This window comes from Hypanus sabinus, chromosome X1 (genome assembly GCF_030144855.1).
Source record: "Hypanus sabinus isolate sHypSab1 chromosome X1, sHypSab1.hap1, whole genome shotgun sequence".
Classification (NCBI taxonomy): Eukaryota; Metazoa; Chordata; class Chondrichthyes; order Myliobatiformes; family Dasyatidae; genus Hypanus; species Hypanus sabinus.
Genome location: NC_082738.1, coordinates 14,582,406 through 14,686,102, shown reverse-complemented (window position 1 = coordinate 14,686,102; position 103,697 = coordinate 14,582,406). Strand labels below are relative to the sequence as shown.

The 103,697-nt window shown below is 39.8% G+C and overlaps 4 protein-coding genes across 19 annotated transcripts; 3 read left to right on the top strand and 1 right to left on the bottom strand.

The window, feature by feature from the left end:
- Positions 1-23,825: 23,825 nt before the first annotated feature.
- On the top strand, positions 23,826-33,843 carry LOC132384613 (aquaporin-4). Its single transcript, XM_059955877.1, has 5 exons — positions 23,826-23,834; positions 24,220-24,573; positions 26,520-26,684; positions 27,106-27,186; positions 33,191-33,843. Exons 1-5 carry the CDS (start codon positions 23,826-23,828, stop codon positions 33,407-33,409), a joined length of 828 nt encoding a protein of 275 aa, XP_059811860.1. The 3' UTR covers positions 33,410-33,843.
- LOC132384611 (zinc finger CCCH domain-containing protein 10-like) lies at positions 33,156-89,494 on the bottom strand. Of its 15 annotated transcripts, XR_009508945.1 has the most exons (7): positions 89,356-89,494; positions 86,247-86,401; positions 83,781-83,821; positions 81,490-81,644; positions 36,081-36,323; positions 33,880-34,042; positions 33,166-33,294 (listed from the first exon to the last, which is right to left on the bottom strand). XR_009508945.1 is itself a non-coding variant. In XM_059955866.1 (5 exons), the coding sequence occupies exon 5, from the start codon at positions 79,139-79,141 to the stop codon at positions 77,939-77,941; it is 1,203 nt and encodes a 400-aa protein (XP_059811849.1). In that variant the 5' UTR covers positions 79,142-79,186; positions 81,490-81,644; positions 83,781-83,821; positions 86,247-86,401; positions 89,356-89,494; the 3' UTR covers positions 72,155-77,938. The 15 variants fall into 15 exon arrangements, 6 of the variants coding, with proteins under 6 accessions (XP_059811849.1, XP_059811848.1, XP_059811850.1 ...); XR_009508942.1 differs by lacking the exon at positions 33,880-34,042 and having other exon boundaries at positions 33,156-33,294; XR_009508941.1 differs by lacking the exons at positions 33,166-33,294; positions 33,880-34,042; positions 36,081-36,323 and adding an exon at positions 58,435-59,923.
- Positions 38,713-62,320, top strand: LOC132384615 (lens fiber major intrinsic protein-like). Its single transcript, XM_059955884.1, has 4 exons — positions 38,713-52,021; positions 58,271-58,435; positions 60,135-60,215; positions 62,135-62,320. The coding sequence occupies exons 1-4, from the start codon at positions 51,662-51,664 to the stop codon at positions 62,318-62,320; spliced, it is 792 nt and encodes a 263-aa protein (XP_059811867.1). The 5' UTR covers positions 38,713-51,661.
- Positions 89,495-89,637: 143 nt separating the features above from the next.
- On the top strand, positions 89,638-103,265 carry LOC132384609 (zinc finger CCCH domain-containing protein 10-like). 2 transcript variants are annotated; one of them, XM_059955863.1, is made up of 4 exons: positions 89,638-89,711; positions 90,576-90,636; positions 92,064-92,232; positions 96,355-103,265. In XM_059955863.1, the coding sequence occupies exon 4, from the start codon at positions 96,403-96,405 to the stop codon at positions 98,047-98,049; it is 1,647 nt and encodes a 548-aa protein (XP_059811846.1). In that variant the 5' UTR covers positions 89,638-89,711; positions 90,576-90,636; positions 92,064-92,232; positions 96,355-96,402; the 3' UTR covers positions 98,050-103,265. The 2 variants fall into 2 exon arrangements, with proteins under 2 accessions (XP_059811846.1, XP_059811847.1); XM_059955864.1 differs by lacking the exon at positions 89,638-89,711 and adding an exon at positions 89,751-89,967.
- Positions 103,266-103,697: the final 432 nt, after the last annotated feature.

The window sequence follows — 103,697 nt, the reverse complement described above, 5'->3', positions numbered from 1 at the left end:
ACTGCCTCCAATCAGCAAGAAGCTGAAGAATGTGTTCCCACCATCTGGCAATACAAAACCGACTTCCAGTCAAAAACCTACACTGGTGCACAAGATTAATAGTGTTTCTGGAGCTGCAAGTGAGTTTTGTACTATCAAGCAGCACTCTGAGATCTTGCTTCCTTCCACTGAACACCCTTTGAATGTGATGGGCACGTTACCCACACCAGTCAGCTGCAATTCTGCACACTTGCTCCCAACTGCCCAAGGACTGAAGCACCAATCTCCCTTCTGTAGTAGCAACACAGGTGAGCTACTTGTATGTTAAGGTGCAGAAAGTCATGAAGAAATGTTTTGCTGTTCTATTAAAGTGGAATCTTCTCCAGAAGTGTAGCTACGTTCAGTCTGGCATGTCCCTTTGTAAAAAACCACAGAATGATAATTACTGTTAATTGAGATTAATTTCCATTGTAAATTTTCAGATTGGCACATGCCTGTATGGCTCCAGGTCAACATCCATCTGGCTGCCTATCTTTGTTTATCTATATTGTGACACTTTTTAGAAGGATGGGTATCTGGAGTAATATTCTGATATATTGAGAGGATGAGAATTGCTATGGCGTTGAGATAGACAGCGGCCTCCTTATTTATGGCCTTATGTGCCTTCATTGATTAGATCTATTCCCCTTTTCTTTCTACACCTGCCTTCTATATCCTTTTAAAATTAGAATTTAAATGAAATGGCTTGTGCTGTTAAAACTCAGTCCTTTTATTTATTAGTTGGTTATAAAGCTAGTGAGAATGTTTCAATTCTGTGAATAACTATTAGAATTGCAAAATGACTTTGAGTTCTACATGGTATTGAATAAATCACTCTGTAAAAATCCATCATTTTGCCAGGATTTACAATCTTCAGTTTGAACTAAAATGCACGGCACCTCTATGTGATTTGAATCTTTGTTTGATCACTGAATTGAAAGCGTCCAGCAAAAATTAGGGATAGTCATTCTCAGCACAGCAGGAGTAAAAAGTTTGAACTAAAATGCACGGCACCTCTATGTGATTTGAATCTTTGTTTGATCACTGAATTGAAAGCGTCCAGCAAAAATTAGGGATAGTCATTCTCAGCACAGCAGGAGTAAAAAAAAAACTTGCAGGTGACTGGAATTAATACAGCACAGGGGAAAAAAAATTCTTTTAGAAAAGAAAGGTCTGGCACTTGTATAGCATTTAATTGTATGTCATTGTCCATGTCTGAAAATACATCAATGAAAGACTTGTGTATATGTGTATACAGTGGCTATTTGGCACAATTATCCCATGTGTAACAGAAGATGAATAACTGAAATGTACTCAGTGTTGGCCTAGGTTGAGTCCTGGAGTGGAGTTTTCTAGCCCATAACACTTCCACCTTCAAGCCTGATCGTGAATCAATGTTGTTTAATCCCATACTTGTGAATTGTGAAGCCTGTTGAGTGCAATTTAGAAATAGTTACTCATTCCACTTTTGGAAAGAATAAAGGTAAGTGTTGATTAGAGAACTCTTGAAGAGAGTAAAGTATGTTTGACTTGGATACATTGTCACCAAAAGACTCCAGTAGAGTACTACTGAAGCTTCACTGTGAATTTTATAACGTGTCCATTCTGACCTTCAGGCAGAAGTAGCCTATACTTGACTGGCATGAAACACAGGTTTGGTGAGATCCATTCTGGGTGCCGGAAGCATTTTCAGGAGGTTCTTTTGGATGAAGAGGTTGCCTGCTACTTTACTCATGTTAATATGTCAGTTGATGGGAGGAAAGAAAGAGACTACAGCAATCCTGTGGCCAAAATACTTGAGCAGCAAGAAATTATGGTGAGTAATACTGGCAACCAGAAAACCTGACAATATTGTCTTATCCCCAGTGTAAGGAAAGATCAATGTTCCTTGACCCATTCATGGTTTACAATATGCCAGATCTAGATTAGTGGCCTGCATGTATATACTCCAACAACATTACAAATCAACCTAAATACATGTAAACAATGAAATAATGCACAGCTTTCACAAAGTGAGGTGCAAATCGTAGGGAAGACATTCAAAAGTCAGACTCCAAGTTAATCTTCATATTGTCTGAAGCCAATTTGCATGGAGTAAGCACATTGCCACCATTTTAATTGCATTTCATCTTTAAAATTTGGAGAACTTTGCAAAACTTTCCATTACTGATTGAACCCAGATGTAATGAGATTGTAACTGTGGGAAGCAGCTGCTTTCCTTTTTTGGTTTGTAACTTTTCAAATTTGCAACCCTGAAATTCAACCTAGAAACTTCTAACTCTTGGATTGTAATTTTTTTATATATATTTCTGCTTCACAGCACTTTGTCCCAATTGACCTACCTCCCCGCATAACCAGCCAGCAGTCTGTCCAGCAATTTCTACTGTCTGTTCAGGAGGAGCAAGGAAGTCCTGACCTGTAGATGCATTTATGAAGTTTGGAATTTTCTGTTTTATTGTTCTAATTCCAGTGAGGAAACAAGTTTAATTGCAGTAAAATGAACTTTGAATTGTCAGTTGGAGAGCAATTTTCAGTGTTCCACACTAAAACACAAAAGTCATGCTTTATTTACATAAATCTTTCTCTACATATGCTGTCTCATTTGTACAAGTAAGCACTTAGTGATTGATCAATTCAATACACTGCCTGATTCGCACAAACATTCAGGCACTTCTACCTACTATTGTATAAATGTCTTTCGGCAATGTGGAAATTGTATAAGTTTCAGTGTACCTGACAATACACTAATGCACTGTGACCACTTGATTAATAAGTTGTGTTTCCTGTAATCTCTGATATGAACAAGACATTATGATGCATGCAACTACAATCCTTTTGGAGCTACCAATTTTATTATTAAAGGACTCCTGCAGTTTCACATCCTTGAGTTACACCAGTTAACTGAAATTTCCCTGTAAACTGATTGCAGGAGCTTGATGACTGCCACAAAGTTAGGGGAATGTAATGCCTATTTAAATTGGAGAATGCAGAGCATATATTGGATCATATGACTGCTTCTTAAGTACAAGGACAGCAGTTCATTTTCTAACAATGCCACGGTGTAGTAATGTACCCAGTTTAAACTGAATTGTAAACTGTTTAAAACTGTTTAAAAGTAGTTCCCCAATTCCAGTGACTCATTTGATTCAGATTCAGCCAGGAGTGTTCAACAGTGAAGGTAGCCAAAGTTTATTTGTAAATCTTGCCTATAGTGTCACCACCAAAGTTATGTTTGCAAATTTGAAAGTACAACATCCATCCTCAATCTCCCCCCATCATCTGGTGTGTCTTAAAACTACTCAGCATCATACTGACTTGTATTTAATTTGTAAATATGGTATTATGTTATTCAGGTGTTATCTTCGCACACTTCCCATTGAGTGGAGCTTCAAAGTACTCGTGTGTTCCAGGGTTGAGTTTTAATTCTTCTGACAAAATTCCTGTTAACTAGTTACCAGTGGCTTGGTGCCCTGAATGTTAGTAAAACTATTGTTTACACTTTATAACCAAAATGTGCTTAAATCTTGACTACATCCGTTGTATTTGGGCACAAGTTAAGTTCTTTTATCTTGTAATTTATGCAGTTTTGAAAGTTAAAATAAATTTTCACTTGACTATTGTTTTAAATGATTTCTAAACCATTCCAATCTTGTCTTTTTCTTTTGACTCTTCCTTACAGCAGTGTCTATTTACTGTTTGGGGAAAATGATTACCCAGAAATGATCATTTGTAGGGCCCAGATTTGATCCCTGATTTTCCTGACTTAAGCAGCCTCAATTGCAATACTAGCAGTTGAGATGGGCAATGCATGTTTTCTCTATTATCGTTCTCAATCTGGTAGCAGGGGAAAGACAATACTGTTTGGCTGGAGATTAAGCTCGCAATTAAGGAGGATGTCACCTTAGTGGATTTAATTATGCATTTCTATAACATAAAATTAATGGTGTTTCTCATTTTGACAGTGTTGAGACAATCTATAAATAAGGAATAGGACCCCATGGCCTCAAGGGCTTTGTAATAGGAAAAGTTACATCTTGTCCAAAGGCAATGTCTCTATGAATGTGGAACTTCTTTAAAGTCAAAGTCGAGTTTATTGTCATACACACAAATGCATGTATGCACAGCAGAAGTGATAAAGTTACTTGCAGCAGTAGCAAAGTCACACAGCATCAAATATACAATATTCACAAGAAAAATATAAATTAAATTAGCTGCCAGTGTGGATTTTTGGGATTCTGGACTCATGACTTCCCTGACTCTGATACAGGTTGTAATGAAATTGCCTATAAGGAAATGGTAAGCATTTTTTTCTCTGAAAGCACAGACTGGGAATGAAAATGAAGAGGTAATCACTTGTATGCCTCAGTAACCATTTCCACAACATTCTGCCTCATTAGAACATTAGGCATTCCTTATATTTAAATAGAAGGCAACAAAGAAAGATAACTTTAATATAAAGCAGGAGCACAACAGTACAGCAAAAGCATTCAATATCAGCAAGCTAAAATCAAAATGACCACCACCCTAGGAGTTGTCTTCATATCATCATGACAAGCCTATTTTCAAATGAAATAAAATGTTGTTTGCCAGGAGGTGGCGCAATTTGCAACTTTTTTAACTCTGGCCTCTAACCTGATTATGTCGTTTTAAGTAAATTTGATGCTTTCAAAGTTATGCAACAAAAGAGTTTTACAATGTTCAAGAATTGATATAACTGCACAACTATTATTCAAATAACTAGCAATCCAAAACCCTGTTTTCTATATTCACTTGGGGAGATTAGAATAGTAAAAAAAAGGTTAACATGGCAATGATTCACTTTGAAGAAAAGTTCAAATATCCCAGTATCTGTTTCAACAATACCTTCTCTCATGACTTTGAGATGCTGGAGCAGTTCACTGCATAATATCTTGTACATTATGTTGTAGATAACAAATTTATAATCCAGCATACTTTAAAGTCGCTGTCAGATGATTGCTCAGGAGAACTTTGAGCAAATGGCAGCAGGATTGAATTTCTGATGGGGAACGAAGACAGTGGCCTTAGTCTTGTGAATATCTAATTGAAGGAAGCTTCTTCTCATCCTGTACTGTTTGTGAGACAAAGTGAGAACACAGATATAAAGGAGAAGGTAGGTTTTAGTGGGGTAGAGCTGGATGTCATTCTACACGTGGAAAGTGATGCTGAGTTTTTGGACGATGATGTTACCGTGTGGATAAGAAATGAGAGGAGACCAAGAATAGGCTGTGGGGAGGGGGAATACAGTAATACTGAATTTCCCCTCCCTTACTGAGGAATAACTTGAGCCAATAAATTGGTCCCACTACTGGTCCATTGCAGAGCATTGACTTAGACTTAAACTTAGTATTACTTAAACTTAACAGTGCATTAAACTGGGATTGTTGGCTGGATTCAAGCTAGCCATTAGGGATCTTGGCAGTTGGGATGCTGCATAATTCAGTTTATTCACTTAAGGTTCCTTGTTATAGCAATGAAAAGTGGTATTTCATTTGTACACGAGTTGTTCTGGTGTAGAAAGACAAGCTATTGCAGATGTCCTGAAGAAGGGTCTCAACCCAAAACATTGACTGTTCAGATCCATGGAGGCTGCCTGACCTGCAGGAAGTTTCTCAATCACTTATTTAGTGTCAGGGAAGCAGAAGATGGAATTTGTTGCCAAGGTGAGCCGTAAGGGATGAAGGCAGGTGACCAGATGAGGTTCAGGGAAAGAGGTGACCTAGGGGAAGTTTGGATTGGTGACTGAGGGGAGGAAGAGGTGGCTGAATGGATGGTCAAGGTGGAGAAAAGGATGGGGGAAATGAAAAGTGTACAGCAGAGAAAAGAAGCTGAGATGATTATGTTTCAGGGTGCTGGGAATATTTAACAGGCCAGGCAGCGTCTGTGGAGAGAGAAACAGTTGGCAGTAAATTTCTCTCCCTAGATCCTGCCTGACCTGAGTGTTTCCAGTGTTGTGTGTTTTGATTGCCACAATTGTTAGGTAATCAATCCTTCTGAAGATCAAAACCACTAGTCCCAGATTCCCTCTTCCTCCTTGAAGATCCAACTTTCCCCCACCCACTTCTACACTACTATCCATGCATTTTCCACACAGTTTTTACTTCAATCGGGTCATGAAGTGATCCCAGCTCTTGCACAGTGAGCAGGAGTTTGTGTTTTGATGAGAACCTTACCTGCAGTGAGAGCTGCTTGGCCTGCACCACAACTCCCAGACTGGGACCCTGAGTATCCATTTTAAACATTATTTTGTTTAAGAGGCAGAATGCAATCTAAATTTTGATGTCCCAAGGCATTAAACTGGGCTAGGGTCACACAAAAAAAAATTCACGTCATGAATCACCTATAAATTTCAAGATGGATAACATAGTTTAGTTGTCAGTCAGTTTTAAAGGGCTTCTTAAAGCAGGAAAATGAGGTGGGGAGGTTTGGGAGATAGAGACAGCAAAATTTCAAAGCTTGGGTCCCAAGCAGCTGGCTGTAATAGTGAAAGGGTTAAAATTGGGAGAAAACATAAGAAATAGGAAGAGGAGCAGAACATCCAGTCCTTTGAGGCTTCTCCATTGTACATTAAAATTGTGGCTGATCTTCTACCTCCAGCACCATCCTCAGAGCTGTTGACTCCCTTAATGCCCAGAAATCCGTTGAATTCTGGATTTGAATGAACATTTATATTCATTTATCACATGTACATTGAAACATGCAGTGAAATACATCATTCATGTTGACAGCCAACACAACCTAATGATATGCTGGGGGCAGCCCACAAGCATTGTCGTACATTACAGCACCAACATAGCATACCCATATCAAGTAAAACAATTCAAGCAAGAATAACACAGCAACACCAACAACAGCAAAACAAGTCCCTTTCCACACACACGTCTCCAAACCCGGGACAGGCCACCTCCAGGTCTCTAAGTGCCAGTTTCTGGCCCAAACTCACAGACATCAGGTCTCCAATTTCAAGACACAGCGACCCAGGAGTCTCAATCATCGGCTTCCAGGCTCACTGATTACAGGACTTGATGACTGAGTCTCCAGAGTGGAGAACTCTGAAGTTTCATCCCTCGCTGAGTGAATTCGTTTCTCCTCATCTCAGTCCTAGATGGCTACCCCTTATTCTCAAACTGTGTCTCCCTGTCCTAGGCTGCTCATCCTCCTGTACCATAAAAACCATTCCGTCTGGACACACAAAGGCTTGGTATGGCAACAGCTCTGCCTGTGACCACAAGAAACTGCAGAGAGATGCGGACACAGCTCAGCACGTTTCAGGCACGTTTCTGTATCCCCAGCAAAATCAAAAGATCTCAAAGACCCCGGACGTTCTCTAGTCTCCCCTCCCCCACCAGGCACAAGATACAATAGCCTGAAAATATGTACCACCAGGCTCACGGGCAGTGTCTATCCCTTTGTCTTAGACTCTTGAACTGACCTCTGATACGATAAGATGGACTCGGCCTCACAATCTACCTCGTTATGATCTTGCAGTTTAACGTTTACCTGCACTGCACTCTTTCAGTAGTTTTTACACTTTATTCTGCATTGTTATTGTTTTACCTCATTCTACCTCAATAAACTATGTAATGATTTGATCTCTATGCTCGGTATGCAAGACAAGCTTTCACTGTATCTTGGTACGTGACAATAATAAACCAATTCCAATACCACCTACAGAGCTTGTCAGGATGGGAGAATTTGCAGAGACGTGCAAATCTGCGGAGGGAAGTACCGTTGGAGAGTTTCAGTCTGAGGTCAGCAGAGAATCCAGAATGATACTATGCAGATCATAAGGAGCTGCTCAAACACAAGGGTCTTTGCTATCAGGTGCAAATCTGTGCAGAGAACTACAGGTTGTATGGATGAAAAACACACAGCTCTCAGAGGCTGATTTCAGTTTTAAGGCTGTGAAACATGCTTGGGTTTCTATAATTTCTGAAGTAAGAAAAGGTGGTTGAGAAAAGTGGATCAGTATTTGCTGTGTGCCTGGAACACGTGCTGCTCCCTTCTGCTTTTCCTGTCTCTGATAAGTGGTTCATGACAGAAACAGATGTTAATCCAATAATAAATTAAACCAAGGCATAGAGAGAGGGAACAGGCTTTCTGTGGAAACCATCTTCAAATAAACATATTCATGAGTAATTATCTGGAGAACAAGCATAATATTGAAAACGTATGAGAGTGCCCAAGGAACAAAGCATTTCTCCCCCACTCACTTATCACTTCATTCCACACCTCCCACCCCCACCTATCCCAGCCTTCTCCTTCTCAGTGTTATACTTTCCTCCCCACCAGACTGACTGGTTTGTGTGTTCACCCACACAGCTATGGTTCACGTGTCCATGTGCTCGACTGGGTTGGGGTGGGGAGGTCTGTGTTGAATTCCTGTGGCTGCCTCAGGCTACCTGTCTAACTTTCACAGACGTCTCAGTGTTCCGGTAGCATTGTTACAGCTGTGAATTAGTGAGAGATGTGGAATAAAGTGAAGTGTGCATGCCAGGTGTGTGTTTCATAGTGAAAGCCTATGAAATAGCCATGGTTCAGTGTTTAATTATCCTTCACAGGTAATACAGCAAACTTGGCAGTGAGTCTGTACAACGTGGGATTCTCGAAGGACAACAAGGTTTTGTAAAAGCATCAGTTTAATTGACTAAATGTTGATTTGAACATAAATTGACAAGTGGCATATGGCACGGTTTTGGAAACATTCTTTCAAAATCATTTCTTTTGTTAGAATATCTTTAACACAGCTTATCAATTGCTTGCTTTTTTAAACTTGCTGTCAGCAAACTAGATGGGGAAAAAATGCAGTGGATGTTAAGCAAAGAGAGATGTAGAGCTGTGTAAACAATGCAGATTCAGGCACGAGTGGATGTGTCAGCAGTTAGTGACGCCAGCTTTCTTTTGCCTTCTCTTTTGTTCTCTTTGCAAAAGGGAGGATAAACACTGTGTGGATCAAGGGGTGGCATTCTGCTGACTTGTTCATGCTGTAGCTCCATAGTCCAGCCAGCACAGCAGATCTGGAAATGATAGCCAAATTCATTGTTCATTATGTTGGCCTTGCATTTCAGGTTCTGATGTTGGGGGTCACAGTACCATAATGTTAGTTTACCCGTCCTACAACACAGCTAGTAGTAAAGACAGGGGCGGTTGTAAGGGACTGCTTTGGGGGGGTTTCCTTCTGTGATTTAGAACCATATTGACGTGAATCAACAGAAGAGAGAAACTACAGAGAGTTGTGGACACAGCTCAGAACATCACAGAAACCAGCCTCCCCTCCATGGACTCTGTCTACACTTCTCCCTGCCTCAGTAAATCAGCCAGCATAATCAAAGACCCCACCCACCCTGGACATTCCCTCTTCTCCCCGCTCCCATCAGCCAAAAGATACAAAAGCCTGTAAGCACCAACCACCAGGCTCAAGGACAGCTTCTATCCCACTGCTATCAGACTCTTGTATGATAAGATGAACTGTTGGCCTCATAATCTACCTCATATATGATCTTGTGGTTTATTGTTTGCAGGCACTGTCCATTTTCAGTACAAGAGTCTGATAGTAGCGGGTTAGAAGCTGTGGAATAGATTCCAGAGCACTCTCCACCCAAGTCAGTGACTACAACAGAGATCTGTAACATCTGTTTGGATTGCATATTGAATAATATCTCATAATGATGCATCATGCATTTTGGATTACTAGCATCTAGCCAAGGTTTAAGGTATTATCCTGTAATGCAGGACAGGACAATTGTAGGGGCCACGGTAACATGACATCATTACAGCTTGGGCATCAGAGTTTGGAGTTGGAGCTTAGAAAAATAAAAGGGTATGCGTAACCTGAGGTAATTTCTAAGGTAAGGACATGTTAGGCACAGCATTGTGGGCCAAAGGGCCTGTATTGTGCTGTAGGTTTTCTATGTTTCAGTTCCGGCATCCTCTGTAAGCAAGTTTGTCCATTTCCTGTCTGGCTCCTTCCTATCCTATTCTCCAATAAACTTGGGAACTTCAGCTACAACAACCATGGGCGTCATTTGTGTTTAGATGCTGTTGTACTTTTGGGGAGTGGTTTTATTAATAAGCTATGTCTCAACATGGCTTGCTCTTTAAGGAATTGTAGAAAAATGGCCTTAAGTAGAGAGAAGATGACAAACCCTGAGGAACAGCAACTGAGTGGGCCCTCATTCAAGTCAAGTCAAGTCACTTTTATTGTCATTTTGACCATAACTGCTGGTACAGTACACAGTAAAAATGAGACAACGTCTTTCAGGACCATGGTGTTACATGACACAGGACAAAAAACTAGACTGAACTACGTAAAAAAAAACACAGAGAAAGCTACACCAGACTACAGACCTACACAGGACTGCATAAAGTGCACAAAAACAGTACAGGCATTACAATAAATAATAAACAGGACAATAGGGCAGTAAGGTGTCAGTCCAGGCGCTGGGTATTGAGGAGTCTGATGGCTTGGGGGAAGAAACTGTTACATAGTCTGGTCGTGAGAGCCCGAATACTTTGGTGCCTTTTCCCAGACGGCAGGAGGGAGAAGAGTTTGTATGAGGGGTGTGTGGGGTCCTTCATAATGTTGTTTCCTTTGCGGATGCAGCGTGTAGTGTAAATGTCCATGATGGCGGGAAGAGAGACCCCGATGATCTTCTCAGCTGACCTCACTATCCGCTGCGGGGTCTTGAGATCCGAGATGGTGCAATTTCCAAACCAGGCAGTGATGCAGCTGCTCAGGATGCTGTCAATACAACCCCTGTAGAATGTGATGAGGATAGGGGGTGGGAGATGGACTTTCCTCAGCCTTCGCAGAAAGTAGAGACGCTGCTGGGCTTTCTTTGCTATGGAGCTGGTGTTGAGGGACCAGGTGAGATTCTCCATCAGGTGAACACCAAGAAACTTGGGGCTCTTTACGATCTCTACTGAGGAGCTGTCGATGTTCAGCGGGGAGTGGTCGCTCTGTGCTTCATTTACAAATTCATTTACAAATGAAGTCTAAAACTGCTCACTGATCTTTACTGAAACAGGGTAGACAGGTAGAAGCCATGAAAATTAGCTATTTGTAGCAGCAGCAGAGCACATTGCAAACACAACAAACTCTGTTACCTGGCCAGACTGCACAGCTTTGAAACAGGTTAGAAGGCTGTGACCGGTGGGCTGCTGATGGTACAAAGCTGGGTGTCAGTGTGGGCTGTGAGGAGGACGCAGAGAAGCTTCAGGACAGATTATGTTAATGGATAAAGATATGGCAGCTGGAATATAATCAGAAAAATAAGTCGGGATATAATCTTTGATAGAAAAAAGTTGGACAAGATTGTAAAGATAGTGAGAGGTTGTAAGGTGTTGGTGTTCAGAGGGACCTGTACACAAATCACTGGAAATTAATATGCAGATACAGCAAGCAATTAGGAAGGCAAACAGTATGTTGGTCTTTATTGCAAGAGGATTTGACAAGGCAAGACATCTTACTGGAATAAAGGAGAATGCTGGTGAGGCTGCACAGCCCTGGTCTGTCCCCCTAAGGATTGTGAAAGAGCAGCAAAGATTGGCCAGATTGACGTCTGGGCTGGCAGGTTGGTTGCATAAAGAGCGATTAAGCAGACTGTGCAGATACTCTTCACAAGAATGAGAGCATCTCACTGAAACAGACAAAATGGTAAAAGGCCTGACAGAGATGGTGTTTCTCTGGCTGGGGCATCTAGAACCAATGGTCACAGTCTCAGGCTAAAGGGTTGGCCATTCAAAACTGGGATAGGGAGATGCTGTTGGTGATTCTTTGTCCCCAGGAGGGCTGTGGACATAACAGGTAATGTACAACAACAATAATAAAGGGAATCCTGCCACAGCCAATATGCACTCCATCTCACTCACCCTCTAAACAAATGGATTTGGCCTCAGTTACTAATAGAGTACTTCAAATCTTTATTAAATAAACTTGTCAATGCTTTTCATAAAGCAGTCCTTTCCCTTCAATGTAAATTAAGTGGCTTCTCCCTCAAATCTCAGCCAAAACACTTTGGACAACAGTTGCCTAGGTAACAGCAGCATGTGGAGTGAAGCAGCCACTCCTGCGCTTTGAAATGAAAAGACCCTGTTACCATGACAACGAGCCGATCAGTAAACTGTGGAGTGAAAGAAATCTGTGTGCCCGGTTATTTTTTGATGCTGTGCACATTGTGTTTCTATTCCAATCCTTTGACCCTTGACCTTAACCAACAGCTTGCTGACATCCCCCTCTCTTGACCCATGGACAGTGAGAGCACAGGGAAATTCGATCCTTTTCTCCGGGTGTCATAAAGGTGGCTCATTTCCACCCAGCACGAGTTGTCAGAATTGTACAACTATAAACAAAAGACTACAGAGAAGTCTCCATTTGAAAAAACATTCTGATTCAATTGGCCACCATTCAATCTCCATGCCAGAGATAGAGTTCAATATCTTCCCTTTATTATGCTCAAGTAACTATGGCTCAATAATAATAATAGTAACAATAATCAGGAGCCTTAATCTAATTATCATAAAAAAACTGATATGCTAATATTCTTCAGGGAAGGTAACCTGCCATCTTTCTTTCTTCTGGGCTGTTTGTGACTCCACACCCACCAATGATACTGACTCTTATCTGCCTCCTGAAATGGTCCAGAAAGCCATTCAGTTCAATGCAGACACAGGAGAAGCTGGAATTTGCAGCAAAAAAACAAACTACCAGAGGAACTCAGCAGGTCAGGGAGCATCTGTGGAGAGAAATGGACTGTTAACATTTCAGCCATCTCCCCCCTCTCTTTTTCGGGCCAGTTAAAGGAGTTTGACCTGAAATGTTGACTGTCCATTTCCCTCCAAAATGCTCATGACTCACTGAGTTGCTTCAGTGTTTTGATTTTTCAGTTCAAACATCATTAGTGATGGACAATGAATGCTGGTCTCATCGGCAATGGCAAAATCCAGTGAGAAGAAACATAAGCCAGCTGAGAGATTCAAAGTGGTGTCACTTGCAACCTAATTTATATTGACAACAAAAAGTCAAGAAGACATTGGAACGCCTCTACTTTTCGATGAGACTGAAAAGAACTGAACTCCGCACATTACCACAGTACAGATCACCCGGGTTCGATTCCTGCCACTGCCTGCAAGGAGTTGTATGTTCTCCCCGTGACTGCGTGCATTTCCTCCGGGCGCTTCAGTTTCCTCCCACAGTCCAAAGACGTACCAGTTAGTAGGTTAAATTAGTCATTGTAAATTGTCCCATGATTTGGCTACGATTAAATCGGGGGTTGCTGGGCGGTGTGTCTTGAAGGGCCTATTCCACACTCTATCTTGATAAGCAAATAAATATACTCATGTCATTCTACAGGTGCGCAGTGGAGTGCACCCTAACAATCTGCATCACTGCGTGGTACAGAAACTGCACTGCAGCAGACAGAAGGCTCTACAACGGGTAGTCAAAACTGACCAACGTAAATACATAAATTTATGTTACATAAATACATAAGACTCCTGCTGAAGGGTTTCGGCCCGAAACGTCATCACTACCTCCTCCCATAGATGCTGTCTGGCCTGCTGAGTTCTGCCAGCATTTTGTGTTTTTATGTATTTATATTGTTTTTATTATTATTGTTGTTATTATTCCATTCTTTATCTTTTTGTTTTTTGTGCTGCATCGGACCTGGAGTATCAATTATTTCATTCTCTTTGCAGGACATAACATTACATAATCTTGAATCTTTAATGAATTTCATTTAAGATTGTTGTTAAACAACACAACATGGCTGTGTGTGGATCCCATGTGTTTCCAGCTTAATGTCACCTGTCACTTCTAAAACCACAGCTCACATTCCCAACAAGCAGAGTGCGCCTTTACCCACTCACTCTCTGAGTGAAAGTGTTGCTGGGTGTGAGAGGAGATTTAAGGGGAGTGTGTAAGATAATATTAGGTTTAGAGAGGGTGAATGGAGGGAAGCTCTTCCCAAAGGGCACAGATTTAAAGATACCAAAGGGACACACAGAAAGCTTCCATAGTTATGATCCAGCCTGCAGGGGAAGACTCAGCCAGGGCCTTCAAAAGACTATCCTCTACAGAAGATGCACCTCAAGGATGTGTACTTAGCCCAATTGTCAATGTAATCTCAATGGCTCTCCACGCAGCCTTGGATCTCCTGGACGATACAAATACCCGTGTCAGGATGCTGTTTATTGATTGCAGCTCAGCATTTAACACCATCATTCCCACAGTCTTGATCAACAGGCTGAAGAACTTGGGCCTCTGTACCTCCCTCTGCAATTGGATCCCCAACTTCCTAATCAGACCACAATCTGTGCAGATCAGAAATGATATCACTACCTCACTGACGATCAACACTGGTGCACCTCAGGGATGTGTGCTTAGCCCACCGCTCTACTCTCTCTACACCCATTACTGTGTGCACAGCTCAAATACCATCTGTAAATTTACTGACAATACAACTATTGTTGGCAGAATTTCAGATGGTGATGAGAGATCGTACAGGCGTGAGATATACCAGCTAGTCGAATGGTGTCGCAGCAACAACCTTGCACTCAACGTCAATAAGACCAAAGAATTGTTTGTGGACTTCAGAAAGGGAACACACACCAGTTCTCATAGAAGGATCAGAAGTGGAAAGAGTGAGCAATTTCAAGTTCCTCTGAGTGGCAATATCTCTCAGGATTTATCATGGACCCAGCATGTCGATACAGCTATAAAGAAGGCACAACAGCGGCTATATTTCATCAGGAGCTTGAGGAGGTTTGGAATGTCACCAAAAACACTTGAACAGTTCTATAAATGTACCATGGAGAGCATTCTAACAGGCTGCATCACTGTCTGGTATGGGGGTTGGGGGGGGGGCTACTTCACAGGTTCAAAATAAGCTGTAGAGTTATAAAGTCAGATCCATCATGGACACTAGCCTCCATAGTATCCAGGACAATTTCAAGGAACAATGCCTCAAAAAGGAAGCATCTATCACCCAGATCATATATACATTACATTTTTCTCTATTATTATGTATTGCATTGTACTGCTGCTACCAGGACAACAAATTTCATGGCATATGCTGGTGATATTAAACCTGATTCTGATTCTGAACCCATTAACACAAACTCACTATTCCTCTTTTGCACAAATTATTTATTTATTGTAACTTCAATGTCTTTATGTCTTACCAGTAATTTCTATGTCTTCACACTGTACTGCTGCTGCAAAACAACAAATTGCACGACATACGTCAGTGACAATATAGCAGATTCCGAAAAGGGAAGTGCCTAGACACTTTGCAATGTCAAGAGAAAAGGGCACGGAATGGGACTAGTAGGGTTGCTCTACTTGGAGCTGGCATGGACTCGTTGGGCCAAGTAGCCTCATTGTACGCCTAACAACTCTATAATATTGTGCAGCAAAGTTCAGCATTCATATCTTCACCAATGGCTTACCATAAGACCATTTGGCCCATCAAGTCTGCACCGTCATGGCTGATTTATTATCCCTCTCAAAGCCATTCTCCTGAATTCTCCCAGTAACCTTTGATGTCCTTACTAATCAACAACCTATCAAACTCCACTTTAAGTATAACCAGTGACTTGGTCTGCACAGCAAAGAATTCCAGATTCACTACCCTCTGGCTAAAAAATGTTCTAAAGGGATGTCCCTCTACTCTGAGGCTGTGCCCTCTGGTCCTAGACTCTCCCACTGTAGAAACATTCTCTCCATATCCACCTTATCTGGGCCTTTCAATATTAACTAGGTTGCGGTGAGATCCCCCTCATTCTTATAAACTCCAGCAAGTACAAGCCCAGAGCAATGAAACACATCTCATATGTTAACCCTTTCATTCCTGGGATCATTCTTGTGAACCTCCTCTGGACCCTCTTCAAGCCAGCACATCTTTTATAAGATGAGAAGCCCAAAACTGCTCACAATACTCTAAGTGTGGTCTGACCAGTGCCTTATAAAGCCTCAGAATTACATCCTTGCTTTTGTATTCTAGTCCTCTTGATATGGATGCTAACTTTGCATTTGTCTTCCTCACCACCAACCGAACCTGCAATTTAGCCTTTAGGGAATTCTACACAAGGACTCCCAAGTCCCTCTGCAGCTCTGACTTCTGACTTTTCTCCTCACGTGGATTTGGTCAGACCATTAAAATGGGCACAAATTTCTTGAGAGCAGTGGATGCAGCTACAAAATGGCCAGAAGTGTTCCCAATAGCCTCCACTACAGCCTCACATTCTGTTGATGAGCGGAGAAGCCTCTGCACAAGGACTGGTCTTCCAGAGCACTTAGTCACTAACAATATGGACCACAGTTTGCTGCAGAACAGTTTCAGTTATTCTTGAAAATGAATGGAATAAGACATATTACATCTGCACCACACCACCCAGCTACAAATGTCTTGGTGCAAAGGTTTATCTAGAGTGTGAAGAACACACTGCATGCAATGTCAGCAGAACACACCACACTAACACTGAATCAAAAGCTCAACGATTTCCTCCTTGCATATCATAATGCAGCACGGTACACGACCAACGACTCACCAGCTACGCTGTTCCTGGTCATCCCTTGCACTCACGCTGGGATCTCCTCAAAACCAATCTGAGAAGGAGTGTGCTGGACAAACAGCCGAGGCAAATTGAGGGCTCCTCAATCAAGGAGGTTTGATGTTTCACTCCTGGACAAGCAGTCCTGGTGAGAGACTACAGAGGTGATCAAAAGTGGGTACTTGGAGAGATTAAGGACAGAACTGGTCCACTCTCCGACACAGCGGAGATGGTGTCTGATGTCATCTGGAGACAACACATTGATCAGTTGAGGAGAGCAGAGTCGATCGATGGAGAAGAAAGCTGTCCAGAGCTGTCAGAACCACTTCCTGCAGTTCCAGAGTCAACTAACTCCTACAACCAGCACGGAGGCGGCCCCAGAACCTGAGATTGTTCAGGGTCTCATCTGGCAAGCATAGCGATACCCCTACCCCCATTTGGGAAAGATGTTATCCTTCAAGAGTATGAAATCCTCCATAGTGATTAGATCTTTAGGCCTGAATGGGACAATTTAAAGTTTACATTATGTGGACGTCTGTATATAGTAGTTGTATTATATAATATACTGTGTATATAGTTGAGATGCATTCTCCATTGAGTTGGAGTTTATAGCTAAGCAGGGAAAAGTATTGTGTATTTAATATTACTGTAGTATTTGAGTAATCTTGTATATATGTTGTTTGATTAAGCATTTTTGTTCATTTAAATAATTCATTACAGGTTATACGTAAAAATAAGTGAATTGCATAGGTCATGACGCTACCATGTGATTCGAGTGTGCCTCACTTAAAGTAAAACCAAAATTAGACTCATATTCTTGGCTCCTTTGTTTTCCTTTCAATTAGTTTTTATGTTTTGGAGTTACAAAACATAACAATGTCCTTAGATGTTAACCTCCCAACTGCGATCTTCTTTCAGCCAGGACTCAGTGATCCCCACAACATCTCTAACAGCACCACAAGATTGTCTATCATATATATATAACAATCACAGCACGGAAACAGGCCATCTCAACCCTCCTAGTCCGTGCCGAACTCTTAATCTCACCTAGTCCCACCTACCTGCACTCAGCCCATAACCCTCCACTCCTTTCCTGTCCATATACCTATCCAATTTTACCTTAAATGACACAACTGAACTGGCCTCTACTACTTCTACAGGAAGCTCATTCCACACAGCTATCACTCTCTGAGTAAAGAAATACCCCCTCGTGTTTCCCTTAAACTTCTGCCCCCTAACTCTCAAATCATGTCCTCTCGTTTGAATCTCCCCTACTCTCAATGGAAACAGCCTATTCACATCAACTCTATCTATCCCTCTCAAAATTTTAAATACCTCGATCAAATCCCCCCTCAACCTTCTACGCTACAATGAATAGAGACCTAACTTGTTCAACCTTTCTCTGTAACTTAAGTGCTGAAACCCAGGTAACATCCTAGTAAATCGTCTCTGCACTCTCTCTAATTTATTGATATCTTTCCTATAATTCGGTAACCAGAACTGCACACAATATTCTAAATTTGGCCTTACCAATGCCTTGTACAATTTTAACATTACATCCCAACTTCTGTACTCAATGCTTTGATTTATAAAGGCCAGCGTTCCAAAAGCCTTCTTCACCACCCTGTCTACATGAGACTCCACCTTCAGGGAACTATGCACTGTTATTCCTAGATCTCTCTGCTCCTCTGCATTCCTCAATGCCCTACCATTTACCCTGTATGTTCTACTTGGATTATTCCTGCCAAAATGTAGAACCTCACACTTCTCAGCATTAAACTCCTTCTGCCAATGTTCAGCCCAGTCTTCTAACCGGCATAAATCTCCCTGCAAGCTTTGAAAACCCACCTCATTATCCACAACACCTCCTACTTTAGTATCATCAGCATACTTACTAATCCAATTTACCACCCCATCATCCAGATCATTTATGTATATTACAAACAACATTGGGCCCAAAACAGATCCCTGAGGCACCCCGCTAGTCACCGGCCTCCATCCCGATAAACAATTATCCACCACTACTCTCTGGCATCTCCCATCTAGCCACTGTTGAATCCATTTTATTACTCCAGCATTAATACCTAACGACTGAACCTTCTTAACTAACCTTCCATGTGGAACTTTGTCAAATCTTATTCTATATACTGCTTTTTAGCAGTAAAGGTGGCTTTTTAGCCACCTGACCATGGCAACCTTGCGGAGAGTAGAAGGCTGCAATTTTCAGCTCCATCTTCACATTACTGTTGCTGCTGTAATCATCTTAGAACCGCTTCGACATACACGACAGGATTACGGATGGTAGGAGGGAGCAGGCAGTCACACCAATGCAATGCCAGGTTTGAATGGATTACCACAGTAGAGCCAATCAAAGAATGTCATATAGAGTCATTAGACATCCCCACCAAGGGAAAAATATTCTTATTATCAACTTTGTCATTTACAATCCTTGACATGCCAATTCTTGACCAAGACTCTAAGTCTCTTTATGATTTTGTATTTTCCCAACAGGTGCCTCTGCTTCAGGAGAAACAGGCCCAACGTCACCAGTCTTTCCTCTTAACTAAAACACTCCATCCCGTTCAACAACCTTTTGAATCTTCTCTATCCTCTTCAACGCCATCTTGCCCAGCCTGTAGTGTGATGAGCAGCAGCACACAGTGCTCCAAGAGTGGGCCAATTAATGCTTTATAGAGTTGAAACATACTGCTCTAGTATTCTGATGAAGGCAAGTGTGCCATGCACCTCTTGGCACAATTGGCAGGGAAACAAAACATCTTTTAATGCAGCCACAGTGGGATGCCACACACTACAGATAACAATCTGCTTCTGTGTTAACAACCTCTACTGTCCAATCTATGCTCAGATTCCACCTCAACATTGACTGTCCCAGCTCTTCTTTATGCCTGATCTGTCACACCCCACGACTCTCCAACAGCTCTGTCGAGCCGTACGTACAGAGCTGCTGGGAAAGTGACGTGTGTGACTAAAGCACACCGGCAGCCATCGCATGATTGCTCGCTGGGTGTGGTTGCACTCTCAGCTCAGGGTTTGGAGTTCAAATCCCATTCCTGAGAGTTCAGCAAGAAAATCACAGATGACACTCCCAGCACAGAACTGATGCAGCACATTCAAGGTGTGTATGGAAAGATTTGTCCTTGGCTGCATGTGTCGGGTGTGCCGCAGTTCCAAAATTTGGCGCTGTGGAGAATTTTGAAAGCATCCAAGCCTCTTCCTCCTTTTGCTACCTCACCAGCCCATTCCACACCTCACCCAACTCGTGAACCTGCATTGATTTGAAGAGGATATTAAAGGTTGAAGGACTTGCACAGCTGAGTTCAATAACCTCATAACCCATTATTGCTGGGGTTAATACTAGCAGAGAACAGAATAATTGACAATAGTGATTGACATCATGCATATGCTACTGTATTGTGTGATTAGTACGTGCAAGCTCCGCAATCATCTTTTTGATCAGATGTTTAGCCAACCTTCCCATGTATCCTGTCAGCCGAATGCAAAAGACTCCGGGCCACTTTTAAGGAAGGCAGGGAATTTCTTCCTGGAACCTTGGCTAATGGTTACTTTGTCACCAACATCATTATCTTGTCATGATAGTTTCACTGTCTGTGGGAGCTTTCTGTGTGCAACAGTGAATGAATTTTAAAAGGGGATATGAAGTGTTTTTGGGGTGGTGGGGTGGAGATACATCTCTACCAAAGGAGGTGTGAGGTGCTCCTTCCCTCTGCTAGCCTGCAGGTCACCCTTGGGTAAGGTGTAGCACCTGCTTAGTCACCCCACCCCGATCAGGGCCACGTGAAGCCACGGAAGCAGTTGCCTGGTGTCACAGTGAAGGCAGAAATTCATTTGGATGGTGTTGGTGTCTCTGAATATGCTTATGTAAGAGGTGCAAGTAACATTCAAGAGACTAACTGAAGCATTATCCACTAATACCAATAGGGATCCCAATGAGAAGACATGTTTATGTCAATGGGATGTAAATGACAGAGCACAGACACACTCTTGGCAGTATTTGGAGTTCACAAAAGACTCTGCAACACACGTAAAATGCTGCAGGAACTCAGCAAGCCAGGCAGCATCTATGGAGAGGAATGAAGAGCCAATGGTTCGAGCTGAGACCCCTCATCGAGACTGGAAAGGAAGGGAGCAGATGTCAGAATAAGAAGGTGAGGGGAGAGGAAGGAGTACAAGATGGCAGGTGATAGGTGAGACCACGTGAGGGGGAAGGTGGGTTTGTGGGTGAGTGGGGGAGAGGGGATAAACTAAGAAGCTGGGAGGTGATTGGTGGAAGAGATAAAGAGGATGAAGAAGAACACTTGGAGGTCCTCTGGTGACGTGCTGTGAATGGGTGCGAGTTGAGAGAGTGATAGGACTGTCAATTTTTGGTGGGGGAAGAGAAGATGTGGTAAGAACTTGTGCAAATCGATGAGAAGGATATTCAATGAAACTGGTCTTCTTTCCTTATGTTGTTTCTCATCTCAATCTGTCAAAATAATAATTACAACTCAGAATTTTTAAAATCACAAACAGTGTTGTTGTTTTTATAAAACATTTCTGATAATGTTAACCAGGCAATAATGAATTATTCAGTATATACAGCTGAACTGTGTGGGTCCTGCAGTCCTCAAATCAATGCAGGTTAGTGAGGTGGGGAGTGTGGGTGCGGTGGAAACAGAGGAGGAGGTCTGGATGCTGAATTAAATGGATTAATTTGTTTCTTTAATAAGTAATAGGTCTGTCCCACTCTTGAGCTCTTTGGGGGTCCCTTGTGGTTGAACGACACAGCTCTGAGAAATACTCTGGAGTTGAATCAGGCAACAGAACCATCAGCAGGCAGCATGCCCATCCGAGAGGTAAGAAGCAGAGTTTAATTCTCACCTCCCCAATCAGTCGGAGAATTAATTTACCAACTGCAGGTAATTTCTAGATGTCTCAACATTGGATTCTGAATTATTTTGTTTGAGTGTGCTTAAACAAGTGGTTTGAAGTGTTCACTGTCTGCAGATTACAGCTTTAAACTTGTATTTTCGAACTGACTAGCGATGTGCCTTAGCGTGGCAAATAGTGTGGAGAAACAGTGACAGATGGAGCAAACAAGTAAAGATTAATCTAAAGCAAATGAAAATTCGCCACTGCTCCATGAAGTCAGTTGATGGATAAACACAAGCAGATAGGTTTACTGCTGAAAGAGGAGGAAAGGATAGAAAACTGCAAGGTGGTATAAACAGACAGACAATGGATGGACATTAAAATGTGAAGTGTAACTATAAATTAAGATGGTGAACAAGGTTATTAAAGAAATGGATATATGGAAATAATTTAGTGGCAGAAAAAAGTACAAGTGATTGATAGGTTGATAGTGGAAATACAATGTTCATAAATCCATGCATTGGTAGATACGAGTTTTTATATAAATTACTAAGTCTGTAATCACATCCATCTGTGCTGTGACAAAACAACATGGCTTTGTGTGGGATCAAATGGATGTTATATGCAGTGTTCCCTCCTGTGGGCAGATGCTGTAAATGAATTAACTGATCTGGCCAGCTTAACAGAATTGCTGTGTAATTACTGAAAGAGATGTCCTAGTGATGGGGAAGCTATAGTATTCATTTTCAAGTTGTTGGGTGAGTGCAGGTGTTGTGTAAATGGTGCCCGTCTCCTGTACAAATGCTGTTCAGGTGGTGCTTAGCTCCTGTCGGGCAGCCTGGGGGGCTTTCCTTTTCATTGTTCATGCAGCTGAACGGAGTCACGACTACTTTCATCACACAGGGTAAGTTATAGTGTTTGGGGGCTTCATCGTCTGTAGTGAGTCTTCAGGAGACAGTGCCTCAAGAAAGCAGCATCCATCATTAACGACCTTCACCATCTTCTTCTCATTACTACCCCTGAGGAGGAGATATAGGAGCCCGAAGATGATTTGGGAACAGCTGTTTCACTGGGAATGGTCCATAAATTCATGATCACTATGTCACTATTTTGCTTGTTTTGCACTATTTATTTATTATATATTTCTTATTGTAATGTATCGTTTTTTTATCTATTTCACTATACTGTTGCTGCAAAACAACAAATTTCATGACATATGTGAGTGATAGTAAACCTGATTCGGAGTCTGATTATGGAGAATCTATTAATTCTCTGTGGATACCTCCGGCAAAATGACTGTGTTATGTGAATAATGTTGTTCGACTTACCTGGTAAAAAATAGAGTTAAAAAAATCAAGTCTCGATTCAGTTCCTCGAGTCTATGACACCTCCTTACAGTCAATCTCTTCAAGCCCACACACTGCTCTTTCCCTGCAGCCCTGCAGACCTCAACTACCCATCCAATCCCTTTCAAAAGCCTTGACTGATTCTACTTCCACAGGCCGTGAGTTACGGGATATAAGCCCTCTCTGTAAAAGGTCTTTCTTGTGTCCTCTCTATAGAGTCATAGAGAAGTACAGCATACAAACCAGCCCCTCGGCCCATCTAGTCCATGCCAAAACCATTTAAACTGCCTAATCCCATTGACCACAGCCCTCCATACCCCTACTCTCCGTGTACCTATCCGAACTTCTCTGAAACGTTGAAATCAAGCTTGTATGCGCCATTTGTGCTGACAGCTCATTCCACACCCTGAGCAAAGAAGTTTCCCCTTATGTTCCCTTAAACTTTTCACCTTTCACCCTTTAGCCATGAATTCTAGTTTTAGTCACACCCTACCTCAGCGGAAAAGCCTGCTTTCATCTACCCTAACTATACCCCTCATATGTCTATTGCCCTTCACCTTGAATCTCCAACTCTGATCCTGGAACCATACATTAATGAGAGCAGCTTCTCTCTGTGTACCCAGTCTGAACCTGTCCATGGAGAGGAGGATAGAAAGAAGACAGGGCAAAATGAAGCAACAATATCACATCCCATGGATGGGTAAATAAAAAACATCAGTCTGAGGGATACTTCAGTATAGAAATCCATGGAAAACAGCTGGAGTCTTTGGGAAATTCATAAGTAACAAACAAAATGCTTAAGGAACTCAACAGGTCAGGGAGCACCTACAGAGGGAAAGAAACAGTCGACATTTCGGGCCAAGACCCTTCATCAGGACTGGAAAGGAAGGGGGCACTGGGTTCTTCCAGTAACACCTGCAGACACATAAATGCACATTTGGTGAAGTCTGTTCTCACCAGAAACCAAGTCATTCTTTTGGGTAAGTATGATGCTTTCTGGGAATGACAGAGGTTGGGTTTGACTTGTGAGTGAGTAGGTGGCACAAACTGGTGTTGGGACAGAAGTATTCTACATGATGTCAGCAAAGAGTGCGAAAGGATTGGTGTTGAGGGAACTGAGGAAAATGGCACAGAGAAGATCATCTGACCCTTGTGGCTAAACAAAGGTCTGTGCTTTTAAATGAGAAGCTAGATTAGAATGAGAGGCAGACTTGATGAGATGAGGTGAGGAAGACTCAGTTGGAGTTTAAATACAGGCTTGATTTGTAATAATCCATTAAGTAGGAATTGTCCAACCAGTACACGTGACTATCCCATAAATGAAGATTGCAAGGAAACAAAATCTAAAAGTGGAGAAGGATTTCCATGGTGATATTGTTTGTGTTTGCCTTAGGAGCTGAGGAGTCGCAGGTTCTGGCGTTCAGTCTTAGCAGAGCTGCTCGGCTCACTGATCTTGGTCTCAGTTATCCTGGGAGCCTCTGCCCCTGGGCAGGAAGGTGGAGCTTCGGACCTGATGCAGGTGGCTGTGGCTGCTGGCTTTTCAGCACTCAGCCTGATCCACTGCTTTGGAGAAATCAGCGGCGCGCAGATGAACCCAGCTGTCACCCTCGCATTCCTGTGCACCAGGAAACTGGACTTCCTCCAGTTTGTGTTCTACCTTCTGGCGCAGTGCCTCGGCGCAGTGATTGGATCAGGGATCATCTACATGTCACTCCCAGCCAAGTCAACATCAAGACTTTTAGTCAACATGGTGAGTCCATTTTCCTTGCTAGTTCACTATGATGCTTTCTCTTTTGGCTTACAGTAAAGGTATATTTCTCCAAAGTGGAGAATGGAGCTGAACCAAAACGAATGGCACAGACGTTCTCATAACAACATGGGCACCGAACACTCTTGTAATCTTACTACCTCTATACATCGACAAAGAGACAGATGAAAACATCTAAAAATGTGCATTTTGACATTCATCATTGGTTGCTAGTGGCAAATGATGTGTGCAGTAACATCAGAGCATTGTACTTCACCTCCAAAATTCATTCCAATGGAGCCAGTGAAATAAATTTTGAAGTTGGAGAAGAATGTATGTGATGTTACTGACGCGGGGTGCTTAACAAGATAAAATCCTATGGCGTTACAGGAAAAATACTGGCATGGATAGTGGAATGGCTGACAGGCAGGAGAGAGTGAATGGAAAAAAAGGGGGCCTTTTCTGGTTGGCTGCCAGTGACTAGTGGTGTTCCTCAGGGGTCAGTGTTGGAACCGCTACTTTTCACATTGCTTACCAGTGATTTAGATAATGGAATTGATGGCTTTTTGGCAAAGTTTGTGGATGAGTAGGTTACATGGTTGGCACAATATTGTGGACCAAAGGGCCTGTAATTTGCTGTAGATTTCTATGATTCTATGATATGAAGATAGGTGGAGGGGTAGGTAGTGCTGAGGAAGCAATGTGATTGTAGCAGGACTTAGACAAATTGGAAGATTGGACAAAAAAGTGGCAGATAGAATACAGTGTTGGGAAATGCATGATAATGCACTTTGGTAAAAGGAACATTAGTGTGGACTATTATCTAAATCGGGAGAAGGTTCAAACATCAGAGGTGCAGAGGGACTTCGGAGTCCTCATGCAAGACCCCCAGAAGGTTAATTTACAGGTCAAGTCTGTGATAAAGAAGGCAAACGCAATGTTGGTGTTTATTTCAAGAGGAATAGAATATAAAAACAAGGAGATAATGCTGAGCCTTTATAAGACACAAGTCAGGCCGCACTTGGAGTATTGTCAGCAGTTTTGGGCCCCGTATCTCAGAAAGGATGTTTTATCATTGGAGAGAATCCAGAGGAGGTTCACGAGGATGATTCCGGAAATATAGTGGTTACCATATAAGGAGCATTCGGCTGCGTTGGGCTTGTACTCACTGGAATTTAGAAGAATGTGTGGGGATTTCATTGAAACCTACCAAATGTTGAAAGGACTACATAAGATGGATGTGGAAAGGATGTTTCCTCTGGTAGATGTATCCAGAACAGAGGGCACAGCCTCAAAATTGAGGGCTGACCTTTTAGAACAGAGGTAAGGAGGAATTTTTTCTAGCCAGAGAGTAGTGGATCTGTGGAATGCTCTGCGGTGGAGGCCAAGTCCGTGGGTATATTTAAGGCGGAGGTTGATCGGTTCCTGATCGGTCAGGGCATCAAAGGATATGGTGAGTAGGCAGGTGTACAGGGCTGAGTGGGATCCGGGATCAGTCATGATGGAATTGTGTAGATTTGATGGGCCGAATGGCCTAATTCTGCTCCTATGTCTTATGGTATTATGCGATGGAGTCCTAGGTGACAGTTTCAACATTCTTAAGCAGAGTTTTCTCAATGGATCATTGAATTGTTAGTTTTTAATATATTTTCAGGATTTGGGCATCACTGGCAAAGACAGCATTTACTGCCCATCCCTGCTTACCCTTGGTGGTGGTGGTGAGCTGCCTGTAGTACTCTCACAGTACTGTTGAGGAGGGTGTTCCAGGAATTAGACCAGGCAACAATGAAGGACAGGAGCTACATTTCCAAGTTCAGGTGGAGTGCATCTCGGAGGGGAACTTGCAGTGGATGTGTCCCCCTGTGCCTGAGGCTCTGGCCCTCCTTCATGGCAGGGATGATGGGCTTGGGAAGTGCTGCTGGAGTAACCATTTGCATGTTTCCAAACAGATCAACAAAGATGGAAATGCAGGCCAAGCACTGGTGATGGAGATTTTTGCCACGTTCCAGCTGGTTTTCACAATATTTGCTGTGGATGATCATCGACGCAGGGAAGTGGGAGAGCCTGGAAATTTGGCAATAGCCTTTAGTCTGACAACTGGAATCCTGGCATCGGTAAGAACCATAATTGTCCATTGCTTAATCAGCGGATTTATGGCATGAGAGAGCCTCCTTGACATCAAACAACAATGCTTCCTTTACAGAAAGGGACTGAAATAATTTCTGGGTCGATCCATGTCTGGAAATTTGGCCAGGCATTTCTGTCTGCCAGTCGAACTTGCATGTGACAGGGCAGTGAGGAGAGATTGAAGACACCATTAGACTTTCCTTGATAAACATTAGGGTTTGAAAGGTGACAATGTATGGTACTTTTAACAACAAGGGCCGTCATTAACATTGGCTCAGATTTAATGGGGAATAGTACTGGTTTGTATTCCCACCGAGGACGTCTGAAACGGATTCCAGCAGGCAATTCTGGACAGCTGATTGGGAAATGTGTGTCTGAGTGCCTGACCCCTCTGCTTTTGTCCTCTAGGGAAAGTTCTCAGGAGGCAGCCTGAATCCTGCGAGATCACTTGGACCAGCTGTAATCACCGGATTCTGGGAGCATCACTGGGTAACTCAATGACCAGTACACATGCAACATTATCATCTGTAGATGCTTTCAGCTGTCCTCTTGGCCAAGTGAACAATAATGTGTTTCAATGTAAAAGGAAAAGCTCTGTTCTTGTTTAAAACAATTTTGTGCAATGTCCCATGACAACCTTCTGGAGGTCTTAAAAAATAATATTCCTTTGTCTTTAATTCTGAAATATATTCGGCTCTGAAAAGTAGATTTCAGATGTTTATTTGGGGACGGTTGTGCTGCCAATCACTGTTTCCGAACTAGAAGATGCATGCAAATCTAGGAAATAGGTGGAAGAATAGGCCACTCACCCCCTCTAGCCTCACAAGATCATGGAGCTCTAATTGCTGCATTCCTGTCTACTCACTGTATCCTTTCACTCTTGCTTAAATAATCGATTTGTCAATACCTTAAAAATATTCAATGACTCTGCTTCCTCCCCCTTTTGAGGAAGTGAGCTCAAGATTCGGGACCCATGGAGAGAGAAAAAATTCACAACATTGCTTTCAAAAGGCAACCCTTTTATTTTATACAATGACTTTGATTTCTACAGATTTTTCTATAAGAACCATAGAACAGGAACAGGCCCTTCAGCCCACCGTGTCTGTACTGAACATAATGCTGAATTAAACTAATCCCATCGGCCAGTACGTGATACATATTCATCCATTCATGTACAAATCTACCAGACTCTTAAACGTCTCTATTGTATCTGCCTCCACCACAACCCCTGGCAGCATATTCATGCATGCACCATTCTGTGTAAAATAACTTGCTCCACACATCTCTTTCAAACCTTGGATACATGCCTTCAGAGGCATAACCTGCCCCTCACAAAGCCATGCTGGCTATCCCTAATCAGACTATGCTTCTCCTAATGCTCGTAAATCCTGTCTCTAAAAATCCACTCCAATAATATGCCCACCACTGATGTAAAACTCACTGGTCTATAGTTGCCAGGATTATCCCTACTCCCTTTTTTGAACAAAGGGATAACATTTGCCACCCTCCAATCATCTGGCACTGCTCCTGTGGCCAGTGAGGATGCAAAAATCATCGCCAAAGGTGCAACAATCTCTTTCCTCACTTGCCGTAGTAACCTGGGGTATATCCTGTCTGGCCCAAAGTTGGAAGATGTGCCTTGTGGTTTTGCTAGCAAATGGGTACTCTGCTTCCAAGATTTGTTACTGGAACCTGGACTAAGAACTTAAAGAAATGGAGTTCAGATGGCACATGGCATATTAAGAATTTGAATTCAATTTACAAAATCTGGAAATGATTCGTTAGTTTGAAACACAAGCAATTCTACAGATGCTGGAAGTCTTGAACAACACATACAAAATTCTGAAGGAACTCAGAAGGTCAGGCAGTATCTATGGAGGGGAATAAACAGTCGATATTTCAATCCTGGTATGAAACTGTTGGTTTGCTGTTGAAACCAAATAAGTTCACTTATGTTCCATTTAGGAAGTAAATCATGGTGTCTTTAACCCTTCTAGTGTATATATAACTCTTGACTTTAGAGTTCTCTGAAATGACTTGCATGATCTAGTTTCTAAGGGTTAAGCTCTGCTTGAGAAATTAGAGGACAAAATAGTCCAACACTCTCTAACAGCTGCTGTGTTTAGATGAGATGTTAAACAATAGCTTGCTCTCTTGAGTATAAGATCCCAGGGTCTTATTTTAGAGAAGAGTTAGGGGCTCCCCCCAGATTCTTAGCTAATGCTTATTCCTAAACCAAATAGATTATTGGGCCATTATCACAAACATTGTGGATGGTGCTGAGGTTTACAAGAATGAATGCAGTTGATTGTCTTTGGGATGTTCTTAGGTCACAAAAGGCGCTGAATGCAAAAATCTTTGCCAACAATGTCTGTACCAGCAGGAAAGCAAGAGTGCAGCAAGCAAATAACCAGAAATGCAAAGGTTCAGGAATGCTGCAAATGGAATGCTTAAAAGCAGAGCAAGCGCTGGACTTTAAATCTACTGGCTTATGGTGGGGCACATAAAGCACTCCTTCATCTTATGGGAGGAAAACATAACCCACCGTATATATTTCTTTGGGATGTTTATTGAGCAAGAGAGGGTTTGTCTTCTTTCCTACCTGCCCCCATCCCATCCGACATGGCCCTCCATAAATGCATAAGTGCAGGAAAGCAAGATGCAGCAAGCAGACATCCAAGTCTGGAAAACTGAGAAAGCAAAAATGCAGTAACACAATGCGCAGCGCATAAAAATTCTGCAATTAACATCCAACAACATACCTTTGCACTCAGTCTCCCAAAGACCAAAAACTGCTTGCGCTTTGTTATGGTGAATTCAGTGCACAGCATCTTCCTGGGGCAAAGATCAGGAACTCAATGACGTTTATATGCGGGGCAACCTGGGCTTAAATGAAGTTCTCCTACTCTTTATGCCTAAGCACTTCAGGCCATTTGTAAATTCAGATGCAACACAAATAGATCTGGTCACATTCTTGTTCTGTGCTGCTAACTGTACAGTGTAGACTGTGGTTTCAGTCGCTGACCTCAGCCCCTATTGCTAATTGATAACGGTGGAGTGATGCTCAACAGAGTGAGGCTGCAAACCAGGGGTTCCTAGCCTTTTTATATGCCAATGAGCCATACCATTAACCAAGGGGGCTGTGGACCCCAGGTTGGGAAGCCCTGCTGTAATTGATTAAAGTTTATTTCAAAAGTCAATTGAGAAACAGCCCTTGCCACTCAAAGGGTAAAAACACTGCTTGATGGAGTATTGGACTATCATATCATTGATTTGGCAGGTAAATCAAAGTTCAGGAATAATTAGCAAATGTTAGCATTGTGCTAGAGGGGCCTTCCAGTACTTGCTAGCTGGCTTCATCTGCAATGACAGTTACTTTGGCGAGAAAATGGAAAGATGTCTCAGTTCCCATTGTGACTGTTTATGAAGTGAGAACAATTTTAAAACCTTGCTGTAGTCAGAAGGAATTTTGTTCACAGCTCAGCAACGGTGGAAGCTTCCTACTTCCCCTCTGCCACCAAATTTTAATTCCACCACATTAAGGCAGTGTGACAGTGGCTTTTTTTGCAAGTAATCTGTGAAAACTGTCATTTTATTGACACTTAAAGGTGGCAATGTTTATTACATATTCAAAGAGGTGACATTCTTTGAAAGCTGAATCTTTTCAACTAAAATTGGTGGAGGGGCAGGCAGTGTTGAGGAAACAGGAAGCCTGCAGAAGGATTTAGACAGATTAGGAGAACGGGCAAGAAAGTGGCAAATAAAATACAATGTTGGAAAATGCATGGTCATGCACTTTGGTAGTAGAAATAAATATGCAGACTATTTTCTAAATGGGGAGAAAATCCAAAAATCTGAGATGAGGCACTTGGGAGTCCTTGTGCAGAACACCCTGAAGTTTAACTTACAGGTGGAGTCAGTGGTGAGGAAGGCAAATGCCATGTTAGCATTCATTTCAGGAGATCTAGAACACAAGAGCAGGGATGTGATGCTGAGGCTTTATAAGGCACTGGTGAGGCTTTGCCTTGAGTATTGTGAACAGTTTTGGGCTCCTCATCTGGGAAAAGATGTGCTGGCGTTGGAGAGGGTTCAGAGGAAGTTCACAAGGATGGTTCTGGAAATGGAACGGTTATCATACAAGGAACGTTTGGTAGCTATGGGTCTGTACTTGCTGGAATTCAGAAGGATGAGGGGAAATCTCATTGAAACCTTTCAAATGTTGAAAGGCCTAGACAGAGTAGATGTGGAAAGGATGTTTCCCATGGTGGGGGAGCCTAGGACAAGTGGGCGCAGCCTCAGGATAGAGGGGTATCCATTAAACAGAGATGCAGAGAAATCTCTTTAGCCAGAAATAGTGAATTTGTGGAATTTGTTACCACATGCAGCTGTGGAGATCAGGTCGTTGTGTGTATTTAAGGTGGAGCTTGATAGGTTCTTGATTAGACACAGCATCAAAGGTTACGGGGAGAAGGTTGGGGAATGGGGCTGAGGAGGGGACAGAAGGATCAGCCATGACTGAATGGTGGCGCAGACTCAATGGGCCAAATGGCCTAATTCTGCTCCAATGCCTTATGATCTTAAGTGCACTGTAATAGTCACCTAGCTTCTTCAGGCTCTATCACCAAGAAGGACAAGGACATCATGTACACCACAACACCACCACCGCAGGTTCCCCTCCAAATTTCAATCTCTCAACTGTGCCTGGAGTCAAAGGAGATGGGGAGGTCCTTAATGAATACTTTGCTTCAGTATTCACCAGTGAGAGGACCTTGATGAATCCAAGAACAGCATAGAATAGGTATGGGTAGTGTAGAAGGTTGTCGTAGGTTACAATGGGACATTGATAACTTGCAGATCTGGGCTGAGAAGTGGCAGATAAAGTTCAATCCAGAAAAATGAGAATTGATTCACTTTGGAAGGTCCAACTTGCAGGCAGAATACAGGATTAATGACAGGTTTCTTAACAGTGTGGAGGAGCAAAGGGGTCTTGGGATTTACATACACAGATCCTTCAAAGATCAGCATGTGTTGATAGAATGGTTAACAAGGTGTATGGTGTGTTGGGAAATTGAGTTCAAGAGCCACGAGGTAGGTTTGCGGCTCTATAGCTCTGTGGAGGAAACTTAGGGGGTAATGTCAGAGGTAGGTTTTTACAGAGAGAGTGGTGGGTTTGTGGAACCCTCTGCCGTGGGTGGTGGCAGAAATAGATACATTAGAGACATTTAAGAGACTCTTAGATAGGCACAATGGATGAAAGTAAAATGGAGGCTATGTGGGAGGGAAGGATTAGATCGATCTTGGAGTAAGTGGAATAGGGTCAGCGCAATATAGTGGGCCAAAGAGCCTGTATTGTGCTGAAAAAAAGAGGAAAAAAGTCATCATTCTTTCATTATCACTCAATCCAAATCCCAGAACACGCGCCCAGCAGATTCAAGAAGGCCGCAGTTGTCCACCACCTTCCCAGGGAAAATTAGGGATAAACAATAAATGTTGGCCTTGCCAGGTTTACCCAGATTCAGTAAAAATGAACAAGTAAAAAACACAAAGTTGTGGAATAAGTTACCAGGCAACTCCATTCAAGAAGATACTCTGGGCTTTTGGGGAGAGATGTGACTGAGGGAAATGGTGACCAGCCAACAGGACTGATGCCAGGCATTGATGGCCTATCATATAACAATGATCTTCAGTGAACAGCAGTAAGCAACTCATCCAAAGGGTTTTTTAAAACATCATCTCCCTCACTTCAGTTTTCAATTCCTAGTCTGAGGAGGAACTGCCAAAGAAATAACAAATGTTCCACAGTACTTTCCGTGGCATTAAAGGTTTATGTATTGAAAAATTTCACTCACATTTCAAAAATACACTGAAGTGGCCTTCTGATGATTTAAAATTTAAGACTCTACTTTTTTAATGCCTCCAGTATTTACATTTAGAGGTTGGAGCAAGTATTTTTGTTAACCCCCCCCCCCCCACCCCCGAATGTTTCCATTGGTGAGTGCACTGGTTTGTGTGATACAGCTCCATACAGGATAGAAAGCTGTATCAAATCCTCCAGTATTCACTGATTTTCTCGCTTGCACCAAGCCAACAGTTGGGGAACTATAATTAGCATTAGTCTTATTTCCTCCTGTGGTGAGATTTCAAGCCCAGTCATTAAAGAAAGTGCCACTAAGAGAGAAAGCAGATTCACCATGGCTTTTACTCCTGTCCTGTCTATACTGACGGGTTATGGAAGGAGGTTTGAAGGGCCTGGAAACAAACGACATTCCCACAACACAGGTTAGCTTCGATAATGTGAAGTGTGTGCTTTTTGAGTCCAAATCTCCACACTAGCACTGGATTGGAGTTACATGTATTTGATTGGTAACAGGAGCTTTGTAACAAGTGACAGGTACCAGTCTAGAATTTAAACCTTTATGGCATCTATTGCATTGATGTGCCGTCACATATGACACTGAATGCTAATAGGAGCTTTCTACCATTGTTCTTGCAGGTGTACTGGATCGGCCCCATTCTTGGTGCTGTTCTCGGTGGTATTTCTTACGAGTTCTGTTTTGCCTCCAGTGCCTCCCAAGAGAAGCTCATTGCCTGTATCACCTGCAAAGATATTGAGATTGTGGAAACGGCCAGTGTGTCACGTTCATCATTGCTGACAGTCACCCAGTCCGCAATGCGAGTGAAACCAACGGCAAAAGTGCAGGACCACAGTTAAAATGAACATGATACATCTGTCTCCTTACTTATGTTAGTAGCCTGACTTTAAAGGGATTGTTTTTGTGACTCTATACTAGAGATGTGGTTGGCCACAAATATTAGTAAATGAAGATATATTAGAGTTAGCACCTGTGACATTCCATAGATGAGAGCACTAGCTAGTGTGGTACTAGTTTATACAGACCAGAAAGTTGTAAACCAAATACTCTGACAAGTGCGGACTTAGATAATCTCACCAGATCAGCAGTTGGGGAATAATGTTAGTGTCAGGGTTTTGGGAAGACATAAGAGATGATGGCACAGTAGTTAAATTGTTATGGTCATTATGCAGAAGCCTAAAGTACCGATCCAAAGATATGAATTCAATTTCCACCATCATGGTAATTGAATTATTTGCTAATGTCAACAATAATGGCACAAACCCCATTTTGTTTGCTGGTGTCTTTTGTAAAAGAAAATCTGCCTTACCTGGTCTTGCCTAGAATGTAACTTCATGCTCACTGATGTGATTGATTCCACTAAGTATGCTGAGTAGGAAAGTCAATAAACATTGGCCTTGCCAGTGACATCTACATCCCGTGAATGTTTATGTCTTCAAAAATCAGCTAGGCTCCTGTTGCTGTTCACTGACCTATAGGAAGCACAATCATGTGCAGATATATTGTTCAGGAAGTGCTGTTTCAGGTTTTGGCTGAGAATGGGAAGAGGTGGCTGGTCGGCCGTTGGAGACAATGACCAGTGGATGGTCCTGACCTAGATGTGGAATACCAGCAGCTTAAAGGGGAAGGAGGTAACTGGGAGTGGAACCATATCGCAGCCTATGTGGGAGATCCAGCCTCTAGCCTGCTGTTGGTAGCCACAGTATTTCTTGTTGAGTTTTAGTTGGTGCTGTTGAATATCAAGGATAAAGTGTCAACTCTTCTTTTATTGGAGATAGTCACTGCCTGGCATTTGCAAACTATCTAGGGAGAATCTTACTGGTGCTATGAACATGCTGCATTGTCAGAGGAGATATCAAACCTAGCCTGCACTCTTCAGTGCAGAAAGCAGAATACTGTGCCCAATTTGGAAAGAAAATTCAGTTACCCCTCACATTAACATAGAACAATACAGCACAGTACAAGCCCTTTAGCCCACAATGTTGTGCCAATTTGTTCATCTATTCTAAGATCAATCTATCCTTCCCTCCTACATAAACATCCATGTGCCTGTCTAAGAGTTTCTTAAATATCCCTAATGTATCTGCCTCTACCACCACCCCTGGCAGTGTGTTCCGTGCTCTCACCAATGTCTGTGCAAAAATCTTACCTCTAATATCCCCCCTATACTTCCCTCCAATCACCCTAAGATTATGCCCTTTCAGATTAACCATTTCTTCCCTTTTGAAAAAGTCTCTGGCTGTCCATTCTATCTATGCCTCTTATCATCTTGTACATCTCTCTCAAGTCACCCTTCATCCTCCTTCGCTCCAAAGGGAAAAGCCCTAGTTTGCTCAACCTATCCTCATAAGACATGCTCTCTGATCCAGGCAGCATCCTCTGCACCCTCTCTAAAGCTTCCACATCTTTCCTATAATGAGGTAACCAGAGCTGAACACAATATTCCAAGTGTGGTCTAACCAGGTTTTCATAGATCTGCAACATAACCACTCGGTTCGTGAACTCAATCCCCTGACTAATGAAGGCCAACACACCATATGCCTTCTTAACTTGTGTGACAACTTTGAGGGATCTATGGATGTGGACCCCAAGATCCCTCTGTTCCTTCACACTGCTATGAATCCTGCCATTAACCCTATATAACCACAGGAGATTCTGCAGATGCTAGAAGTCCAGGATAATACACACAAAATGCTGGATGAACTCAGCAGGTCAGGCAGCATCTATGGAAATGAATAAACAGTCAACGTTTTGGGCCAAGGTGCTTCATCAGGACTCATCAGAAGAATGAAGGCAGCAAGGTATAGGGGAACACCACCACATGTAAACTTCTCCCCAAGTTGCACACTATCCTAACTGGTCCTTCACTGTCACTGGGTCCAAGCCTGGAACTCCCTCTCCAACAGCACTATGGAAAGACCTTCACCAGAAGGACAGCAGTAGCTCACAAAGTAGCTCACCATCACCTTCTCATGGGCAATTAGGAATGGGAAATAAATGCCACAGACACCCAGATCCTGAAAATGACTAAATTTTTAAAATGTACTTTAGAGAATACCTGTTTTTTTGGGAATGGTTAAACATGGAAGAATGACCTGCCCTTCATGGAACAAATACCATTTCATAAAGACTGGTATTTATTATAGTAATATCAAGTGATTGAGGTGATTTCCTTACCTTTTTCTAGGGCGTGGGTCTGTTTGTGGACAATCTCAGCTCTGCAAAAAAGATCGGGGATGTACTGCCATTTGGACAGATTTTATCTAGTTTGCTGGTCAATTGCAGCCTTGTGTTTTCGAACTCGGGCATTAACTGTGAAGGGAGGATGCAAGGACATGGAGCGAGTTAAGCAGGAGCATGAGAATCTTAAACTGAGGCTTAAGTATCAGGGAGCTGTGTAGGGAGCAGACCGGTGATTGAGTTAGAAGGCTGTGTATTGGGCCACGAGGAACTGCAGGAGAACAACCAAGGCTTCTTCTCTTTCTTTCTTTTATGTAGGAATGTCTTTACCTCTGGTGCTTGTTGACATTCAGTAGAGCAAGATCTGTTTTCATAGATCACAAATTCGGCATCTGAGTGGCAGCAGGTACAAATCCCTTGCTCCATGATAGACCCATGGTACTTTATTGCTTCCAAACAGAACAAGATATTCAAATAACGTCTCTCAGTGTAGATCAGAACCACAGGGGACATCGAGTGTGATCCAAAAGTATGGAGAAGCTTGTTATGGTGATCAGGAAATTCCCTCCATTTCTGAAAATGACAGTTTTCTTTGTTCAATATTTAAAACTGAAATTGTTAAGATTCCTTATTTCTGTCTTTATGATATCATTATAATTACTGAAACTATCTCTCAAACACTTTGAAAGTTCTGAGGAGTGACGAACCACATTCAATTTGAATGAATATTGTAGATGCTGATCACCTACAGTAAATGGGCTGTCAGCAGCTGAAGCTAACTGATACATTCCAAATTGTTTGTTCAGCTTTTACCATGTGACAATCCAACCAAAAGGGAGCAAAGGGCTAACATTATTTACTTAATGCAACATAGAAGGAGTCCATTTGTCCCATTAGGTCCATGGTGTCTCCTGTTAATCTCCTTTTCCCTCTCATTATTTTCTCAACAGCCCTCCAGCTTATTCTCTCTCACATGCCCATTATCTCTTCTTTTGGCCATTACCCTAAAGGGTAATTTACACTGATTATATAAGATTGTATATCATTTGTTCGTTATGTGCCGTGTCATATGACATGGGTGATCATGATCTTTCCATGACCATGGTTGTTCTTGGCAAATTTTTCTACAGAAGTCATTTGCCATTGCCTTCTTCTGGGCAGTGTCTTTACAAGATAACAACCCCAGCCATTATCAACACTCTCCCAGAGATTGTCTGCCTGGCATCAGTAGTCGCATAACCAGGACTTGTGATCTGCACCGGCTGCTCGTACGACCGTCCACCACCCGCTCCCATAGTTTCACATGACTCTGATCGGGAGCTAAGCAGGTGCTGCACCTTGCCCAAGAGTGACCTGCAGGCTGGCAGAGGGAAGGGCACCTTACACCTCCTTTGGTAGAGACATATCTCCACCCCACCACCTACCTTAAATACCAGGGACTCAAAAAAGTTTTCAATATTGTATTCAATGAGTTGATATGGGAATTTTTTTACAAGTGCATCCACAGTGTTTGACAAAAACTTAAATTAAATGGGACTGAACCTTTAAAGGAGATAATAGCCCCTTTTTATACCACAGTGAGCTTACATTTTTCTAGCTCTTTTCAGAATCCTCAAACATTTAGTCATACTTTACAGCTGTGTATTTAGAGTTTTTGAAAGGCAGTCACTGTTATAAAAATTGCAGTGTTTCTGCATTGCAAGCTCCCACATGCATCATTGACCAGGTAGTCTTGTTTTTACTTTATTTATTTACAGTGTCAGACTTGGGAGGTGGTCTGCCTTCATCAATTTCTGCAACCCGTGTGTTGAAGGTATTCCCACATTGCTAACGGGCAAAAGGGTTTTGAGCTTGAAACCTGTAATAATTTTCTGATCCCTGTCAATACTTGACTTGGAAGGAAACCTAAGGGGGTGGTGTTCCCATGCACCTGAAGCTCCTGTCTTTGGTGGTAGGGGTCAAGGATTGAGCGGACAGTGTAGCAGCAGCCTTGACAAGTAACTGCAGTGCTTCTCTGAAGACAGTCTTTTAATAAAGTTCATGAACACCGAGATAACTTTAACTTCTTTCAATTGTGTTCAGCAATTTCATCTCAGAATAAATGCTGCCCTCTGTGTTTGAATGTGATATCATGGAGCTATGCATTTTGTACCGTTGCATTTCAGTTCTATGTTGGGCAGTTGCCATTGTCTAGCTCAGTCCAGTTCATTCTGGAACAGATGAAATAATTACAAACAGCAAGTGCAAAGCAAAATTTTGCAAAATCACTGCTTTTATTCCTTCAGCTGCTTTTGTTTTAATTTGCTGACTGCCCAGATGTTCAACAGATTAGCCAATGAATATCACTTGGGGCCCTCTAATGAATACATGTGTATTTACATTATAATGCTCTAGTAAACAGCCCATGGTGCTGACCTGGGCAGTTGATGAATATAAGCATTTTTCCATATAAACTGTTGATGGAAACGTGAGGTGTTTTACTGAAAATTGCTCCACGCTGCCATCCAAAGACCAGAGACTGTAACTACACACTGTCAGGAAAACTAGTTGCGGAGTGTTCATAAGGGCATTTCATGCTGGCTGATATTGGCAGAAAATCAGGACAAAGATGGCAGCCATAGAAAGTGAGAAGCAAGCTTGTTAACAATAGGCCATTACAAACAAAACAGGAATAAAGCTGTTCTTGATTATATCCCTTGTGCTCACTGGCTCATGGTTAAACATCACTCTGGTTTTAAAATTCTTGCCCTTGTTTTCAAATCCCCACACTGGCTCCCTGTCTCTGTCACCTCCTCTAGCTCCAAAACCTAATATAATACCTTCATTCCTCCAGCTCCGGCCTGGTGACTGTTCCCCCCAATATAATGCTCTACCACTGGCAACCATTCTCCAAGTTCTGGAATTGCCACTCTAAACTTCCCTTTTCTCCATTAATAGACTCATTAAACTCTACCTCTGTGACTGAGCTTTTGGTTATCTGCTCCAATGTCTCCTTATGTGGCTCAGTGGCAAATTTTGTTTGGTAGTGCTCCTGTAAGGCAACTTGCAACTGTTTTGCTTCAATAACAGTGCTTACCAACAAAATCTATTGTTGTTGGGAGTATTATATGGAAACAAAACAATAATAAACCTCTTTAGTTATTGAATTTCTCTGCTGGATTAAAGTTATATGTAGTTCTGAGTTTTAATTATAGGTAGACTACTTAAAGTGATATCGCCTCATTTTAGTTTTCCCCTCCTCTCGCAAAACAATTGTTTAATGTTGTGCACTCCGAGCTCCAGAAAACCAAGCTACCTGGATGGGGATTGCTCCAAGCAGCACATGTCAATAGGGTTTTCAGTCATGGAACATAAAGAGCTGTGCGCTGTTCTGTGTTCATCCAGTGGCCATGCATGAGACTTCTCAGTGGGGTCTTCACTGGACAGAAATCAGGAAATGAATCTCCTTTGCAATTCTTTAACTTGGTCCAGATGCCAAAATCAAACTTGGGAGCTCTACTCTGTTCAAAAATCAGCCCACTCACAATGCATCTGAACAACTACAATTTTATGTTGCAAATTTACATGATGTAAAAAACAGTTTACACTTAGGTAATTATAATCAGTAATAAAACTCACATCTGGTGAAATATCCTTTCAAGATGAATTTTTCGGTCAAAATGACTCATGTGGGAAATTGCCAACTTAGAGTGACAACCATTCAACCAGCAATTAAAAGGTTCAAACTTGCCTTAGCTCAAAAGGTAATACCCATTAAAGTGCTGTCATCAGTTTCTAAGCATAATTCTTTTCCATTATTCAACATCCACTGTTTAATGAAAGGTAACAAGAAGGATATGCCTCCCAAGATACAAGAGATGTAAATTTCATCACAGGTAGTTGAAGACATGCGGCCAACCTTACAACCCAATCTCTTACATGAAGGAAATTAGGACACTTAACGCTTTGGCCAATGCTGATAACCCAATAAACTTCAGCAGAAACAAAGTACTGCCCTTCTATCCCATTTCAGTCCTTATGCAAAAACTGACTGCTGTAAAGTTGACAGCCTCGGGATTCCATTGTGCAGTGCAAGGTTTTTATGCACTTCACAATAGGTTTGAAGCTGAGAGTCGGGTGAAATGCGAACAATACTTGTATGCAGGCAATGTGAAACCATTGTCGTACACAGCACAAACTACACACGGAGCTGGCTGGGCACAGCAGTGAACTCAATGGGTGTCCAAGGCAGGGTTGACGTCACTGCTGCAACTGAAGGTGCAGCTGCACTTAAGAAACTGCACAGGACTCAAACACAAATCAGGCCTTAATGGGCGGAAGAAGGTAAGCTGAAGGTCTATCCTAACCTTAGTCACGGATGGGGGAGTTAACAATATTAACTTCAGAACTTTTCTGGACCAACTGTTTTCTAGGTAAGAAATTTTTATTCCATGGTTGGAAGTGGAAGGCGAATCCCTGATTATCCTAATGCTTCAAACAAGATAAATATCTGGAGGAACTCAGAACTCAGCAGGTCAGGTAGCATCTAAAGAAGCGAAGGGACAGTTTAAATCAAAATAAAATCATATCGAGTTTAATTATCATTCAAACGATACATAGATACAATTGAAGGAGACAGTATTCCTCTAGGGCCAAGGTGCAAAACCAAAATAGCAAGCAAACATTCAAAATAGTGAGCAAAGAAGCATATTCACTCAAAAAAATCACATACATAGTCCAAGACCCTGAACGACAATGTCTAGTAATCAATGATACAGTCTCCTGCTGAATTACGTGTGTCTGCAATTCAGCCCGTCATTCCGCTGCTCGAACACAGGAGAACAGAATAGTGGGAGAGGCCGGGCCCCAGCTGAGTGTGGACACCACGCTGTAGCGCTTCTGCGTTTTTTCATCTGGTCCGTAGCAGCAGGCAAGCCCAAGGCTTGTGGCCTAGTTTTCGCTACAACCAAGGCTACACAACTCCCATGTCGTCTGCTCTTCCACCAGTTAAGAGTAACAGGCCTGCGGCAACTTTCATTATCACTGTCCAGCAGAGTCCCTTGATATCCTGACCGGCTCCTCCAATATCACAACTGACTCCTCTGATATCCCAACGGGCTCCTCCGATATCCCAACCATATCCTTCAACAAACCGGCCGGCCTTTGCAACACCTCGGCCAGCAACTTCTCCAACATCCCGGTTGGCCTCTTCAAAATCTCAGCCGGCTCCACCACCATCAGTCCAGCTCCTCCGATCTACAAGCAGCTCACTCATGGAGTAACCTTATAGTACCCAAAGTTCTTGGTGTAGATTTGTCTTTAGATTGTAAAATTTTACAAAGAAAAAAAGCACATCTGGCTGGCCCCCAAGGGGCTGCTGCATTCGCATGCACCGCCACCTTACCGGAAATTGGTGTTTCAGACCCTGAATCAGAATTGGGCCCCTGGGTCTTCACCTCCAGTTTCACAATACCCTAATATCTGTAGAAGATATTTGCTGACACTTCCTCTCTCTGACCTTTCTGTTTTAGCCACTTGAGGCTCATTATTTGATGCTGTGGCTCCCTATGAGGGTCCTGATGAAGGGTTTTGTCCTGTAATGTCGACTTTCTTTTCCTTTCCATAGATGCTGCCTGACTTGTCAAGTTCCTCCAGCATTTTGTGTGTGTTGCTCCTGATGAGAACTGCTGCTTTAAGAGCTCAACTGTTGCCTGCTCAGGATTTCCAACACTTAAACACACTCCTCCAAGTCACATGTATAAGTAACTTATTGTCCTGCTACCCTGCAAGAAACTGGTGCAGGCTTCCTGCATAGCATCAATTCTGTGCTTCAGAATTTCTACACAAAAGTAACCCACTAGCTCTGAGGTACTATGAAATGTACAATGTAATGCAAGTTCTTTCTTAAAGGTACAAACACAGCTTCTGTCACCAGTTCTAAATCAGGGAACCCTGGATATTTCACTTGTTGAAATTCAACTGAAATCCAAGATCTAGAGTTGAGTTCTGTCATACTGTGTTGGACCAACTGGTGTTTTTCCATTGATATAGTTGATCCTAAAAACTGGCGTGACTAAGAAATTAGGGTCTCGAACCAGTCAAGTTTAGAAACTTAAGACTCTTGATCAAAAATACATCAACTCTCCAGGTGCCAGTGATTCAGAATTCTGGCACCTCCAGTATTTTCCTGTTTTATACTTCTCCTACGCAGTTCCTCATCAAGAATCGATGGATTTCATTAAAAATATTTTGCTTTTATCAGCTTGGTATCTTCTGTAAGAGTAATTAATTCCATTGGAAGTGCAACTAATGACTGAATTACCATTGACACAAGAGCTTATGCAGATGCAACCTCAACAGGTCAGGTAACATCTAAGGAGGGAAATAAGCAGTTGACTTTCGGGCCAAGACCCTTCATCAGGACTGGAAAGATAGGAGGCAGCAGCCAGAATAAAAAGCTGATAATAAGAATAAGAATCAAATTAACATTAGTAGATAGGAATATAGAATTAGCAAGTACTAGGTAGGCAGGCAGGGTTGTCTTATTGCTGCACTGAAAGTGAAGCGCCTAATGCTATTCAAGCCCTTCACTGTGAGATCCTTATTTATCTCCTCCAACAAAAGTATCAAGTCCTGTTTATCTGTAATTTTTCACACCCTTCATATCATAATTAATTCTGCAAGCATCTAGATAACATAAACAAATGTAAGGAATTAAATATATAAACAGAAAACATAAAAATCTAAACAAAATGGGGTATGGACATTTGCAAAGATGTGAAAGAAGTGGATCTGGATGCCGTTTCTGGGCATTCATTAAATATATCAAATCAACATGAAACTATTATCTCTAAAGCTAATGATGTATAGGGATGTTTCTTGGGGCCATTTGATTATAATTCAAAGTAGGTTCTAATTTCTTTACAATTTTATGAGGTCATATAAAATTTATGTTTGCAATCTTGGGTTCCTCATGTTCAGCTGATATGAACTCAAATAATAGCAATGATCTTTTTGGTTTAGAGCTGGAAGTTATACTTTTTATCTTGTACAAAAAGAAACTTTGAAAGCCAGGCTTGCTTTCCTTTGGAGAAGCACTAATAAGTGCTTATGTAAGCAGCCTGCTTAGTGAATACAGAACTAGATTATATGAGAATGATATTTACAAGGTTAAAGTGACAGTATGAATTGGAAAGTGTTTTCCATGCAATAGGAGATAATTGGAATAAATTATTGATAGAAACAAATTATGTCTTTAATAAAATACTAAGTATTTAGTTAGAAACTATTCTGGCAGCTCCAAGTAGACAATATAAGTTGTCGCTGTTGCAGACAAGATGAGCTATATCATTCTATAGTTAGGAAAAGTATCTTTGCAATGTAGTTGTTTTTAGGCCAAGTGTCATGTCACGTCACAGTAAAAAAAATATGGTTAAAGATGAATAATGTGGCTTATGTGACAAACTGAACAAACTGCGCTCACTCTGTGGAAATAAAAAATTAAACAGACCAAATGGTCTTATTCGTGTTAGTTGAATCTACCAGCCACATCATTGCAAGCACAGGATGGAAATGACTGCAATCCATACAGAGCATGGGAAATCATCAAAAACCTTCAATATTTGTAACAGCAATTTACAATGGAAAAAATATATTTTACCATAAAGTCATGTGTCAATAGCAAGATTGATGGGAAAATACATGAAAAATTTACATGATTAATTAACAAACTGGAAGAAGACTTCAGATTATTGCAGAATACTGTGAACTTTCTCAGCAAGATTTTCCCAAATGGAATTATCATTTTTACATGTAGACATATGGATATGGACATCTGTTACTAGACTCACCTGAATGGAATACATGCCATAATTTCAAAACATCCCCTGAAGTAATGCACACAGTTATTTCAGGAGTCCCTGAATAAAAAAAATACTCTGCATTTCTTCAAGATCAAGAAACAAACATTTGTTTATCCGCAAACATTCAAATCCTCGATTTCAAAATGGATGCAGTTGGAACTCCAAAAAGTGAAAATACTTTTCTTAGAGCTAATGCATCAAATCCTACTAAATCTTAAAATGGCCAAGGTACTGAGAATTTTTCCTACTTCTATAACTGACCAAATCGACCAAGTTCCACCTTCCAGAGATTCACAGCATTAACACTTATTGATGGTTTCCATTGCCTGCACTAATCTGTGAAGTGACTGTTACTTCTCAAGTCTCGGTTGTTGCAGCACTTTTCTTAATTTGCATTTGTCAATGTGGGACAGTTTACTGAACCCAATTTATCTTTTTTATCTTATGGGAGACATTATACAAAGCGATAGCTTGCTAAACTAAAAAACATTTTGCTACAAGTGAACATTGAACAATCTGCAAAAAGATAGGGGTATGCAGAGTGAGGCAAATTCAGTTATAATCAAATTATACAACACAAATTATACATTTTATTTACAGCTTCCCAGGTCCATCTTTTTCCTCCTTCTTGTCTCATTAGCAGTCTCTTCTACCTTGTGCCGTCGACACTTTTCTATCATCTGCTCATTACGTCTGTAAGACCAATGAACTGACTGTGGACTTAAGGAAGGAAAAATTGGAAGAACACACACCAGTCCTCATTGAGGGGTCAGTGGTGGAAAGAGTGAGCAGCTTCAAGTTTCTGGCTGTCAACATATCAGAAGATTTGGCCTGGACCCAACATATTGAAGCAATCATGAACAAAGCACTCCAATAGCTCTACTTCATTAGGAGTTTGAGGACTAAAGACTATAGATTTCTGAACGGTCTATGAACCCATGGATACTACCTCAGTATTAACTTATTTTTACGTTATTTATTTATTTTGTATTTTATAGCAATTTTATGTCTTCGTTGAATTGCCACCACAAAATAAATTTCACATCATATAAGACAGTTAATAAACCTAATTCTGATTCCAACAATTTGCCCAGTCACCTACTTTGCTTTTTGTTCTATTGTCTGCATTGTAAAGCCTGTTTAGCTTTCTTTCCCCAGTCCTGATGAAAGCTCATTAATCTGAAATGGTTTCCCTCACTACAGGCATTGCCTGGACTGCTGGGTTTTCAGCATTTTCTACTTCTATTTCAGATTTCTAGATCGGTAGTAATTTGCTTTAGTATACTTGAAGTATGGAAAGAGATGGTTTAACCTAACGTATTGTGGAGCAAATGAAGCAGATGGTGCCTGCTTGCAAGGAGACCTAAACAACATACAGACATGGGACGATACGCAGGCAATATTCAGACCACGAAAGTGCCTTTATTACAAAAGGAATGAAATACAAGAGTTAGGCACTCTTGCTAAAACCGTTTGGGATATTAGCTAGACTACCTCTGGAATATTTTAGGCTGCTTATTTACAGAAGGGGATACTTGTCTGGGTTATAGTACAGAGAAGATGGATTAGACCGATTCCCACAGATGGATAAGGCAATCGGCCTATGAGAAAAGATTGAGCAAAATGAATGTAAAAACTCTTGAGATTAAAAAAAATGAAAGGTAATCTCACTGAAACATGAGATCTTGAGGAGGTAGAGGCTTTGGAACTTTGCGCCCTGATGAAACAGTCTAGATTTAGGGGGCATAATCTGAAAATTAAACATTCGCCCCTTGAGATGATGAAATTTGTCCATCTCAGAGGACTATGAATGCGAGCCTGATGAAGATAAATGTTAGGAGTACAGGGGAATTCAGAGTGATGGGGATCCAGAAGGTAAATGGTCTTGAAGCTAAAAGCTTGATCATGCTCAAGGGACCATATGGCTAATGCGAAAGATCATAAAGTCATATAGCACTACAGCACAGAAACAGGCCCTTCAGCCCATCTAATCCATGCCAAACTGTTATTTTGCCTAGTCCCATCAATCTGCACCCAGACCATACATGTACTTATCCAAACTTCTCTTAAATGTTGCAATTGAGCCTGCATGCACCAGTTCCACTGGCAGCTCATTCCACACTCTCACCACCCTTTGAGTGAAGAAGTTCTCCCTCATGTTCCCCTTAAATATTTCACCTTTCATCCTTAACATATGACTTCAGTTCTAGTCTCACCCGGCATCAGTGGAAAAAGCCTGCTTACATTTACCCAATCCATACCCCTCATAATTTTGTATACCTCTATCAAATCTCTCTTAATCATGCTCCATCTTTCCTTAAAGCACAGTTCTTCAAGTCCCAGTGACATCCTTGTAAATTTTCTCTGTACTCTTTCAACATTATTGATATCTTTCCTGTAGGAAGATGACCAGAACTGCACACAATACTACAAATTAGGCCTCACCAACATCTTGTACAATTTCAACATAACATCCCATCTCCTGTACTCAATACTTTGATTTATGAAGGCCAATGTGCCAAAAGCTCTCTTTACAACCCTATCTACCTGAATTATGTACCTGTATTCCTAGATCCCTATGTTCTACCACACTCCTCAGTGGCCTACTGTTCACTGTGTAAGACCTACCCTGGCTTGTCCTCACAAAATACAACACCTCACATTTGTCTGCATTAAATTTCAGCCACTTTTCCTGATGGTCCAGATACTGCTGTAAGCTTTGATAGCCTTCCTCATTGTCCACTATGCACCCAATCTTGATGTCATCCATTAATTTTCTGATCCAGTTTATCACATTAACATCCAGCTCATTAATATAGTTGACAAACAACAAGAGAACCAGCACTGATCCCTGCACCACTAGTCACAGGTCTCCAGTTAGAGAAGTAACCATCTACTACCACTCTCTGAATAATCCTGCTAAACCAATATTGAATCCAATTTGCTATTTCATCCTGATTACCAAGCAAGTGAACCTTCTGGACCAGCCTCCCATGCAGGACTTTGATAAAAGCCTTGGTAAAGACCATGTAGACAACATCCACTGCCTTTCCTTCATCAACTTTCTTGGTAGCCTCCTCGAAAAAAATCAATAAGATTGGTTAGACATGACCTACTGCACACAAAGCCATGTTGACTATCCCCAATCAGCCCCTGTCCATGACCTTGCTTTGCCTCAGTTCTATAGACAATGTGTCCATCTCCTAAGTAAATACAGAGGCAAAAATCCATTTTAAGTTCTCCCTCATCTCTTTTGGCTCCGTCCGTATGTAAACCACTGATCTTCCCTTGCTATCCTTTGCTCTTAATGTACCTGTAGAAGCTCTTGGGGTTCTCCTTCACCTTGTCTGCTATCCCAATCTCATGCCTTCTTTTAGCACTGCTGGTTTTCCCCTTAAGTGTTCTCTTGCATTTCTTACTTTCGTCAAGTACCTCATTTGTTCTTTGCTGCTGATACCCACTACGTGCCTCCTTCTTCTTAACCAGGGTTTCAATATCTTTCAAAAACCAAGGTTCCCTAAACCTTGCCTCTTAATCGAGCAGGAACATATAAACTCTATACTCTCAATTTTTCATGTTGAAGTCCTTCTACTTACCAAGCATCCCTTTGCCAGAAAACAAGCTATCCCTATTCACATTTGCCTGATCCTTTCTGATGCCCTCAGAATTGGCCTTTCTCCATTTTTGAATCTCAACCCAAGGACCAGACCTGTCCTTCTCCATAATTACCTTGAAGCTAATGAAATTATAATCACTAGACAAACATTGCTCTTTTTTGCATTCTTATTTAACAGAGATGAACACAAGATATAGAAATTATTTAATATAAATCAATGTGACATTGTGCATAACTTTGTGTTAGAGGCAGGGGATTGACAATCCAAAATACTTCCAGTATGCCCCCAAGAAATTTAATTGTAATAGTTTTTTTCAGTCCAAGCTTCTTAATACTTTCAATGATCACTTTTGATCTTTCACTTTTTAAAGTTCAGTTAAGAATGAAATATATTTAAATTCAAATTAATGTACATTAACTGAAACTTGCCTTTCCCCCTTGGATCTGGTTTGTCTCCATGGTAGTGAGTAGTCACTGAAATTGCCTGATTGATACAACCTTAATGGGCAGATCCCACTTGGAAACATTGGGAATTTGGTGCCCCTCCATTGAACTTCACGAGGAATCAAACATGGGAGCAATGTGGGAATAACTGCAGGAAGAATCACTCAGCAAGTTTGGACTTTTGCATGAGTGATCTCCATTAGTAATTCAGACTGTCAACCTGGACCTGCCCGAGAAAACTCTGCATCTCTGATTTAACAATGTGAAATGTATGTTGAGATTGTTCAGTAGAAGTCAATATAAGTAAATGTCAAGATTATTTAACATGTCTTGCAATGAAGTATTTGCAGCAATGATATACCATTAGAATTGCAGGGTGATCAGCAGTGACTAAAGTTTGACATTTATGTTGTTCAGTCATTTTAATGAATTGAGGGTTCGTTCAGCAAATTCAATATTGGATCATCAACAGACAGCATTAAGATATGGTGGGGAATGTATTTCATGGATTGGATTGAACACCCATAATCACATTTAGGCATTTGTTGTGTGCAGGATGTGTATTAGTTGACCTACACCTACACCTACACAGACCAAATCAGAGCCTGCTTAATGTGGACATTTGCTTCCATTTGAGGTCATAACCTGGGCATTTGGATTAGGGTCCTAGATGAAGATTTGACTTAATCGGTTATCTTGGTCCATGCACTTCGTAATGTTTTAAAAGTGTCTGGGAGATATATTTAAGTTCCTCAACCTGTTACCAGATTGGGGATGGTTTATGGGGAAGTAGTGCCGAGCAGCATTTACTGTGATTTCCTCCAGGTGAGTCTCCTAATTAAGAAAGTTGATCTGGCTCAAGAAAGGCAGCCATCATGAAGACCCATTTAAGTGACACCCATAAGTCACTGTTTTCAGGGATCAGGTACCAACTCCCTAATTAGTGCATCAAGTTTGTTAACAACGGATGAGATATAAGATTAGGTTTCCTGTTTAAATTTTTTTCCGCATAAGATGAGCTCCAGATCCAACACTGTATGGGGTGTAGAGACCATGGTTCTTTCCACGTATGGATGAAATGTCAAGATTATGAGTTGGCCTCAACAATGACTAGCTGCCTTGAGGACAGAGGACAGAGGACATGTACAGCCTTCCGTGTGGTTCATTTCTCCTTTGCCTATGCAGATAGTTGCTCTATCACCCCAAAGGCCAAGTTGAGCTTACCATCAAAGTCGATACATCTCACTTGCTACAAATCTGTGTGGGTGGCTACAGTGATTTGTGTTAGTTACCTGCATTGTTATGAGGGAGCTCCTTTTTATTAAGGAGTGTCATTGGCAGCAGGAGGGCTGACATCTGATAGAGGTATAATGTTAGGAATGAGTTCTGCTCAGATTTTGAAAAGCCAGTGACCAAACTGAAACTACCTTAACCCTAATAATCTAGGAATTGTTTCCCCATGAGGAGAGATTCAGTGAGAATGTTTTTTACTCACTGGAATTCATTAGGGATAAAATATTTAGTACTAGATGGAACTAATTTCTTAACACAGAGAATTGTAGACCTTTAAGCTCCTTACCTCAGAAATCTATGGATGCTCAGATATTGAGGATATTAAGCTTGCAAATGATAAATTTTGGACACCAGCGAGATCAGAGAATATAGGGAGCAGGCGGTAAAATAGACATTGTGGCAGGTCATTGATTAGATTCTGTGGTCCTCTGACTTATCTAGTGGAATATATTTTCAGTGGTGCTCTCAAAGCATTGAGAAAAAGAATCTCAACACAAGAAGTTTTTTTTTACACCAAATGTTTCCCTATGCACAGATGCTGCTTGGCCTGCTGAACATTACTGGCATTTCAATTTTTATTTCAGGTTTCCAGCACCTGCAGTTTTTGGTCATAATACAATGGATTAACAAACACAGCTCTAGTTTTCAAAAAAATATTGCAAAAACCTGGCTTGAATGTAGTTATCACAGTGGTTACAGCATATTTGAAACCAATGTTCCTTTGAATCATCCAGGAAAGGATCTTTTCATCAGTGTGCTCACTACATATACTGGATACATCTTAAAATAATTGCAATCCAGTTTCAATTCCAACCACTGTATGTTCATCCTGTGACCTCTGGGTGCTCCAGTTTCCTCCCACATTCCAAAGATGTATGAGTTAGTAGGTTAATTAGTCACACAGGTGTAATTGGGTGACATGGGCTCGTTGTTACTGTGTTGTAACTCTAAATAAAACATAAAATAACTTTTGGAGTGCCATGTATGCAGGGATCTTTGTTTTTATTCAGTAACATGCTGTGAACATCACTGACAAGGTCAGCACTATTGCCCATCTTTAATTACCATTGAGGTGGCAGGGTAAGCCACTTCCTTGAAACGTTGCGTCCACAGTGTCATTGGAAAGGGAGTTCCTGCATTTATACCCAGCAACAATGATAAGGACCAGCAATATATTTCCAGGTTAGGATGGTGTGTGACTTGGAGGGAAACCCACAGTTGGTGGTGGTGGTCCCCTGTGCCTAGTGCCCTTGTTTTTCTTGGTCGTTGATAACAGGCTTGGGAAGTGCTGTTAAAAAAAAACAGGTGAGAGAATCCAACAATGCTTGTGGAGCATACACACGGCAGCCATAGTGTGCTGCTGGTGGAGTGAGTAAACTGGTAGCTGGTTGATGGCATTCCTGTCAGGTGGGCTTCCCTGTCTTGGATGGTGTCGGAGCCACACACATCCAAGCAGTGGAAAGTATCCCATCACACTTCTTGCTTATGCTTTGGAGATGGTGGAAAGGCTTTAGGATCTCAATAGGTGTGTCATTCACCATAAAGTAACTAGCCTTCAACCTGCTTTTGAAGCCGCAGCACTTATGCTCCAACAGGCAGGGTCAGACTACTTAATTATCATAGGAAATACAAACAGAAAATACCTCAGTAGGGTAGGTTGTACCTATGGAAGGAGAAGCAGTTTAATAGCTCAGTTTGAAGATTCTTTGTCAGAACTCTTTCTCTTTCCACAGATGCTACCTGATCTGCTGAGTGGTTCCAGCATTTTTGTTTATTTCACATTCCGGCATTTACTGTTTCATTCCTGATTTTCATTATCCAAAGAGTTGTGATTAGAATTGAACATTGTATAATCCTCAGGGCTTGAGGGCCTCTTGGGGTAATGTTCTGGATCTAATACAATTTGCCTCCAATAATCACAATCATCCCACGTCTAAATTGTTTGCCTAGTGATGAAAAACAGCGGTTGTAGCATTAATTCTGTGGTCATTGCTTTTCACATTCTGCCATTCTGAGGAGTCTCCTTTAATCCATAGTCTCCATTTCCCCAAACAGGATTTGTTCCATTTTATTTTGAACATTCACATAATATTACTTCCCTCTTCTGTTATAGTGCATCCTCTGTCTTTTTCCCAGCTTCTTTTAGTATACAGTTGCAATCTAGGAATTTTATTCTTTTGCTTGTCTAGTTTGAGGTATCATCCTCCCTTCAATCTAAAATGTTTTAATATTTTCAAACATCCTGTCCATGTTGCTACTGCACAGGTGAAAACTGAGACTCAGTAACTTCCCAATTTTTTGCCACTTCATTGACATTATTGTGGGTTCATCACACGCATCCCTTAGAGACCCTGTTCCTATCTTAATAGTTTGAGATTTATGCAGCTGTAGCATACCTGTTTATTTTTGCATTAACCAACTTTTACAAACTCTTCCTATCGTATCATATTTTGACTTACTTCTGCCATCAAAATGCATTGCAAACCGAGGATGGTGGAAACAGAAACAATTAGAATATGCTTGATGTCCTGGGATGAAACAGTTAAATGCAATGACCAACTGGCCAAGTCCCTCCCCCCGATCCAGAGCCCCTTATAAATACTTCATTCTGAGCAATTAAATTTGGGGAAACATTTGAGGAGCTGGGAGATAATTTCATCTTTTTTAATTTTTTTTCTGTTATTTTGTAATAGTCTGCTCTTTGGAAGATCGGGATCATGTGGGAGCTGAAATCCATCGCCTTTTGGAGGGCAGTGTTTGCAGAATTCTTTGCCACCATGCTCTTCGTGTTTTTTGGACTGGGCTTTACGATGCGATGGTCTCCGGGCCCCGTGAACGTGCTGCTGGTTTCTCTGGGTTTTGGCTTTGTCCTGGCTGCCCTGGTACAGGCTGTGGGACATGTCAGCGGGGCGCACCTCAACCCGGCTGTTACCTTCGCTTACCTGCTGGGGGCGCAATTGAGCATATTCCGCTGTGTGATGTACATAGCAGCTCAGCTCCTCGGGGCAGTGGCAGGGGCAGCTGTGTTGTTCGGGGTCACCCCTCCTGCTGTACGGGGCAACCTAGGGCTCAACACGGTAAATATGTTTGCAAATAGTACGCTACAAAGGGAGTTAAAGTATGATCTTGTACAAACTAAAATCTTGTTTTGAAAGCCAATATTAAAGTTTGAAGCAAAATGATAAATGTCTTGGAAAATAATGTATTAAAAAATAGTAACAAAGGTAATTGGTAATATAACGAGTGTAAACCTGTAGAGATTTATAAAAATACTTTTAAAGGATATCTATATAACAGGCTTGAGATACAGAATATAATAGAGAATGATTTGAAGCAGCATTAATACACTTCAGTAAGTGGTGAGTTACATTATTCGGAAATGATTAAAGTGTGTCTAAACCTTGGGACTTAAAAACAGTTACTAAAGTTAAGTAAACAAGAAGCTAAATGACATTACTTTCGCTGGGAGTTAAATGGATTAAAATAAACGATATTGTTTCAAAAATATAAATCATTTCGTATTTAAGTTCCCCATGTTAATGAACCCTTTAAAATGGCCAGACAGACGAATTGGAAATAACATGATATTATTAAAGTACTTTCAGTGGCTTATTCCCAGAATCATTTATTTGTGGTGCCACCATAATTTAAGATTAATAAGTAATAATAATGGGGAACGGGAGTCTAGAATTTTTCCGCTTTGAACTCCTCCTGGTCGTTAATTCCATGAGATTTATTAAACGATATCAAATCGATCGTGTATGCAATGTGAAAATTGAGGAGATAAAACAAAACATAAAGGGTCGTAAGGTTAATGGAAAAATTATCATTTTCGTTTTACTTAGTCTTCATTTAGTAGTTTGTATTGTTTTCGGAAAATAGCCGACTACTTTTGAAAAGTGCTTTTGAAAACTTTCTGTACAACTGCAAAATAATCTACAGACCAATGTGACAAGGGTAGGAAAAACGTTTATTTATAGTGCAAGATCTGGTGGACTTTGAAAGGTTTGTTGCTTTGGATTGGTTCTGAGCAGAATATTTATCCGGATAATCTAAAATGGTAGATTTCCCATCAACTAAATGTTCATTGGATTTTTAGCGGTAATTCGTGTTAAGCAGAAGTTATTTTCTGTTTCAATTCGTATTCAACATATATTTTAAAAGGTGAAGTTTTATTTGGTTTATCACTTTTACCTTGGGCGTTGACCTAACTTAAGGAATTTTATTTTAACGTTCTGTGTGGTAACATTTTCAGACATTTGATAACTTCTCGAAATGTGTTGCGACTTTATGTAACTTCCAGTTTGCTTGAGAGTTAAAGGTTAAGCTTTCGATTTTCCGAACATTTTGTTATGCTCGTAAATTGCGGGTGTCAAACTTGGGGAATATTTAAAAGGAGGAAAATGGCTAGGTCATTCAACTGTGATTTCACGGTAGTCCTGTAGATACAGCTTACCAGGGTTCAAACGATCCGTGTCTACAGTGTGATTGATTGCATTCTTAGCTATAGCGATTGTACTTGGGCTATTAAGTTGCGCAACTACAGCCCCAGAGCTTTAAAGTTCAGCGACATCAACGTACCAAAGGATGCTAGCAGCTAAAATGGTAAATAATCTTCGTGATTGGGGAAACATATTAAGACGGACGCAATTACATTTGGTCTTGCTCCAGAACAAGCGGAGAAGCGCAAAGGGCGTACCGTAGGTGTGCTATAATATTTTAATTAGAAATGTGTACCTAGCTGGCAGCTATCGCTTTTAGAATTTGCGTTTGATTTGGGGTGAAGTAAAAAATAAAATTTGAACGGTTTCTGACTGGGTTGGTTTATATGAATATACCCAGTGTCTGTGATTCAGGGTTGCTACCGCATTCCAAAACATAAAAATGGCAAAAAAAAAAAAATCCTCGCTTACAGCCAAGACTTTATTGCTGGTATATCTTAGTTTCGCTGTCAATTATAGCGCTGGCAAAACAATCCGCTGCGCTATTTGGGCAGAGTTCTCAGTATGATCTGGGCCGCACTTCTCAACGAAAACAGAGGGAACAAGTCACCGATCTCGTTCCTCTTCAGGCATGGCTGTTGTGTACTAACTAGTCACTGATATTGTTGGCTGTGGGATATTGCTGCGCGCAAAACACCACGAAAACAAGGTGGTAATGAGTCTTGTAGTTTGTGGGACTTCTTATCTGCAATACATCAAAGTAAACGAACGGTGGGGCATTGTGGTTGCTAGTGGTATCCAGTTATGCGCAAAACATTGCCAAAAAAGACTAAGTGCCCATTGCTCAAATATTTTGTGGATCCTGCTGTGCGCAAACATCGCCAAAACAGACAGGGTTACCATGGCTGCTTGCGGGATTTCGATGGGCGCAAAAACAAAAGATCGGAAAAATGAATTAGGTGGCCATTAATTACATTTTAAACAGGGATCTTTGCTGTGCGCAAAACCACCGTAAAAAAGTGTCTTTCTGGTTATTGCCCTTATTGTTGCTTGTGGGATCTCGCTGTGCGCAAAGAAACACCAACGCAGGCTAGGTTGTAATTGATCTAACTTCTCTTGCCCAAAACAGAATATCAAATCTCTTAAAATCAGTGCTGCCTATCATTAACTGTACCTTTGACTATAGGATCTGGGTTGCAAATCACCAGCAGGACACTATCTGGTCACTGAATCAATGCTGACTTGTGTGTGTGAAACTAAAAGCAACTGAAAGATAATTAAACTCTTTTCTGCTTGCAGGAATCCTTATATGCTCAAACTATTGGCAAAAGACTTTGTACATTGACCATCTTGTCCTCTGTGGAATCTAATAGAAATGTGATGTTGCACTTATGTAATGTTGAATGAAGTCAGACTACTGTATAGAAAAGCATTTTGAGATGTGGGCATGATAACACGACAGGTACACTGAAGTATCATTTTAAAACAATGCAGGTCACTTGCATCAAACACTATCTGTTAATGATACTCTGCAAAGAGTAATAAGTATTATATTCAAGCTTTATATATTGAGTGACTGAAACAGGCATAAAGATCCTAACTGGTGGGTCTTTCATGGCTACTAGGAATAATGACTGAAATTCTTCCTCCTCCACCCCAGGATTCACATACAGACTCATCACTATTACTTTAGATGACTACCTAAACTTCAGTTAATGGTGACGTACTATCACCACCAGTCCTCCAAGAAATGGATACATAATTTTCTGCTAGTATGTCAAAACCAAAATATAATTCAGAACAGCTAGCCAGGGCTGCAATAATAAATACCTGTCACTTGCCTTCCTTGGACTAAATATATAGTTAGCCATTAGTCACCAGGGGCTACAGGCAAAATTCACTATTTCCTTGACAGGGCACAGTTGTGTATTTTACTGCATTGTACTTTACTGTATACTGCACAGCAATGCTTCAATGGATCACTAAGACTTGAACCCTTTCCAAACACACAATTCAGCACAAACTAGGTATTATGACCACAAATGGGACAATATCCCCAAAATCATTTCCAATATGAAAAGTTAAAATTAAATAATAGTAATGAATTAAAATACAATTTCAGTTGCTTACAGCATTTGAAATTACTCTTCTGATTTTGTGTCATTATAATGCATTCAAATTAATATTATTACATTAAGGCATGTTAAGATATTTCCTAATGCATCTGTAGTGTTTTACATCCCCAAAAAGGCCCATCTACCAGTTCTGGTATTTCAAATGATGTTATTGATCCCATAGCACTCTTCAAAGACAAGGAGTTCCCACTCACCTTTCTTCCTCAGACTTCATCGAAACCAGATTAACAACTGCTGTCTATGGCATTTTGGTGTACAGATTTTCCTGTGCAAAGTCACTATACAGTGGTGCTAGAAAATTTGTGAACCCTGTAAAATTTTCTCAATTTATGCATAAATGTGCCCTAAAATGTGATCAGATCTTCGCATAAGTCCTAAAACTAGGTGAAGAGCACCTAATTAAATAAATAACACAAAAACATGTTACCATGACATTCTCCTGTAAAATGTCTTGATACAATTTTGAATTCATTGTTCCCTCAACGATTGCAAGCTGTCCAGGCCCTGAGGCAGAAAAGCAGCCCCAAACCATGATGCTCCTTCCACTATGCTCCACAGTTGGGATGAGGTTTTGGTGTTGGTGTGCAGTGCCTTTTTCCCTCCAAATATAGCAATGTGCATTTCTTCCAAAGAGTTTAACTTTTGTCTTATGTCCACAAAACATTGTCCCAGAGGTGTTGTAGTACATCCAAGTGGACTTTTGCAAACTTGAGATGTGCAGCAATGGTTTTTTTTTGGAGAGCAGTGGTTTCCTCCATGGTGTCCTTCCATGGAAACCATTCTTGCTCAGTGTTTTTCTTACAGTGGACACATGAACAGAGACTTCAGCAAATTCTGGAGATTTCTGCAGGACTTTTACTGTTACCCTTGGGTTCCTTTTCACCTCCTTCAGCATTGCACGTTGTGCTCTTGATGTGATCTTTGCAGGATGCCTACTCCTAGGGAGAGTAGCAACAGTACTGAGTTTCCTCCATTTATTGACAATTTCTCTTACTGTGGACTGGTGAATACTCAGGTCTTTAGAAATTATCTTGTAGACTTTTCCAGCTTAATGCACCTCTACAATTCTTCATCTAGGGTCCTCTGAAAGTTGTTTTGATTGAGGCATGGTGTACATGAACAGATAATTCTTGAGAAGAGCAGGCTCTGTCAGTAACCTGACTTGGTGTGTCTTCTTTAAAAATAGGGCAGGGCACCTGTACAACCCACACTTCCACCTCATCTCATTGATTGGAACACCCAACTCCAAATAGTTTTTGTAGAAGGCATTACCCCAGAGGTTCACATAATTATTCCAACAAATACATGTCATACTGGATCATTTTTCTCAATAAATAAAAGTATAATGTTTTTAATGTTGTTTATTCCATTTGGTTTTAGCTAGTTTTGTGAAGATCTGATCACATTTATGCAGAAATAGATGGTTCACAAAATTTCTAGCACCACTGTATGTTTTGCAGTTTGATATTTCTGTGTAAAATAATGAACTACAAGGAAAACATCATTTTCATATTTATTTGGATCATTTCAAAATTCCAATACAACTTGGCATTGATTTCTTCCATGAACTGCACTGTATATAGAAAATGCAGAAGACAGACAAATTAAGAATTAGATTCACAAGGATATTATGTGTTGTTAAATGTGAAAATTTAGCACATGCACAGAAAACAAAAGAATTCTTCCTCAAGTGTTGTGTGGAACGTACAGGTAAACAGAAATGAGGTGGTGATTTGGAGACCAAATGGGAGATATAGTAAAAGTTCACAATTACTTGGCTAAATTTCATCATTGATATAATTCAATTATAGGATGTTAAACTTGCTCAATGCTGAACAAAACTCCAGTTTATCATTAAATATATTATTCTAATATTGAAATCAAAAACTTAAATATTGACAGTGATTTTTTTTTAGAAAAGTCATAATTCAAATAATTTCCCAGTGGGAGGTAGGTGAAAGCATAATTTTTAAATATTTACTTTTATCCCAAATACAGCTTCCTTCTCCCTGAAATCTTGACCTATTACAAGCTACACACAAAATGTTGGAGGAACTTAGTAGGCTAAGTACCATCTATGGAAAAAAGTACCGTCAATGTTTCGGACCAAGACCCTTCAACAGGACTGCAAGCTATTAGCTTTCCTATTTGAAACACAGAACAGCTCAATCAATTTCACATGAATATGGTGCTACATCTCTAAACTATACTTAAGAATTACTTGACACTTTCATTGCAATGCAAAGCTATTGTTTGGAAAATGAAATAAAACCACTTGAAGGTCAAGACATATTATATCATTAGGCAAAGTAGTGATAGCATCAGATTTACTTAGATATTTCATGGTTTCAAAACTGGAGCAACTCCATTCTCCAGCCAGCAAAGAAATGCTTTGAAATTGGGTTATTTCATCAAATTAATTGTCATGTTCCAGAAGTAATAACACATAATGAAGTCATGACACCGTAATGATCCCTCTCTTAGCCATTCATTGCAAAGTGTGCACATTTACATCACTTAGTACTCAGTTAATCTGTGGGTTGAGATGGCATTCAAACACTATTGTAAGCTCAGATCCAGGAACAAATAGTAAAATCTCGAATTAAGCAGAATCTAACGAATAGTGTTGGTTTTTGATTTTTGGTAGCAGACAATTATATCTCCAGAAATGCCTGTAAATACACCCCTTTAGATTCCTTTCTGATCCATTGTTTCCATTTCTAATAGCAATATTGTTTTTATTCTTTAGCTGCATGCTGGAGTGGGTATTGGCCAGGGCACAGTCGTGGAGATATTCCTTACTCTTCAGTTTGTCCTCTGTATTTTTGCCACAACAGACATTCGCAGAAATGGATTCATGGGTTCAGCAGCCATGATTATTGGCTTTTCACTCACTGTAGGTCACTTCTTTGGGGTAAGTCTGGAATTTTCACTTCATTTGCCAAAGGACTAAGTTTGGTGTGGAAAATGTACTTGGCTCTAGATTAAAGGTAACAAGCATTCTCCCAGCAGCTGAGTTGCAAAATGTGACTGTGTTGTTGCCCCATCCAGGCTAGGAAGATGTCCAGCTGATGTGCTCAAAATGGCCATGAACCCTCAGAGGAGGAAGGGTTTATAATTAAGCTTTATACTGTTAACCATCATTCAGCAATTTCTACTGGAAATTATGTATGTAGGCCTCCGTTAGTCTTTAGTCTCGATAGACCATGGATTTGCGCCTTGGAAAGTTTCCAGGGCACAAGCCTGGGCAAGGTTTTTTTTAATGGAAGACCGGCAGTTGCCCAAGTTGCAAGTCTCCCCTCTCCACACCACCGATGTTGTCCAAGGGAAGGGCACCAGACTGGAAAGTACAAACATGTAAACATGAAGCAAACACAGACACCACCTCTATGTGATTATTTTATGTGTATTGGCCTCTTTAAGGCATCAGTTTTAATTGATTATTTTTACCCTATCAATCTATATGTCATTGTCACTTCAGAAAATTTACCCAAAATCATAATAATTAGCCCGAGTCCAGATCATCACAAAAGATGCAAGGACTGATTTTCATTCAGATCAATCAACATTAAAAGGATCATTGGCACCTTGGTATGAAACCAGTTTCACTGCTGTTTAGTGAGCAAGGCTGTAGACCAACAACAGGGAACTGATTAGCCTAAACAGAATGACTTTAGCCTGCATGAATCTCCATCTATGCTTAAATTTGCCAGTTCTTAAGTTTCTGTGAGTTTCACATCAGGTCTGGAATAATAGCCCTTCTATTGTCTAACAAACCTGGGCAAGAACCCCTTTATAGTGGAGATCAGAGATCCTTAGACACTTAAGCTATATATGTGTGTCTAAGACTTTTGCATAGTACTGTATTTGTCAACGTAGAGCAGAGAGTGAGTCTGTAAATCTGGCAAGACAAAAGAATGTTGGGAATAGTAAGGATGGTGTGGGCCAGCCCTAAGACACCAGGGAAGGTCATTTGATTCCAATTGTTTATTGATCATTACAGAATGTCTCTCTCTGCTGCTTCCTACTCCTCCCCTCTCCCTTCCCTTTCCCACTCTCAGTACACAATACAGACCCATTTCAGATCAGGTTTATCATCACTCATGTATGCCATGAAATTTGGGGGTTTTTTTTGCTGCAGCAGTACAGTGCAATACATAAAATTACTGCAGTATTATGCAGAAGTATTAGGCATCCTAGCAATATATATGAGCTAGAGTTCCAAGTCCCATCTGGTTCTGCCCACCTCTTTGTCACTACTCTCCATTTCCAGCTCATCCTGCTGCCAGGTGTAGGAAGTTTTTTTGTTGGCTCTGAATTGTTGGGATGGTATTTTGTAGTTCTCAAGAATACAACTGAAGCCAGAGTCTCAGAAACAGAGTCAGAAAAGTCAATTGTGATCCTGTATGAAGAATTCAACTTATTTAGTAAGTCTTCATGTTCTTTAATATTTCCATGCATACTGCCGACAGGTACTTTAAGCTCATGGCTCTACTACTCATCACCAATTGAGTATTCAATCAGTACTGCTTCTTAGAAATTATCTGTTAAAACTTTTTATGCATTCAATTATGTCTGATCTGAATTATACCATACCACATTGTTTTCTCCAGCTTTATTACACTGGATGTGGAATGAATCCAGCAAGGTCCTTTGCACCAGCAGTACTCACTAGAAATTTTGGAAATCACTGGGTAAGCATAAACTGTATTCAATGCAAACCAAATGAGCAACTGAACAAATCTCATTTACAAAGAAATGAAAACATAAAAGGTGCTTATAAAATGCACCAACGTTTCTTCTCATCACACATGAACAGAATCTTTCAAGTTAGGAACTATGGGGTTTTTGTATCTCAAGGATATTTTTATAATTAGTGGATAACAGATTATTCAAATGCAGCTAAATAAGTTCAAGTTCTCCCAGTATGTCTGATCATACAATCTGCTTATTTGTAAAGCACTTTAAAAAAAAGTTAAAGATTGTCCATAATTCTTAAAGGGGATCTATCAGACTGTATATGCTAATTATAAGTAAGCCTTTCCCATTTTTAATAAAGCATGTGTCTTTTAGCATGCCCTTGAATCTAAAGTAATACAAAACACTATCTTTAAAGGTCTAATATCCTTGTCCTAAGCTGCAGGTTTTAAAGAACTGACATACTTAAAAAGCAATGTCATTTATAATTCAGTAAAAATTGGCTTTGTTAGCAATCTCTAAAAACAGAGATAAGGATGTTTGTGATGAGAACCGGAAATCACTCACTGAGCACTAAAGGGTGCTTTACAGTGGTTATTTGCTCACTAACTTTGTTTTGAATAAAGTTCCATTGCAGCAGGTTGGATCCTACTGCAGAAGTTGCAACAGGCGAATACTCAACAATGCTGCAAGTGTATGTCAGAAAACTTATTTGCTCTGGGTGAGGGAAGGTACAAGGTATTGTCCTACTTTCCATAGCTATTCCTGTTCAATTTTCTATCAAACTGATGCAGTTACATATCATTGCTGCATTTTGCCAAACTTTCTAAGATCTGTTTAAGATGCTGAGCATTGTGTTGCTTCTAAACATCATGATCCATATTTCAAGTTGAATTAGCTCATCACAACTGGGTGTCAAATATCCTTAAGACTTGGGATGCCAAAAGAAAAATCTTTTTTTTCTTTCCTTCTTTCTTTTGCAAAATAGGCCCTTTGAGCCTCACTGTCCCAGCAATCTCATACCCCCATTTAACCCTAACCTGATCATGGGACAATTTACAACGACCAATTAACCTACAAACCAGTACATCTTTGGACTGTGGGAGGAAACTGGAGCACCTGGGGAAAACCCAGACATTCCACAGGGAGGACATACAGAGACTTCTTAGAGAACAGCACCAGAATTGAATTCCAAGCTTTGCGATGCCCAGAGCTGTGATAACATCATGCTAACTACTACGCTGCCATGGTGCAGTACTTACTACTGGTGACTTTCATAGAAAAGTGTAGATGAGCCTCAAGCTGTAAAGCACTTTACAGTCAAAGTACTTTTAAAAGTTCAATTACAGTCATAAGATAAGAAACTAAGCAGGCAATTCACACAAACATCAACACAATAATAACCCACATACTGGCTTATAGTGATATTGACAGCCAAGATAATACCCCTGCCTTTTTTTCTGAAAAATGATATAGATTTGAAAGAGCAGATCTGATATCATCTGTTCCTTCAGATGAATGTCTCACCCAAAAGACACCTTCAACAGAGTAGAACACCCAGAAATACTGCACTGGAGCACCACCTAAGATTTTCATACTCCAGTCTCTTCAGTGGAGTTTGTGTTGTCCAGATGCAAGGTTGCTGTGAACTGGAACATTTCTAACAGTTGGTGAAAACACATACGTTGAATAACATTAGGACTTGGCTCACCTATGATGCATCCTGAAGAAATAGCCAGATTGCTTAGATTCATGCATTAAGATATTCACTTGGGTCAGGTTCAGGTGGGACATTAGGAGCCATGGAATCATGCACTGTCTCAGTCACAAGCCTTAGGAGGGAATGCTAAGTTCTAATTAGTTAACACCATTTTGTTTTTCACTTATGTTATTTATGTCAATTATGTCTTTGCAGGTATACTGGGTAGGCCCTCTGATAGGAGGTTCTATTGCAGCTCTGCTGTATGATTTTATCCTGTTCCCCAGAATGAGAGGTCTCTCAGAGAGATTGGCTATTCTTAAAGGAGCTCATCCCCTTGAAGCTGATGGACAACAGGAACCTCGGAGTGATCCCATTGAACTCAAAACACAAGCCTTATAAAAGTAGCTTTCTTTTTAAAGAAAGTGGTCTACAACACAAAATCTATCTTATCATCACAAAGATATATTGTGAAATTTTCTGTGTTTTTACTCAAGGTGTGCTTGAAAGAATATGAATGCTGTCAGTGTCCCTAGGCAGGAAATTCTAATATATCTGAATTACAGTACAGATAAAAAGGAATTGAAAAAGCAAATGGAGATAAATTACTCAGATATTTTCAACATTCTAAGATTCTTCAAATTCAGAGTTTGAATTTAATTAATTGGAAAAATATTGTATATAACTATATTTTACAAAAGTTAAATTGAAATTATAACCTGCTATCTTTAAAATACTAATTGCAAATGCTTTAATAATATAATGGGCTGTTTTGATGGGACAAAAATATATTTTTAAGTTCTTTAAGTTCATGAAAAATGTAGGCAAGTTTACATTTTACAGCAGTGAAAGTCCAATCTAGCTGGTTAAATCTACCTTTTCTGAAGTAGAATGGATTTTATAGATCTTATAACTTTTTTTAAAAAAAGCAAACAGCTCCCCATAACATCACCCACCCCATCCCCTCACTCCACAACTCTCCAAAATAAAATCGAAGTTTACTTCAGAAAAATTGCCAAATAAGGAAGTATCATTAAGTGGAACTTTGCTGGTAACTTAGCGTTTTGGAAAATTTCTTTCGTAGCCAATAGGTTTTATCACACAGGTAGTATTGGGTCACTTGGTGCAATTTAAAACCCTCCCCACCACTCCTAGTTTATAGTATTTACGTAATTACAGAGACATTTTTCTTACTATCCAAACCCTGCAATATAACAGTACCTTAAAGGCACTTTTGCATAGATTAGATTGTCATTCAAGACAATTTAACTCAAAATTATTCAACAAGGGAGCAAATTGATTTTGTGACAAAATATAATCTTCTGCTTTATGAAATGTTATACATGCAACAACTGATCACTACAGTCCTTTCACTTTGCAAAATAAACACCAGGAAATTCTGTATTTTAATTTTAAGATAGTTTGGATTGACCCTCCATGTTTGCCTTGCCCACTCACAAGTTGATTTTGGGTATATGCCCTGCATTCTAATGTTGCACCAGCATAGAATTTAGAGTTGAATTTAGAGTTTAGAGAATATGAAATTTCAAGATGCAGTGTTATAAAGACCATAGACAATTTTATTTTCCAGTAGAGGTGCCAGTGCCTTTTTCCACAAAACATGTTGCAGAACTTGCCTCAAAGTGGATAAAAAGTGTCTAATTAATCTGTGTGTACAATACAACACTGTTTTTTTTATATTTTTAAACACTTTCACGATTATCAGTAACTCGGCACCATTTAGTCAGTGAGAAACCAAGAGGCAGCAGGAAATACAACTTTAAAGATTAATGGGTTGGGATGAAAATTTCTATTATGGGGATATGAAAGACTTAAATCTTTAATGGTTGTAGAATGCCTAATCAAAATCTAAAAATTTTAATTTCACAAGAACAAGTTCTGATGTTCACCACAATGTGTTTGGTAATATTGCTGCATAATCTCTTGAAGACATCATAATGTAAACTAAAGTTCACAAAATCTGCCTACAGTCCTTCACTGTTCATTTGTAAAGTTGTCCAAGAATTCTACTCTGCTTGGTACACCAGGAAGATTATTAATATATATGGACACAGTTACAACCATTCCTCAAGATTTTCTGCTCTGTGTAAAGAACACAAGTTTATGAAAAACTTGGGGTGGTGGGGGGAGCAGAGTTCTGTTCCTCACTTTTGTTTTCTTTTAAACCTTATTTAGTAAACTCCAAACTAAATTTCAACATTTTAAAAAAATCCAATGGTCCTAATGCTGTATTAATGAATGATGGAGCATGGGGCTCCCAAACCTGAGAGGTACAACTCCACATCTACACTAACATACAAATACAACATTGAATAAATTTTATCACTTCTTGTTGAATCTGCTAGATAAGATTGTTACATAGTTCAAATATTAGCATCTTAAAAGATGAAGGGATGTATGAATACTTCTACCTCATAAAATTAATCACTAGGACATCACTGGTGGCCCCCATAAAGAGCACAGACCTTATCAATCACTTGATTCCAGTAAAAAAAAACACAATGAGGCAGAAGGGAAAGGAAAAGGTACAAAAAATTTAAATAGCTATGATTTAATAACAATAAATGAACTGAAAGAATAATGTCTATTTTGCACTCTGAATTGTGCTAAACCTAATACTATTTGTCAGTTTATTCCCTATTGTAAATTCCTTTGGCTACAGTGAATGGTAGCTGGAAAACAATTAATTAGGGAAATATTCCAGTAACAATTAGTCAATTGGTATTATTGTAAATGTGCTTCCCTGTAACAAAGTTCTGGATCTGCACACAAGGATTCTTTTTTACAAGCTGTGTGAGATTTATGCTTTGTGGTAAGGTTTTTAGAAGGAAGAATACTGTCCTTATTTGTTTTGGAATAGAGATATTCTTCCCTTCCCGGTCACCTGAAATAAAATGTTCATTTAACATTGGCACCATTACTAGGATTAGTTCTTGTATTTAAGGGCAAACAGTTTGGACTTTTTTGCCCATTCAGAGCAATTCCTTGTGTGTATTCACTTCGGTCTTTTTGACCAAGATTTTTTTTGAATTGAGAGTGATGCTACATTGTTAAAATAGTGCATCTTTGTAGTATTGTTAAGGCATTATATTTTGAATAAATAAATTTTGAAAAGTGGCACAGCATTATTTCAGTAAAAGTTTAAATTGATTATGATTGTATTGATGAATTCATAGTACATCAAATGGAAGTGGACAAAATAGCAAGTTCAGTAAAAATCTGATCATTCTTAAATATTCAAGATGTAAGAAAGAATGCAGGATGCTTTCTCAGCTCAAACTTTGCACTGAAATAGCATTAAAGTATGTCAGTCATTTGAACTCTCTGAATTGCTTGGTGCTTAAACTTCCCTTTATTCTTTGTAGATTTTTGTAGATTGCTTTAGGAGGGTAATGGAAGTATTTTAATAGAGCAAATTTATTGGCAAACCTGCAGGTTTGATTCTTCCAAAAACTGCCCATTAAACAAATCAACTTAGTTAAGGTTAAAGTCTGTCCTAAGCCTTATAGGCTCATCAGGCCGATGCTTATGCCGGTTTCCGTGGCTTGAAGCGACTGAGAGTACAAGATTCCCTCCCGGATAGGACGCTAATCTATCATGAGGTTAACCCCCAGCATTTTGCTGGTACCTATTTTTAGCTGGGTGGACTGGAGCAATGTGTGGTTAAGTGCCTTGCTCAAGGACACAACACGCCGCCACGGCTGGGGCTCGAACTCATGACCTTCAGATCTCTAGTCCAACGCCTTAACCACTTGGCCATGCGCCATACAAACAAATCAACTTGCAACTAATAAAAACTTTTTTTAAAAAACATACCACTATAATTATTTTGTGTCTTCTCAAGCAAGATGCTAAAGGAGCCTGGAACCAACTAAAAACAGATGGGACAGACTAATTTTTTCAAGGGCAACACACTAAAGGTGGTGAATGGGATGCTGCTATGAAGCTTTCATATCCAACCCATCACTTGGAAACAAAAATTGGCAGATAATTTATTAGTTTTTTTAAAATTTGAAACTATTAAATTCAAGGTCAACTTAAATTGAATGAGATCGAGTTTTTAAATTGTCTGTTTTAAAATAAAATGTGCTCACACACCATCTAATTGCTATAGCAAGTTGCAACCAAAACAGATCCTCTTCCACAGATTACAGAAACATAATACCCGCTCTTTATAAGCACCACACAATTATGTACATGAAAGTATATTTTGTAAAATCTTACATTATTTTACAGTTATTACTATAAAGGACAACATAAAGGTTAAATTTATCTTCATGTTTGCCAGTGTTTGTAACCCACAGTGATCAGGAAAGAAAAAGAAAAACAATCCTACACAACTTGAAATTGTGACAATTTTCCTCTCATGTTAATAGACAAATGTCATGTTGTGTATTTGATCCACAGTGTGTGGCAACCCACAATAATAAGAAAATTCAAAGTCTGCAATAGTTGTATCCAAAAACCAAAAAGGACTTTATTCACATAAACCCTGACTTTTAAACCCTCATTCAGTACTATCTATTCCTCTTCTCCACAGCACACAACTTCAGAAATAATAACTGTTGGCAAAAGAGATAACTTGCTCCTGGTATTATTCTGTTAGAGGTATCTGATGTGATGTCCTTAGGGTTTGTTTTTAATTTTTCCCCAAGAGACTCAGTTGCCCTACTATTCACTAAAGAACCACACTAACTCATCAATCCAATACTTTGCTATAGTTAAAATTTCACAATAACACCAAGTTACAAGATTGCCATTCTGGCTCTGATATCTCCATCTGAGTACAGATTAAAAGGATTCACCTCTATTTCTCAATTTTGGAAAGCAGTGGTAGGATCTGAGCTGAAACAAACCTGACCAATTTCAAGCACAAGAGATTCTGCAGATGCTGGAAATCCAGGGCAACACACACAAAGTGCTAGAGGAACTCAGCATCTACAGAAATGAATAAAAAGTCAATGTTTCAGGCCAACCCCTTTCATCAAGACTGCAAATGGGGGGAAAGCTGCTGGAATAAGGTGGGGGGGGGCAAGAGAAGGGTTCTCCTTCAAAGGTATTAGAGGAGCAACACCTTATATACCATCTAGATAGCCTCCAAACTAATGGTATCAACTTCAAATTCTTCAACATCAGTAGTTTTTTTTCCCTTTCCCTCTTCTTCATTTCCCCACTCTGGCACCCCTCGTCTCTTCTCCTCACCTGCTTATCCTTGGTACCCCTGCCATAATAGACAATAGGTGCAGAAGTAGACCATTCGGCCCCTCGAGTCTGCACCGCCATTCTGAGATCATGGCTGATCATTCACTATCAATACCCAGTCCCTGCCTTGTCCCCATATCCCTTGATTCCCCTATCCATCAGATATCTATCTAGCTCCTTCTTGAAAGCATCCAGAGAATTGACCTCCACCATCTTCCGAGGCAGTGCATTCCACACCTCCACAACTCTCTGGGAGAAGAAGCTCTTCCTCAACTCTGTTTTAAATAACTGACCTCTTATTCTCAATCCATGCCCTCTGGTACTGGACTCTCCCAACATCTGGAACATATTTCCTGCCTCAATCCTATCAAATCCTTTAATTATCTTAAACATTTCAAACAGATCCCCTCTCAATCTCCTCAATTCCAGCGTGTACAAGCCCAATCTCTCCAATCTCTCTGCGTAAGACAGCCCTCCCATCCCAGGAATCAACCTAGTGAATCTACGCTGCACTTCCTCAATTGCCAGAATGTCCTTCCTTAAACCTGGAGACCAAAACTGTACACAATATTCCAGGTGTGGTCTCACCAGGGCCCTGTACAAATGCAAAAGGACATCCTTGCTCTTGTACTCAATTCCCCTTGTAACAAAGGCCAACATTCCATTTGCCCTCTTCACTGCCTGTTGCACTTGCTCATTCACCTTCATTGACTGGTGAACTAGGACTCCTAGGTCTCTTTGCATTTCTCCCTTACCTAACTCTACACCGTTCAGACAATACTCTGCCCTCTTGTTCCTGCTTCCAAAGTGGATAACTTCACATTTATTCACATTGAATGACATCTGCCAAGTATCTGCCCACTCACCCAGCCTATCCAAGTCTCTCTGTATTCTCCTAACGTCCTCTTTGCATGTCACACTGCCACCCAGTTTAGTATCGTCAGCAAACTTGCTGATATAGTTTTCAATGCCCTCATCTAAATCGTTGACATAAATCGTAAAGAGCTGTGGTCCCAATACAGAGCCGTGGTACCCCACTAGTCACCTCCAGCCAGTCCAAGAAACACCCATTCACTGCTACCCTTTGCTTTCTATCTGCCAACCAGTTTTCTATCCATGTTGAAACCCTGCCCCCAATGCCATGAGTTCTGATTTTACTCACCAATCTCCTATGTGGCACCTTATCGAATGCCTTCTGAAAGTCTAGGTACACAACATCCACTGGCTTACCCTCGTCTAACATCCTTGTTACACCCTCAAAAAACTCCAACAGATTAGTCAAGCATGATTTGCCCTTGGTAAAACCATGCTGGCTCGGCCTAATCCTATTTCTGCCATCAAGATGTGCCACTATTTCGTCCTTAATAATGGACTCAAGCATCTTCCCCACGACTAACGTTAGGCTAACAGGGCAATAGTACTCCGTTTTCTCCTTCCCTCCCTTCTTGAAAAGTGAGATAACATTAGCCACTCTCCAATCTTCAGGAACTGATCCTGAATCTAAGGAACATTGGAAAATGATTACCAATGCATCCGCAATTTCCTGAGCCACCTCTTTTACAGCCCTCGGATGCAGACCATCTGGACCCGGGGATTTATTAGCCTTCAGTCCTACCAGTCTACTCATCACAGTTTCTTTCCTAATGTCAATCTGTCTCAATTCCTCTTATATCTTATGACCCTGGCCCATCCATACATCTGGGAGATTGCTTGTGTCCTCCCTGGTGAAGACAGATCTAAAGTACGCATTAAATTCTGTTGCCATTTCCCTGTTTCCCATAACAATTTCTCCCAATTCATTCTTCAAGAGGCCAACATTGTTCTTAACTATCTTCTTTCTCTTCACATAGCTAAAAAAGCTTTTGCTATCCCCTTTTATATTCCTGGCTAGACTGAGCTCATACCTGATTTTTTCTCTCCGTATTGCTTTTTTAGTTAAGATCTGCTGTTCCTTAAAACTTTCCCAATCATCTGTATTCCCACTCATCTTAGCCCTGTCATACTTCTTTTTCTTTAATGCTATGCAATCTCTGACTTCCTTTGTCAACCACTGTGGCCCCTTCCCCCTCTTTGAATCCTTCCTTCTCATTGGAATGAACTGCTTTTGCATCTTTTGTATTATGCCCAAGAATATCTGCCACTGCTGATCCACTGTCTTTCCTGCCAGGGCATCCACCCATTTAACTTTGGCCAGCTCTTCCCTCATGGCTCCGTAGTCTCCTTTATTTAATTGCAACACTGACACCTCTGATCTGCCCTTATCCCTCTCAAATTGTAGATAAAAACTTATCATGTTATGATCACTACTTCCTAATGGCTCCTTTACTTCAAGATCACCTATCAATTCCTGTTCATTACACATCACCAAGTCCAAAATAGCCTCGTTCCTGGTTGGCTCAAGCACAAGCTGTTCCAAAAATACATCCCTTAGACACTCCACAAACTCCCTATCCTGGGGTCCAGCACCTACCTGATTCTCCCAGTTCACCTGCATGTTGAAATCTCCCATAACGACTGCATTACCTTTAGCACATGCCAATGTTAACTCCCTAATCAACTTGCACCCAATATCCACGCTACTGTTTGGGGGCCTGTACACAACACCCATTAGGGTCTTGTTACCCTTACTGTTCCTCAGCTCAATCCACACAGACTCTACTTCCCCTGTTCCCAAGTCACCTCTTGCTAAGGGCTGAATCTCATTCCTTACCAACAGGGCCACCCACCCCCTCTTCCCATATTTCTGTCTCTACGATAGCACATATACCCTGGTACACTCAATTCCCAGGCCTGATCCCCTTGCAGCCATGTCTCCGTTATCCCAACAATATCGTAGTTCCCCATTTTCATCTGAGCTTCAAGCTCATCTGTCTCATTTCTGACACTAGGCGCATTCAAGTATAGAATTCTTAGCCCATTCCTCCTCTCTTTGCTTAAAACACTGTCTACTGTATCTAACCCAGCTCCTTGAACTTCCATCGGGCTAATTGCACCCTGAATTTTGATGACCTTCTCAAGATCACCCAAACCTTCTACACATTTAACCCCATGCTCCTTCTGACCAACCCTCTGGATCTGGATCCCTGCCTCCTGCACTTCTAGTTTAAACACCCCCCCCCCCCCCCCCGAGCAGCACTGGCAAATACTCCTACAAGAATGTTAGTACCCCTCCAGTTCAGATGTAGACCATCCCTTCGAAACAGATCCCAATGTCCCTGGAACAAAGACCAATTATCCAAAAACCTGAACCCTTCCTTCCTGCACCATGCTCTCAGCCTCGTATTAACGTGCATAATCATTCTATTCTTCGCCTCACTCGCACGTGGCACAGGTAGCAATCCCGAGATTGTCACCCTGGAGGTCCTGCCTTTCAGCTTCACTCCTAACTCCCTGAACTCTCTAAGCAGGACCCCCTCACTCACCTTACCTACATCGTTGGTCCCTACATGGACCACTACATCTGGGTTCATGCCCTCGTTCTCAAGAATAGCCTGCACCCGATCTGAGATGTCCCGGACCCTGGCACCAGGGAGGCAACATACCATCCGAGACTCCCAATCTGCCCCACAAAATCTCCTATCTGCCCCTCTAACTATAGAATCCCCTAAAACTATTGCTCTCTTCTCTTCCCTCCTCCCCTTTCTAGTTGAGGGTTCAACCTCTGTGCCAGAGGCAGGACCACTACAACTCATTCCTGGTAGGTCATCTCCATCAACAGTATCCAGTACGGTATACTTATTGTTAATGGGAATGGCTGCAGGGGTGCTCTGCTCTCTCTGCCTGCTCCCCCTACCTCTCTGGACCGTCACCCATCTGCCTACTTCTTGGTTTTTTGGTGTGACTACCTCCTGATAACTCCTATCTATCTCTGCCTCTGCCTCCCGAATGATCCGTAGTTCATCCAGCTCCAGCTCCAACTCCCTAACTCAGGCTGATAGGAGCTGCAGCTGGACGCACCTTTTGCAGGTGTGGTCATCAGGGACAACTGTGTTGACCCTGACTTCCCACATACTGCATACGGAGCACACCACTGCTCTGACTGTCTCCCCCATACCTGAACTGAATTAACAGAATAAGTCTAAAAAGCACCTAGCGACCTTACCTTCTTCCCCTCAGCGAGCAATCACACAGGCTTACCGAAGTCCCCTTACGCCGAAGCCCACTTAACCAAAGCCCAGGACTCTGCTTCCACGGACTCCACTGCCCGCTCTGACAAGAGGTCCTGCCTTTTAAAGTGCGCGCTCGACATAAGACATAGGAGAATTAGGCCATTCAGCCCATCATGGTTGATCCTGGATCCCACTCAACCCCATACACCTGCCTTCTCACCGCAACCTTTAGTGCCTGACCAATCAGGAAACTATAAATTTTCACTGTAAATATACCCACATACTTGGCCTCCACAGCTGTCTGTGGCAGAGCATTCCAGATTCACTACTCTCTGGCTAAAAAAAATTCCTCCTTATCTCTGTTCTAAAGGGTCACCCCTCAATTTTGAGGCTGTGCCCTTTAGATTTGGGCCCCCCATCAAACATCCTCTCCACATCCACCTTTTCTAGTCCCTTCAACATTCGGTAAATATCAGTGAGATCTCCTAAGGTCCATTTTCCTCTCCTATCAGAGTCCTCCTTCTGCAGCTGCAGCCCTTTGCCTTTTTCACCCATTACCTCCCTATTTACTTCATTCCCCCCTCCCCTACCCACCTGGTTTAATCTATTACTTTCCATCACCTTATATCCCTTCCCCTCCCTCTACCACCTTATTCTAGTATCTTCCCCCTTCTTTTCCAGTCCTGATGAAGGGTCTCAGCCAAAAAAGTCCCATGTGATGGGTATGACTCAAACCAGTGAAGAGCTTCCCCTTAATTCTAACACTATGTCAGGCTTAACTATATTCAGATACAATACACACTGTCAAGTGATCCTTCAATAAAACAGTAACGTTATTTAAACCATTTTACCCAGTAAATTTTTAACATGGACTAAAAAGTAAATGAGAGTTCAATGGAAAGTGCAAGCTTAAAGTTAAATGTTCTTTATTGTTCTACATTTGTCAAAGTTCCATACAAATAAGTGCAAAGACTTACTTCCTTTTCAACTAAATAGTCACTTGAACTGTATTAAACTCCAATGGTCTGGAAACCTGTATTAATTGAAACATTAACCTACCGTTTAGAAGAATTTCCCAAGGGTAATCACAGGGTAAAATCTATCAAACACAGCATAGCAAACAATATGTACATAATACTAAACCAATCAACTTGTAAGGAAGCTGTTTGTAGCACTGGTTGATCATTTTAATAATATTCTTAAATAGAACAAAGAATAAAATTATCAAAATAATCTGTGGCTTCATTCTTACATTTACAAACAAACTACATGGAAACAGTAGAATAATTGAATAAATGAATATTGAACACTGAACTTCAGAATTTGAAAGGGACGTTAATGTGATGACCGGTCTTCTTATGAGGAGGTATCTAGTTTCAGTGTGGCACCTGACAGCAGGGACTTGGGGGAAAAAAACCCAGAAAATGCTATAAAACACTCAGCAGGTCAGGCAGCATCAGTGGAAAAAAGAAGGGTTAATGTTTTACATCTCTGATCATTCATCACAGAACAGAGCTCATGAAGAGGAACAGAGCCAGGGAATAGGAAATGAAGAAAAAAAGTAAGGTCCTTACACATCAAGATCAACTTGATGGGATCAATTTAGCTTGAGACAGGGTGCTGATTAAAAAAATTTTTAAAGTGCAAGACAATAAGAGTAAACAATATAAGATATTAGAAAAAACAAATGAAAAATTATGTTTCTAGGACCCAGGTATGCATAAAAAGTAAAAGCAGAATTGCAGTGAGGGAGAGAACAGAAGATCTGGCAATCCAGAAAAGGCACCCCAGTAGCTCAAGAAAATAATGGAACAAAAAGGTAGGGAGACACCCACGTTGGTCATGTAGACAGAGGGATTCCTTTTCCAAGAAGCTGGTCAGAGCCAACCTCATTCTTGGAAGTACCAATATACCCATCCTAAATTACCAGCACATACCATCTGAGAGAAAATCAAAGCAGTGGTTTAGTTTTGAAATTAAGAGACAATTTTAATGCAAAAGTACTATAAAATATGGAGTGGAAAGATGAGAATATGTTCTTGAGCTTATATTGAGTTCAATGGAACGACGCAAGAAGCCAAGCACATAGAGATCGAAGTTGGAGTAAGATGGAAGTTTTAACAAATGACTGTAACCCAGTTCAAGTCTTTCCAACACCCCCACCCACTGTGAAAACAAAAACTAACCATCTCCCTTGAAGTAGCACACATAAAATACTGGTGGAACACAGCAAGCCAGGCAGCATCTATAGGGAGAAGCACTGTTGACGTTTCAGGCCGAGACCCTTCGTCAGGACTAACTGAAAGGAAAGATAGTAAGAGATTTGAAAGTAGGAGGGGGAGGGGAAAATGCAAAATGATAGAAGACCGGAGGGGGTGGGGTGAAGCTGAGAGCCGGAAAGGTGATTGGCAAAAGGGATACAGAGCTGGAGAAAGGAAAGGATCATGGGACAGGAGGCCCAGGGAGAAAGAAAGAGGGAGGGGAGCACCAGAGGGAGATGGAGAACAGGCAGAGTGATGGGCAGAGAGAGAAAGAAAAAAAGAGGGGGGAAAAAACTAAATATATCAGGGATGGGGTAAGAAGGGGCATTACCGAAGTTAGAGAAGTCAATGTTCATGCCATCATCTCCCTTGAAAATATATTTGCAATCCTGAGCTGTAAATCAGATTTCAAATTTCTTACAGTTGAATTCCAGGGATGTTAGCACTGTGGTTTAGAGGCCTAATGGAAATCGTTCCTTTGGAATGTGAAATAATGCTGGATGTGGTAAAGACTGGTCTGTCAAATAGCGGTGGGATGCAAGACAAACAGTAATAGTTCTGAGATAGCTAAGTGGATAAGTACAGGAAATAGGATGGATTTGGTTTTAAGTATTCAGTATATAACAAGAGAATGCAATCACTGCTGAGAAAACTGGAGGACACTTCAGAAGCTTTGGTACGTAAGGGTGGCATCAACTAGGTGGATACAAAAGACTCAGTGGATTGTATAATTGAAGCAGCTATGAGAGTCACTGGGCTCATAATAATCAATGGCCATTATTAGCCGCACTATCACACTATTAGCCAGATTTGAGATAAAGACATTTAGACAGAGAACATAAGTGTCAAGGATAGATTGTGTCAAAAAATGTAAGCAAGATGTAAAGGTAAATAAATCGACTTATGAATTTCTCCAGCATAGACAGAAATAGAAAAAAATCCTGGAGATACAGTACATCTCCAGACCACCACTGGAGAAGTATTTAATGGGTAATAAAACAAAATCTGACACAGTGAAAACACAAGTGGGTTCTCCTGGTTACTCCTGTTATTTGGGGGAAAGTGTGAAAGAGTTCAGCCTGAAAGAGTAAAAAAAGTGGGGTGACAAGAGACTGCAGATGCTGGAAACTGAAGCAACAAATGATCTGCAAGGAGGAACTCAGCATGTTGAACAGCATCTGTAGCAGGGGAATGCAGGTGGTGAATGGAGACCCAGGTTACTGATCAAGCAGGTGAATGGGTTATGCACAGACCATCCCAATACTTTTTTAACCATGAGAATCACACTAGTGAGGAGGTCTTTTAAGATCAATTTATTGGATAAAGGATTACAGGTGCCAATGTTATAGCATAGTTCACCAAGGTTGCAGTATGTCACATCTTTCATTGAAATTTGTAAAACAAAGCACATGAAAAAGCATGAAATTAATTTGAAAATTTCACACAAATTACATTATTTGTGTTGTGTTTTTGGTCTTTATATTCCAGAGAGGTTTATGTCTCATTGAAATGACACCTTAATGTTTGTAAGCATAACAAAACACTATTGGTTCATAATGACCATTTAGCAAAAGAATTCTCTCACTTTATACACAACAGCAGAAAATTAGCTTACTTGGCAACACTGATTTTAAGGGGTAATTCACATTTTTGTTCAGTGCATCATCCATTGCCAAATTATTGGTGAACTTCATGCAAAGGAAAATTTCAATAATTATACAAAAGTTATTGATACCTTCCCAACAAATGTGAAGGACAAGAATTACCAATATTGAAGCCAAAGATTATTTTATAAAATGATAGCTCAATTTTTTATCATAAACAGATATTAAAAGAAAATAATTAATTTTTGACATAATTTCAGAAAGACACATCAATCATTTTTATAAATATGATGCATAAGAAAACTTAATATAAGAAAATGATCTTAAATTTTGAATTTTTCCTGTGGTAAAGAGATTCCCATTTATGCAAATATGTCATATTCAAACATTACATTCACCAGGATTCTGTGACACATTAAATAATGCTTTTAATCACTCACCTACGTTAACTGAATCCACAGACTAGTTTGAAAATTCCTTGAAAAGAATCCAACATCTAGCATTTGCACCATTTTAATTGGTGCTATCACCATGATTCAAGGTATTTACTTAGTTTACTATACTGTTGTCCTTATAGCTCTTAACAAACTGGAAAAGGCTCTTAGTTTTGAATGGCTCTTGAATGTTTTACAAGCATACCAACAATATTGTATGTGTTAATTTCAGTCAAGGGAATCCTGGATGTTTATAATGGTAACATAAGAAGCTGTGGGGGAATGCTGTACAGAGAAATGTACATTCCTTTCCCACCCTAACTGGCTTAATAAAAATTATAGCAAAGCAGCTGAAGAGCTATTACAAATAACTAGTAGAATAACAATGGGAACATTGCAAATGAATTTGAACATTTAAGTTTCTTTCAACTGTGCAAGATTAGATTATTGGTTCTAATTTCTCAACCACACAAGAACCTAACAAGCATCATGTGCATACCTGAAAAGACTACACAGCTACTATATACAAGTTGAAGATAAGGTTAACAGAAAAGCAACAATTGAGGGTAAGTGCCCCCAATAACTAGCTGATTAAACAATGTTTGGGTAAAATGTCACAGCGACTCCTTTAAAATTGAGCACCTGGTCCAATGAAATTGAATTACTACAGTGACATCAGTTTAAGTTTTAACAGTGAATGAACAAAAGCCATTCACACTGTTAACTAGATCATTTTGGCAAATTTAAGGAAAATTAATCATGTGGTCAGAACATTGAATACAAAATCCCAATAGATTTTACAATAATCTGTAGATTTTCAAGTTGCAAAGTTTAAGAGAAAAGATACACTTGTTCAAAATGTCTTTAAGGGTATTATCTGGTTCGAAGTCAACTAGCCAGGAAAGGAATGTCCTGCTCCCAATGGAGATGGACACAAGCTTGAAAGGGAGAAAAGATATTTTCAACATGAATGTGCACGTGCCCTACCTGCAACAGTTCGGCCCAGCAAACTTAAAAGACAGTGTGCAAACACTTCCATTCTGGCCCCAGATAAGACTGTCTTTATAGCTACCTTACGGTGTACTGTAAATTATCAGCTCTACACAATTTATCAAAGAATTTGAACTTCCATACAAATTATAATATTTGGATTAAATAGAATATGCATTTTCACACAAGGATTTGAAAAAGATTTGTATTGCTGACCCAAGCTGTATGCAGAGGAACTATTTTTGACACTTGTTTTTCATCCACTTTACTCAACTATCTTTATCCAGTTCCATCCTCATTTATTATCACCAGTCAACATTAAGAAATGTGCTTTGCTGCAGTTTTGGTGAATGCACAGCTCAAGAGAAGCCAGAGCAACAACAGCTGCAGGCTAGATGCAGAGTCAGTATCTATCTACAATACTTGACCTCATGACATCCTTCCTGAATACGTGTGTTCCCTATCCACTTCCCATTTCTTTCAATAAACTAGTTCAAGTCAAATGCCAAATCAAAGACATTTTTGTTTAGGGCACTGGTGTCCAGCAGAAAAAGCAATTCAAGTTCTTTTAGCTCACATTGTTCTTGCAGCTGGCAAAAAGGTAAGAGTTTAATCTTATTGATTTTTTTGTCCATACCTTGGGCATCCAGTGCAACAAGAATAACAAACCTGAAAGTACACTTTAGGTTCAGTCATTCTAATGGCTTCAAAATTAGTTAGACACTTTGGTAATGCAATGCATTTTTCTCATATTGTGAAGATTAAACTGTAAAATCTGATGGTTCAGAAAGTTTAAAAAAGTATTTGTATTTAAGCGAGCGCCACCTCATCTTCAAGATGCCCCAAAAATGTTTCACACTGAGAATTACTCTCTGAAGTGCAATTGCCACTATATGGGAAATTCAGCAGTCATTCAGCGCCAACAACAGCCACAAAAAAAGTTTTCCAATACTTCTTTTTTGCTCATTACTGCCAGAAAAATTTACAATTTCATCTGCCACTAAATTTCAGTTTTGCGTCAAGAAAGCAAATAGTCAAGCATGGGCGACAAAGGATAGAAGTAGATCGGAATATTTGCGCAGCATCGCAGCCCGGTGATTTGTTTGTTCTAACACAAAAACCTTTATAGAAAAAAAACTTTTGTGTCATTTGCACACATTTTAAGTAAAGTTTGACAATGGATTTACAAGAGTTGATGAGGTGAGCACAAATTATGAGTAAAGCAAGTGTTCAGAATATACAATGAATTGAAGAAGAATATTTCATTGACATAAAAATAAATTATGGGTCATAAACTATTTGGCTTTGGCGTGCATATCTATATAACACACATCATGGAAAGCAACATGGGAACAGAATCTCTTCTAAAACCTTTATGTGTTTCTTTGATCAAGGCTTCTCAGTGAGGAATTGCTGTAATTCTCATACTCTGTGAAGCAATTGGATAAGTAACCATTGGAGTGGTGGCATGGCTTATGGTAATTCCTGGGAGAGCTTGTGCAATTGACACTGCCACTGGTGCAACAGAGACAGCCACCGGAGCCATGGAAACTGGAGGTGCCATTCCCTGAGCAATGGTCTGGGCAAGTGCCGCAGGTAGAGAAGCAATTTCAGGATTAAGATGCTGTGCTGTTGGTGCAGCATTGGTAGGTGCTGCAGCAGAAGCTGCAGCAGTTGCTACTAGATCTTGTTGCGTGACAGGTCGTGGTTGAAGTGCTTGGCTGCTTAAAGTAGTATGAGTCTGTGCTACACCATGGTTGTAATTGGTCAGTGTGGCCACAGTTGGTGCTGCCAGTATTTGCTCTGTTGCTGTGGGAGTGGAAGTCAGCGTCACCACCTTAGTTTGGTTGCGGAAATGTGCATTTTGCTCCAAAAGTACCTCATTAGTTGCCATCAAATTTGAGATCTGTTTTTTAAGTTCCTCAACACGTTTTCGAAGCATTAGATTCTCCTCTTCTAGAAATCTATAGTCCACTGGACGTAAATTTGAGATACTAAAATCATAACTTTCAAATCGTAAGCCATCCACTCTTCTCCTCTTTAGTATATGGTCATAATCATTATAGCGATCAGAGTCATAAAGGTCATCAAATGGGTCATATCGCCGCACTACAGGAGAAAGCACTTGGTCTCGTGCCAATCTCTCTAAAGTTCTGTTTTCATACTCATATTCATCACGTTTTAAGTGCCGAAATTTACACTTAGATCCTCTTTGACAGTCCCCTTTCAGGTAATCTCGGCAGATTGGAACCTCGCCTTTTTTAAAGGAAAGGTCAGAGGGTGAAAGGCCAAGACCCATGGCTACTGTAAGGCGCAGACGTGGGGGAAGCTCTCCTGATTTTTTGTAATGCTCCTCATCTTCCTTTGTCCCATGAATAAACTTGCAGTTGATGCGAGTGCACTCCTTGTTCTGATAATCATGGCAAAAGACAAACTCATTTTTTTTAACGCCCAAGTCGGACACCTCATTAATGTCAGGGTGGTAGAACTTGCAGCGCTTGCCACGTTTGCAGACATTGCGCAGGAAGTCACGGCAAATATCATCTGAGCTGTGGCCAGCCTCGTCATTACCACTGTTAAATAAATTATCTTTATCCGGCATCTTCACAGACTATTATTGTTTCTCAGCAACTGTACATTAAAACATCTGAAAAAGAAAATCAAGGTATGTCTTTACAGAGAAGGAGGAATTAACCCACAAAGTAAATGTTACTTGAACTACTGAATTCTGAGCTCAGCAAGCTGAATGAACAATGTTGTCTGGGGAAAATAAAGGTTTCTACATGTTTGTCTGGTGTTGACATTAAATATTATTATGAGGTTAGTTGTAATACACTTCCCCTTGATCGTACCCAAGATAAATAGGACCCATTGTACCAGTGACACAATTTCATTCCCGAATAACTTATCCCTAGGGCTTAAGACTGGGAATATATAGGTGCTTTTTCCATAGTAAATTTCAATTTATTTTTGTGCAATTACTTAGGCCCATTAAGGTCCTATTGAAAATTTGCCAAACTTATTTTGTTTTGAGATTACAACCAAAAGAGTGCTCCCTTTATTACTGTGGGATACATTATACAACTGCTGTTAAATGAATGCCAACATAAGATTTTTGGAAGACTAATTTTTAGGTTTAAGTTTTCCAGTGTGAACTGTTAAATATATATCACTACTAAATGTATACGCATGCTTTTAAACATAGCAGGCAGCAATCACATTGTTTCTACTCACCAAACCCCCACCCCCAACAACTTCACACCTCTGGAGATAGTGGCTTGATACAGTTTTAGGAGATAACGATTCCATCTTCAGCCAACAAATATTTCCTAATATAATGGTAGCAAGTCCAATGATGGTGCAAAACTGATATAATGAATTAAAATGAAGTCAACTTGCACTGATTTAATTACAGTTGCCCTTCAGCGAAGGTAAAGGGGGAAGAAAACATAACTAGAGCTTGCATTTCTGATTTCAACACAATGATCCTTGCTGGAAAATGTTTCTCCACAGATCTGGGCTTCCCAAAGTATTTTCAAATACTTTATTTCCAATTTAATTCTTGAAATTGACACTCATGCCACCAGGTTGGGGGCCATGAACCAACATGTCAGAACGGGAATGGGAATGAGAATTAAATTGTTTGGTCACCAGAAGGTTCCACCAGAAGGCAGATGAAGCCGAAGTGCTCAACAAAGCAATTTATGATGGGTCTCACCAATCTAAAGGAGGCTGCATCAGGAGCACCAGGAACAACAGACAACCCCAGTAGATTTGTTGCCTCACCTAAAACGACTGTTTGGGGCCCTGAATGGAGGTGAGGGAGATGAACGGGCAGGTGTAGCACTTGGGCTATTTGCACGGACAAGAGCCGGTTGGAAGATTAGTGGGGGGGGGAGTAAAGATATGGTTGGTGGTAGGATCCCTTTGGAAATGGCAGAGGTTGTGGAGGATGATGTGTTGGTGGTTAGCAAGGACAAGAGGGACTCAACCACTGTTAAGGCTGTGGGAAAATGGGGTGAGCACAAATGTCCAGGAACTTGAAGAGATGTGGGTGAGGGCAGCATCAATGGTGGAGGAAGAGAAACCCCATTCTTTGAAGAAGGATGACATCTCTGATGTCCTGGAAAGGAAAGTCACATTCTGGGAACAGATGCGATGGAGATGAAGGAACTGAGAAAAGGAAATAACACTTTTACAAGAGATAGGGTGGGAAAAAGTACACTCAAGATTACTATTGGAATCAGTTGGTTTATAAGATATTGGTTGAAAGCTTGTCTCCAGAGATGGAAACAGAGAGATCGAGAAAGGCATCAGAAATGGACCAGGTGAATTTAAGAACAGGGTGGAGGTTGGGGGCAAAGTTGATGAATTCGATGAGCTCAGCATGGGTGCATGAAGCAGTACCAATGCAGTCGTCAATGTAGCAAAGGAAGAGTTGGGGAGCATTAACAGGGAAGGCTTGGAATATGGATGTTCTACCTAGCCAACGAAGAGGCAGGCATAACTAAGGCCCATGCTGGTGTCCATGGCTACCTCTCAAGTCTGCAGAAAGTGGGAGGAGCAAAAGGAAAATTTCTTGAGGGTGAGGATTAGTTCTGCCAAATGGAGGAGTGTGTTGGTGGAGGGGAACTGGTTGGTTCTTTTATTGTGAAAGAACCATTACCTGCAGTTGTTACATGTCAGCAAAGTAAATCATTAGTCCTTTGCTCTCATGCCTCAAAATGAATGTAGATTATCAAGACAGCAGGAGTTACAAGGTGTAGTTTGACTGCTTCCAAAATTAGCCAAGACCATTATCGTGGGAACATGATGGACTTTACATGGCCCATGAATCATGATTCCAACAACTCATGCTGCAAACAGTTTGGAATTTGGAAAGTACTATGTAGAGATAGTCATACAGAGGCTGTGGTCAGATGTGATGTCACCCACTGCAAAATGACCTACCAATAATTACTCATCTTGGTTCACGTACAAGGAAACCCATCGACTGGGAAAGATGAGACAATCGGAAGTTTACCCCAGGAAGAGTCTGCACTTTTAGAAGAGACAAAATTGAGAATAGGATCCAATATTTGCAATAATGATCAAGAAGTATTAACCTAAGGAAAAAGAAAAGGTTAAAGCATCATAGAACTAGAAATGCAATGAAAGGCCAAATGATTAAAATGGTAAGTATCAGAAAAAATATACCTTTGAGCATTGCTTTGATTTTTTGGTATATCATTTGTCAAAATAGTGGACACATTTGATATTAAATAAGAAATTCACATGAAATCCCAGCTGCTCAGCCAGACAACTGAATAAACCCATATAGCTGAAAAGTCAAAGTAATTAAAACATTCTCAGTACCAAATATATAGCTTCCTCCCTCCAATTAACTATAGACACCCAGAATGTTCCAATTAATATGATTGAATCTGGGCTATTAACAAAATTGCTGACTTTCTCAGAGGATTCCAAACTAGTATGATGAATAAAATGTGGCATCAGTAGTTCTCCAGATAACTACAGACATGATGCATCACCTTGTAGATGGTACTATGTGGGGGTGGGGGATTGGGGGTTGATTTTTGTAAATAAGATATTTTAAAATAAAAAAAAATCACACTGCTTCATAAAATAACATGACCAAAAAGTTTTATTTTGAAAAGGCTGATGGTATGTATGGGGGTGCAGAAGGTAGCTTTACTCTGCTGATATTCAGTGCCACGAACAATTCTTGTTTAATACCCAAGTCACATGTAATTTGGCATGGGGTCAATAAGGTCAGAATTCAGAGAAAAAGAATTTTAGGTCTGAAATTTAAATAGTAGAACCAGGTTGGATGAACCTGAGAAACACAAGGGGCAAGACGTTTTGATAGTTGCCTATAGCCCTAAAAAAGGCAGAGCATGATACAAATAAGGAAATTTAGATGCTCACATAACAAGGGTAGTGCTTAAGTCATGTAAAACTTTAATCCGCACATGCATTGGGCAAACCAACATACTAGTACTGATGAGGAGGATAGGTTCATGGATGCATCCAATATAATCTTCTCAATCAGTACATTCAGGGAATGGGCTATTTTAGATCTGGCATAAGAAACATTCAAAATAGAAGCAGGTACATGCCATTTGGACCATTACACTTGCTCCATAATTCATTAACATCATGGCTAATCTGTTACCTTGGCATTACTATCCTGCATGAACTCCATATCCCTTAGCATCTAAAAAAACAAATCAATCTTTCATCTATCCTGAGTATGCTTTGCAGCCCTCTAGGTACAGAATGGCAAAAATATGGATGAATAAATTGCTTGTCATCTCAGATCTAAATGCCTGAACTCTTATTTTGAGACTGTGACATCCTAGCCAGGGGCCATATCAATTCTGCACCATCAAGGCCTATAAGAATGTGAATGTTTCATTCTTATGAATTAAAAGCAAGTAAAAGCCTCATCTAGTTAAGCTCTCCTCACAATAGGAACCTGTCATCCCAGGAATCAATCTGATGAACCTTTGTTGCACTCCCCCTGTTATAGGTATACTTTCATTAAGTAGGCAATACTCTCGTTGCAATCTCATGAGGATCTATATGATTTCAGTAAAAAATACTTCATTCTGAAAATGTGAAATTGTCCATTTTGTCAAGAAAAATTTGTAAAGGTATATAATTTAAATAGTTAAACACTGCAAAGCTCTTGAAATGCAGAGGGATCTGGGTGTCCTAGTGCAGGATTTACAAAAGGCTAGCATGCAGGTATAGCAAGTGTCTTGGAAAATTTAACAGAATGCCATTATTGTGAGGAGGATCGAACACAAAACTAACTTCAGTTATGTGGGGAATTGGTGAATACAGAGAAGGTTTACTAGACTAATATCCAGTTTGGGCAGGTTGTCCTACAAGATTGGATAGGCTAGGCTTACACTGCAATTTAGAACAGGGAAAAAAAAACATGACTGAAATAGATAATGTCTTAAGAAGCCTTAATGTTTCTCTCCTGTGGTAATCACAGTCATTGTTTAAAAATAAGGTGTCACCCATTTAAGGCAGAGATAAAATGAAATTATTTTCTTGCAGAGTCATACACAAATCTTTGAAACTTATTGTTTTTACAAAGAGCAATGAAAGCGGACTTTGAATATTTTTTCCAAAACAGACATTGAAAGATCCTTGATAAGCAAGAAGATGAATGTGTGCCATGGGCAAGCAGGAACAATTAACAATCAGATCAGTTAAAATATACTTACCATCAAGGTAGTGCATTGATTCTTAGGACAGAGTGATTTCCCTACAAGAGAAATTAAGTAAACAAGGTCTATACTCTTCAGATTATAAAGGAATGAGAAGTGATCTTATTGAATTATACAAAATTCTTATGAGGCTTGACATGGTAGATGCAGAGATAACATTTCCCTTGACATGGGTATCTAGAACAAGGTGTCAGACACAAAACAAGGGTTGCTGTTGCAGGACTGATGAGAAGAAATGTCTTCACCCAGTAGTAAATCTTTGGAAGTTTCTATGCATAGGATGTAAATACTTGGTCACAGAGTATATGCAACAGAAAGATCAAAAGAGTTTTGGATATTAAAAGAATCAAGTGGAATGAGACTAATTGAGAAAAATGGTGCTAAGGTAAAAGACTGGCCACAATTTAACTGAATATCACAGTGTGTGTCCGACTTGAGTTTTTATTTATGTTCTTAATTTTATGTGAAATCATAATTCTATAGTTACAATATATCATGGGCATTCAGTCTTGAAATATGTTCAATTACACTAACAAACCAAAGGAACAGTAGAAAAGCATGGACACAATATTTAACTTCTACAAATTTGTTACCAGGCTGCAACTGGGCATTGTACATTTTGTTTTGGGATACCCATTATAGGAAGGACGTAGAAGCTACAGAGAAAATGCAGAGTAAATCAACTACAACAAACATAAAAGGTAGGAATTACGAAAAGAGTTTAAGAAGAGCTTTTTGTTGGAGATGTGAAGTATGAGAGACAAACAACCTTAGAGGTCTTCAGAATTATAGGCAATTATGATCAAGGCAAATTGTGATCAGCTGTTTTCATTAGTGAGGTGACGATGAGCTTAAATAAAGGATCATAAAAGTCATGAAATATGATTTCACACAGGGCATGATAATATGAAATCTTCTACCAACATCTATGGTTAAATCAGAGGACGTAAACTACTTTAAAAAGGAATTAGGCAGTTGCTTGTAAAAAGAAATATTAAATGATATGGGAACCATAGAGCAGGATGAGATTAGGCAGGACTAGTAATAACCATATGACACTTGGGCCTCAGATTTCTTGTCACATGCTGTGATTCTAAAATGCATATTTATAATTGAAATCAATGTTAATTATGAGCAAAAAAAGCTGGAAAAACAGACTTGTCAGTTTTCAAAGAAGGCAAGTAAGATGGTGCAACATAAAACACTAACTGGAATATTAAAGATTCTTTTGAACAATGCTTTATTAAGCTATAATTCAAAAACAAGGAAAGCAAATGTTATAAAATGATGGAAGGTCTCATGTCAGAAATCATTTGCAGAGATCAAGAATTGAAATCTTCAAGAGATGGAGACAAAACCCTTTGTATTCATTCAAGAGGTGGTGAGATATTCTGAAGTGGCTGGAATTGTGGTTTTCTACAAAACATGCTGCAAGATCTACCTTCCTTATCTGGACTTCTAAGTGCTTTGCAAGAAGCTTTCCCAGAATACACAGAAGTATTCCACTCCTGAGTACTCTTCTCTCACTGACTGTAGTCAAAGAAGCCAACCATATCCAATCCTGGCACATCAGTCATTGGAAATAATTAAGTTGCTGTAAAGTCCCACATTTATTTCTGTAAAAATAAACAGCACACCAGAATACAAGATCCACAAAAATGTCAAAAGCATTTGCTTGAAAGTTGAAACCTGTTAGAACTTGCTAGCAGTGACAAGCTGACTGTGCACACTGCTGACCTTTGTGGCACAACTGAATTTATCCCTTCTGGAAACACTTATGGCAACTTGCATTTTTTTTAAATCTCATTAATTCATGGGATACAAGCATCACTGGCAAGACTAACACTTACTGCCTATACTTAATTATCCTTGAGAAGATAGGAAGCAAGTCTTTTTGAACTTTTGCAGTCCTTCTAGTGAAACTAATACCACAATGTTTAGGGTAGGGAGTTCCAAGATTTAGACCCAATGACTTTGAAGGAACAAGTCAGGATGGTGTGTGACTTGGAAAGAACCTGCAGTCAATGGTATTCTCATTAGTCTGCTGTCTTTTTCCTTTTTGGTATTAGAGGTCATGGATTTAAAGGTGTTGCCCAAAACTATCCTGATCCAAAATGATGAGTTTGTATGTAGCAGAAGGGCAGTGAGCTAGGTAATGCTGTCATGCGGCCAAAGTGGGCTGATCTGCCTTCCTTGCCTGCCTGTATTATTGTCTTATTTAGTGCAAGAAGCCTTCTAACAGAAAACAAAATATATTCTTCCAGGATGTGGAGTCATGAAACAGCTAAGAAAGATGGCAGCCAGCTAAACCACATATCCAGGCTTGGCTGAATGTCAAATCTGTCAAGAATTCAAGGCTTTTGAACGCCACTAACATTCAGAAACATTCAAAAGCTATTAAAATAAACACTTAAATATTAAAACACTTAGCACACCCAATTAATTCAAAATATTATAAATTACCTTATACTGCCTTGGTCCCTTGCCGCCCCATGCTGGGAAATTTACAGCAAATTTGCACTCTGCTGCTGGATTCCATGAGGAGTCGAACATTTGAGTGCAGCCACTTGACAGGTCAATAAATTCGGGGCCTGTGATTCTGCGCCCTCATTCCCTCACTGCGAGATTCATTGTAGCAGAAAGAAGGTGTCAGCTTTCAACGTGATGAAATGCAATCCCAATAAATTTAAGAACAATCATGTTTTTATAATGAAGAGTTCCAATGGTAACACTAGCTTGAGACATGGAACCAAATGGTTGATTATGAATTTATCTGTATTAAAAATTCTAACATATGCAAATTTGTTTTGGGGGGCAGGGGTGGGGGAAGAAGACAAATCTAAAGTAATATGTATCATCCTGCGCTAAATCAGGGTTTTGAACTGATGGTTCACATGAGTGAAAATTCTAAAAGCACCCTTTAAAATTAAACTTACATGTAAACCAATTAAATATATAAATTGACAATAACTACCCTACATTTTGCACTTCATAAATTTCTCTTTAATTTTAGACCATACCTTGATACCAAGAAAGAAATCATATACAATTACATCCCATATCAGAAGTGATTTCTAAAAAGGATCAAAGTCCATCAAGACATCACCCAACCTAAGCATCACTCAAGGGAGCAGCCTCAATGCCTAAGACACAGTGAATTTGCAATTATTGACTAGTACCCAAACCTTCCTCATGAATATTATATTTTAAAACATTATAATTCAGAAATATACAATACTCTGCCAAGTAGCTATTTAATAAATTTAAATATTACCATGTAAGCAAATATATATTTCCAGCAAGTAAATGGCCTGAAATTTTGATTAAACAAGCTGGGTACAAAGACTAAGGACTCCAATCTGTCTAAATCCACTGATCAGTCAAGATTTAGGATTGCTCCCTAGTTTGTGCTTTGTTAGCTGTACCCAGCCAGGAAAACAACAAAAATTTGGTATAACTGACCTCAGAAAATGGCAAAATCAGTCACTGATGGACATATAGAATATCAACATATTGAACACAGAATGTAGACTCAGATCCTCATTCAACACTCACTTCAGCACTCCTTCCCTTATCCGGTCTTATCTGTCACCTGCCAGCTGGTATTTCTTTCCCCTCACCCCACATTCTGCCTTACTTCTTTTCCAGTCCTGATGAAGGGTCTCAGCCTGAAACGTTGACTGTTTATTCCTCTCCATAGATGCTGTCTGATCTGCTGAGCTCCTCCAGCGTTTTGTGTGCATTGCCCTAGACCTAGAGGAAAATGCCTTTCACTATTTGTGCCACAGTAGTGTAGCAGTTAGTGCAACGCTATTACAGCTCAGGGCTTCGGAGATCAATTCCAGCGTCCTCTTTACGCTGTGGAATGTGTGGATTTTCTCTGGGTCCTCCCGTTTCCTCCCTTAGTCCATAAACATAACAGGTGGGTTAACTGGTCATTGTAAATTGTCCCGTGATTAGTATATGGTTAAATTGGCGGTGTTGGGGATGGTGGGACAATGCAACTCAAAAGGCCTATTCTGTGCTGTACATCTAAATAAGTAAAATTAAAAGACTAAATAAAGTAGATACAACACAGACAAAAATGTTCCAGTTTCAATCCTGATACTATAGTAGATAGCATCATTTCCAGAATGGAGGAATTGTGTCACTAAGTTCCTAACCTTGAATATTACTCTTTTAAGCTGTTGGAAATTTGCAGATATTCAATATGGCTCAAAGGCAAAAACCTTACTGACATTCTCAGGTCAATTCACTGATGAAGAATGTCACCTTTGATAAGGACATTAAAGTTTCCAGCCATGGAACACAGTATTTCCAAATAATCCATTGCTTTAAGAAATGGGTCCTATACAAAGATAGTTATGAAGAAAGATTGTCAAAAATGGGGTTATTCTCTTTAGAATAGATGAAACCAGGAAGAGGTTTAATCAAAATGTATAACATGCAAGGCCCAAATAAGAAAACATGAATTTCCCCATCAGCAAGGACAGTAATCATACATTCAAGGTAATGTTGAAAGGATTCTTCTGAAATCAAAGATTGCTGACAGTCTAAAACTTACTGCCTGAAAAGGGTGGAAGAGACAGAAAACCTTACATTTAAAATGCTCATGGAGGTACACTTGCAATGCTACTATCCACAAGCCAATAAACATAGGTCAGATTAAAACAAAAAAAAGCTTTTTTTTGGGAGGGATGGCAAAGGGAGCATTCTATCTTCCTGTGATGCAATCTTCTATGGTACTATAAGGGTAAGGGAAAACAAAAGTTTCAAAAACACTTTACAAATATGCAGCATGATACTATTGTATTCCATTATTAACTTCAGGACACAGATTAAGGATTCATCTCTTTTACTACGATTATCTAATCTGCCTTAGATTCTATCAATGTAATGCAGAAGAATATGATTTACTTTATGTAACTGAGATAATACTTTATATGGATTAGTTCAACTCAACTGTATAAGATAAATGATAACATCCATCCATAAGTTTTCAAAATCGTTAAGTTTAGCATACTTATGCTTCAACTTTACCACAGCCTACTGATCCTACAGGTACAATCAACTATAAATACACGTATTTGTAATATTCCTCAATCTATTTCATCTCAGTACCTCTTCCCCCCCACCTTCAAATGCTTCCTCAAAACTTTGTTTCAATCACACCTTCAGTCACACACACAACTCTTCCTGAGACTAGTCCCCTACCTATCAAGTTTATTCATTTGTTTTGTTACATTAAAAATGTTTTATACAAATATAAACTAAAGTACTAACAAAAAGAAAATTAAAGAATTTTGCACGGAAACAAAGTCTAAATCCACCTCTTAATAACAAACATAGAACCTTTAGTGTTTCAAGGACAATCCAAGAATTTTCACACGAACTTGTTAAGGTTTCGAAGGCTGTTACGGGATTTCTAGGCCTCAACGTTCTGTTGCATGGAACAAATCCATGTATTAACAGAACTAAATGTTTACTAAGAATATTTAAACTGTAGGCATAATTAAAAGAACGGATTGAAACTATTATAAAATTGATAGAAAACTGGAGCATATTTACATACATGGTTCAGCTCCTTTACTCGCTCCTCCAAACACAACGAGCACCGAACAAGAGCGAATTAGAGCCAAATAGCTGTTCCGAACGCTTAATTTCTTTCGACCAAATTCGCAATGAGATGCAGTATTTCAAATTAAAAGTTGGGTAAACCGAATAGCCTAAATATAAATTTTGAAATTAAACATCTAAAAATATTGTAATAGAAAACAATCCCGAACTACACACTCGTCGTCAGCAGCAGAACAGACGCTTGTGGAGACGCTCCAAACAGCGTCTTCTCCGGTTGCTCTTGCCTCGGAGGACCTGAATCGCAGCTCGTTGTGCTTGGAGGACCAAGTGAGGGGTGAAAGGCTAAATAGTGTAAGTAAATGTGTTTCTTTCCTTCCGTTTATTTACCGAGTTTATTCCCGGTATTGGTAAAGTGAGATTATTTATTTACGTTTTTAGAAATTAAATAACGGTTTTGTTTTCCTTTGTGTGCTGGAATTTTATCAATTTGTGTAAAACACTTGAGGCCTAGGAACGCAATCGAAGCCTCGCAGCAAGTTCGAGAACTTTCCGCCGCGACGCCACCAAAACTGTCAATATCCCGTTTTCGGCGAGTCTCCTCATGGCGGTAAGCCGAGGAACAAAAATTGTTTGTGGAGAAGTCACATCTAGTGGTTAGATTAAACTTATGGCCTTCTTGAAGAAATAGAATTGTGTATTCCGGGTACACAAAAAGAAAATACACAACGTCAAAATGAATGAACCATGAAAGAGCAGCCAAGCTGATTTTATAGTTTTTTTTCAATCGTGATACTCCTACGGGATTTTAAAGTCCTTGATTTTAAATCTCCATTTTTAAACTAATTGCCTCAGAAAGCGATTTTCTTTCGATGTTACGGACCAACAGTGTGGCCCAGCTTCAACCAAGTGTGCAGTATTTTGTGCCCATTCTGGGGGTATTGAAAGGCCGCTGAATCTGGGGAAAGAGATCATCGCAGTTCGGTCTGATCTAGGAAGCGTTGTTATCCTGGAGATTGAAGCTGAAGCCATGTCCTGCAATACTCAATCTGGTTACTTTCAACCACTAAATCAATTGATTTCAAGAGTATTTGTGCGTGTGATTTTAAAATAAGTGTGTTAATTAGTTGACTTATGAAAATAATACTGACTGCATATTAAAATATTTTACTTCCAAATTACTTTTACTATTATATTATTTAACATTTTCTTCCTTAGGTCATTGCATCTTTTGTCATTCAAAAGGAATAATCAGCAAGGTGCACTTGGCCATTTACAGGTATGTGGGAGGGCAAATTATCAGATTTTCCTTTCTCTTTGCTATTCTGTGAGGGAATTATGGAATTTTTATTTTGCAGCCTACTTTGAATATTGCAACATTGCAACCAATTTATGATATAAATACTTTTAAAATCCCAGTCTTCCTCCCTTTCTGTCCTGCCCAGTTTTGTCTCTTTAACCCTCCTAAAGCTAATGACTAGTGAGATGTAGTCGAGACGTTGCACCAGCCATTTAGGAGTTTAATCCAAGTAGTCATTGATAACCCAAGTGTAAATATTGACTGCTGTAGGGGTCCACAATTACAGTTACTTAGTGTCCATCTGGGTAGCAGCCTTCTAATCTACAGGATGATGATTTGTTCTTTGATAGACGTTGCTTGGTGTGGCCTAGAATTCCTCTTTCGCCTGAATATCTATCACGATTGCTGCAGATGAATGCCATGGGCTAAGAAAGTGAAAATTTGCTTACTTCTGTTAGCTGAAATTTTTGTTTTTTTGTTTCTTTCAATGCCCTCCTGAACAGTCAAACTTTGGAGGTTATGACTGTTCATGATTATTTGTCAATTGCCAGAACCCACCTTCTTCAATCATACTTTGAGTTAGGGCGGGGAACATCATAAAGGACTCCTCCCATCCTGCGCACGGACTGTTTGAACTGCTTCCGTCTTGTAGGCGCTTTAGATCCCTCCAGACTAAGACTAATAGGCACTGGAGAAGTTTTTTCCCTACTGCGGTCACTTTGCTGAACAGTTAACTGCCGGCTAACTATTACTTGGATTGCACTACTTGTATGTATAATCTATATTTTCATTTATATTTATCATTTGTTATGAGCAGAGAGACAACATCTGCCGGAAGTAAATTCCTTGTATGTGTACAGGTACTTGGCGATTAAAGTCTGATTCTGATTCTGATATGGGCATCCAGCTGGCTGTGACCCCTGATGCCATTTCACCATCAGAATATTGTTAGGAATGTGACTATCGTTCATCTGATGAACTTGGTAGCTCCACTGAAGATATTAGTTTAGTTATGAATGTTTGCTGATGGATTAAATGTACCCCAGGATATCTAGAGTGACCTTGTCCAACTGGAAGGTACCGAAGGGGCATCCTTTAATCTTGTTTGAACTGGAATCCTACCTTTCTAAAAGATATTAATAGTCAAAGACTGTTTTGTTCTTCTCTTCCTGACATACAGGTAGTTGAGATCAATTAGTAAAATGCATACTGTGGGAAGACCCTGACACTGCTATTCTGCATTGTTGTTTGTTGCACGCTGTTGCTTGAGTTTTTGGGAGGAATGAGGGTGAGAAGAGAACCAATTTCTATGTGATTTTGACTAGGTTGTATTGCTACATTGTTTTAAAAACAAGTAACAAGAAAGCACAATAGTACCAAGTTCTGCTCTTATCTATATTTCTCAGGTGAGAAGATGATCCTCCCCTGCCTGGAGTGAGTTCAGCATCACAAATTGGACCAGAACCTGATTAGGATTATTTACCAAAGTACTGAAAACTCAGAACTCAAGGGCTCAACGCAACTTAAAATTGCATGATCCAATTTGCCAGTTTTTCTGGCAAAACCATTCAACAAGTAAGTATACTGCTTTTGTAAGGTTGCTGAATGATATTTGAAACCATTTTTTTCTGACAGTTGTCGTATTCTGCTTTGAGAAAATAGATCAATAACTTAAAAACACAAAATGTTGGCAGAACTCAGCAGGCCAGACAGCATCTATGGGGGGAGGTAGTGACAATGTTTCGGGCCAAAACCCTTCATCAGGTAGGTTTCGGCCTGAAACATTGTCATTACCTCCCCCCATAGATGCTGTCCGGCCTGCTGAGTTCTGCCAGCATTTTGTGTTTTTATTTATTTCCAGCATCTGCAGATTCACTTGTGTTGCCTTAGATCAATGACTTGTATGTTTTATTGAACTGAATTCAGATTCTGTTTTTTGGTGCTGGTGGTAACAAACCTCTGACAGTTGGAAGTAGAGCAGCATATTCCTCTTAGATATTTTATCAGATTCCTCCTCCTGAGTACAAATTAGAACTAGTTCAAGGTAAAAAGAAAGAGTAGGTCATATTAGAGACCGCATAACAGCCTGAGTGTGAAGCCAGGGGATATGTAAAGTTCTATAAGAAAATTTTGTATTTGTCTTTAAAGAAGTGGGGTATGATTATAAGTATTGGCATTGTGAAGTGTCATGAGGATGCATTAAAGAGGTATCTTTTTAAAAAATTGATAAATTGCTTGGTCTAGATAAAATGTATTCCAAGCTCATAAAGAAGCAGGGGAGGATATAGTGCAAGCTTTAGCTATAATTTTCTTTTGTTCTTTGTCTGTGAATGTGGTAACAGAGGACTGGAAAGTTACACATGTACTATTTTGGAAAAAAGGGGGAAATGAGATAGATGAATATCCACAGGCCAGTCATTTTGACTGCATGGATGGTTGTTGGAAATTTGCATAAATCAGACACACTTATTTAAACTTTTGCAGAGATGCTTGAAGAGCATTTGATGTAGTATAAATGAATTTTGGAAAGGTGTTAGATTAATGTCAATTAGCAGATTGATCAAGATAGTATATCAGACTCCATGGGGCTCAGTACTTTGTGATCTATTAAACTCATGAGAGGCAGAGAGAGAGTAAACACAAGAAGGATGTGTTTCTGTTGGAGAGACCAATAACAGGAAAATGGGTTTAAGATAATAGAAAGTTTGAGGAATATTTGTTTCCCTAATCTTTAAATGAGTGGTGATGGTCTAGAACTCATTGCATGAAAGGCCATTAGAAATAGGAGTAGATCATTCACCTACTTCAATAATATGGCTGATCCCACTTCTGTCAAGCCCACTTCTCCCTAACCCTTGATTCCCTGACTGATTTTTTAAAAAATTGTCTTAGCCTTTTAATATATTCAACAATTCAACCTTCACAGCTTTCTGGGATGAGGAATTCTCTTAGTTTGCAACCCTTGGAGATTTTTCATTGCAGTTTTAAAAAGACACATCTTTGTCTGAAAACAAATTTCATCAACACTCATAAACAGGAAATCATTTCAAGCCTCCTAAGAACCTTAGATACTTCAATAAGTTTGGCTTTCGTGCTTCTGAACTCCAATGAGTGGGCCCAATCTATTCCATCTTTTCCCCATAAAACAGTCACTCTACTTCCAGGATCACTTTTTTGAAGCCTCTGAACTTCCTCCAATGATGTACCATTCCTTACATCAAAGGACCAGCTTACACAAATCTAGATGTGGTCTCACTGATGCCTTTGTACAATTGTAGTCAGATTTCTCTACTTTTACACTTAAAGCCTCTGAAATAAAAGCTAGCATTCCATTATGAAGGGAATGAACAATCCTGAGATGATGGGTCTTGGCCCAAAACACCAACTGCTTATTCATTTCCATAGTTGCTGCCTGGTCTGCTGAGTTCCTCCAGCATTTTGTGTGTGTTGATTCCATTAACCTTCCCGATTACCTGCTGTCCTATACACTTGTTTCATGTTCAAAAATCCTTCGTTCTCTAAGCTTTTTGCAGGCTTTCTCAATTTGAATAATCTGTTTAATTATTCTTCCATACAAAGTGAACAATTTGTACTTTCCTCATATTGTACTTCCTTTTGCCTATTCTTTGTATTAATACTTCTTTATAAATTATCTGCATCTTCCTCACAGCTCGTCTTTCTATGGTGCTTATCATTTACAACATGGATATGGTAGGCTGAGGAGCCTGTTTCTGAGCTGTACTGTTAATCAATAACAACTGTGTTCTATGTCACTCCAATTGTTCAAGATTGCCAACTGAAAAATGGTCCCTACTTGATGCTTCCTGTTCATTAGCTAATCCTCTATCCGTGCTAGTAAATTACCTCTGATGCCAGAAGGTCTTATCTGATTTTGTATGGCACCTTGTCAAACATGTTTTGAAAATTCAACCATACTATATCTTAAGGGTAATGGAGGTAGAAACCTTCCCCACATTTAAATTGTATCTGGATGAGCACTTGATGAGTAAGACTCTCGACCAAATATTGGGATCTAGGATTAACCCAATGTCCTCCTATTGTTAGTGAGGACATGGTGGACTGAATGCTGACCTCCTACACCTTAAATTTGAACTTTCTAAACTATAATAAAGAAACTTGAATAATAAGTCCTTTTCTAGAGGATGACTTAAAAAAATTAAGAGATTAAAAGATCTGCAAAGCTAGAAAATAATTAAATCAGAGAAAGTGAAGTAACAAATTCTTCAATTTTTGAGACTCTGAGAAAGAATTAATTAAAATAAGCAATAGCATAATAAGTTTTTCTTTATTTCAATGAAGATATCGAAAGACTCTGGGACTCATGGAGAGGCAGGAGATTTTGCTCAGAAAATCTAAATTTTGATGTTTATTCAGTAAAAGTAAATGTCAATTCTCTTAACCACCAAATAACTAGCTTTTGCATCATTTAGAATAGTGCCGAAAGAACCAACTGCTAGTTTTGAAAATACGAGATCAATACTTGGAAGTTGTTGATACGTTATTTTCCTAAAGACTTAAGGGGTAAGGACTTGAACTCAAAATGATGCAAGTTTTTGGAAATCATGGAGGGAGGTTAGGTATTGTTTGAGATCAGAGGCAATAATGGTGCTAAAGGAGGCAATAAATGTGAGTCAACATTACAATGTCAAAGGAATGTGGATTACCACATTTGAACTCACAGCTTTTATTCCTGAGAATTACATAGTTTGCAATGAAGTTGACAATATATGTTGATGAAATTTGGTTATTTCTATAGTCTGTTTTTAAATCCATTCAAAATTGCTATTTTAGTTATCTTGACATTACTATTAAACATATGTTTTCTTTAAAATTGGCTTTTACAAATGAAAATTTTAGCCTCACATGGTTATAACTTCAATAATATTTCTTTATTTACACATATTGCAGTGACATGTCTTGATTGTGTCTGTAATTTGTGTATTTAGAGATATTCATATACAGTCTAAAACCTACCTATTACTTTTACTGTTAAAGTTGATATCAAGCATTTACCTTGTAGTCTTTGGTATTGTTTACACATGGATGACAGAACAAAATATCTGTTGCTATTTCTAAGGATGAATTTAAGTGACCAATTCTGGTTTAAAAAACATGTCTGTTGCAGATAGAAAAATTCCAAAGTAGTTAACTATTCTTGTTGGAGTTCCTTGTGAAAAGTCAAAGATTGGCTTTCAGTATTCATTTACCCAATACTTGTGGTTTCTTTTAATTGTGGTGGAAGGATTCTGGTGAGCTAAATCAGCACCTCTCCTTAATCTTTCTTTAACCTGTTTCCCTAGTAATTATTTCTAGTGCTGATTCTATCTCACTGCATTTACAAATTTCTATTAAAACATTTGCAGTATGCATTCTAGTTTTCCTAACTGTATTATCTGGAGTTTAACATTCACAAAGGCATGCTTACGTGCAATGCCAGTGTTTTTTTTCAGAAAAACACAAAGCAATGGTAACTGTGGTTATAAAGGTTTAAAAAAAACAGACAATGATTTTAATGTAAACCTCAATGTTCTGCTCATACCTTCCAGTAAGTATTTTCTAGTGATTTGCCAATGTACATGAATCTACAATATTTTGTGAGAAAGGGATTAACCTAAATTACTTTGTAGATTAATCTCTTATTCATTGTAAAAGACCTGGCTTCTTTTTCTTTTACAGTTGTTTATTGAGAGCCTTGGCTGATTAGCGCAGAAATAATCTGGAAGCATGTCGGAGAACGACACTGATAATTTAGTCAACAGCGGCAAATATGAGCCTGGCAAGAGCAAACGGAATGTTTGCCGAGACTTTCTGCGCAATGTCTGCACCCGTGGTAAGAATTGCAGGTACTTCCACCCCGACAATATTGAGGCCTCCGACCTCGCCGACATAAGGAATGACTCTGATAATATAGTCAACATTGCTAACGATGAAGCTGGTAAAAACAAACAGAACATTTGCCGAGACTTTCTGCGCAATATCTGCAGCCGTGGTAAGAATTGCAGGTACTTCCATCCAGATGACATTGAGGCTTCAGACCTTGCTGACATAAGGAATGACATTGATAATTTAGTCAACGTTGGCAATGATGAGGCTGGCAAAAACAAACTGAACATTTGCCGAGACTTTCTGCGCAATCTCTGCAATCGTGGTAAGAATTGCAGATATTTTCACCCAGATGATATTGAGGTATCCAACCATGCTGACCTAAGTGATGATGCTGATAACTTAGTCAATAATAGCAAATATGATGCTAGCAAGAACAAACGGAATGTTTGTCGTGATTTTCTGCGCAATGTCTGCAGTCGTGGTAAGAATTGCAGGTACTTTCACCCAGACAATGTTGAAGCCTATGATGTAGGTGATGTGCGGCATGAGTCTATATTTTGTCAGTACTTTCAGAATAGTAAATGTACCCGTGAAAACTGCACGTTCATTCACGGGACAAAGGCTGAAGAAAGTTATTACAATAAAACAGGAAAGCTTCCTGCCCACTTGCAAAAGACAGTGGCTGTGACATTTGGGCTTTCGCCCTCCAATTTGCCCCTTATTACAAAGGAAGTCCCATTCTGCCGTGACTTTCTCAAAGGCAAATGTCGAAGAGGATCCAAGTGTAAATTTCAGCACTTGAAACGTGATGACAATGATAAGAAAAGCACAGAAAAAGTGTCGCAAAATAGAGAGGCTTCTCCTGAGATCTGCAGATATGACCGTTTGGATGACCTTTATGAGACTGAGAAATGTGCTTATGACCAAAATCCAAAAAGGAAAAGAATGGAGGGCTTGCGATTTGAAGTATTTGATTACAGTACACCCAGTCTGCGGCCAGTTGAAAGGAGTTTCCTGGAGGAGGAAAACCATATGCTTAGAAAGCGCAATGAAGAGCTCAAGAAGCAGGTATCAAGCCTAATGATTACAAATGAGGTACTTCTGAAACAAAATGCTGATCTCCGCAAACAAGTGAAGCTGGGGATCCTGACCACAGGAACTGACCCAACACAGCCACCAGCTATGCACACTGTTACCAATTATAATCATAGCATAGTGGAGACTCATACCACCCTCAGCAACCAATCCTTGAGATCACAGCCGATTTCTCATCAAGAATTGATAGCGCAAGCGAGAGCTCATAATGCTTTGTGTTCTGAAGCTACCTCCCAAAGTCCACCCCACCTTAGTGCTGCTCTCTCTACACCTTATGCCCAAGGGATGGCTTCACCAGTTTCAGTGGCACCAATTGCCATTTCAGTTGCACCAGTGGCAGTAACGCAATCACTTCCAGGAATTGCCATGAGTTATACCACCACTCAAATGGTCAGTTATCCAAATGCATCACAGAGTATGAGGTTCCTCTGTCGTGCAGAGGAGAGTTGAGATTAGAGGACATTTCATTCGAAGCTTTACAAGAGTTTTCTCTTTCTCATTGCTTCCTAGGGCAATTGTGAAAAAAATGAGTCAAGTATGAATCTTAAAGAGGGAGTCTCACCATCACGAACCCTTTTACAAAAGCAAAAAAAAAAGAAATAATGATAATTCTTTTTTGTTTCCTGTCTCAAGTAGCAATTGCTGTTGAACTCACCAGGAGAAGTCTGCGCAGAATTGTACCTCAGTAATAGTAGCAAATGGAAGATATATCAATTTGCCACTAAATATGTCGCAAATATTTTTTTGGGGGGGAGGACAAAGGGTTAAATAGGACTTGTGTTTTTGAATTCCTTTAACATTTGGTGTCAGCAGAAACCTTGATTTTTTTTTTGATTTGCTCACATTGTAAGCTCTGGTGCTAATGAAAGCAAAGTCTTTGACAGCGCATTGCAATTCCCACACCAACTCGAGCTCTCCAACTGCTGCAGCAGTGGGAATAGGTTTTGTTTGCAAGTATGGCTGCTTTGCTTGCTCATATAAAATTGGTTTCAATTAACATCAAAAAACGCTTCCTAAAAGCACATCTGTATGCGCTTAAAGAGCATTGTGCCTTTTCAGTCATTGATGTTTTTTTTAATCTTTTTTTTTAAACCCAGGAATTTTTTTTAACAAAAGTATGAGTAAATTACCCTCTTTCTCTTCACCCCACCTATCTGAAGAAGCATCCTCTGCTGCTTTGATTGTGATCAGAGCAGAAATAGGAGTGTGCAGAAAATGACACCATAGCTCCTGTTTCTCCTTGTTGGTGAAACTCTTGTAGCACAAGTGAGATAAGTTAGTCAGTTTCACCTACTAATGGAGGACAATGCAAATCTATAACATAATGGCTGTTTTCCTTTAGAGTAATGAGTTTGGCAACTCATTAGGCTTAACTCATAGAGCTAACTTAGGGTGAGGTTATTTGGAAGTAAGGTCACAGAATCACCTTGGGTTAATGATGGCAGTTACTGATCATTAAGTTCTTTCAAACTGTCTCGCTCCAAAAATACTCAGATTTGAGTACTCTAAAAGTTCAAATTGTATTATGTAATAAAAAAATTAGGATTTTTTTTTCAGAAGGGGTGTTGATGGCAAGACTTCCTCTACTTGTATTAAATATAAAAATCTGCTGCAAGAATAGTAATGAGTCTGTGGGTTCTGACAAAACAAACAATTAAATGGGATAATGAGCACACTTCCTCATCCCTTAACATTGTTAAGTTATCACATTTTTTGGTTGATTACAGTGTATTTTTAAACATTTTTAAGCAGTGATCCTGTGCCACAAATTTTCCTTTTTATTCAGAAATTACATTTGGGATCATTCTTAGAAATTAATTAGCAATATCCCTAATTTTTGCTAAGCATAAGCATTCTAGTATGTGAAAAAATATTTTTTGTGTCCATCCCACTTTTAAACAAATGTGTATGGAAAAACATTGAGAGTCATTTTATTTAGTTCAAAGTATTTTAATAATTAAGCATGCACTCTGCCTCTTTTCAAGTCATCAATTAACATGTTTTCTTTTGTATTTTTCACAAACAGATTTTTCTGATCAAAGCATTTGTTCATGTTCTACTATATTTTTCTTTCAAAACTGTAGAAGTCCTCTGAAAGTGGACTACAAAAAGTGTTTTAGAAATAAAAATTAATATACTTTCACCATTAACAGTTGCTGTAACCACCAAGGATATTAAAGTGAAGCTAAAACATACAGATAATTGTGATGCAAGCTTGTGAAGCGGAGTTAAAAATATATAATACATATAGATTTGATTTCGTGCCTAGATATGGAAATTGGGTGTTGGTCTGTAAATAAGCATGTCAAGTATTGCAGCAGAAGATGTAAAGGAAAAATTGCTGGTTTCATATATATGCTGTTGCATTATTTGAAAGTTGATGCACAGCTCTTGTATAATACCATGTCATTTTCACACCTGACCTGGGCACTCACCAGTCAGATGCCCCATTGTGCAATTAGTTCATTTTCGATCAGAGGATTTTGGGGGTGTCTGATGCTTTAAGTTGCAAAACCAATTGAACAAGATAAAAACACATGCAAAATGCTACTGTATACATAATATATATTTAAATGTGTATGTAAGTGATTTGACTAAAATACACTTTAGTCATGAACAGTATAAATGTGCATTGAAGTGTATTATCTGAGTATCCCTGCTGAAAATGCTTGTGGCTGTCAAGCATAGAATCTGGCTCAGCATAATATGCTACATGGGCTCATTAGATAGCACCTTGTGTCTGAACCTTTTGAGTGACAAAGATGACAGTAAAAAATTGGTAAAAGCAAAAGAGGAGGGGGAAGTTTTGCAATTATACATAGATTAAAAAAGTGAAATGCAGCAAGAAAGACTTGACACAGATAGAGTCCCATTGCTTGTCATTTAAGTGTTTCTGAATGTAATTTGCATGAGTGGTACATAATTGTACCGATTTCATTTTCCTTTACTTAAAACAAAATGCACCATTGGATGCATAAATGTCCTGCACTCTTGGGGCATCATGAGTGAGCTGTAAAGAGGAGGTAAAGTTAGTGACATTTGGAAGATAAACCTATGCCTGCATATTAGTGTCATAATGATAATTCTGCAAATTTTTATGTTAAATTTTTAATCTATCGTTTGACTGGAAGTCAATAGATTTCTAACCTACTGCAATGAACATGGGAGTTTCTTTTTGAGTCATTGTGAACAGTTTGAAAATGCACTTAATGGAGAAGGATTTATAAGGCCAACACCAACAGTGAGAAATTTGGCACAAGTCTTTTGTAAGCCTTGGTCCTAAAATACAGCTAACACTTTACTCTTTTAAGAATCCCTGAGATTGTACAACATATTATCCAACTTCTAAGATTTGTTCATTGCAGCCAAAAAAAAATCGAAAATGTACAATTTGTGATATGTTTTAAAGGCCCAGAAAACTTATTTTGTCTATTTTTTAACTAATGAGTTGTTACTGTAGATACCAAATGTCAATGCTGTCTGATGTTTGAGAAGTTGCGATTTATTGGGAATCTGTAAATGTTTACTGTTGGTTACCCTCTAGTTAGTACAATTGGTTAAACACTATGTGTAAATACTTCAAAATATATTAAAATGAATGTTCTGTAGTGTTGTTGCTTATATTGTTGGGATTAAAACTGATTCAGGACCAGAACTGGTGAGTTCATGTTCTTTTTGAAGGAGCTACTGGACTTGGAAGAAATTTATCTTTCTTGTGTTTCTCCATTGGGATGCATGTAATATTATTTTCTAATTAACTTTTATATAACCTAAACTCCCAGTTTTCTTTTGTATCTTGTTTAATTGATATATTGTGCAAATTGTAGATTTTTAAAAATCATATTGTGATAAAATTTTTAAAAAGCATTTTTTCAATAGTGTATAACTTGTATATGTTGTATGTTGTCAGTTAATGTTTTAACTCCTGACATTAGTAATTATTTTAAGTATTCACTAAAGGGTTTTTAGTCTTAAGTGTTCGGGAAAATCTAGGCAGTTTAGCAAGTACTGATTGCTTTTGGTCTTAAAGACTTCTTGGCTGTCACTCATACATATTGGATGGCTCATAACTTGCCATACTAACATACTAATTCCGTGGATTAGTGCGCCACTTGGACACAAGTCGGGGGCTGATCACCCCCAGCTGGGTCGTCCGGGCGAGGGTGTCTGATGACCCAAAACATCCTATGACCTAGGGTTCATCACTGAAGACGTGTCCAAGTAGCACCAGGAGGTGTATTCTACAACTAAATACATTAGATTTTGTGCAGAGTGTGGGCATCCAACAGAAACACCTATTATAGTTCATTGTCTTATCCAACAACTGTGGAAGATTTAAATTTGAATTGGGAAACAAGTACTTTGTACAGAGAGTGACATAAAGCTGCAAACTTGCTATGTCTATGAGGGAAAGAGCTGGACAGAGATCAACTACTTCCTTGCATTGAAACTATAGGAAGCGGTGGCAGAAGGAATTGTTCTGCCAGCAGCACCAGTTTCAGAGCAGTATAAGGCTGGGTGAAGGACAGCCAGTTTGTTATCTATAGGTAATGTAATGCACAGGGCAATTAGTTATAGAGGGAAAAAATCTGCATCTTACTGAACAAATGGGGGAAATGATTGCACTGTTGGATTGTGTGTGTGCATTGTGATGTTTCTTTGTTGAATATTTTCAGTTCTTAATCACATCATTCTCACTGGATTTAAAAGATATAGTTCTAAATAATGAACTACATTTAGCAGTGTTCCTAGATAAATTTTTTGGGTTTCTGCTTTGCTTATGAAATCCACTAGTTTGTACTAGCTTAAACTGACTCGTCTGGGGTCAGATTGAATAATTGAGCCAGAGTCAGCATTAGAGGATTGGCTCCATTTGTAGGTTGGCTTAAGTTATAGCTCTTTCCCCATTTTGCTTGATGATGATTTCTAACATTGTTTGAATTCATCTGCTTTATGCTCGTAAGTTGCATTCAGATACATATGACCAGATAGGAATGCAAAATGCAGCCATGACCTAGCAGGTTTTAACTGATCCTGCTCTTGTTCATAATCTTTGCTTTCTACGTGTATAGAATTGAAATCAAAGCATCAAGAAAAATCTTTGCAAGTGGTCAGGTAGGAAGTCAGAAGAGAACATCTATTCTGTTATTTATTAGAAATTTAGTAATACATCATGTCAATATCTGCTCAATAAACTTCTTCAATCTGGAATAAAGTAAATCCAATACAAAAGGCTCCAGGAGGTGTCTTTTTCCCCCTGACTTATCTGAATCTGCAATGTTTATACTTTGTTTTTTGTCTTTGCACATTGTTGCATTACCTGTGTAATGTTGCCAGTGGCTAACATATCAAAGCAGATTGACTTGAACTTAGCAACAACACATACAAATTGCTGGAGGAAGGGTCTTGGCCCAAAACATCAACAATACTCTTATCCATAAGATGCTGCTTGGCCTGCTGAGTTCCTCCATCAATTTGTGTATGTTGCTTGGATTTCTAGCATCTGCAGATTTTCTTTTGTTTGTTGATTTTGAATTTACTGCAGTTGCAAATCTGTTAAGAGCTTCAATTTTGCAGGAGAATGCAGAATAGATGGGCTTGGTAGATGATGATAACATTTTGGAGCTGCAGTGCAAATCATTTTGAATCAAATTTTTCTGAACAGCTGAAACAAAATCAGGTTATTTGAATACCTGCCTCTGTAGAAAATGTAATTAGTGTGTGAAACTAAACTTGGCCACTGTTGGAATATGTGCTCTGTCTTCATGTCTTGTCTTCCAAGCTGGAGGTGGAGGCAGGGAATTCAAACCAAATTAAGCTGTTATAGATAATGCTGGAGAAGACAGGAAGAAAAATATCTTTGTGTGCAATAAGCAGTTAAGCAAAGGTATGCCCTGGTTTTGTGAAAATGGAAAAGGTTTCATTAATCTCTTTCAAAAGGGTAAATACATGGAGAGAAATTGCAGATATGTGGGGAATGAGTGAGATGTCAAGCTCTTTTGAAAGACCAAAAGTGTCTTACGATACTGTACGACTTGGATTCCATAACTGGTACATTGGAAGTTGGAGGATGTGCATAGAAGTAAGTATTGTATGGT

Excerpts from the sequence above, each read along its gene's own strand:
- LOC132384613 (XM_059955877.1), top strand. Across the intron at positions 24,574-26,519 it reads CAAGACTTTTAGTCAACATG|ATCAACAAAGATGGAAATGC; the intron begins GTGAGTCCATTT and ends GTTTCCAAACAG. Across the intron at positions 27,187-33,190 it reads GATTCTGGGAGCATCACTGG|GTGTACTGGATCGGCCCCAT; the intron begins GTAACTCAATGA and ends TTGTTCTTGCAG.
- LOC132384615 (XM_059955884.1), top strand. The coding sequence starts at position 51,662 with ATGTGGGAGCTGAAATCCATCGCCTTTTGGAGGGCAGTGTTTGCAGAA. Across the intron at positions 52,022-58,270 it reads GCAACCTAGGGCTCAACACG|CTGCATGCTGGAGTGGGTAT; the intron begins GTAAATATGTTT and ends TTTATTCTTTAG. Across the intron at positions 60,216-62,134 it reads GAAATTTTGGAAATCACTGG|GTATACTGGGTAGGCCCTCT; the intron begins GTAAGCATAAAC and ends ATGTCTTTGCAG.
- LOC132384611 (XM_059955866.1), bottom strand. The coding sequence starts at position 79,141 with ATGCCGGATAAAGATAATTTATTTAACAGTGGTAATGACGAGGCTGGC.
- LOC132384609 (XM_059955863.1), top strand. The coding sequence starts at position 96,403 with ATGTCGGAGAACGACACTGATAATTTAGTCAACAGCGGCAAATATGAG.